General features: G+C 44.5%; 1 protein-coding gene across 2 annotated transcripts; it reads left to right on the forward strand.

The window, feature by feature from the left end:
- The first annotated feature begins 22,034 nt into the window (after positions 1-22,034).
- Positions 22,035-84,211, forward strand: NT5C3A (5'-nucleotidase, cytosolic IIIA). Of its 2 annotated transcripts, none has more exons than XM_073678274.1 (9): positions 22,035-22,478; positions 64,159-64,257; positions 66,105-66,174; positions 66,258-66,304; positions 66,739-66,824; positions 69,956-70,045; positions 70,985-71,147; positions 72,434-72,634; positions 83,692-84,211. In XM_073678274.1, the coding sequence occupies exons 1-9, from the start codon at positions 22,341-22,343 to the stop codon at positions 83,791-83,793; spliced, it is 996 nt and encodes a 331-aa protein (XP_073534375.1). In that variant the 5' UTR covers positions 22,035-22,340; the 3' UTR covers positions 83,794-84,211. The 2 variants fall into 2 exon arrangements, with proteins under 2 accessions (XP_073534375.1, XP_073534376.1); XM_073678275.1 differs by lacking the exon at positions 22,035-22,478 and adding an exon at positions 56,857-57,002.
- The last annotated feature ends 17,776 nt before the right edge of the window (positions 84,212-101,987 follow it).

Genomic DNA, 101,987 nt, shown 5'->3' on the forward strand with positions numbered 1-101,987 from the left:
ATGCACACGCCGGGACTGACTGGCGTGTGCGTGTTTAGTGATACCACTGGACCATGAACCAGAGAGTGCCTGGAGGGGCGTAACTAAGTATCTACCCGATCCGACCAAGGTCGCACGACGGCATATGACGCCTGTGCACCAGGGAGGAACCGAGCAGAGGGACCAGGTGCGACTCCAGGTCAGACCCCGGACACGGCTGTTGACCCACACCGGGGAATACAGGAACAGGCAGGTTAGAGCACAGGCTGGGTAGGGTCCAGTACAGACTAGGAGACTGGTTCAGAGACGCAGATGCGGTAATCAAGCAGAGTAAAGTGAAACCGCAGGTGCGGTGGACAAGGCTGAGCAGAGCGAAACCGCAGGTGCGGTGGACAAGGCTGAGCAGAGCGAAACCGCAGGTGCGGTGGACGAGGCTGAGCAGAGCGAAACCGCAGGTGCGGTGGACAAGGCTGAGCAGAGCGAAACCGCAAGTGCGGTGGACAGGGCTGAGCAGAGCAAAACCGCAAGTGTGGTGGACAGGGCTGAGCAGAGCGAAACCGCAAGTGCGGTGGACAGGGCTGAGCAGAGCGAAACCGCAAGTCCGGTGGACAGGGCTGAGCAGAACGAAACCGCAGATGCGGTGGACAAGGCAGAGCAGAGCGAAACCGCAGATGCGGTGGACAAGGCAGAGCAGAGCGAAACCGCAGATGCAGTGGACAAGGCAGAGCAGAGCGAAAACGCAGATGCGGTGGACAAGGCAGAGCGAAACCGCAGGTGCGGTGGACAAGGCAGAGCAGAGCAAAACCGCAGATGCGGTGGACAAGGCAGAGCAGAGCAAAACCGCAAGTGCGGTGGACAAGGCAGAGCAGAGCAAAACCGCAGATGCGGTGGACAAAGCTGAGCAGAGCGAATCCGCAAGTGCGATAGACAAAGCAGAGCAGAGCGGGCAGAAACCGCCAGAGCGGTGAGCAAAGACAGAGCAGAGGGGACAGGGCTCTGTTCACACGGAACAGACTGGAAGGGAAAGGCAGAACCAGATACACACAAGGTACTTACAAAGAAGTAGCGAGTGGACTCCAAACTCATAAACAGAAGTACAGCGAAAACGAGAAGGAGTTGGTGCAAGTTCAGACTCAGCAGAAATAGAAAGGAAACGGACAAAGAGACAAAACAGGTGACAGGTTAGGGGACAGTTCAGACAGGAACTGTACTGCAACAAAATACAGGAACGAGCCTAGGTATAGCCAAGAGCTGGTTCAGACACTGCAGCAAAGGGAGGAAACGGACAGAGACAAAACAAGTAACAGGTTAGGAGACAGTTCAGACAGGAACTGTTACTGCAGCGAAATACAGAAACGAGCCTGGGTATACGGCCCCCAGAGGCTGAAACGAACAGGCTAGGAGCGTGTTCAGACTGGCCTGGAAATACAGCCTCCAGGAAGGCGGACAGACAGGCAAGAAAACAGAACAGGACCTGGCACATTCAGAGACTAGGAGCACACTGAATGTTAAAGTTGCTCAGGCATCAGCTTCCAAGTGAAGCTGGTTTAAATATCCAGTGACAGACAGCAATAGGCTGAGGACGCATTAGGGGTGTGCCCACAGCAGCTGCAAGAATCAGGAAGTAACCGGGCTGCCTCCCTAAGCAGTCAGAACAGAGACAAACAGACAGCATGAATAGAAGCCAGGCTAGCAGACTGGACTGAAGATAAAGTTTGCGATCTTGCATAGTGAGAGATGGTGCACTATGCAAGCCCGCCACCAGGTATGTCACAGCTGTGTTTTGTTTACTTTTCAAGTGTGGTTTATGAAGTCACAATAAACCTGCCATGGATATTTTTTAAACAAACTCCTACAAGTATGTATACATACTGCATATCTATATATATACACTGCTCAAAAAAATAAAGGGAACACTCAAATAACACATCCTAGATCTGAATGAATTAAATATTGTCATTGAATACTTTGTTCTGTACAAAGTTGAATGTGCTGACAACAAAATCACACAAAAATCATCAATGGAAATCAAATTTATTTACCTGGAGGCCTGGATTTGGAGTCACCCCCAAAATTAAAGTGGAAAAGCACACTACAGGCTGATCCAACTTTGATGTAATGTCCTTAAAACAAGTCAAAATGAGGCTCAGTATTGTGTGTGGCCTCCACGTGCCTGTATGATCTCCCTACAATGCCTGGGCATGCTCCTGATGAGGTTGCGGATGGTCTCTTGTGGGATCTCCTCCCAGACCTGGGCTAAAGCATCCGCCAACTGCTGGACAGTCTGTAGTGCAACGTGACGTTAGTGGATGGAGCGAGACATGATGTCCCAGATGTGCTCAATCGGATTCAGGTCTGGGGAACAGGTGGGCCAGCACCATAGCTTCAATGCCTTCATCTTGCAGGAACTGCTGACACACTCCAGCCACATGAGGTCTGGCATTGTCCTGCATTAGGAGGAACCCAGGGCCAGCCGCACCAGCATATGGTCTCACAAGGGGTCTGAGGATCTCATCTTGGTACCTAATGGCAGTCAGGCTACCTCTAGCGACCACATGGAGGGCTGTGCGGCCCTCCAAAGAAATGCCACCCCACACCATTACTGACCCACTGCCAACCCGGTCATGCTGAAGGATGTTGCAGGCAGCAGATCGCTCTCCTCGGCGTCTCCAGACTCTGTCATGTCTGTCACATGTGCTCAGTGTGAACCTGCTTTCATCTGTGAAGAGCACAGGGCGCCAGTGGCGACTTTTCCAGTCCTGGTTTCTGTGGCATTTCTTTGGAGGGCCGCACAGCCCTCCATGTGCTCTCCAGAGGTAGCCTGATTGCCATTAGGTACCGAGATGAGATCCTCAGACCCCTTGTGAGACCATATGCTGGTGCGGTTGGCCCTGGGTTCGTTCCCCCTAATGCAGGACAATGCCAGACCTCATGTGGCTGGAGTGTGTCAGCAGTTCCTGGAAGATGAAGGCATTGAAGCTATGGACTGGCCCGCCCATTCCCCAGATCTGAATCCGATTGAGCACATCTGGGACATCATGTCTCACTCCATCCAACAACATCACGTTGCACCACAGACTGTCCAGCAGTTGGTGGATGCTTTAGTCCAGGTCTGGGAGGAGATCCCACAGGAGACCATCCGCAACCTCATCAGGAGCATGCCCAGGTGTTGTAGGGAGGTCATACAGGCACGTGGAGGCCACACACAATACTGAGCCTCATTTTGACTTGTTTTATGGATATTACATCAAAGTTGGATCAGCCTGTAGTGTGTTTTTCCACTTTAATTTTGGGGGTGACTCTAAATCCAGGCCTCCATTGGTTAATAAATTTGATTTCCATTGATGATTTTTGTGGGATTTTGTTGTCAGCACATTCAACTTTGTACAGAACAAAGTATTCAATGAGAATATTTCATTCATTCAGATCTAGGATGTGCTATTTGAGTGTTCCCTTTATTTTTTTGAGCAGTGTAGATAGATAGATAGATAGATAGATAGATAGATAGATAGATAGATAGATATGTATATATTTCTATAAATAAATTTCCACCTTTTACATTTTGAAAATTCCAAAAAGAAAAATGGGCCGATGCAAAAGTTGGGGCACCCTGCATGGTTAGCACCTTGAAGCACAACCTTTGGAAAACACAGCTTGTAAACACTTTTTGTAGCCAGCCGAGAGTCTTTCAATTCTTGTTTGAGGGATAGTCATCCATTCTTCCTTGGAAAATTCTTCCAGTTCTGCAAGATTCCTGGGTCGTCTTGCATACACTGCTATTTTGAGGTCTAGCTACAGATTTTCAATGATGTTCAGATCAGGGGACTGTGAGGGCCATTGTAAAACGTTCAGCTTGCGCCTTTTGAGGTAGTCTATTCTGGATTTTGACGTGTGTTTAGGATCATTATCCATTTGTAGAAGCCATCCTCTTTTCAACTTCCGCTTTTTTACACATGGTGTTATGTTTGCATAAAGAATTTGTTTAAATTTCTTTGAATCCATTCTTCCACCTACCCATGAAATATTCCCCATGCCATTGGTTGCAACAAAGCATGATTGGTCCACCCCCATGCTTAACAGTTGTCAAAATGTTCTTTTCCTGAAATTCTGTGCCCTTTTTTCTCCACAAATACCTTTGATCATTGTGGCCAAAGAGTTCTATTTTAACCTCATCGATCCACAGGACTTGTTTCCAAAATGTATCAGGCTTGTTTAGATGTTCTTTTGCATACTTCTGATGTTGAATGCAGGAGAGGTTTTCTTCTGATGACTTTTCCATGAAGGCCATATTTGTGCAGGTGTCTCTGAACAGTAAAACAATGCACCCCAACCCCAGAGTCTACTAAATCTTTTTGGAAGTCTTTTGCAGTCAAACGCGGGTTCTGATGATTTGCCTCTCTAGCAATCCTACGAGCAGCTCTTACTGAAATTTTGCTTGGTCTTCTAAGCCTTATCTTGGCCTCCACTGTTCCTGTTAACTGCCATTTCTTAATTACATTTTGAACTGAGGAAAGGGCAACTTGAAAACGCTTAGCTATCTTCTTATAGCCTTCTTCTGCTTTGTGAGCTTCCGCTATTTTCATTTTCAGAGTGCAAGGCAGCTGCTTAGAAGAACCCATGGCTGCTGTTTTTTGGCACAAGGTTAGAGGAGGCTAGGTTTTTTAAAAGCTGGGAAATTTGCATCACCTGGCCTTTCCTAACAATGATAGTCAACAAGCCATAACCCTAACAGGCTAATTAAGGTCTGAAATCTTGGTCATAGTTATCTGAGCACACACATCTCCAAGGGTGTCCAAACTTTTGCCTGTAAAAGATGAAAAAGTATATATTTTTTTGCCTAAAATACAAAGGAAATGTGTCATCTTAAACTTGAGGCCATTTAAAGATAATTTCATATTCAACTTTCTTAACTGTTCACGATAACATTAATTTTGACTAGGGGTGCCCAAACTTTTACATGCCACTGCAGTGTGGCAGCTAATGTGGGGGACAATATATAGTAAGAATCATGGAAGATATGATCAGCTCACCTATCCAAGAGTGCACAGGATCCCAGATCCAAGGAAATAGTCCAAAAAAGGGGGATTTGATCCAGCACTTCAGATAAAATGTAAAGTTTATTCCATCAATAAAAACATTATTCAAAGGAAAATCCCCGACATCAACGAGCATCCAAGGAAAATGTCCCAAGAAAAGATTCAGGGTCCTGGTTAATGCGTTTCAAAGTGATAATTCTTATTCATAACCTATGAAATATGAATATAGTGTGGCAGTGCAGCTAATGTGGGGGCCAATTATATAGAGTAGCAGCTAATGTTTGGAGTCTACTGTGGGAGCCCTCATATAGTGTGGGGACCCTCAAAGTGTGGGAAATACTGAGGGTGCCATTATAAAGTGTGGGGGCTATTGTGGGAGGCCATCAAAGTGTGGGGACTACTGAAAGATTTATCAGAGTGCAAGGGTCATTTTACAGTGTGGGAGCTAATGTGTGGACCATTGTGCAGTTTGGGGGCTACTGTCGGGGCCATCATAAAGTGAAAGGACTACCGTGGGGTCATTATACTGTGTTTTGAGGAGCAGTGAGTACATAATACTAATGTAACATATGGAGAGAGGGAAAGGAAAAGTCAGCTCACCAATTGGTACATGCACCTTGCTTCTAAGGAGCGATCACACGGAGTTGCCCTGGTCCGGGTGAGAAATAATGCAGAAAATGGGAAGAAATCTCCAGCAATCAGGAAATAAAATGTCCAAAAACTTTATTTATGAAAATCCAATAAAACCATAAATATGGAAATCAGCAACCACCAAGTGTCCAATATTAAGATCGACGTGTTTAGACTGCACCAGCTTAGTCATGATCTTTTGTAACATGTTAGAAACATCATTTCCTGCTGCACTTCAAGCTCACTTGCCATCTTTGAGCCAGTCACAGAAGAAGAAGTTACCCAGCTCCTCGCTTCTTATCGGCCTACAACGGGCAACAATGAGCCCATTCCCTCACATCTCCTGCAGTCTCTCTCACCGGTAGTCACCGCTCACCTGACTAAAATATTTAACCTCTCTCTTTCTTCAGGTATCTTTCCCTCCTCATTTAAACATGCCATCATAACCCCTTTACTTAAAAAGCCATCCCTGGACCAGAACTGCACTGCTAACTACAGACCTGTCTCTAATCTTCCTTTCATCTCTAAACTCCTGGAACGCTTGGTCCACTCCCATCTAATCCGCTAACTCTCAGATAACTCTCTCCTCGACCCTCTACAATCTGGTTTCCGCTCCTTACACTCCACTGAAACTGCCCTCACTAAAATCTCTAATGATCTAATAACAGCTAAATCCAAAGGTCACTGCTCCCTGCTGGTTGTACTGGATCTCTCTGCCACATTTGACACTGTGGATCACCAGCTCCTCCTCACTATGCTCCGCTCTATAGGCCTCAAGGACACTGTTCTCTCCTCGTTCTCCTGCTACCTCTCTGACCGCTCCTTCACTGTATCTTTTGCCGGCTCCTCTTCCTCTCTTCGTCCACTTACTATTGGGGTTCCGCAGGGCTCAGGGCTCATATACACTGCCCCTATTGGACAATCAGCAGATTTGGGTTCCAGTATCATCTCTATGCTGATGACACCCAATTATACACTTCTTCCCCTGACATCACCCCTACCCTAATGCAAAATACCAAGGATGGTCTGTCTGTTGTCTCTAACATCATGTCCTCCCTCTATCTTAAACTGAATCTCTCCAAAACTGAACTTCTTATGTTTTTCCCCTCTACTAACCTAACTCTACCTAACATTGAAATTACCTTGGAGGGTTCAACCATACCTCCCAAGCAGCACGCCCGCTGCCTTGGGGTCATATTCGACATTAACCTTTCCTTTACTCCCTATATCTGATCACTCACTCACTCTTGTCACCTGCATCTTAAAAACATCTCCAGAATCCGACCTTTTCTCACCTTTGAAACTGCGAAAACTCTTACTGTCGCTCTTATTCACTTTCGTCTGGACTACTGCAACTCTCTTCTGATCGGTCTCCCTCTTTCCAAACTTTCTGCTCTCCAATCCGTTCTGAATGCGGCAGCCAGTGTGGTATTTCTGTCTAGCCGCTTCACCGATGCCTCCATCTTGTGCCAGTCATTACACTGTTTACCCATTCGTTACAGGGTCCAATATAAACTCATCGCTCTCACCCACAAAGCTCTCCACAGTTCTGCACCGCCTTATAACTCCTCTCTCATCTCTGTCTATTGCCCTACACGTGCCCTCTGTTCTACAAATGACCTAAGACTAACATACCCCATAATCTGAATCTCGCACCTCCGTCTCCAAGACTTCTCTCGTGCTGCGCCAGTTCTCTGGAATGCACTACCCCAGACGATCTGACTGATGCCTAGCCCCCACGTCTTCAAGCGCGCTTTAAAAACCCTCCTCTTTAAACAAGCCTACCACCTCAACTACTCAATTAACTTTCCCCTGTCCCCTCCTTCTAAATATTATTCAGAATCTGTTCCTCCATGCACAAGATAACTGCAGTCGATACTTGATTATTGCACTTAAACATACTGTTTATGCAGCTTTATATGAAAATCCCTATTTATTATAATTGCTAGACCTAAAATAACAAGCACTTTCCACCTATTGTGTCCACCTATTGTGTCCCCCATTTCCTTGTAGAATGTAGGCTTGCGAGCAGGGACCTCACTCCTAATGTAACTGTTTAAACTGTCTTACATTGTATTGAATTTATTGTCTGTACATGTCCCCGCTTAATTGTAAAGTGCTGTGGAATATGTTGGCGCTATATAAATAAAAATTATTATTATCATTCTTATACTAAGGTAACTCCCCCCTGCAAGCACATGTGTGTCAGGTTAGCAATTAGATCTGGAATCAAATCCATTGTATATGGAGAAAACATTGCAACAGCACATCAGCCAAACAACAGAAAACGGGCACACTGGTAAACCAATGTGAAAATCTAAGGTCAAATCCATTGCAAATGGGAAAGACATTGCAACAGCAGATCAGCTGAACAACAGAAGAAGACGCACTGGGAAACAAATGTGAAAAAAAAAAGATCACCCCACGCATTTAAAAACTGACAATCAGTAATAAACCATCTAAACTAAAGAACATCATGCAATAAGATTGATTGTATTGTAAGATTAGATCTTGTCTTACATTTAATCCTTTAGTAACACGGGTCTGCAACTTAAAAATCCAATAGCTTTCCCTGGTGATGATCTTTCTCTTGAGATCCTCCCCCTACCCTAGAAAAGGTATTGTTACTCTCTCTATACCAGAAAATGTGAGATGATGTGCATCTCTCTCAAGTTTCAAAATAAAGTGTTTAGAAACAGCTGCCACATTTACCGCATTGGGACTGGTAATATCTGATATGTGTCTGTGAATTTGTTTCTTTAATGGTCCTGGCGTGCAGCCCACATACTGAACCCTACAAGCTACACTCTGTTAGATAGATCAGAGGTCCCCAACCGCCGGTCCGCGGACCAGGACCGGGCCGTTGGGGTTTTTCAGCCGGTCCGCGGGAAGAGGGGGCCCCTCCAGCCTCCAGCAGGGCCGCCATCAGGGCATGACTGCCCTGACTCCAGTATGGGGCCCGGCCGGTAGGAGCCCCCTCAGAGCCCCCCTCTTGTGCGTCTCTCTCCTCATGGGGCCCCCGGCCGCATGCTAAGCGCCGGGTCCGGGACATCTTAGCGCTGCGCTGCTGCGGCAGCACCTTCATGATTCCCCTGACTTCCGGTCATGTGACGGCGCCGTCACATGGCCGGAAGTCAGGAGAACCTGGTGTCAGCGATTTGGACGAGCGCCAGGATTCTGCAGGGATCGCATGGGGGTAAGTATAACAAGTTTTATTTTTTTTTAAATACAATTAACTAGGAGTGGGGGGAATGGGAGATGCACATGGGGGGAGGGGAGAGATGAGAGATGCACATGGGGTAGGGGAGAGATGAGAGATCCACATGGGGGGTAGGGGAGAGATGAGAGATGCACATGGGGGAGGGGAGAGATGAGAGATCCACATGGGGGGGAGGGGAGAGATGAGAGATGCACATGGGGGAGGGGAGAGATGAGAGATCCACATGGGGGGAGGGGAGAGATGAGAGATGCACATGGGAGGAGGGGAGAGATGAGAGATGCACATGGGGGGAGGGGAGAGATGAGAGATGCACATGGGAGGGAGGGGAGAGATGAGAGATGCACGGGGGGGTGAGAGATGCACGGGGGGGTGAGAGATGCACGGGGGGGATGAGAGATGCACGGGGGGGTGAGAGATGCACGGGGGGATGAGAGATGCACGGGGGGTGGATGAGAGATGCACGGGGGGGTGAGAGATGCACGGGGGGGATGAGAGATGCACGGGGGGGTGAGAGATGCACGGGGGGTGGATGAGAGATGCACGGGGGGGTGAGAGATGCACGGGGGGGGTGAGAGATGCACGGAGGGGATGAGAGATGCACGGGGGGGTGAGAGATGCACGGGGGGGTGAGAGATGCACGGGGGGGTGAGAGATGCACGGAGGGGATGAGAGATGCACGGGGGGGTGAGAGATGCACGGGGGGGATGAGAGATGCACGGGGGGTGGATGAGAGGTGCACGGGGGGTGGATGAGAGATGCACGGGGGGGTGAGAGATGCACGGGGGGGATGAGAGATGCACGGGGGGTGGATGAGAGATGCACGGGGGGGTGAGAGATGCACGGGGGGGATGAGAGATGCACGGAGGGGATGAGAGATGCACGGGGGGTGGATGAGAGATGCACGGAGGGGGATGAGAGATGCATGGAGGGGGATGAGAGATGCACGGGGGTGAGCTGCACATGGGGGGGTTATGTTTACATAACTTTGTTGCCTTATGAAGGGCGGGGGGGGCCCCCAAAAATTTCTTGCACAGGGGCCCACTACAGTCTGTGTCCGCCCCTGGGATGAAGTAAATGCAGCTGAACAGCAGCTGTCAGGACAGCTGCCCTGTCCTGCTGCAGGGCGTGATGGGCTCCTGGCATAGCTCCTGGCGGGGACCTGGTCTACACTATATGATAAGTATGCACTAAACTCCAAATCCCTCCATTACCCCGCCCCCATATGACCAAAGCCCTGCCCACCCCACCCCCTCCTTGCTGGGCCATGGAAAAATGATCTTGCTTCAAGCCGGTCCCTGGTGCAAAAAAGGTTGGGGACCACTGAGATAGATGACTCCTGTAGTATTGCAGTTGATGTAACTGTTAGGGTATGTGCACACGATGCAGAAATGCTCAGGATTTTTTCCTGAGCGTTTCTGCATCTCTCTGGCAGGAAAAAACGCATGCGGATTGTACATGCGGTTTCCTGCCAGGGAGAAGCGGATGTGAAGCGTTCTTCACTTTCATTTCCGCATGTGGGTTGACAAGCGCTTCCCAAGCGATTTTAGCATCACTTGGAAAGTGCTTGTCAACTTCACACTATATAAATCCATGCAACCGGCATGGATTTATATAGTGTGTGAATGTCAAAAAATAAAAAATAAATCTATACGTTACCCTCTGATGGCCCCCGGTGTCCTGCTTCATCGGTCCCGGCTGCCGGCAGTGAAGACTTTAGGACCTTCCGACGTCAGCGTCACGTGACCCGTCACATGACTCTGACGTCAGCGAAGGTCCTTCTTCATTCAACCGCGAAGTGCCCGGGAAGCCGGCAGGACGCAGCGCAGGCCGTCAGAAGGTGAGAATATATATATTTTTTATTTTATTCTTTTTTTTTTAATGGTACCTGGGTCTGGATGAGAGTCCTCTCATCCACACCCGGGTACCATCCGCACATTAGACCGCATGAAAAGCGCATCAACATATACAGTGATGCGGATTCCATGCGGTCTAATGCAAGTCAATGGCGGCAAAAGAGCAGCGTTTCCGCAAAATTAATTGACATGCTGCGGATTTTTGACCGCAGCGTTTACGCTGCGGAAAAATCCGCATCATGGGCACAGCACATGCGGATTTCCATTGGGGAACATTGCTGCCCTTCTACCATGCGTTTTTCATGCGTTTCCGCGGCGTTTACGCAACTGCAAAAACGCCGCGGAAACGCATAAAAAACGCATCGTGTGAACTCAGCCTTAATACTATAGGATTTTTCACTGGCAATGGAACAGAACGTGGTTGTTACTGTAGCATGATCGCTAGATTTACAATGAGTGTGGCCGCATTTAAAAAATCCTTTAAAGGTGAACCAAGTGGGTTTATGAACTGTTTTTTTCTTGAAAATAACTGGGGGATAACATATTGCACAAGGTCGGAGCCTTTTTCCTTTTTAGCAACAAATCTTAGTTCAGAACTGCGCAAAATATCAGCTAGTTTCTGATCTTGATTCAGCATAGGTGGAAACTTTTTAATAATGTTCATAATTTTTTTATATTCTGGGCTATATTGTGTGGTAAAAGTGATAGATTTATATGAATTTCTTTTGTTATACACTAGACATTTTTGGGAAGAGTTTTTTTTAAATAGTAAATCATCTCTTTGTATTTTCCACATTGGTTTCAGCTCTATGTAAGATCCAATTGCTTTAGCCTCTCTGTTTTAATCTGTTTTTAGCAATATTCAGTTCAAAGTCATAGATATCTCTGGAGGAACAGTTTCTTTTCATTCGCATGAATTCACCTACAGGAATATTCTTAAAGGTGTTGTCCACTACTTTTTAAGATATACCAAAGTGTTTTAATGATGCAAAGCAGCTTCTTTGTAATTACCTCCCTCTGCCTTTTCTGCCTGTGAGCGGCGCTATCACTGGCCGCTCACAGGCATCACGTGACCCCCGGCTGCTGCCGGCTCTGACATCTGCTGCCGTCACGACAAGTCCAATGGAAATCAGCAACCACTAAGTGTCCAAAATTAAGATCGACGTGTTTCGACTGCACCAGTCTTAGTCATGATCTATTGTAACATGTTAGAAACATGTTACATGTTAGAAACATCATTACTACTAAGGCAACTCCCCCTTGCAAGCACATGTGTTCCAGGTTAGCAATTAGATCTGGAATCAAATCTATTGCATATGGAGAAAACATTGCAGCAACATACTATTATATATTACTATGTATATGGGAGCTGTGGGCCCATTTTAGTGCAATGACTTCTGTGGGCCCACAATCCTGTGTATAGGGGAACTGTGGATCCAGCATACTGTGTATAGGGGAGCGGTGGGCCCACCATACTGTGTATAGGGGAGCTGTGGGCCCACCATACTGTGTATAGGGGAGCTGTGGGCCCACCATACTGTGTATAGGGGAGCTGTGGGCCCACCATACTGTGTATAGGGGAGCTGTGGGCCCACTATACTTTGTATGGGGGAGCTGTGGGCCCACCATACTGTGTATAGGGGAGCTGTGGGCCCATGATACTGTGAATAGGGGAGCTGTGGGCCCACCATACTGTGTATAGGGGAGCTGTGGTTCCACCATACTGTGTATAGGAGAGCTGTGGACCCAACATACTATGTATAGAGTAGCTGTGGTGCATTATACTGTGTATAGTGGAGCTGTGAGGGCATTATACTGTGTATAAGGGAGCTGTGGGCCCATCATACTGTGTATAGGGGAGCTGTGGGCCTATTTGACAGTGCAGACTATTGTTGGCCCACCATCCTGTGTATAGGAGAACTGTGTGCCCAGCATACGGTGTATAGGGGAGCTGTGTGCTCAGCATAATGTGTATAGGGGAGCTTTGGACCCACCATACTGTGTATAGGAGAGCTGTGGGCCCACCATACTGTGTATTAGGGGCCTCTTGACCCATAATACTGTGTACAGGGGAGCTATGGGGCATTATACTGTGTATAGGGGAGTTGTGTGCACATTATACTGTGTATAAGGGAGCTGTGGCCCATTATATTTTGTATAGGGGAGCTGTGAGCTCATCATACTGTGTATAGCGGAGCTGTGAGCTCATCATACTGTGTATAGGGGAGCTCTGAGCCCATGATACAGTGTATAGGGTTGCTGTGAGCCCATCATACTGTGTATAGGGGAGCTGTGAGCCCATCATACTGTGTATAGGGGAGCTGTGAGCCCATCATACTGTGTATAGGGGAGCTGTGAGCCCATCATACTGTGCATAGGGTGAGCTGTAAGCACATCGTACTGTGTATAGGGGAGCTGGAGGGGGAATCATACGCTGTATAGGGGAGCTGTTAGCCCATTATACTGTGTATTGAGGAGCTGTACATGGGGAACTCAAGGGACATTATTACTGTAGATGGTGGGACTCAGGGGCATTATTAAATGTTAAGTGGACACTTGAGAAGCATTATTGTTATGGGGGCACTCAGGGTATTATGACAGTCAAAGGGGCACACAGGGGGCATTTTTACTTTCTAGGAGCAAAATGTGGCCACTAGTTTCTAGGGTACTTACACAGGGAAATAATATTTTCTAAGGGGCAATTTTACCATCTAGAGGGCACAAAAAAGGCATTTTACTTTGTAAGGGGCACAGTTGTGGGCATTGAGAAGAGCAATGTTATTGTACCACACAGCAGGTGCAGTAATAGGGCAACATTTTATTATTATTATTATTATTTATTTATATAGCGCCATTGATTCCATGGTGCTGTACATGATAAGGGGTTACATACCAAATACAGGTATCACTTACAGTAAATAAACTAACAATGATAGACTGCTACAGAGGGAAGAGGACCCTGCCCTTGCGTGCTTACATTCTACAGGATGGTGGGGAAGGAGACAGTAGGTTGGGGGATTGCAGTAGCTCCGGTGTTGTTGAGGTGGCAGCAAGGTCATGGCAGGCTGTAAGCTTGTTTGAAAAGATAGGTTTTCAGGTTCTGTCTGAAGGATCCAAATGTGGAGGCTAATCGGGCGTGTTGAGGCACAGAATTCCAGAGGATGGAGGATATTGGGGAGAAGTCTTGGGGACCATTGGGTGAGGAACGAATAAGTGTGGAGGAGACAAGGAAGTCTTGGGAGGATCTGAGATTACGTAGGGGAATATATTGGGAGATTAGTTCAGAGATGTAAGGAGGAGAAAGGTTATTTATGGCTTTGTAGGTCAGTGTTAGTTGAACTGGATACACTGGGCAATTGGGAGCCAGTGAAGGGATTTGCAAAGGGGGGTAGCAGAGGAGTAGCGAGGCAAGAGATTAATTAGTCGCACAGCAAAGTTAAGGATGGACTGGAGAGGTGCGAGAATGTTAGCAGGTAGGCCACACAGGAGAATGTTGCAGTAGTCGAGGTGGGAGATGATGAGGGCATTCACAAGCAGTTTAGTAGATTGAGGAAAGGACGGATTCTGGAAATATTTTTGAGCTGGAGGCAACGAGAGCTTGGATGTAGGGTTTGAAGGACAGGGCAAAGTCAAGGGTTACTCCGAGGCAGCAGATTGCCAGTACCGGGGAAAGCGTGATGTCATTTATTGTGATCGAAAGATCAGGTGGTGAAAAACACGAGATGGGAGAAAAATGATGAGTTCAGATTTGTCCACATTGAGCTTGAGGAAGCGAGAGGAGAAGAAAGAGGATATGGCTGATAGACATGCTGGGATTTTGGACAGCAGAGAGGTGACGTCTGGGCCAGAGAGGTAGATCTGGGTGTCATCAGCTTACAGATAGTACTGGAAGCCATGGGGTTTTATGAGCTGTCCCTGCCAAGAGAATAGATTGAGAAGAGTAGGGCTCCTAGGACAGAGCCTTAATGGCCTCCAACCGAGAAAGAGTGGGATGAGGAGGTAGTGTGGGAGTGAGAGACGCTAAATGTGTGGTTGGAAAAGTATGAGGAGATCCAGGATAGGGCAAGGTTTTTGACGCCAAAGGAAGAGAGGATCTGTAGTAGGAGGCAGTGGTCAACTATATTGAAGGCAGAGGACAGGTCAAGAAAGAGGAGTATAGAGAATTGTCTGCTAGCTTTGGTTGTAAGTAAGTCAATAGTAATTTTGGTAAGGTCAGTTTCGGTGGAATGGTGGGGGCAGAAGCCAGATTGTTGGTTGTCGAAGAGAGCATTAGATGAGAAGTGAGAGGAAAGTTCAGCGTGAACGTGTTGCTCAAGGACTTTGGAGGCAAATGGGAGTAGCAATATGGAGCGGTAGCTTGCGGGGGGGGGTATCGGGCAAGGCGGTTGGGTCGAGGGATGGCTTTTTGAGGATGGGCATGATTGTGGCATGTTTGAAGGCAGAGCGGAAGGTACCAGAAGTTAGTGATAGGCTGAAGAGATGGGTTAGGGATGGGATGAGTGTGGGGGTAAGGTTGGGGAGGAGGTAGGATGGGGTCGAGTGCACAAGTGGTGAGGCATGATTTGGAAAGAAGACGAGTAAGGTTTCCTTCAGTGATGTTGGAAAGGGAGGTTATAAGGGCAATGGTCTGGAAAACAAAGGGGTTCCGGTGGTCGGGCAGTAAAGACTTGCCTTGTTTGGTTAATCTTGTTTTTGAAGTATGTGGCAAACTCCTCAGCAGAGATGAGGGAGGTCAGAGGGGGCAGTGGATGGTGGAGGAGAGAGTTAAAAGTGTTGAATGACTGTTTGGGGTTGTAGAATAAGGAAGATATGAGGGTTGTAAAGTAGGTCTGTTTAACAGAGGTGAGGGCAGTGGCGTACCGCCAATGGCGTCAAGCCACGCCATTGCTATGGGGCCCGTGAGCCCGGGGGGGGGGGGACCTGTGAGCCAGGGGGCCCCGAAGCAGTGGGGAAACAAGGAGGATAGGTGAGTTTTGTATTTACGGGGGGAGGGAAGGTTGCGGCGGTGGAGGAGCGGGCACACGCAGTAGCCACCACGTGCGTCCACTGCTAAAAAGAAATGAATATTCCCTCTTCTCCACTCCCATGGGCGTGGAGAAGAATGAATATCTATTCTCTTTAGCAGCAGGCATGGAGGAGCGCTGAGCCGTGGCTCCTGTTGACAGTGCCCGCTACTAAAGAGAATGCATATTCATTCTTCTCCACGCCCATAATCCCGGCGTGGAGAGGAGTGAATATGCCGGCAGCTCACATCAGTGTCTGAGAGCGCGCGCTGCTCAGATGCCGACATTAGCTGCTGGCAGACAGGACACAGCGCTGGAGCAGAGGTGAGGAAGGAAGGTGAGTATAAGTGCTTATTTGTTTTATGTGTGCAGTGATTGGGCCATGCATACCAGGATTTGGGGATGAGGGGGCCACACATACCAGGATTGAGGGATGAGAAGGCTATGCATACTAGGATTGGGGGATGACGAGGCCATATATACCAGGATTGAGGGATGAGGGGGCCACACATATCAGGAATAGAGGATGAGGGGTGCCACGCATACCAGGATTGGAGGTTAGAGGGAGAGTAGATGCACACAGAGTGCACTTCAAAAGAAGGGAGAATAAGGGAGGGTGAAGGTGGGATAGGGCTAAAGGTGCAGTTGATGGAAAGGAGAAGACCCACTCCTCCACCATGTCTGTTACCAGGATGAGGAGTCTGTGTGGAGGCCACCGTAACACAGCGCAGAAAGGGAGGCAGTGTCGGAGGGTGTGAACCTTATCTCTGTGAACCCCAGGAATGAGAGATTAGGAAAGGTAAAGAGGTCTTAAATAACATGGAGCTTGATGCAGACAGAGTGGGCGTTCCAGAGTGCTCCAGAGAGAGGAGGAGCAGTGGGTGGGCGTCAAGGGCACGAATTTTAAGTAGGAGAGGTTGCGGTAGTTTACATTTGGTTGGAAGCGATAGGAGGGGGAATTGGTGGAATTGGTGGAAGGTGTAAGCTGTGGGGGTCCAGGATTTGGAGATATGTTGCCAGCAGTGAGGAGAAGCAGAGAGAGGGAGAGCAGGTGGGAGAAGGAGAGTGTCTGGCGTGTTTTATGTTTTGATAGGAGAGATCTGAGGTTAAGAAGCAGGTCAGGACACAGATACAATATGGAAAGGCAGTCAGGAAATATGCAGGGTGATTTTGCAGATGGGATCCAATATACCTGTGGATGAAGTAAATATATTGCCAGGTGAAGAGTGGTGATGACATTTAGGCTATGTGCCCACGATGCAGAAATGCTCAGGATTTTTTCCTGAGCGTTTCTGCATCTCCCTGGCAGAAGAAAACACATGCGGATTGTACATGCGGATTGTACATGCGTTTTCCTGCCAGGGAGAAGCGGATATGAAGCGTTCTTCACTTGCATTTCCGCATGCAGGTTGACATGCGCTTTCCAAGCTATTTTAGCATCACTTGGAAAGTGCTTGTCAACTTGGTCACACTATATAAATCCATGCAAACGGCATGGATTTATATACTGTGACCGAAAAGAATGGTTAAAAATAAAAAAATAAATATATACTAACCCTCTGATGGCCCCCGGTGTCTTGATTCCCTCCGTTCTCCCTTGCCGGCAGCGGTACACTGAAGGACCTACCGACGTCAGCGTCGCGTGACCCGTCACATGACTATGACGTCAGCGCAGGTCCTTCAGTCCATCGCTAGCTGCCGGCAAGTGAAGACAAGGAGACCGGGGGCCACCAGAAGGTAAATATAATCTTTATTTTTTATTTTATTCTTTTTTTCACAGTTTTCTATGGTACCCGGGTCCGGAGGAGAGTCTCCTGTCCTCTAGACCTGGGTACCATCCGCACATTAGAACGCGTGCATTCCGCAAGTCCTTATCTAGTGAAGCGGAATGCACACGTTCTAATGCAAGTCAATGGCAGCGAAAACACAGCACTTCCGCAAAAATTGGTAGTGCTGCGTTTTTTCCGCAATGATAATCCGCAGCGGAGATTTCCGCAACATGTGCACAGCACATGCAGATTATCATTGGGGAACATGGCAGGCCTTCTACCAAGCGTTTTTTAAGTGTTTCTGCAGTGTTTTTGCCGCTGTGGAAACGCTTAAAAAACGCATCATGGGCACACAGCCTGAAGCATGCATACCAAGGGGTTATAAATCTGGCATATTTCTGTTAGACACTTAAGAGCGACACTTCTGAGCCAGACCAACATAAGGCAGGATGAGGTGTTTGTGCAGGTTGGGAATAAATGGGGACGGGGCTGGAAATATAAGAAGTCAAATGTGTCTTTGTTGTAATCACTGTAGATGAGTCCTAGATGGAAAAGTTGTCATGTCGGTCTGGGCCAGAAGGAAAAGATGGGAAAAAATGGACGACTCCATCAGAAAGAACATCAGCTATAAGTCATCTACTATATGACTATACTGAAAAGATATACCACAGAAACGCCCGCATTATAGTGTCAATCTCAAAATGCTAGTATGCAGACATATGAGTGGAACTAACTAGGGCATCGCAATAGAACATAAAAAAGTTAGAAAAAAACTAAGCGACAACAGAACCCTGGATAAACATAGAAAAAAATCTTTTTATTAAATACACATATAATAAAGTTACATAATACCATAGAGCTTAAAGGCACAAAGTGCCACATGTGTGAATAAAAGAAAGGAAAAAGACACCAAGAGTCCCCTCAATAACCCCATATAGTTAATAATTAAAGATGTATAGTACTAACATCAAAAATTCATATATCAAAAAGTATCATCATCAAAAAAGGGGGCAATTCCCAAGTACCTGATTAATAATGACAAGTACCGATGATATGTCCAAGGGGAAACCAGTGAGAGGGGGAGGACGGGGGGGAAAAATCGGTGTCACCCCTACGCGCGTTTCAGCAGGCCTTCGTCAGGGGGCTTAGGGGAAACAACACTGAGGCCTCTTAAATAGCCAGTCTAATGATTGTCAGATGGTGCACAGCTGCTGGGACGTATGTGTATGCCTAAGGACCTTAATGACGCTTCTCGCGTCATAGTAGGCGGGGCGAGCCGCGGCGTCCGCATCATGTGACGCCCACGTGACGGTCAGCTGACCGGCACGCAGGTCCTCACATAGAGATGCAGAGAGCCGCGGCACGCGTCGCCAGCATGACGCGGAAGCGTTCGTGGTCGCCAGGCAACCCAGAAAGATATAGGTAACCCTATAGGAATGCTAAATAGCAGAGCCTACACTTCATAAGCAGCAATTGAAACCTAAATGTACTAAGCAAGGTCAATGTGAATAGGCAAAAGCTAATAGATACTTAGAAATATGAGACTATATAGATGACCAGGCAACATAGCAATAAATATGCAAATATAGTAAAGGACAAGGTAATAAGCCCAAAAGAGGGCCACCAATATATAATAGCCAATACATGTCACTCAATTAATAAACCTAGTAAAGTATTATAATCGGACATTCATAGATATTATAGCAATTACATAGGTATAAAATATCAAAAGCCGATATAAAGATGTCATGAACCAGACAAGATTAGCATAAAATTTGGACCAAATAGCCTACAAAATTACAAAAGGTTGATTTGCATAACAACAGTAATATAAATTGAATAATGAAAACAACATGGCCATGATATACAAAAATCCTAATAGGATAGCATAAAAAATAGATAGCCACATAGAAAACATTTTTAGGGACAACATGCAATAATCGCAGAGAGATGAGTCCATCGAGGGGGACATGACCATAGAAGCAGCAATTAGAAAACATGCACCGGAAGAAGAGGCTAGAATGAAGACCATAGTGAGTTGACCACGTAAGTAGATGAATAAAAATCTAAAAAATGAATAAAAACGTGAAACAAATTAGAGACACATAACACAAAAATTGCGACACAAATGTATTTGCGGGGAGATAGCCACAACCGGGAAACAATCATATGAAGGGAACAAAGCTAAGAGATTCGTTCAAGCCCTTCAGATGGACCGTGTCTAATAGCCATATCCAACGGGCCTCCAATTGGGCCAAACGTTGGCTCATTTTACCGCCACGAGCAGTGGAGGGAAGTAGATCTATACCCCGAACTCTCAACCCAGAACTATCACAATTATGATGTAGTTTAAAATGACGGGGAATGGTCCTGAGCGTGGAAACATCCGCGTGGCCTGCCGCAGACTGAATGCCCAGAACATGCTCACGAACTCGAATTTTGAGTTGGTGGGAAGTGAGTCCCACATAAATAAGGCCACAAGGGCAGGTGGCAAAATAAATCACATATCTCGACATACAATTAATGAATTTACGTATGTCATATGTCTTGGTATGAGATGAATTGAAAAATTGAGTGGCATGTTCAATGTTGGAACAGGCAATGCAGCGGCCACACGGCCCGCATCCAGGCACAGGACCAGACCCGTCAATGAATGACTTCCCCCGAGTGGGTTGATAATGGCTACGGACCAAAAAATCCCGAAGATTTTTTGACCTCCTGATAGTAATGTTGGGAGAAGGGGGTATAAATCTAGAAATGATAGGATCAGTTTGGAGAATGGGCCAAGCCTTAGTAAGGCAAGAACGCATACGAGCAAACTGAGAATGATATTGTGTGATAAATCTCACATGATTCTGCTTATTGATATTGGTTCTATAATCGTAAAGTAAATCCGATCGTTTGGAACGTAGTGCCCGATTGAACGCCCTTTTGACAGAACGTCCACTATAGCCTCTCTCGAGAAACCGTATCTTAAGGTCATTAGATTGTTTAATGAATTCCCGATTATCAGAACAAATTCTGCGTAATCTGAGAAACTGACCCATAGGTACTGAGCGAATCATGTACTTTGGGTGTGCCGAGGAGGCATGTAGTAGGCAATTGGTGGCCGTGGCTTTCCTAAAGATACTTGTTTGAAGGAATTCACGTTCGTCTTTCGTCTCTGACGAAGGCCTGCCGAAACGCGCGTAGGGGTGACACTGATCCCCCCCCCCCGTCCTCCCCCTCTCACTGGTTTCCCCTTGGACATATCATCGGTACTTGTCATTATTAATCAGGTACTTGGGAATTGCCCCCTTTTTTGATGATACTTTTTGATATATGAATTTTTGATGTTAGTACTATACATCTTTAATTATTAACTATATGGGGTTATTGAGGGGACTCTTGGTGTCTTTTTCCTTTCTTTTATTCACACATGTGGCACTTTGTGCCTTTAAGCTCTATGGTATTATGTAACTTTATTATATGTGTATTTAATAAAAAGATTTTTTTCTACGTTTATCCAGGGTTCTGTTGTCGCTTAGTTTTTTTCTAACTTTTTTATATGACTATACTGTAATCACTTGTATGGTCTGTAGTATTGGTATCTGCCACTATATGGTCACTGTATGGCGGTAATATCAGTTCTGGCCTTCGTATAGAGATGTATTTTCAGCCTGATCACCTGCTGAAATTCCACTACACCCACAATTAGGGTGTGCCTCCATACTCGTAACCAGGGCTCCCTCAGACGTTTTGCACCCCTGAGCTGAACCCCTAGCTACGGAAACTGTACGACAGCAAGCAGAGGTCTTAAAACCCATGGAAACACAAACTATATTAGAAGATTGCATAACTTCTCATGATAGAATAGGTCATCTTTATTAGGTTTAGAAAACAGAATAGAAGGAAAAATAGCAAAGATAAAGATTTGCCCAGTGTGCACCTATGGCGATTTCCAAGAAGTGCTGTGGATACCAGAGGCCAGCAGCAGTGATGAGCGCAAGGGCTGGTTACTGGAGGGTGCTCGGGTGTCGCGGGTGCTGGAGTGACATGTTGGGGTCCCCGCGGCCGCATGTTTAGACACCTACAAATCATGCGGGGATTGCCGTCCAACATCCGCGAAACATGCGGCCGCGGGGACTCGAGGTGTCACTCCGCACCACCATGTATTGTACAGCACTTAGCTCGTGGCGCTGTATCTGATGACGTCCAGCGATGTCGCATTATAAGCGGAGACAGAGCTGGAAACACTTTCTAAATATGATTTTGTTATTCAAAGAAAAATCTGACTGGCAAATCGAGCACATAATCTGCCATAATATCAATTTATTAGTTATGGCACATAATCCGCCATGCTATAAATGTGCCGGTTATGGCCGATAACCCATATTATAGTCCTCCTCCTCCTCCTTCCACCTCCTTCCTCCTCCTCGCAGCGTCCTCTTCGCTTCCGTTACCTGAGTAACAGGCGGAAATTCTAAGCCCTTTGGTTTCGTTCTACACTTTCTCTATAGAGGTCAGGGGCGTTCTGACGTCACGACATTCAGCCTATAGGAAGCTGCAGTTACATAGAGTGGGCGGGGTTAGTAGAAGGAGCGCTGGAGCGCATGGAAAACGGAAGCGGAAGAGCAGGAGCTGTCAGTAGACGCGCGTTTGCCGGCCAGATAGAGGGGAGGGGGCGGACAGCGCGGCACAGGCGTGTAGCCAGACACCCGGCAGCTGCCGGCCCGAGCATGGGCTTGTGTGGCGCTCTGTGCTCAGTGACTGTATCACCGCTCACTAGTCCTATCACCTGCAATACCACGTGGTGCTGACGGGCCCTATCTGGAGCACGTGACTGGTTATACAGTGTACCTGTGCTAGCCATGGACAGGGCTTCTGTAGCCAAAGTAGGGGCAGTGGCCAGTGCCAGCATGTGTGCTCTGGTGGCCGGAGTGGTGCTGGCACAATACATATTCACAGTGAAGAAGAAAACTGGAAGGAAAACAAAAATCATAGAAATGGTGAGTACTGTGCTGTTCTGTGGTGTCCGGGCTAGTGACCATGGCTTCTGGAGCGCTGCAGGTGGCACGCTGATCCACACCGAGTGTTCGAGCCCACGGCAAGTGCGTCCATGCTGCAGGGCTTCACAGCAGATTGTAGCATTGCTATGGGTAAAATCTGGGGAAACCGGCACCATGTCTGTGACTAAATCTGCAGCAGCTTTTGTTTAGAAGATTTTCCACAGTGGAAAGTAAATACACGGAGAGAAAAGACGGAGAAAGAAAAAAAAAGATGACGATATGGCGACCAGTGATCAGCGCACGTTCTCATTACTTGAGTTTGCATCGGGTGCTCGGGTATGCACTGAATATCGCGGGTGCTCGAGTCTCCACCCCATATGTTTTGTGGCCAAAAAAAACTCGCAGGGATCGCCTGCCATGCATGAGCAATCCCCGCATGTATTTTTTTTGGGTGTCTAATCGTGAAACATGCGGGGTGGGGACTTGAGCACCCGATGCAAACTCAAGTAGTGATCACTTGCACTCAAGACTAATGACAACTTATTCATTATGATGACCTAATGTTATCAAATTCTGTGTCGTACCTCTGAGTTCAAAATGTTCACTATACCCCTTGATAAAATCCTTCAGGGGTCTAGTTTCCAAAATGGAGTCAATTGTGGGGGGTTCCCACTATTTAGGCACATCAGGGGCTCTCCAAACGCGACATGGCATCTGCTCTCGATTCCAGCCAATTTTGCGTTCAAAAAGTCACACAGTGCTCCTTCCCTTCTGAGCTCTGCCTTGCGCCCAAACACTATTTTCTCTGCATATGGGGTATTGGTGTGCTCAGGAGAAATTGCGCAAAATTTTTTGGGGTCCATTTTCTCCTCTTAGGCTGTGTGCCCACGATGCGTTTTTTAAGCATTTCTGCAGCGGCAGAAACGCTTAAAAAACGCATGGTAGAAGGCCTGCCATGGTCCCCAATGATAATCCGCATGTGCTGTGCTCATGCTGTGGAAATTTCCGCTGCGGATTATCATTGCGGTAAAAAACAGCACTAGCAATTATTTTGCGGAAGTGCTGCGTTTTCGCCGCCATTGACTTGCATTGGAAATCATGGATTCCGCATCACTGCATGTGTAGATGCGCATTTCATGCGTTTCAATGTGCGGATGGTACCCAGGTCTGGAGGAGACTCTCCTCCGGACCCGGGTACCATAGAACCTGTGAAAAAAAGAATAAAATAAAAAATATTATATTTACCTTCTGATGGCCCCCGGTGTGCTTGTCCTCCCTTGCCGGCAAATCGTGGTGGACTGAAGGACCTGCGCTGACGGCGTAGTCATGTGACGGCAGGTCCTTCAGTGTACCGCGATCAGCCGGCAAGGGAGGACGGAGTGAAGAAAGACAGCGCAGGCCATCAGAAGGTAAGTATAGATTTATTTTTTTATTTTGACATTCTCTCGGGTCACAGTATATAAATCCATGCCGGTTGCATGGATTTATATAGTGTGACGTAGTTGACAAGCACTTTCCAAGTGATGCTAAAATCGCTTGGAAAGCGCTTCACAACCCGCATGCGGAAATGCATGTGAAGAACGCTTCACATCCACATGTCTCTGGCAGGAAAACGCATGTATAATCCGCATGTACATTCCGCATGTGTTGTTTTTTTCTGCCAGGGAGATGCAGAAACGCTCAGGAAAAATCCGGAGCATTTCTGCATCGTGGGCACATAGCCTTACCGTTGAGAAAATAAAAAAATTTGGGCTAAAACATCATTTTTGTGGAAAAAGTTTGAATGTTTTTTCACGGCTCCATGTTATAAACTTCTGTGAAGCACCTGGGGGTTCAAGGTGCTCACCACACATCTAGATAAGTTCCCTGGGGGGTCTAGTTTCCAAAATGGGGTCACTTGTGAGGGGCTTCCACTGTTTAGGCGCATCAGGAGCTCTCCAAACGCGACATGGAGTCCGCTAATTATTCAAGCAAATTTTACATTCAAAAAGTCAAATGGCGCTCCTTCCCTTCCAAACCCTGCTGTGCACCCAAACAGTAGTTTTCTGCCATATTTGGGGTCCATTTTTTCCTGTTACCCTTATGAAAATAAAAAAATTGGGTCTAAAGTAACATTTTTGTGAAAATAGTTAATGTTCATTTTTTTTTTCTTCCACATTCCAAAAATTCCTGTGAAGCACGTGAAGGGTTAATAAACTTCTTGAATGTGGTTTTGAGCACCTTGAGGGGTGCAGTTTTTAGAATAGTGTCACTTTCGGGTATTTTCTGCCATAAAGGCCCCTCAAAGTCACTTCAAATGTGATGTGGTCCCAAAAAAAAAAAAAAAAAATTTTGTTGGAAAAATGAGAAATCGCTGGTCAACTTTTAACCCTTATAACTTCCTAACAAAAAAAAATGTTGGTTCCAAACTTGTGCTGATGTAAAGTAGACATGTGGGAAATGTTGTTTAGTAACTATTTTGTGACAGATCTCTCTGATTTAAGGGCATAAAAGTTCAAAGTTTGAAAATTGTGAAATTTTTGCCAAATTTCCATTTTTTTTTTCCACAAATAAACGCAAGTGATAGCGAAGAAATTTTACCACTGTCATAAAGTACAATATGTCATGAAAAAACAATCTCAGAATCAGGGGAATACGTTGAAGCGTTCCAGAGTAATTACCTCATAAAGTGACAGTGGTCAGAATTGTAAAAATTGGCCCCGTCATTAATGCTGAAACCACCCTTGGGGTTAAACATGACCAATGTATGAGGGAGTCGGAGTTATGGAGTCGGTGTCATAGAAATTGAGGAGTCGTAGGTTTGACTTACCGACTCCACTGCCCTGCGAATACTGATAGTGGGACCGTGGCCTAAATTTCATTCTAAACCCCTTCGGACCACCCCTTTCACTCCTGTTTTTTCATAGATCAGTTTCCATCAGTGTGTCAATTTTTACCATCAGCTTTATCAGTGATTTTCTCATATGCAAAAAAAATAAAATGTAAAAACTGCAAATCTTCTCCTACCCATTGCAATGTTAAAAACAGACCGCACTCAGACTTTACTCTGGTGCCCACCTGGTGCTGTCCATGCTTTTTATGGACCCATAGACTTGTATGAGTGAGTTTGAGTCATAAATTCAATCAAAATCAGACTTGTCCGTGATTCTTTTCACACCATACCGTCCTCAAAAAGTATGGTGACAGTGCAGTTTCTCCTTAAAAGTGAAGTGACGGCTGATATATGCAGCATGTATCGGGCACTGGCTGTATGATCTCACGTAGGGAGAGACATGTCCATGCAGGGCAGCGGGCGGGGAGAAGCCGCCAGGAACCCTCCTGTCTGACTAGTCTCCAATGCGGCTTGGTCCTCGGCGGCTTTTACAGAATGTTTCTCTGAAACATGGCAGCGTTTCAGAGTCCGACATCCCTGACCGAGATCATACAGCAAGTGCCTGATAAATGCTGCCCAATGCACGTATCAGCTGTAAGGTTCCCTTTAAGCAGATTCCCATGTGAAGCTCTGCACCATCATCATTTTTACAGTGAAAGTTTATCCATCCCATCAAATGTGCTGTCTTATCCCAGTGACATGGTTGTACATGGGTAAAGGGAATTTCTGAATTACTGAGCTCTTTAATTGGATTGTCCTAGGTAACCCGTGTGCTAAATGCTGCCTCGCTGGCAGTAAACTTACTGATAGAGGTCAGGCTGTAGTAGATTTCAGTGAATGGTGTTTATTACAGGGTAAACTGCCAGGGGCCAATAAGTTCCCTCTGCCCTTTTTAAATCAATAAAACCGTGCTGAATTCTGTGAGCACTGATGTATAGGGGGGACATTGCTAAAGTAGTGCTGCAACCCCTTCAATTTTGGAATTGATCACCAACCACTTAGAAGGTAATATCTTATCTGTATGCTATAAGCTTATGATATAGGAAACACCATGAAGAAGGTCTATCACCAAATCTAACTATATAATCTGTACGCCTCTTGAAATAGATCACGTTACCATGATGAGGATGGTGTACTTACTTTGCAGATCCATCCCCAAATTACACTCTAATCCTTTCTGAAAGCTCAGCATTTTGAGTTCAGCTATAATATGCCAGATCTTAAGGTACCGTAACACTTAGCGATGTTACAGCGATCCCGACAATGATACTACCTGGCAGGGATCGTTGCTGCTTCGCTATGTGGTCACTGGTGAGATGTCAAACAGTCAGATCTTCCCAACGACTCAGCAACGATACGGCGACCCGTAGCGACCTGTACAACGATGCAACGCAAATGCACGCCTATGTGTCTCAGTTCTGAGTCGCCAACGAGGTCGTTGGTAAGGTGTCAAACACACCGATGCATGCTACCCAGCGGGACCTCAGCGATCAAAAAATGGTCCAGGCCATTTCGACACGACCAGCGATCTCACAGCAGGGGCCTGGTCGCTGCTATGTTTCAAACGTAATGAGATCGCTGCTGAGGTCGCTGTTGCGTCACAAAACTTGTGACTCAGCAGCGATCTCGCTTAGTGTGACAGGGGCTTTACAAGTCTAAGGCCCCTATTCATTAACCCCTTTACAGCCTGTGACTTATTAGTAGGCACCAGGCTGTCACCCCCTGTTCAGCGCGGGCTTCGACGCTGAGCCCGCATTGAACTGGGCACATGTCAGCTGATTATTACAGCTGACATATACCCGCAACAGCCGCGGGTGGAATCGCGATCCACCCGCGGCTGTTAACATGTTAAATGCCACTGTCAATCTCTGACAGCGGCATTTAACAGCGCCGCGCTGGAAGCGCGTCACTTACCCTGCCCATGGGTGACCTGTCACGTGATCGCGGGTCACCGATGGGTGGTCATGACAACCCTGGGTCTGCAGCAGACTCCAGTGGTTGTCATGACCTGGTAGCTATGAGAGCCACCTAGTGGTCGGCGCTCATAGCACAGGACCATTTCTGCTACATACAGGTGATCTGCTGATCACCTGTATGTAGCAGAGGCGATCCGACAAGTGCTGCTTCTAGTCTCCTATGGAGAATATAGAAGCAAGCAAAAAGTGAAAAAAAATGTTTTTCAAAATATAAAAAAAAATTAAAAAAATATTAAAGTTTAAATCGCCCCTCTTTCGCACCATTCAAAATAAAATAAAAAACCTACATACACATATTTGGTATCGCTGCATTCAGAATCGCCCGATCTATCAATATAAAAAAGAATTAATCCAATCGGTAAACGGCGTAACGAGAAAAAAAATTCTAAACGCCAGAATTACGTTTTTTGGTCGCCGCAACATTGCAGTAAAATGCAAATACGGGCGATCAAAACATCAGCTCTACCCCAAAATGGTATCAATAAAAACTTCAGCTCGGTGCGCCAAAAATAAGCCCTCACCCGGCCCCAGATCCCGAAAAATGGAGACGCTACAGGTCTTAGAAAATGGGGCTATTTTTTTTTTTTTTTAAATATTTTTTTACCACTTAAATAAAGAAGAACCTATACATGTTTGGTGTCTACGAACTCTTAATTACCTGGAGAATAATAGCAGGTCAGTTTTAGCATTCAGTGAATGTGGTAAAAAAATAAAAAAAAACATCTGTGGTATTGCAGTTTTTTTGCAATTTCACCGCACTTGGAATTTTTTTCCCGTGCACGATTTGATAAAACTAGTAATGGCGTTGAAAAGTACAACTCGTCCCGCAAAGAATAAGCCCTCACATGGCCATATTGACCAAAAAATAAAAACGCTATGGCTCTGGGAACAAGGGGAGCAAAAAACGAAAATGCAAAAATGGAAAATCCCAGGGTTGCCAAGGGGTTAAAGGGATTCTGTCAGCTGGTTTTTACTGTGTAATCTGACAGCAGCATGAAGTATTTATTTTGCTAAACCCTACACCACCGTGCTGCCTGGGGACAGATCCTGATTCCAGCGAAGTATCAGTTTACTGTGTGCAGCAGTTGTGATGGTCACTGTTTTCTCTGCTGCAGAGCTCGAATGCTTAGCCCTGTATAACCCCCCACATACCACAGCTTTGTGTACAATGTATAGTGCCAGAAAGCTGTTAATCAGTGCTGGGGCGTGGTTGGACTAGCACACACATGACATCTTGTCCTGTAATGATAATCTGTTGATGAGACGCTGATTGTATTGTAATAGGAAAACGTAGCCCAGTAAGTGACACATTACTGGAATCAGGGACTCCTGATATTATAGTGCTCAGATGTCCTATCTACACGGCCCCTATTGCGTTGTTAATGATGCAATGTGCATCACTAACACACTTTTTTCATTGAAATTGTTGCTAATATCATGAGTCTACAGCATTTTATGCACTTATCATACCTGCTCGTTCGGTCATAGGGGTGGGATCCCCCTCGTCCGGTCGTGGCGGGTGGGACCCCCTCGTCCGCTCGTGGCGGGTGGGATCCCTTGCGTATTTGAATTCTGCTCCCTCCTTGTGCTGATGTGAGGCGCGTGCGCAGTATGACATAGCCAGCTGCCGCAATGGGGGCAGTTTCCATAGTAAACTGGATATGACCGGCTTATATTATATAATTTTTTAAACCTTATCACTTCCAAGGTTCAGTGGTCAGTTTTGAATTGTCAGTTTGGACGGTGAGACTCCCTGTGATGCTTCTTGCGCTGTTGGGACCTCAGATGGACGTGTTTTTCTAGTCACTCGAGTACAAGTCTGTTCTTTGTTTTGGCGCTGTGTAGATTCTTGTGTTATGAGGAATGTTCATACATTAATTACACATTATTTAATTGGTTACATCCTCAATTATACAGTAGCTTTGGTAAGTTGTCAGTGACAATATACATGAGTTGCCTTTAATACATGGTGTACGCTGACATTGAGTCATCTTACATTCATAGGATTCTTCGCCTTGTAGTTCTGTAATAAAACCTAGTACACTAATGTGGTGAGTAGTATTGTGATATCGAAGTGAATAAAGCCAATGTAAACAAAATGGGCGCAAACTTCAGATGAGTGGGAGTGAGGAGTCTGACTCCCCCAACCTATTGCTGATTACTAGCCTCTCTAAAGAATAGGCCATCAATTTTGAGATTACATTTAAAAAAAAATCTTTAATGCAGGGATGAGGAACCCTTCTTTTTTTTTGTTTTTTTTTCTCCTGTGAAGGGGCCATTTAGATATTTATACCATCATTCACCAGCCAAACAAAGTTATCAACTTAAATTATGTCATCAAACTTTTAATCACCCCACCCCTAATGTGGTGGCTGGAGCTGCTTCTTTTTGGTCCGTCTGTAATGTTAGGTGATATTGCTACTCACAACTGCTTTTCCAAGTGTGTTGGTTAGTTTGGAGCACAGTTGACTCTCTGCGTTGGTAAGTTTTAAAAAGAACGTCTCAGCAGTACATTGTTCTGAACACAGATGTGTATTACACTGCAGGTCTCCTCCCAGTGGGAAATCCATCACTGCTCACGTTACATTTATAGCAGTGGGAGATCTGCCGTACATGGGGGGACGCGGAGACTGCCGTACGCAGGGGACACCCCCAGACATTTAGTATTGAAAGCTGCATTGTGCGCACTCTACAGAAAAGTTAAAGGACAGGTAGCTGGAAAATAACAGGGCCAACCACTCAAGGCCCACTGGGAATCTGCTCAAGGCCGAATCAAATGATATTGCGGGCTGGACATTTCTTACCCCTGCACTAGTGGGTGCTAAGATGTCAGCTAAATCCATCATTAGCACAAATTCCACTGACAGATTTCTACAATATCTTAATCTTTTCTACTTGGGGTCCAGGCTGTCTAGGTTAGAGGCTTATCCACACTGAATGCAGTTGTAAACCAGACTGTTTCTATCCACTGATGGCAAACAGAGGTATATTTACAGGTTTTTCTAACAATCTAATTAGCTCTGTGTCTCATCTTCTCACTAATTTTAAAGGGTTTTCCCATTTCATTGTTCTGCACACACTCAGTCTGTTTGTGCTTAGAAATAGAAACATCTGGTACTTGCCCACCCTCCCCACAGTCCAGTGATGCACGCCATTTACCGCTGAGCCCAGTGACTGATGGGCATGTCACCTCTGCCGGTGGTAAACATTGGCCGTGGCGGAGAGGCAGTGTTAGCCAGTAGTATTTCTCCCCTGGTATATTTGTTAGTTTTAATACAGGCACCCCTATGGTGTGCTGATTATTAACCCCTTAATAGCCTATGACGTATTGGTATGCTTTAGGCTATTACCCCCCCGTTCAGCGCAGGCTGATTCTTACAGCTGATATGTGCCTGCAACAGCTGCGGGTGGAATCGCGATCCACCCGCGGCTGTTAACCAGTTAAACGTCGCTGTCAATCTCTGACAGCGGCATTTAACAGAGCCACGCCGGAAGTGTGGCCTTAGCCCCGCCCATCGGTGACCCCGCCACGTGATAGCAGGTCACTGATGGGTCGGCATGACAACCTGGGGTCTGCAGCAGACCCCTGTGGTTGTCATGTCTCGCTAGCTATGAGTGCCACCTAGTGGTAAGTGCTCATCGCCTGTATGCAGGAGAAATACTCCTGTGCTATGTTCTTCTCCTGTATGCAGTAGAAACGATCAGGAAACTGCAGCTTCTAGTCTCCTATGGAGACTATTGAAGCATGCAGAAAGTGTTTAAAAAAAAAAAAAAAAAAAAAAAAAAAAAAGTTTAAATCCCCCCCCCCCCCCCTTTCTCCCCATTCAAAATAAAATGATGAAAAAAATTCCCACATACACATTTTTGGTATTGCCGCGTTCAGAATCACCCGATCTATCAATATAAAATAGAAATAATCCGACTGGTAAACGGCGGTACGAGAAAAAAGTTCTAAACGCCAGAATTGCGTTTTTTTTGTTATCGCAACATTGCATTAAAATGCAATAACGGGCGATCAAAACATCGGACCTACCCCAAAATGGTATCAATAAAAATGTCAGCTCGGCACGCAAAAAATAAGCTCACTTAGCCCCATAAGCCCCAGATCCCAAAAAATGGAGACTCTACGTGTCTCGGAAAATGGCGACTTTTTTTTTTTTTTGCAAACTTTGGATCTTTTTTTTCACCACTTAAATAAAAAATAACCTCTACATGTTTGGTGTCTACGGACTTGTAATGACCTGGAGAATAATAATGGCAGGTCAGTTTTAGCATTCGGTGAACGTGGTAAGAAAAAAAACAAAAAACTGTGGAATTGCATTTTTTTTGCTATTTCACCGCACTTGGAATTTTTTTCCTGTTTTCCGGTACATGATATGGTAAAACCAGTGATGGCGTTTAAAAGTACAACTGATCCCGGAAAAAATAAGCCCTCACACAGCCATATTGACAGAAAAAAAAGGCTATGGCTCTGGGAAGAAGGGGGGCAAAAAACGAAAACGTAAAAACCCAAGGTCCTTAAGGGGTTAAAAAGCCTTTTGGATAGGAACTGGCACCACCAGTAGACCACAGACTTTATCAATGTTAACTACACCCAGACATATATTTTCCTCACAGGGATCACTACAGAGAGTGTTATATTGCTGTCTTTAAGATAAAAGGTATCCATTGACTACATGGACATCTACAACTAACCTGACCCATGCAACCTGAAGAGGGTATGTGGAAAAGTATCATCTTGATGAGCACAACCTCAGGTTATATTGATTACTTAAAGGGAACCTGTCACATTCTGATCTGTGGACAGCAAAGGAGAAGCTCCTCAGATTGACAAACATGTTTGTGGGAACATATAACTTGTATTTTATTCATTGAAATCCCTGGTGTGTATAGATATGAGACCATTGTGTGCTTCTTTTCAGCAGTTGTGCATGCAGAGCTAGCTGTCAGTCATACAGAGAAGACTGTTAGTTACAGAATAGGACTGGCTACTGGACTCATGCAAACAAAAATTAGGCATTTCAGTGAATAAAATGCTGATGGTTTATTGAATTTTGCCACAAAAAATGTATATCCATCTAATCCCCTCAACCTTCTCTATTATATCCTGCATGCAGATCAGATGCCAATTTTCAACATGACAGCTTCCTTTTAGGGAAGGGTCAGACGGCCGTATAAATCAGATGGGGCTCATAACGCAATGCTCGGACTTCTATGCAGTTGTCACGCTCGGGTCGAGAGCAGTTGGCCAGTTCAAGCATTGCGATCCCTATCCGATTTATACAGCCGTCTGACTCTTCCCTAAGAGTGAGCCATGGACACTATAAAAGCTAGCCCCCATGCACTGGTGCTTCCTGTGACTTCACTATGCGTTATGCTCGTGAGTACAGACTGTTAATTATTATAACTCCATGTCCATCAGATCCCAGTGCTGAATTCTCACCACACAAGTGACTGAACTGGATATTCTCCTACATACAATTCTGGCCCCTTGTGTTTGCTTACGGTGATCTGTAAGATGTGCTGGATGAGGCTGCAGGATAGGAGGACTATTATCTGTAATCTTTGTTTTTTTTTCCCAGTTATAATTCTACATTACATAATGGTAAAAAAGAAAGAGGCAACTGGTTTTGCTGGTAATGTGCAGTAATACCCTGTGACATTACACTACAATGTAAATACCAGGGTGACTGAGAGACTTCATTATTTTGTTATGCTATCAGTTCTCTCTAAGTGACTAACCGTAATCTTGTGTCTGAGCACTACCCTATTAGTAAGCTGGATGATGATGATGATACTGGTTGTACAGGTGCAGCTGGTCTTTATGGAGTGATCATTAGTTTATAGACGCTAACTTAGAAATATGTAAGCAGCGCCTGATCTTTGCTCCAGCGTCTGATTACAAGATAAGTTAGGATCTAATATTTGCATATCTGGATTGCAAGGGTGCTGTATGTGTGTGATAAGACTGCACGTCATGCCGTGGCTCAGTGCTATTTCTACGGTATACTGAGTCAGCAAAATCCAGGAATAATTTAGAAAATTTAAAGGGAGTCTGTCAGCAGAGTTTAGGCCATGTTCACAAGGCAGTTAAGATGTTCCGTTTTGAGGAATAGACAAACAGAACTAATGTCCAGAAATGCAATGGATCCCATTGATTATAATGGGGTCTGTCTGCATCAGTCAGTTTTTACAACAGAAAATCCATTGATGTTTTTTTTTTTTTTTTTTCCTCGTTCTAAAAACTGACACAGAAGCCAGATAGATGGTCCTCATAATTATCAGTGAGGCCCCTGCTTCCATTTATATTAGTATTCAGTGGATCTATTCTGGACATTGATTCCTGTTCTCCCTTCCTCAGAATGGAAAAGAAAAACGTAATGTCTGAATGCAACGATGAATATAACCGTCTTTAATTTTTATCTCATGAATCAATAGTACACTTAACATAGAAATAAACAACTTTGTACTATATCAGGGAAATCTGCTTCGTTCTCCACCACAACTGATGATTCATTCTCAAAATTCTAAATTCACAGGTAAAATTCTGTGAAGTCAGATTTTTCCATTACTGAGATAGGAGATGGCAGCTGCCACTGAAAAGATTCTATGTATAGGGAAGGTGGGGGGTGCTCTAGCTCCTGTCCTTTACATGGGAGACGACAGTTACTACTGATGAGATTCTATGTTATATAGGGAAGGTGGGGGGCGCTCTAGCTCCTGTCCTCTACATGGGAGACAACAGTTACTACTGATGAGATTCTATGTTATATAGGGAAGGTGGGAGGCGCTCTAGCTCCTGTCCTCTACCTGGGAGAACACCGTTACTACTGATGAGATTCTGTTATATAGGGAAGGTGGGGGGCGCTCTAGCTCCTGTCCTCTACATGGGAGACGACCGTTACTACTGATGAGATTCTGTTATATAGGGAAGGTGGGAGGTGCTCTAGCTCCTGTCCTCTACCTGGGAGAACAGCGTTACTACTGATGAGATTCTGTTATATAGGGAAGCTGGGAGGTGCTCTAGCTCCTGTCCTCTACATGGGAGATGACCGTTACTACTGATGAGATTCTATGTTATATAGGGAAGGTGGGAGGCTCTCTAGCTCCTGTCCTCCATATGGGAGACGACAGTTACTACTGATGAGATTCTATGTATAGGGAAGGTGGGAGGTGCTCTAGCTCCTGTCCTCTACATGGGAGCCAACAGTTACTACTGATGAGATTCTATTAGCACACATGTCCTAATGCCGCAATTATTGCATACCACTTCAAATAAACTAGAACCTCACAGCCCAGCATTAGGTATTCCCTGGATTAAAGAAGAAATATATGCTAAAAGTTAACTAAAATATTATTTTATTTAGAAAAATAGATTAAACGGGTTGTCCACTAATATTTAAAATATGCCAAAGCGTTTTTATGATAAAAAGCAGCTTCTTTGTAATTACCTCCCTCTGACTTTTCTGCCTGTGAGAGGCACTATCACTGGGAGAAAACTCCGGCTGCAGCCGGGACTTGTGACGTCAGCGGATGTCAGAGCCGGCTGCAGCCGGGGTTTTCTCTCTTCCGCGTTCCACGTGGCTGCAGGGTTATCCCCGCGAGGACCCCAGTTCTGAGTCACGCCTCAAAAGACGGGACATCAGCGGGGGGGTCACGTGCTGCCTGTGAGCGGCCAGTGATAGCGCTGCTCATAGGCAGAAAAGGCAGAGGGTGGTAATTACAAAGAAGCTGCTTTTCATCATAACGCTTTGGCATATTTTAGATAGTAGTGGACAACCCCTTTCAAACTAATTTCTTTACCTAAAATAGCAGGGAGAATTTGTATAGACAAACGTGGAGCTATATAAATGTATCATAATTAGAGATGAGCGGTGTTCGACTAGAACTGTTCGCCAATCTCAAATTCGAGCTGTTTTGGGCGGTGTTCGAGTTGTTCGACGAACCCGAACGATTTGCAAAAAATTCGGCTGTTCGAGGTTATGTTCGATAACTGTTCGTGCACCAAAAGCGTGTCCTGCATGTCTGGCGCTATTTAGAGCACCAATCATGCAGGGATTGTCGGCCCTCACTGTAATGCCACAGCCATGGTGGTTGTGGCATTACAGTGATTGCCCAAATCGATGGGAACAGTGCCAACAGTGAAACATGAAAAGCCGGCAATTCAGCAGCGGCATACACCGGTACCCGACAATTTAGAACCGAAAGAATAGAGCTTCACACATAGATTAGATAGATATAAACATGTCAGCCACATATATACGAAGTACAGTGAAAGTGTTGATTACTGTACTTGTCATTTAGTGTAAAGGATTTATCAAAAAAAATAATAGTGTTTTCATGCACCATCTCTTTAAAAAAGCCGGCCGGCAATTCAGCATCTGTACCCGACAATTTAGAATAGAAAGAATAGAGAATGACACATAGATTAGATAGAAACATGTCAGTCACATATATATGAAGTACAGTGACAGTGTTGCTTACTGTACTTGTCATTTAGTGTAAAGGATTTATTAAAAAATATAATAGTGTTTTCATGCACTGTCTCTTTAAAAAAGCCGGCCGGCAATTCAGCATCTGTACCCGACAATTTATAACAGACAGAATAGAGCTTCACACATGGATTAGATAGATAGAAACATGTCAGTCACATATATATGAAGTACAGTGATAGTGTTGGTTACTGTACTTGTAATTTAGTATTAAAATAAAGGATTTATTATTAAAAAAATTGGCGTGGGGTTCCCCTTAATTTTAGTCTCTAGCGGAGGTTAAGCAGACAGCTGGGGCAGATGTTTGAAGCCTGGGAAGGGGGTAATACCCACGGAGCTTCCCAGGCTACTAATATGAGCCCCCAGCTGAATACATAGCCTTTACTAGCTATTAAAATGGGGGACCCCCCCAAAAAAATGACGTGGGGTCCCCCCTAATTTAATAGCTAGCAAAGGCTAGGCAGACAGCTGGGGGCTGATATTAATAGCCCAGGAAGGGAGCCATGAATATTGGCCCCCTCCCAGGCTAGAAACACCAGCCGTCAGCCGCCCCAGAAATGGCGCATTCATAGGATGCGCCAATTCTGGCACTTAGCCTCGCTCTTCCACGCTGCCCTGGTGCGGTGGCAGGGGGTAATAGGGCTGAGGTTGATGTCAGCTTATAATGCCAGCTGACATCAAGCCCAGGTTAGTAATGGAGAGGCGTCTATAAGACACCCCCATTACTAACCCCATAGTCAAAGTTAAAAAAAAAAAACACAAACACCCAGAATAAAGTCCTTTAATTGAAATAAAGACACAATCCTTTATTGTTCTAAATTAAACCATACTTACCGTCACGCCCATTCCAGCTGAAGCCAACGATCTCCTGTAATAAAAATAAAATAATAAAGCAACCTCATCCTTACCTTTCCATGGTTCCCACGACAGCTTCAGCTCTGCTACATCGAGATAACAGGCTGGACCGCAGCAGAACGCCGCCATCCAGCCTGTCATCCCGCAGACACTGAGAAGCGCAGGCATGCTTGCGCTCCACATTCTCTCTGTGACGGCATAAAGATGAGCCGAGGTCATGTCCAATGAACTCGGCTCACCTCATGCACGTCACTTACAGCGTGGGAGAATTCTCATGCTGAAGCGCTGAGTGCAGGAGAATTTTCCCACGCTGTCAGTGACGTGCATGAGGTGAGCCGAGTTCATTGGACATGACCTCGGCTCATCTGGATGCCGTCACAGAGAGACACTGAGGAGCGCAAGCATGCCTGCGCTTCTCAGTGTCTGCGGGATGACAGGCTGGATGGCAGCGTTCTGCTGCGGTCCACCCTGTCATCTCGATGTAGCAGAGCTGAAGCTGTCGTGGGAACCATGGAAAGGTAAGGATGAGGTTGCTTTATTATTTTACTTTTATTGCAGGAAATCGTTGGCTTCAGCTGGAATGGGCGTGATGGTAAGTATGGTTTAATTTAGAACAATAAAGAATTGTGTGTTTATTTCAATTAAAGGACTTTTTTCTGGGTGTTGTGTTTTTTTAAATACTTTACTAGAAATTCATGGTGGTCATGTCTAATATTGGCGTGACCCCATGAATTTCGGGCTTGGGGCCAGCTGATAATACCAAGCTGGCCCTAACCCCTTTATTACCCAGTGAGCCACCGCACCAGGGCCCTGGATGAGTTGGGTACAGCGCCAGAAGATGGCACTTCTATGAACGCGCCATTTTCCAGGGTGGCTGCGGACTGCAATTTGCAGCGGGGGGGGCCCAGAAAGCTTGGGCCTCCCTGCGCTGCAGATTCCAGCCCCCAGCTGCCTAGTTGTACCTGGCTGGACACAAAAATAGGGCGAAGCCCCACGTATTTTTTTTTAAATTATTTCATGAAATTCATGAAATAATTAAGAAAAAAAGGCCTTCCCTATATTGTTGTGTCCGGCCAGGTACAAATAGGCAGCTGGTGGTTGGGGGCAGCCCATTCCTGCCTGCTGTACCTGGCTGGACACAAATATAGTGCGAAGCCCCACTTCAATTTTTTTAAATTATTTCAGGAAATTCATGAAATAATTAAAAAAAAATTGACGTGGGGCTTCGCGCTATATTTGTGTCCAGTCAGGTGCAGCAGGCAGGAACGGGCTGCCCCCAACCACCAGCTGCATATTTGTACCTGGCCGGACACAACAATATAGGGAAGCCCTTTTTTTCTTAATTATTTCATGAAATAATTTAAAGAAAATTGACGTGGGGCTTCGCCCTGTTTTTGTGTCCAGCCAGGTACAACTAGGCAGCTGGGGGCTGGAATCCGCAGCGCAGGGAGGCCCAAGCTTTCTGGGCCACCCCCGCTGCAAATTGCAGTCCGCAGCCACCCTGGAAAATGGCGCGTTCATAGAAGCGCCATCTTCTGGCGCTGTACCCAACTCATCCAGGGCCCTGATGCGGTGGCTCACTGGGTAATAAAGGGGTTAGGGCCAGCTTGGCATTATCAGCTGGCCCTAAGCCCAAAATTCATGGGGTCACGCCAATATTAGACATGACCACCATGAATTTCTAGTAAAGTATTTAAAAAAAACACAACACCCAGAAAAAAGTCCTTTAATTGAAATAAACACACAATTCTTTATTGTTCTAAATTAAACCATACTTGCCGTCACGCCCATTCCAGCTGAAGCCAACGATCTCCTGAAATAAAAGAAAAATAATAAAGCAACATCATCCTTACCTTTCCATGGTTCCCATGACAGCTTCAGCTCTGCTACATCGAGATGACAGGCTGGACCGCAGCAGAACGCTGCCATCCAGCCTGTCATCCCGCAGACACTGAGAAGCGCAGGCTTGCTTGCGCTCCACAGTGTCTCTCTGTGAGGGCATCCAGATGAGCCGAGTTAATGTCCAATGAACTCGGCTCACCTCATGCACGTCACTGACAGCGTGGGAAAATTCTCCTGCACTCAGCGCTTCAGCGTGGGAGAATTCTCACACTGAAGCGCTGAGTGCAGGAGAATTCTCCCACGCTGTCAGTGACGTGCATGAGGTGCGCCGAGTTCATTGGACATGACCTCGGCTCATCTTTATGCAGTCACAGCCAGACACTGCAGAGCGCAAGCATGCCTGCGCTTCTCAGTGTCTGCGGCATGACAGGCTGGATGGCAGCGTTCTGCTGCGGTCCAGCCTGTCATCTCGATGTAGCAGAGCTGAAGCTGTCGTGGGAACCATGGAAAGGTAAGGATGATGTTGCTTTATTATTTTTCTTTTATTGCAGGAGATCGTTGGCTTCAGCTGGAATGGGCGTGATGGTAAGTATGGTTTAATTTAGAACAATAAAGGATTGTGTCTTTATTTCAATTAAAGGACTTTATTCTGGGTGTTTGTGTTTTCTTTTAACTTTGACTATGGGGTTAGTAATGGGGGTGTCTTATAGACGCCTCTCCATTACTAACCTGGGCTTGATGTCAGCTGGCATTATAAGCTGACATCAACCCCAGCCCTATTACCCCCTGCCACCGCTACAGGGCAGCGTGGAAGAGCGAGGCTAAGTGCCAGAATTGGCACATCCTATGGATGCGCCATTTCTGGGGCGGCTGACGGCTGGTGTTTCTAGCCTGGGAGGGGGCCAATATTCATGGCTCCCTTCCTGGGCTATTAATATCAGCCCCCAGCTGTCTGCCTAGCCTTTGCTAGCTATTAAATTAGGGGGGACCCCACGTCATTTTTTTGGGGGGTCCCCCATTTTAATAGCTAGTAAAGGCTATGTATTCAGCTGGGGGCTCATATTAGTAGCCTGGGAAGCTCCGTGGGTATTACCCCCTTCCCAGGCTTCAAACATCTGCCCCAGCTGTCTGCTTAACCTCCGCTAGAGACTAAAATTAAGGGGAACCCCACGCCAATTTTTTTTAATAATAAATCCTTTATTTTAATACTAAATGACAAGTACAGTAACCAACACTGTCACTGTACTTCATATATATGTGACTGACATGTTTCTATCTATCTAATCTATGTGTGATTCTCTATTCCTTCTATTCTAAATTGTCGGGTACCGCTGCTGAATTGCCGGCCGGCTTTTTTAAAGAGACGGTGCATGAAAACACTATTATATTTTTTAATAAATCCTTTACACTAAATGACAAGTACAGTAAGCAACATTGTCACTGTACTTCATATATATGTGACTGACATGTTTCTATCTATCTAATCTATGTGTGAGGCTCTATTCCTTCTTGTCTAAATTGTCGGGTACCGGTGTATGCCGCTGCTGAATTGCCGGCCGGCTTTTTTAAAGAAAGCGTCTTCTGAGCAGTTTGTCAGCTTTTGGACACCTTTGAAGGTGTTTTCTATGTGTTTCTATGTGTTTTTGTTTGCCTGCCATTGGTTTTAACGGTGTTCGACGGTGTTCTAAGGTGTTCGACGAACAGTTCCTCGAACATCCCGGTGTTCGACGAACCGAACCCGAACACTACGGGGGTGGCTCAACACTAATCATAATCTAAGAAACCTTTATGCAGTATAGGTGTTTGACAACAATTATCTCAAATAGAAAAGTATTCAAATATACATATAATTGGGATATGAGGTGATAAAGGTAAAAATACAGGTATCAAAGGTATCTAGATGTATAGACTCAGAAAAGTATGGCAGTGTAATATGAGCACATCTTCATTGTCTATAGAAACTAGATATTATCAGAAAGTGCATCATGCAATTAGAAATATCTGTTTGTTATCTAAATGACAGATGAAGTTCCTGAACCTGGAATCACATTCAAAGGTCAGAATGCAGTTTTAACAAAGTTTAACATTAGTTATCTTATAGAGCAGCCTGGAGTAAAGTGCTTAGTACAGTTTTAAAAGGCATCCGTCTATTCAATGAAGTTCATGTTATTAAAACTAATAGCTTAACATAGCATAAGGTCTAGTGAACTTACTATTGATGATTAATTACAATCCACTTGTGAAGGAATGACCCCCAACGCTGCCGTTTCACCAGTGCTTTTTCCAAAGGGATGTTCACAGTGGGAAGGGGATGCTCCTTAAAGGGAATCTGTCACCACCCCCCCTCCCCCCTGGATATTATCTGACCTCTAATATGGGCATACAGGCAATAGAAATGTGAATCTATACATACCTGTATGCCTCATATTGGAGGTCTTGTTGCAATGAAATGGCTTTTTATTCAGTCAACTTTCTTGCAGGCTGGGGGACAGGAAGAAATCTCTTCCTCCTGTTTGAATTATAATTTTTCCCCTCACCCATGACAGCACATATGTGAGTAGGATCCACCCCTATTTTTGGACCGGAAGCCCTGAGCACAAAATATATCCTCCTTCAATGTGGTTTCCTGTCCTCAGGATGTAGGAGCCTTGCGCACAGGGCTGGAACAGTCGTGCATCATGGAAAACCATGCTGTGTTCTATAGCAATCTCTAGTAACAATGGCAGTGAAATGCTAACATCAGCCTGGGAGAATTACATTTAATGATTGAAGTCGGCCTCATGGCTTGTGCAGTGAGCCGCATGGCTGGCCTCATGGCTTGTGCAGTGAGCCGCATGGCTGGCCTCATGGCTTGTGCAGTGAGCCGCATGGCTGGCCTCATGGCTTGTGCAGTGAGCCGCATGGCTGGCCTCATGGCTTGTGCAGTGAGCCGCATGGCTGGCCTCATGGCTATTCAAGTCTGGGCTTATGTCTCATGTTGGCTTGCCTGAAGGTTTTTCAGGTCGCTTCATAGTTGCGGAAGACCCTGCCCCATTAGGTCTAGGATTTTCTTCAGCTGTCTGCCTCAGTGGGACTTGATGGGGCTTTGATGGAGTATGACTTTCAGTGGTGTGTACAGCTATGGCTTTTGCCGGTTAGTCAGGCAACTTGGGGCTTGTAGATCTGTTTTTACTAAGGTCTCAAAGCTTCACTGCCCTTTACTAGCAATATTTCTGATATTGATGAGGAGGTTTCCGGACGATGCCCTCGGTCTGTGGTGATTCTATTTAAATACAGTCCAAACGATAGCTGGTGAGTAACAGATTCCAGTCAATCCCTCATACTTGGATAGCATATTGAACTGGTCTGCATTTAACATCTGTGTCCCAATAGTCCTCTTGGTAAGGGGTGTAAATCGGAATGATGCCAATTTAAATCCAGTTGATCTTCACAGTCTGGGATCACTAGATGAACTGCTAAGTATTTAAGATGATCAACATCTACAGCTCAGTTCCCCCCTCCTAGTTGGAGGTGCAAGATGGACATGGTTGCGCTAAACTTATTGAAACCACTGTAAGTCCAGTTAACGCTCCAAGCTGGAGTCTCCAAATGACTTTCTGGATGTTAAGTGATTAAACTCTCTATACCCCAATCTACCCCCTGATTGGGAATGGTAAGATGAACTTGATTGTACCAAGTCGAGTGGCACTGTACCAGTCTGCCCTCCTAACGGAGCTGCGAGTTGGACTCGCTGTTAGCGAGGCTGAAAAACCAACATTTACCCCAATCTTCCCTCCTGGTATGGAATGGTAAGATGAACTTGATTGTGCCAAGTCAGGCAGCACTATACCCGTCGGCCTTCCTAAGAGAGGTGCGAGCTGGACTCGCCGGTATTGGGGGCTGATTAACCACCAATTGCCTCAATGTACCCTCCTGGTTTGGAATGGTAAGATAAATTTGATTGTCACAAGTCTGGCAGCACTACCTATCTTCCCTCATAAGGGAGGTACAAGTTGGACTCGCTGGTATGGGACTGACGAACTAGTAAATATGCCAATCCATCCTCCTAATGAATGGAGTTGCACGACAGGCATGATTATACCGGATCTGGTAAAATTATTTCAAGACGATTGTATCCTCCCAGTTAAAAGTGGGGAAAATTTACTAATTTGAAATTCAGTCAATGGAGCCATATTACCCAATAAGTATTCTTGGGATTGAAGTCCTAAACTGGTAGATTCAACTAAATGGCAAGTTGATTAAATATCCAGTTTGTGTGCTCCTGGAGTGATAAGATGGCAACTCTGCAATAAGCCTATAAAGGGAGGAATCAGTGCATGAGTTAAAATGTCCCCGTACCTATGAGACTCCTGTGGCGAAGGAGAAGAATCTTTGCTAGTTAAGACGAATGCCTTCACACTGAGGTAAGACCGTTCTCATTATTACTCAAGCACAGGATGATGCGTCCTTAAGGTACATGTTGGACGGGATGCTACAGTAACTTGGCTTAAGACCATCTGGGATATGACAAATACCATATGAGATCTATATCTTTATCTGAATGAGCTGATTCCTCAGAGAAGAGGAAGGGGAAAAAAAAAGTGTTATCAGAGGTGATGGTGATCACCCGGTTTTCTTGGATTCGTTTTCAAGCAAAGAAACCATCTTGCATTTTAACTGTTTTCAGCTAACACTCTTCATGGTTGGATTATATTAACATCCATTTAAGTTGCAGAATTGATGCTATTATAGGAGAATAGTGTAAATACTATCATCCCTGCATGAATGGTGGATTGTGGCTTTTCTTTTTTGGAATAGCTCAGATTTGTTTTTTGCTTTTTCTAGTTGAATCTGCTCTTAGTACTTGGCTAGATTGTGGTAGCCAGAAACTCCCCAGGATGGAAATCTCGAACTATGTGTCAATTCGGCTTAAGTACATTTCTTGGGGTGTAACATTAAGAGAGAGAAAGTACTAAATATTTCTGCTGGTTTCTGGAACCCCATTTTGCCATTCTGGGATGCTCAATCTACACTTAATAGCATAGAGCTGGGTAGTTTTTGAACAATTATGTGATCATTGACCCTAGAAAGGTTTTCTAACGGTTCAGATCTTTGTCTTAAGGGGGGCCTTCAATGGAAAATGCTAACAATATTAGAGTAGAAACCCTAGTCAAAGCCTTGTGAAGGTTACCAGGTTCCCTGAATTTATTAACTTCTGCTTCTATTAACATGCTAAGCCTTAGTACCAGTTCCTATATACTTCAGTTGTTAGGTGATTTAATGAGAACAGAATAATCAAATCAGACAAAGATATTCAACCATGCATATACAGTACAGACCAAAAGTTTGGACACACCTTCTCATTTAAAGATTTTTCTGCATTTTCATGACTTTGAAAATTGTACATTCACACTGAAGGCATCAAAACTATGAATTAACACATGTGGAATTATATACTTAACAAAAAAGTGTGAGACAACTGAAAATGTCTTATATTCTACAGTAGGTTCTTCAAAGTAGCCACCTTTTGCTTTGACTGCTTTGCACACTCTTGGCATTCTCTTGATGAGCTTCAAGAGGTAGTCACTGGAAATGGTTTTCACATCACAGGTGTGCCCTGTCAGGTTTAATAAAGTGGGATTTCTTGCCTTATAAATGGGGTTGGGACCATCAGTTGTGTTGTGCAGAAGTCGGGTGGATACACAGCTGATAGACCTACTGAATAGACTGGTAGCTGCTTTTTTCTTGCCATAATACAAATTCTAAGTAAAGAAAAACGAGTGGCCATCATTACTTTAAGAAATGAAGGTCAGTCAGTCCTAAAAATTGGTCAAACTTTGAAAGTGTCCCCAAGTGCAGTTGCAAAAACCATCAAGCGCTACAAAGAAACTGGCTGACATGAGGACCGCCCCAGGAAAGGAAGACCAAGAATCACCTCTGCTTCTGAGGATAAGTTTATCCGAGTCACCAGCCTCAGAAATCGCAGGTTAACAGCAGCTCCGATTAGAGACCAGGTCAATGCCACACAGAGTTCTAGCAGCAGACACATCTCTACAACAACTGTTAAGAGGAGACTTTGTGCAGCAGGCCTTCATGGTAAAATAGCTGCTAGGAAACCACTGCTAAGGACAGGCAACAAGCAGAAGAGACTTGTTTGGGCTAAAAAACACAAGGAATGGACATTAGACCAGTGGAAATCTGTGCTTTGGTCTGATGAGTCCAAATTTGAGATCTTTGGTTCCAACCACCGTGTCTTTGTGCGACGCAGAAAAGGTGAACGGATGGACTCTACATGCCTGGTTCCCAGCATGGCTGCCACAGCATCTTGCAATGGCATGCTATTCCATCTGGTTTGCGTTTAGTTGGACCATTTATTTTTCAACAGGACAATGACCCCAAACACACCTCCAGGCTGTGTAAGGGCTATTTGACCAAGAAGGAGAGTGATGGGGTGCTACGCCAGATGACCTGGCCTCCACAGTCACCAGACCTGAACCCAATCGAGATGGTTTGGGGTGAGCTAGACCGCAGAGTGAAGGCAAAAGGGCCAACAAGTGCTAAGCATCTCTTGGAACTCCTTCAAGATTGTTGGAAGACCATTTCCGGTGACTGCCTCTTGAAGCTCATCAAGAGAATGCCAAGAGTGTGCAAAGCAGTCATCAAAGCAAAAGGTGGCTACTTTGAAGAACCTTGAATATAAGACATATTTTCAGTTGTTTCACACTTTTTTGTTAAGTATATAATTCCACATGTGTTAATTCATAGTTTTGATGCCTTCAGTGTGAATGTACAATTTTCATAGTCATGAAAATACAGAAAAATCTTTAAATGAGGAGGTGTGTCCAAACTTTTGGTCTGTACTGTAAGTGAAGTCTCTAAATATAGACCTTCTCTGGGAGAAACAGGAAAGAGTTGTTATAAAGTTCCTTTTTACTCTTGTTGGCGCTTTTCATTAAAGCTTCAAATCGATAGACACTATCTTGATTGAGAAAGTTTTAGATAGCGCTTCAAGAAGGAAGATTGAATGATATCTGTTAAACTAGTATATTCTGGGGATCTTTCTTCAGGTGTAAGATCCTGCAAGGGTGCTCCCTTCCTATTAGAGGATTTCTTTACTATCGCATCTCACGAGTGCTGTAATGGGTGAGGGGAAAAATGATAATTACCGAATTTTTCGGACCATAAGACGCACTTTTTTCCCCCAAAATTTGGAAAGAAAATGGCCGTGCGTCTTTTATGGTCCGAACGGTACTTTACCGATGGTGGTGGAGCGGGGATCGCAGGGTCCTCCGGTGGCGGCAGAGGTGAGATGCGGCTGGAGCCGGGGCCTGTACCTGTGCTGGTGTCGGGTGGTGAATCAGAGGAGCCGGGGCCTGTGCCAGGCTGTGAGTGGCAGCCGGCGGTGAGGCAGAAGAGCCGGGGCCTCTGCCGGGCTGTGAGCGGTATCCGGCGATGCGGCAGAGCAGCGTGTGCGGCTTCCGGTGGCCGCGGCCATCTTCCCGAGGCCGTAATCCGCGGGAAAATGGCCGCTGGAGCCGGCGTATGTGCCGACCCGGAGCTCCGGTGGCCATTTTTCTGTAGATCACAGCCTCAGGACCCGGCAGAGGCACACGCTCCTCTGCCTCACCGCCGGACGCCTCTCACAGCCCGGCAGAGGCACACGCTCCTCTGCCTCACCGCCGGACGCCGCTCGCAGCCCGGCAGAGGCACACGCTCCTCTGCCTCACCGCCGGACGCCGCTCGCAGCCCGGCAGAGGCACACGCTCCTCTGCCTCACCGCCGGACGCCGCTCGCAGCCCGGCAGAGGCACACGCTCCTCTGCCTCACCGCCGGACGCCGCTCGCAGCCCGGCAGAGGCACACGCTCCTCTGCCTCACCGCCGGACGCCGCTCGCAGCCCGGCAGAGGCACGCGCTCCTCTGCCTCACCGCCGGACGCCGCTCGCAGCCCAGCAGAGGCACACGCTCCTCTGCCTCACCGCTGGACGCCGCTCACGGGCCCCAACCAGACACCGACATCTCACCTCTTGTGCTACCGCTGGGTTCCTGAGGCAGGGAACGGAGGGACCTGCGATCCTGCTCCACCACCCCCCAGGTAAGATACCTAATCAGACTATAAAACGGACCCCATCTTAAAAAAATTACTTTTTTTTTTTCCTATTTTCCACCCCAAAATTTGGGGTGCGTCTTATAGTCCGAAAAATACGGTACTTATCGGTAATTTTGATTTTCCTGAAACCCATGACGGCACCCTATTTTCTCTCTCTGGCTTTTGGTTGATTCTTAATCTTCTTCTTGTCTCACAATGAAGAATGGGTTTGTGTAAATGTATAAATAATGATGATGATGAATTGGGTGAGGAAGTGTGAGTTTCCTTTTTTATTTTGTGCTCGGGGCTTCCTGATCCCCGCCAGATCCTACGCAATTTATCCTCCCGTCTGTTCAGGTAAGTGCGCCTTGCGTAAAAGATAAATTGTGCAGGCGCGGGATCTAGCCACGGGAACTGAACGTCACAGGGCACTATGACGTGCAGAGGGGGGAAAAATTACAATTCAAACAGGAAGCAGGGATTTCTTCCTGGCCCCGGCCCCGCAAGCTTCAGAAAGTTGACTGCATAAAGACATTTCACTGCACCAAGAACTCTTGTCCCTGTATGAGTTGCCATCTGATAACACCCACTTGGGCATAGCAAAAATTAACTCATTAAGTGACTACTTTGATTGCTAATAACGCCTCAACGGAGAGGTAAAATATTAAAAAGAAAAAAAATGATTCCACTCTGCAGTAACTATTACATTGTGTGTCCAATTCAACATGTAAAACTTAGTGGCTTATTAGGCTAGGAGGACATTTCACGAAGACCATGATAAAAAAGTTAAACATGCTCATGTTGCCATTTATAGCCGTATCATAATGGAGAAAACGTTTTGTGTCCTGAGGCTTGGCCAGGAAAAACTCGCTTTTGGGCAGAGCTGTGGAGTCGGTATAAAATGGACCGACTCCTAAAATATATAATAAATTGGGTACAGTAGTTCAATGCAGTTTGTGGGGAATATTTTTTCATAAGAATTTGGGAAAGTTATGAAATGTCCTATTCCTGCTCTAAGGGTCTAGACTTATAGCGGAGATGAATCTGTGCTTCAGTAAATTTATCACTTAAACCTGAGCCATGTATGAGGGAGTCGGCGTCATGGAAATTGAGTCTAAGTCAGAGGTTTGGCTTACTGACTCCACAGCCCTGATATTGGGCTTGATCAACCACTTTAAGTGTTCCTCTGCATCATTTAGTAGAGGCCAGTACAAAAGTGACTAAAGGGTTATTTGGCACGGAGACCTGAACCTCTATAAAGAGGTATTCTATCTGCAAATGCAGCTTCTTCACGATATGACATGTAGAGGAATGTTCAGATTCGTCCTGGTATGAGAACCTTCATTGTTTCCCTCCTGAGGATGAGTCGCACATCCTGGTCACATGGAGATCACGCAGGTGCAGAGCTCTGATAATGACACTGCAACGTGCTGTCCACCTGTGTGAGCAGGATCTGATCTCCAGCATGTAAATGAAGCTTTCCATTCAATCACAACAAGCAGAGAGGGTTTTATTTGCAGAAATGTAAACCATCTTTTAAATTAAAGGGATCTCAGCTGATCCATGCTGCCCGAACCGCAGACAACATGAATTGGAATCTGGCTCTATTACTACAGCCAGGTATGTTTCACTGGGAATGTTGCTATGTTTCATAGAAAACCTACTTTAATATGGCAACTGTTGACGATGACTTGCCTGTGTGTTCATGTATGGGGAGAGAGTTGTCAGGTCGACTGAGGCTTCTCCCCACCCTGACCCCCTTCAGTATCAGTCAAGGGACGGAGTTGGGAAGACCCAACGGGATTGGCCCGGACTAGTCATCCTAGTCACATCACCCTCTACTGCTGTTTAGTGTGTTTTCCCTGAAACGCTGCCGTGATTGTGATTGAAACACAAGAGACCACAATAACGGAGTCAGACTCTAACGCTGCCTGTGGTTCGGACACCATGATTCTGGTCTTCTGTCAGGTTCCCTTTAAAATGTACAAACTGCCATGTACGGTAACTTTCAGAGCATAGGATGATATACCACAAATTCCCTTGTTTATTATCCCTTACACATCATATCATTCTAGTTAATGCTTTGGTGACAAGCGGGAGGTTTAGATTCATTTTATGTCCGTTATCCATATGGGTCCCAGTTATAGATGGATTACAGGTACCCAGGACAGATAGCTATGCCCAGCAGGGCAGGCTTTCTAGTCACTCCACCAAGCCTAATATCGATTCACTTCTGAAGATGTGATGGTAAAAGGTGGGGTTTGGAATGGCTGGTTCTGGAGACTGAAGGTTAGGGAGATTGGAGGGTTCAGAGCGACCTAGAAAATCAACAGCAAAAAACTGGATTAGTGTGTACACTTTTGGCTATGTGTGACCTGGTATTGTGCATGAGTATACGCTATAATACACACACAAACACCATACAACAGAACTCTGCAAACATGTATATACCGTAAATATACATTATGTATATAAACTTGAGGTATTTTGCAGGGCTGTGGAGTCGGTAAGCCAAACCTACCACTCCTCAATTTCCATAACACTGACTCAGACTCCCTCATACATGGCTCATGTTTAAGTGATGAATTTGAAGTCTAGACCCTTAGATCAGGAATAGGACGGACTTTTCATAACTTTCCAAAATTCTTATGAAAAAATATTCCCCACAAACTGCATTGAACTAGTGTACCCAATTTATGATATATTTTAGGAGTTGGAGTCGGTCCATTTTATACCGACTCCGACTCCTCAGCCCTGGTATTTTGGCCCCCGTTTGGATCAATGTGTACAAGCCCATCTGCCAACGAGGTGACTTTTTTTTTTTTTTTTGTGGTACACAAAGTGAAAATACTCTTCTCAAACTCTACCTGTAACCTGGAGAAGCATAGGATCTAGCTAGACTTTGCTAAGTCACTAAGTGGATAGGCCGCTCAGTGTTGGAGGTAACCACTTCGCCCAATGCCCACTACACAATATATACTGATACTGAAGTTCCACTTGCACAAGGTTGGAAGTTGTTCACATCTCTTCTGAAATGTACTCCATTTCTTGAGGTGGAATAAACCAGTAAGTGACAAGTTCATGTATAATCTGAACTGCACATTTATTTTTCTATGATTAGTTGAATATTTCTCACTAACACGTTTTATTAATGTTGTCATCCAGCTTCAGTATTAGTGTAACATCAGGCGATGGTGTCTGAACTTCTGTATACCTCCGACATGTAGACCCTATATAAAGAACAATATACTTTCAGTTTATTAGCTCATCACACAGACACTTGACATTTCAGGAGAAGAAGTTCCTTCATCTGCTATCAGCCAGTCAATGGATCTGACATTACTGGATCTGTATGTAGCAATCAGGCATATACAAGTGCTTCTCACAAAATTAGAATATCATCAAAAAGTTCATTTATTTCAGTTCTTCAATACAAAAAGTGAAACTCGTATATAGTCATTACACACAGAGTGATCTATTTCAAGTGATTTCTGTTAATGTTGATGATTATGGCTTACAGCCAATGAAAACACAGAAGTCATTATGTCAGTAAATTAGAATACATTATAACAGCTTGAAAAAATGATTTTAAAATCCGAAATGTTGGCCTACTGAAATGTATGTTCAGTAAATGCACTCAATACTTGGTCGGGGCTCTTTTTGCATCAATTACTGCATCAATGCGGTGTGGCATGGAGGCGATCAGCCTGTGGCACTGCTGAGGTGTTATGGAAGCCCAGGTTGCTTTGATAGCAGCCTTCAGCTCGTCTGCATTGTTGGGTCTGGTGTCTCTCATGTTCGTCTTGACAATACTCCATAGATTCTCTATGGGGTTAAGGTGTCAGGCAAGTTTGCTGGCCAATCAAGCACAGTGATAGGCTATGTGCCCACGATGCAGAAATGCTCAGGATTTTTTCCTGAGCGTTTCTGCATCTCCCTGGCAGAAAAAACGCATGCGGATTATACATGCGGATTGTACATGCGTTTTTCCTGCCAGGGAAATGTGGAAGTGAAGTGTTCTTCACATGCATTTCCGCATGCGTGTTGTCAAGCGCTTTCCAGGCGATTTTAGCATCACTTGGAAAGTGCTTGACAACTTGGTCACACTATATAAAGCCATGCAAAAGGCATGGATTTATATAGTGTGACCGAGAGAATGTCAAAATAAAAAAATTACTATATACTTACCCTCCGATGGCCTGCGCTGTCTTGCTTCTCTCGGTCCCGGCTGCCGGCAGCGGTAGAGTGAAGGACCTGCCGACGTCAGCGTCGCTTGACCCGTCACATGACTGACGTCACCGCAGGTCCTTCATTCCATCGCAAAGTGCTGGGAAGCAAGGAGGAGCGCAGCGCGGGCCGCCAGAAGGTAAGTATACATTTATTTTTTAATTTATTCTTTTTTTTACAGCTTTTTTAATGGTACCTGGGTGTGGATGACACTCTCCTCTCCTCCACACCCGGGTACCATCCGCACATTAGAACGCGCCAATTACGCAAGTACAGATGCAGTCTTGAGGAATTGGCGCGTTCTAATGCAAGTCAATGGCGGCGAAAACGCAGCACTTCCGCAAAATAATTGGTAGTGCTGCATTCTTTTCCGCAGTGATAATCCGCAGCAGAAATTTCCGCAGCATGTGCACAGCACATGCGGATTATCATTGGGGGACATGGCAGGCCTTCTACCATGCGTTTTTTAAGCGTTTCTGCAGCGTATTTGCCGCTGCGAAAACGCTTAAAAAAAATGCATCGTGGGCACACAGCCATACTGTTGTTTTTAAATCAGGTATTGGTACTTTTGGCAGTGTGAACAGGTGCCAAGTCCTGCTGGAGAATGAAATTTCCATCTCCAAAAAGCTTGTTGGCAGAGGGAAGCATGAAGTGCTCTAAAATTTCCTGGTAGACGGCTGCGCTGACTTTGGTCATGATAAAACACAGTGGACCTCTTAACCAGTAGCACCAAACGCCACCACTCCACCTCATCAAGACTGGCAAGAAAATCACAGGTGTTAATGAATCGGGGCCAATGAGCTTGTTTATTATTTTACTTCATTCAAACTGGTTCATGCTATTTGATTAAACAAGGAAGTGTGAATAAGGCCTTAGTTTTAATACGTACGTGAAAAATGGCGCTGGTCTCATCAGTGTGTCCGTTTTTCCGATCAATGTGTTATCAGTGTCTTTCAAGGATGGATGGATGGATAGATGAATAAAAGAACACTGACATCTGAATTAAGCCCCCGTCTCACATAGCGAGATCGCTGCGGAGTCACGGTTTTGGTGGCGCAACAGCGACCTCACCAGCGATGTCGCTATGTGTGACACTTTGCAGCGATCAAGCCCCTGCCGTGAGATCGCTGCAAAGTGTCCTGGACCATTTTTTTGGTCCTTGCCCCCCCTGCTGGTCAGCACACATCGCTGTGTGTGACCAGCGGGACCAGTGATCAGGCTGGTAACCATGATAAACAACCGGTTACTAGGGGCACACGCGCATTTAGTAACCTGCTGTTTATCATGGTTACCACTCTGCTACTGTTAGCGGTAACCTCCCACTCACCGTAGCAGAGTGGTAACCATGATAAACAGTGGGTTACTAGGTGCGCGTGTGCCCCTAGGAACCCGCTGTTTATCATGGTTACCAGCCTGCTTCTGCTTCAGCAGCAGGCTGGTAACCAGGAGCAGGACATCGTGGAAAGATTCTTTCCACGATGTCGCTGCTCCCCTGATCGCTGGTGAGCCTGCCTGTTTGACAGCTCACCAGCGATCACTTAGCGACGCACCAGCGATACCGGCCAGGTCACATCGTTGTCGGGATCGCTGGTGCGTCGTTATGTGAGATGGTACCCTTAGACATAACGTGTATTTAGACTGTCTAGTCTAAGCTTACATCAGATACTACAGATACTAGTTGGCTTACTTTGTCTTCAAAATTGACTCCAGAATTTTGCATAGTGTTGCATGTTTGACTAAAAACATATAATAACCGTGGTTCAAGTCATAAAACGCTGTTGCAAATTGTGCCAGAATATCAGTGCATTTAGCTTAATAAATCTTCCCCTAGTATGTGCACCTGCAGCTCTGAGACACAGCCAACAGGTTATACTTTTATTTTATGGGCAAATGCTTCTAGGTTATGTGCACAGTTTTTTTTTCGAGTAGTTCTGCACCCTAGAAGTTTCTGAAAATTGCTTAAACTATGCATTTCTATTGTAAAATCACTTTGCTGTTTATATCTTCAGTCTTTTGAGTGCTTTTGTTTCCTGCATCAGGTTTGATTGGCTCCAAATTGCAAAAATCGCTTCTAAGCTGCTGCTTGGAACTAGTGATCTACCGTAATCTATAGAGCTACTTGGTAGCCAATGTAACATTCTCTTGCTGCACCACTACAGGGGAGATCAGGCATTGGACTGTTCCCCTGGAAATCTATGGGCTACCGGAGCAATGCATGTACAAGCTGTGGGCTCCAGAGAGAAGCCCTTAGTAGCCACTTTGCTTTCTGGATAGATGGGGCTTTTTGCATGAATGGCCACCTTTATAGTCACTTAACAAATGCCGTTACAGTGGCCTTTGATAGGACTTTTTGAGATATCTTCTTCTGAAGATACACAACACACAAAGCCCTGGCTGTGGCTAGCAGCCAAATGCATCAGGCATTGATCTCCAATCCTTTTATTTCCAAATTATTTTTGCAAAAAGATTTCGTTAAAAACTTGTGCTGTATTTGGTGCCATTTGTTTCCTTGTACATCCAGCTTTGATGTGGTCATAAATCAGCTGAGAGGAGCCCAGAAAAAGACATTAGTTACAAACTCCTCATCAGGCCATCATAGAAGGCTGACTGACATATTTCCAGTTCACTCATTCTGCAGCCAGCAGAGGCTATAGATGGCAAATGGCGCAACATTTTTTTTTATTGAAACACAATTGGAAAAATCCTTTTTACCACCAAATGCATGCATTTAAGAAAGAAATAAACTTGTCTTGGTTGTCAAACATTGCCAGCATTTTTTCCTTAAATTTAATGTTTTTGGGGCTAAAAAATTTTGAAGTTGGGTTTAATTAAAAATGTTGCATCACTTTGCTTTTACAGTCTTTATTTCCCTGCACACTCTATTTTGATGTGGTCTGTGATCACAAATCAGCTGAAAGGAGCTTGGAGAAAAGTCACAAACTTCATATCTTGACTATGGGAAACTGTCAGTTTGCCCACTACCTCCCTAAATCGTTAAAATATGCATGTAGGCCAGCGAAAGAAACTCATGTGTACTTTTTTATATTGTCCATGTGTTACCTGAATCTTGAGAAAGCTATGTTTTTATGAATTTAAGATGTTGAGTGCAGAAAGCAGCAGGGCCACCAACTTGGACTCCTCAATTTCCCTGACTCCACAGCACAGCCTCACTACTGAGCATGTACATAAAGTGCAGCACAGATTCATCTCAATTAAAAGCCTAGTTCCTTATATCAGGAATAGAACTGATGTTTGTAGGACATTTCATAACTTTCCCAAATTCTTATGTAAAGGGTAACATTTCTTCTTGCGGAGAGTGACCTGTTAAGCATGTCAAGGTGAGGAGACTTTTAAGCTGCACTGCTCCTCTGGGAAATATGCAAATTGTCTCTTCAAAGGGGAAGAGGAGTAGAACTCTAGTGCCACCTATAGGCAGTAGCAATCCTAAAAGTCAATATTGACTCTCCAATGTGACTCTTGTCACATGACTTAAAATAAATAGCCCAAAAAAATCTGTTTGCAGACTGTGTTTCGGGGTACTGCCCCAGTCAGTGCAGAGTGTGAGATATGGTTTTGCTGGGTGAGGGGCATCTGACCGGTATCCAAGGGGTAACATTTCTCCTTGTGGAGAGTGACATGTTAAGCATGTTAAGGTGAGGTTACTTTTAAGCCGCAATACTCTCCGCAAGGAGAAATATTACCCCTTGGATATCAGATGTTCCTGGATGCAAAGCCATTATGCAGAGGGCGATTGATGGTTTGTTGTGTAATATGTCCTTTCGGAAGTGTTGTACACAGAATATTAGATACTCTTCTGCAGTGTGTGGTCCCGCTGTTGCAACTCAGCTTGGCACGATCAAATTGCACACTTGTCACTTTGTATACAACAACTATTCTCTCCTGGCAATTTTTCAATTTTTTTTTTTTTTTAAGCAGATAGGCTGCATAATATGACATACATATGTGCACTACGATCTATTACAGATCTTTTAATGAAGCCTGCCTGTATAAACTGGCTTTTAAACTACCGCTGATCAGTAAACCATCACCAATCAGCTGTTTAATAATCTATGCCAATTTAGTGATCTGTTATAGATGACTCAGTGCACATAGGCTGCCATTGTTCTCGGCAGTGCCTGTCCGGTTTACACTCAAGAATGATAATCATTTGATAACTTCAGCCAATGAGCGAGCTTGTTCAGTGATTGGCAGCCTGTTTACACTGAAAGCTTATGATAAAATAATTGTTCCTAAGAATGCCTGCTCACTATGATCTTTCACTGTAAATGCAGCTTTATTTTAATAAAGTATGATGTCTCGGATGGCAATGGTTTTTTTTTTTCTTTTTATGCAGTTCCCAACAAAAATTTTGTATCTGTTATATTCATTATTCCTGTTTACTAGTTACTGTTAGAGTATTTAAAGCCTTACCTAAATATAGACCCGGTCAGTGCGGCCAAGGATGATGACTTCTGAAGGATGTTGTGAAGATCATTATTTTACTTTGTTGAAGTAGAAGTGTAAGAGACATAATTTTAATAATCTGCTTGTATGATGGGAGAAATTCACAAATTTTCATGCATGTCTGTTTTATAATGGCCATTGGGGGCAAAACAGACAGTATTTGTCATTTGGAGATTTCTAGTGTATCCCACTTGTTGGATGAAGCCAGGGGCTTATATTAAAGTGCTATAAATAGGGTTAAAGTGCACCTGTCAGCAGGATTGTGCTCAGTAAACTACATACACTGTCAGGTGGGCGACATTGCACTGATTAAAATGATGCCTTGGTTGATGAAATCCATCCTGTGGTTCTTGTGTAATCTTTACTTTCAGTTTGGAGATAATATGCTCGGGCTCTGGGGCAGCCTGTGGGGGGCGCTCTAGCTGGTGCTCTGCTTACATATTCATCTGTATGCTCTTATGACAGCTCACTGTGCCTTCACTGACCTGCCTCCTATTTTACCTAGCCCCGTACTACTAGATGCAATATGTAAAATAGGAGGCAGGTCAGTGAAGGCACAGTGAATAGTTTATAAGCGCCCACGTAGTTGGCACATGTGGTGAACACTGCTAAAAGGTGCCACAGCTTGTTTCCCGTGTTATGCCCTTCACTGCAATGTGTCTTTCAGGCACTTCTGGTTACTATACTAGCACTAGCGGGGGTCACCGGTATTTCCCACTAGGCCACAAGTCCTTAGCAACAAGTCACTTAGTACCCTATGTGTGTTCCTCACACTGGCCGTCCCCGGTTCCTTCTGCAACTCTGTCACGCCCTGTACCATGCGTTTATGCTGGAAGTAACAGCCCAGTTCACTCGCTTCTCCTGGTCATCACAGCAGACTGGCCTCGTATGATGATCAGCGTTCGACCTTCAGTGCTGGACCTGTGCTGTCCGGGTGTTAACTGAATACTGGACATCGGGTCTTGACCTGTGCAGTCTGGACTTTGGTGCTTGACCCATGATGTTCTGCTTGTCTCGGTCCCCAGCCACTCTTCGATTACTCTGCCGCCTCGTTCCATTGCTCACATGTCCTCCCTGATTCACTGGTTGGCGCCAACTCTCTTCTCGCCTTCTCACTCCGGCACCACAACTACCACCTGACCCGGTGTCCCCTTCAAGTTTGTCCCTTCATCTTCTAATTCCACCTTCCTCAGTGTGGTCAGCAGATGGCCATAGAACATTGATGAACCACATCTTCGGCTCCCCACCCTCTTACATTTGTATTTGATTTAGCCATAGAAAACAATTCATTTGCAAAAACATCCAAATGCTGCACAAAGCCTTCAGTGGTACAAGAAATGAAACCCTTTAGTTTCGATTTCCAAGAGGCGATGTTCAAGGCTGGGAAGTGTCTATTCTTCCATGAGAAAAGTCTGTGTACAGCAGTGATTAATACTGCAAGAATTTCTTTATCTGCAAATAAAAGAAAGTTTCCTATTGGTCTGAAAAACCAAACCTACCCCCTGTGCCTGAGCCAAGGGTTCTGAATAGATTGCAGCCATGGTCCCTGTTGCCAGGCTTCCAGCGATGGCACTGGGCCCAGCTATGCCGCTGTACGTCAGCGCTGCTGCCGGGCTGGATTACTGCTTCTATTTCTAGCTACGCCCTTATCTACACCTCTGACTATATAAGCTCTGTGCAGACAAGCAGAATTTTCTTTTCTCTCGTCAGCTGCTCCAGGGAATCCCGTGGTAAGAATGTTCTGCCCGTGTAAATAAGCAGCTTCTCGTGACTCTGCTGCCACAATGGCTGCCAGGCAGGCGCCCTGGTGACAGGAGGATTGTCACTCTGTGGCCACTGTGTTGTGACATAAGGGAATCTGCTTCTTTAGACTGTTTTAGAAGAAGTTTTTGTTATGCCTTAAACATGTCTTCTCCTTGTCAATATACAGTTTCTACATTTCTGGTTTTCCTCATTACTGTTTTGGACTCAGTAATTGGAAACTTATCAGCACTGGAATTGGTTTTTGTAAGTTAGTAATTCCTGTTAGCACAGTTTAGTTTTAGTTTCTTGCAAGTTTAGTTAATAATCTGAATGTTGGCATTGTAGAGATGTAATGGAAATATATATTTTATATAATGTATGTATATGCGGATCTAATGAAGGAACTGCTATTGTGTGTGGTGTGGGGAACATGGTGCATATAGGGGCACATAAGGTTACCTAAAGTGATTGGAATATCACGGTGTGGCCATCCCAATGATTTTAGGATTTTTATTATCTCTGTGGGAACGTAACCTTGGAATGTTGTTTAAGGGGTTGTCCTCTTCTGGGGAGAGGTGTTTTTTTTTTCCATAACTGCACTTATTTTGGTCTAAAATATAAATGTTGCACTGTCTTACACTTTTACAGGCTTTGTTTTCCTGCACACAGCATTTAGTCTGTAGTCATGAATCACCTGAGAGGAACAAAAAGGATTCATAAGTGTTAGTCTCCCATTGAACCGTCAGAATTAGCTCGCCTACAGATTCTTTGTTAACTCATCTTTCAGCCAAAAATAGACAATTCAATGGACAAATTATAGAAGTCAAAAGGTGTAACATTTTTAATGAAACCCAATTACAGAAACTTTTAGCTAAAATTGTGCATTTAAGAAAGAGATAATATTCTCCAACAATGAACAACCCTTATAAATCTTTCAAATGAAAAGCCAATAGCCCAAATTCATAGTAGCAGAAGATTATTTTTTAATTTAAAGCCAAAACCTGGATTGAAATTTTAAAGGGATCCTGTGATGAAAATGCTGTCCTACCTGCAGGCACCATGTCATAGAGCACGGGGAGCTGATTGTTTAGCTATACACTTTTGTGAGAAAAGATTCAGTAAGGGAAGAGTCAGACGGTAGTATAACTTGGATAAGGATTGCACCACAGTGCTCGGACTGGCCGGTGGCTCTCCTGACAGCATGTATTTCTATGCAGCTGTCACGCTCCTGTCACTCTCAGGTCGGGAGAGCCAAAGACCAGTCTGTACACTGCGATGCCATCTTCATCCAAGTTATACCACCGTCTGACTCTTCCCAAACCTGTTTTATTCATGTGAACTTCTGCTCTTTCTGGGATCAGTGGGTGGTCCTATCAGTAACCGACAGCTACGTCTCTATACACACTTATACAATGAAAGCGGTCAGTCGCTGATGGGACTGAAAATTCTAGGAAGAGCAGAGGATTAAATGATAAAACACAGGTTATACTGATTCTTTTCTCACTATCAGTGTGCTTGGCTCCCCCTGCTCTATAACATGGTGCCTGCAGGCTGGACGGCATTATCATGGCAACAGGTTCCCTTTAAGGGAGGGAAGCTAAAGCGAAAAGAGGTATGTAAGCCCTTGGCTTGCTGTTAATGAATCTTTATAAACGTGAAGTCACCAGATGGCGCGTGTTCATATTTATCTGGTTTATGATGTCCCTGTCTGATTCCTGATGTAAGGGTATGTGCGTACCTGCGGCCCTGACACTGCTGAATAGCCGCGCAGCTTCCGCTCATTATGCAAGTGAGTGGCCACGATTTTCTTTTTTTCACATGCAAACTTTCCTCATAGATGTTAGTCTATGGGGAAAGTCCACATGCAGACCCGCAAGAGAAATTGTCATGCTGCGGGTCTGAAAGACGCGCCGCATTTCTGTGTCTCTGCACCTGCGGATCACCCGCGGAAACTTAGCGGACATGGGATTTATAGAAATCCATCCACTATGCTGTAACATCTGGCCGCAGCAGGTTTAGCGCTGTATAAGCATGCAGCATCAAACCCGCAACGGTCCCTGACCATGGGCACGTACCCCAACAGTGATTCCTTCTGGTTACTCGTCACTGTACTATAGGTATAGATTTGATTTACTGTAAATCTCCATTTATTTTAGGTCCAAAACTCAGTGCTTATTTTAATCAAATGGCTTTTTGGGTTGGTGCTGTGTGTTTCTGCTATAGAGCTCCAAACTCCCTGCTGCCGTTCACTACCCATATTATTCAGACATGTGTATGAGCGGGTAAGCCCCCCTGCTGGCAGATATGTCCACCCATAACACCATGACTATGAGAAAGGAACTAGGAGACTTGCTGTTCTGTATTAGAAAATATAAACTAGAATGCGGATTTGGCTCACAAAGTATTACATTAAAAATGGGGAAAACTAGAATGTGACTGTGGTAAGTAACTGCCATTCACTGTGTGCTTCTCCCATGAAGCAGTTTTACATTACACCGTCTATAAGGGGGATTCTACAAATGACATGTTACCTACTCCTGTCTGTCTGGAGAATGGGGGTCTTCAGAATGGCAGAAGTAACGTTCTCATAGTCTGCACAGGACCTGCTAGGTTTCTATTCGTTTCTTCTCTGGTGTTGAGGTCGGAGCTCTAGGTGTTCTGGTGTTTTCTTTTGTTTTTCTTTCTACATATTTTTAGTTTTTTAGCATTTTGCATGATACAACAGTGGCTTTAGCTTCGGTACACAAGTCCTGTATGCCAAGAAATGACATTTATGCAGTTCTGCAGAGCTTTCTAAGGCTGAATACACACTATGCTGTTCTCCTGCCTACTGGGCACATGAACTCTATTGAAGCCATCAGCTCCTGATACTTGGTGCTTGTTACTGATTTCTGGCTGCCACGTGCCGATTATGTAAGTAGCACATACTCTTCAGGAGCATTTGTAGGCTTTGAGTCAGATGGTTATTTTCATAGTGTTTGGATTACCTAAGAGAACGCGGCCACTAAATAAATCAATATTACTGTTTGGATAGCTAGAAAACACCTGAAAAGCAGTAAGTGTTACACCAGAACACTGCATACATGGCACCGATAGGCCACTATCCAGGGGCGCACTTGGAACGCTCTGCATACATGGCACCGATAGGCCACTATCCAGGGGCGCACTTGGAACGCTCTGCATACATGGCACTGATAGGCCACTATCCAGGGGCGCACTTGGAAATCCTAGTTTAATCCTTAGTTGGTCTGGGTTACTGTTCAGTAATCAAATGAGTATTGTGTATGAGTGCATTAAATTGCTCACCTTACCTAATGTGACTGCAGACCAAACCACTTGCATACTTAGATGGTTTCAGAAGGCATTATCCAGTGTGTCACTTTAACGTGGTTGCCAGTTTTCATAAAAAATTGGGGGATAGGCAGGCTATGCTTTATAACGACAATGCATTACTGACCAGTCGATGAGGCTCTCTCTTCCCACTGGCCTTTAACAGGTCTGCAGTCGACACATGACCCCTGCAGCCAGTCAGTGACAATTATGAAACTATAAATTCTTATGGAGTCAGCTACCCTCTCTGGTTCCCCCCTCATCCCCCCCCAAAAAAATCCACTATTCAGTGATCTTCTGCACAGGCACCTTTTTTATGAATTAGAAAATTGCTGTGTAAAATCAATGTTCGTTGTAACAGTTTCTCCACAACGGTCTCTAAAGGTGAGTTATTACTAGAAGTAGTGCAGAATAGACCAGCATATGTGACTATCAGACATGACCTGCTGTACTCGTTACACATGTTGTTTACTAAATCGCATATTGCTAAAGAAATTGCACATTTAAAGGGTTTGCAAAATGATACGTTAGCCCCTATTGTACAATGATACGTTGGCCCCTATCCAGCGGATAGGGAATAACTTCCTGATCTGTCAGGATCCAGCCTCTAGAAAGCCCACCGATTCCAAGAAACACTCTGAAGAGCCCCATCAGGAGGGAGTGGAGGTCCAGCTTGTGCACCTCCTTTCCACTGCATTCATTCTTAATGGGAGTTCTGGGGACAGCTGGGTGCAGGGCTGTGTAGAGGGGATAACTTGTCATTTTGGCAAAAACACCATAAGTGGTGATATTTGACTTTCATTTGGGTAAAAAGAACAATTTGCCGTGGTGTTTCATAAAACCAAGCTGAGAAAGGAGCAATTTGCAGGATAGGTAATAGCTTACTGATCGGTGGGGGCAGCAGCTGGGACCTGCGCTGATCGGCATAACATGGGAGAATTTAGATTAGAGATAAAGAATTCTGTGACAAGATGGAGCTCAGGTCAGAAACATCACTGCCACTCCATTCATTCCAAACGCAGCCTTCTGCAGCCCCATTGTAGTAAATGGAGCGGTGGTCACACGTTCACTGCCCTTCAATATAACGTGGATAACAGTTCTTCCAATGCAGGTTGCAGAGGTCGGACCCCACTGATCAGTAAGTTATTGCCTATCCTGTGGATGATAACTTTTTTTATTTTTTTACCGGACAACACCTTTAGCTCCTTATGAAATACATAACTGTGGTAACACTACACAAGGTCTTTCAAGGACATGGATGCATGAAGGGAGGGGATGGCAAGCCATAGCATATTTAACTGTTTACCAAGCTCTAAGGGGTTTTGTAACATGAACTTAGTCTTACTTATACAATGATTGCTTGCATCTATTTACTGAGTTGTGATCAGTGTGCGCACGCTTTTTACCCTCCTTTTCTTCCTCTTAAATGAATAGCCATTTCTATTTTTCTGGCCTGGTTTTCATGGAGACTATGAATAATATGCAGTGGACATTCTATATCCAGGGTTTAGGAGAATAGTCATTTTCCCCCTCCACATCAACCTGGATTGTGCTTTCATTTTCCTGAAATTGAGCTAAGCTTAGATTGCTGGTTATGGGCAGGAACAATTTTTCTCTTTGGTTTGAAAATGACTTTCATGGGGGGAATCAAATGCAGTAGAGCAAAGGGAAGTGTGCGTGTGATAAATTTAGATGAGGCGTTGATTTTAGTTTATAGATGCCCTATCATTATGGTCAAGTAGAGGGTTGAATAGTGTTTTAGTAATACATGAGTGCTGGCCTAAGGGCTCTAGTAAGATCTGAGCCACCTTAGTGTCAGCCTTAGCTCTTTGTCTTCACCCCCTCCCCATCATTCAGTACTCTTCCTTAGGTTTTGACACTGTGTGTGGTCAAGGGTGCAATCTCATCCTATTTCTCCCCCTCAGTAGACAGGCTGCATGCCATATGTTACAACCCTATTTAAGGGCTCCATATTATCGCAGGTCCAACTATCTATTAGGCTGCGTGCCCACGATCAGTGATAGCAGTGTTTTGGACACCGCTCACCTGATCTGCATCCAAAGCACTGCGTTCTACATTAAATGCTCAGTGGATGAGATTTATAGAAATCCCAGGCCCACTGTGCTTCTATTTGACGCTGTGTAGACTCACCCGCGGTGCGGGCTTACGAGCCGCAGCATGTCCATTTCTGTGGCAGAGACGCCAGTAAATAGAATGTATAAGGTGCGGTAACTCCGCATGTTCAATGAACACATGCAGACTTACCTGCGTGATTGGATGTAGCACTTTGGAAGCAGTGAAAATACGCTGTGCTATTTCCTGATCTTGGGCATATAGCCTTTTTCCAAATGGCATAAAAAAGTATTGTGCCGTCTGGATGATGGCCACAAAAGTAGAGTTAGGAGTCCACGCTATTCACGAGCCTGATGAGCCTCCCTCCTCTCCTTCACCTTTCTGACCTCTCACCAATTTATGGCTGCAGTGTTCACACAAATACATTACAGGGTATGGAGCAATGTTAGGAAGGTGTTGGCTATTGTTAGGATGTCACTGCATTTTTATGTGGTGTTTGGCCTGACAGTCCTGATAATTTGCTACCCTTAAATGATGCAGCATATCCTGATGCCCGTCATCTGCAGACCTGGTATTCTATATATTCGCCCAATGCCTTCATTACATGCCCACAAGCTGCTTTGTTATTGTGCATTCCTGTTTGCTCAGTGCAGGTAGTTCTTATCAACAGAAATATAACGTGTGAGTACGAAGTGTCCTCCACAACAGCGAACCCACATCTCCTACTGCTGTTACACTACCTGCTGGGCATCACCTTTTATCAACAAAAAAGTGCATATAACAAAAGCTGGTTAGCTGTCTTGTGTCTAATAAACAGAAGAAACAAACTAATGTCAGATGGAAACAAATGTTCTACCAAGGGATCCATATTTATTTTTTATTTTCTGCAGTCAATCATGAACTAATTATAAGCAGAACTCAATATTCATCCTCTTCAATTTAGCTCTATTTGTGCAGATAGGTCTCTAAAAAGATGATTGAATAGAATTGCCCAAAATCGTCTTTGAGTTGATTTTCCACAAACTTAAACAGTTTATTTGAATTGGACAAAAAACTAAAAAAAAAATGTCCCACACCAGATTAACACACTGCTAAAACGTCACAGAGAAGGCTAATGAGGTCAGGCACTGCTAGGTGAGCGTCGCCATACCCTGCAGTTATTACATCACATGGTTAGCGGCAACCATCAGAAATGTCTGGCACTGCCGGTATAAAGCATGAGCACCTGCCAAGGAATGCCTTTTTAGGATTTTACAGCATAGAGATAGGTCAGAGCGTGCAGCTCATTCCTCATAAGGACAGAAAAAGGCCAAAATAGAATTGTGGTATACTTACTGCAGTGCTGAAACACACAGAAAATTGGAGTTTTAGTCTGTCTGTGAGTAATAATTCAAAGACTCATATAAGATAGGGAGGGAGGTGCTGGACCTGCAGAGTCAGTGCGACTCTGAATTCATTGATCTGTGGTATACTGCAGGAACAGCACCTGAATAACAGCATTTTATTTAATCTTCCCACTGCCGTTACTAACCAGGAGGGCAGTTTAATACCCTGTGTCCTAATTTTGCTAGTAAAAAATCCTGTTGATATTTCATGCTGCCTGTGCTATGGACAGCATGCATCTCCTGACAGGTTCCCTTTATTGACATCTGGACTCCGGTCTCTTGCTGCTTCATACATGTAGATGTTTTCTGTGTTAAGTTTGTACTTACCCCTTTCTTGTTTGCTACATAATCGTAGATGCCAGAATTCCAGAAGAAAACTGTCCACATAAAGGACCCGGCAAAAGTTGAAGAGATCATATGTGGATTAATCAAAGGGGGCGCAGCCAAGCTTCAGGTAAGTGGTGTGACTCTTAATGCAACACTGATATCAGCTTACATACTGTAGGTCTTAAAGGAATTGTCTTATCAGGATAAGAACGTTTTATACTGATGCTGTTCCAGTCATCCATGGAGCAAGCTTCGGCCTCTTAAAGCAGCCAGCGCAGGGTGAAATGTAAAATGGCATAGAAGCTTTACATAAGAAAAGTAATTGCATTAAAAAGTCACAAGAACAATACGAATATTTATTTTCAAGGATATTATAAAATCGTACCATTTAGGCTGCATGGCCACGATGCGGATTTAATGCGTTAACACAAATGCATTTCCGCCGCGAAAACACATTAAAACCGCATGTTAAATTGTCTGCCATATTTCCCAATGATAATCTGCATGCTGTGCACATGGTGCGGAAATTTCTGCTGTGGATTATCATTGCGGAAAAATCCGTAGCACGTCCATTAATTTTGTAGAATTGCGGCGAAATCGCCGCCATTGACTTGCATTGAACCGCATAACATCCGCATGCATGTGGATGTTATGCGATTCAATGCGCGGATGGTACCCGGGTGTGGACTGGAGAAGAGGAGACTCTCATCCGACCCAGGTACCATAGTACCTATAGTTAAAAAAAAAAATAATTAAAATAATAAAAAACAAACAAAACAAAACAAAAAAAAAACGTTATACTTCCCTTCTGTTAGCCCCCGGTCTCCATAGCGATGCATCCTGGTTTCCCGGCAGCTTGCGATGGTGTAAAAGGACCTTCCATGACGTCATTTAGTCATGTGCTGGTCACGTGATTGCTGTCGTTGGCGGTCGCGTGACCTGTCACATGACTAAATGATGTCACGGCAGGTCCTTTTAGACCATCGTGAGCCGCTGAGGAGACTGGGGGCCATCGGAAGGTGAGTATAATGTGTTGTTTTTTGTGTTTTTTTTATACATTTTAATTTTTTTTTATTTTTTTTACGATCGATGCTGCATTTAAAGCAGCAGATGGTCACACTATATAGATCTGTGCCGTTTGCATGGATTTATATAGTGTGACTAAGTTGTCAAGCACTTTCCAAGTGATGCTAAAATCGCTTGGAAAAGTGCTTGACAAAATGCATGTGGAAATGCATGTGAAGAACGCTTGACTAACGCTTCTACCTGGTAGGAAAACGCATGTACAATCCGCATGCGTTTTTTCTGCCAGGGAGATGCAGAAACACTCAGGAAAAAATCCTGAGCATTTCTGCATCGTGGGCACATAGCCTTAAAAACAGTTGTCCAACTCTTCAGATATCCTTGGCCACAGATAAAGGGAAACGAACTGCTTGAATCATGATGTCCCAATTTTTGGGCAGCATATTTTCAGCTATAGGATATGTTCACATGTGGCGTTTTTGAAGCAATTTTTTTTTTCTGCAGAAAAGAATCTGCAGCCCTCCTGAGCTAAGCGTGACTGCTTCATACATTTCTCAGAATCCGAGAATTGCTCTGCAGTCTCCATCTGATTTATACAGCCGTCTGACTGCGCCCTAAGATTACCGCTAGAAATGAAAGTCCAGTGGCGGACTTCATGCCAGCACCATTTGGGTTGTGACTCATTGTATTAGGTAGTGTGACTTTCACCACCCGTCTCACCAGATTTTCTGCCTCTTTGTCCTTCTCTTCTGCAACTCTTGTTCACCTTGGCTGCAGTGTGTTTGCACAGGCCCAGCAAATATCTAACCTAGAAAGCAATGATGGAGATCCCAGACTTGTGCTTTACTGAAAGGTTTAATGTGTTCTGTCTAATGGATCCGCAGACTAAACTGTTGTGATCTTGTGTCCTCTGGAAGTCATTTGGTGCCATTGTTGCCTTTCACTTCGTAGGTCATAACAGATTTTGATATGACATTAAGCCGATTTTCCCACAATGGAAAACGATGTCCCACTTGTCATAGTAAGTATATTTCATCTAAAATTATGAAAGCAAATAATTCCATACATTTATTATTGTGTTAATCTTTACATTTTACTCTCCAGATGTAATCGACAACTGCAAATACGTAAGTGATGAATGTCGAAAAAAGGTACGTACCATATTAAGTGTGGCTGAAGGTTAATGGGGCCGACTATGGTGGAACGGCTGCTCTTTAGTTGCTAGGTCACTGCTCCATTTTTTCCGGTTTCGGGTACACACCAGGGGGCTGCTGCATGCAATGTTATATGCCTATCGAATAATGAGGTTGCCTTCTTGTACCCTCAGAGGTTTCATCAAAATGTGTAGTTTTAATCAGCAATGCCGGTCACTGTTGGTGAATGTCTTAATCGATTTATTTAATGCCTGTCTCCTCTAAGGAGGAGGCCATAGATTGCATCATTAGGAGACATTGCTACCATGGGAGAAAGAAGGTGGCTAGGCTACCAATAGTGATGGTTCTGAATTCTGCCCCATAAATTACACCGCACATTATAAGCCTGTCCTCTCCAGTTTTACTCTTCTCTTCCTCTTTATTTTGTTTAGTTATATGAGCTGAAAGAGAAATACTATGCGATTGAGATAGATCCAGAACTTACCATCAAAGAAAAATACCCCTACATGATTGAATGGTAAGTGAGATGTACACCGCTACAACGACCATTGTAATGTATAGTCCGGGAATAGAAGGCTTCCCCATGGCCGTCACATCGCAGGGTCACAGGTAACATGGAGACCAGCTGTGATACACACAAGGGAATGAGAATGGACGTAGCACACAAGTGGAAGTGGTTAAGACCGGATAATTGTGTAAGACCTCGCCCTCCATATTAAAACTAGCGGAGTCAAGCACTTGCCTATAGCAGCCAGAGGGGATCCAATCTTAAAAGGATATTCCATTATTTTACAAAAATTGTCCACATGGAGGAAATGGAATAAAATAAAGACATAACCAACACTCCTGTTTTATCCAGTGCTACAGCTCTAGCGTTCCCCACTTCTGTCCGCAGCAGTGACGTGCCGTCCATGTGAATGTAACCGCTGCAAATGATCACTGCGATCAGCTGCGACTCCATTTCCTCTTCTGTAACTCCCTTTACTACTTTAGTATATTTTAAACCCAAGACAGAAACAAAATGAACATACACCCCGCTGTAAGTAAATGAGTAAAGCTATAGTGCATATAAATAACGTAGGGTACTTGGTAAACACTGTGTTTGATTAAAATAGCGTAAAAACCATCCCACCAGCATCCAGGTGTACCACAATCGGGATGGTCCTAACCACGAGTATTAAAATCTTTGTGTCAATGTGAATAAGCGCTGAGCAAGACCGGGTCCTGAATATGGATGCCCAGCAATGGGAAGATATTGTAATGTAATGCCCAGCTCAAAGAAGGGAGGCGATTCCCTTACCTGCACTAAATCAAAAACTGTTACTAACTACGCATTATTTATATGAATTATTGCTTTTACTTACAGCAGGGTATATGTTCATTTTGTTTCTGTCTTGGGATTTGCTTGTTTAATGGCCAGTGTGAACATGCTCCTACACAATGCATGTATACCAACTTCTCCTTCAGTTCATTTTTTTGGTTTCGTATATTCTAGTTCTATTTAGTCTTGAATGCAGAGTTCACAAGCTTTTGTTTGGATTTTACGCTGTAAAGCCTGCATAAAGGGTTGCCTATTGTTTTTAAACACCTTTGATATCCTGTCCGATTGATTTCTATGGCCTAAATCACACATGCAGTGTTTGAGCTTTCCTTTTCCTACACATGATGTAGCATCTTCATGTATATTACACACATTATTGGTCGTGCATCTTTACTACTAGATATGTCTCTACTTCTCCATCCTGACAATTGAGCAACAAACTAACGTTTTGCTCCTTCCTTAAAAAAACATTGTCCTCTGCAGCACATTGTATGTAAAAAGGACTTGTGCTGCCAAGAACTATGGTAGCTTATGTGCACAGAACGATCTATTACCGATCGTTCTGTGTGCATCAGAAGCGCAGTTTCCCGGTCTAAACTACCGGTGATCGTCAAACAGTCATTTTTGGCTGCATATACAGTGGGTACGGAAAGTATTCAGACCCCTTTCAATTTTTCACTCTTTGTTTCATTGCAGCCATTTGGTAAATTCTAAAAAGTTCATTTTTTTTTCTCATTAAAGTACACTCTGCACCCCATCTTGACTGAAAAAAACAAATGTAGAAATTTTTGCAAATTTATTAAAAAAGAAAAACTGAAATATCACATGGTCATAAGTATTCAGACTCTCTGCTCCGTATTGAGTAGAAGCACCATTTTGAGCTCGTACAGCCATGAGTCTTCTTGGGAATGATGCAACAAGTTTTTCACACCTGGATTTGGGGATCCTCTGCCATTCTTCCTTGCTGATCCTCTCCAGTTCCGCCAGGTTGGATGGTGAACGTTGGTGGACAGCCATTTTCAGGTCTCTTCAGAGATGCTCAATTGGGTTTAGGTCAGGGCTCTAGCTGGGCCAGTCAAGAATGGTCACAGAGTTGTTCTGAAGCCACTCCTTTGTTATTTTAGCTGTGTGCTCAGGGTCATTGTCTTGTTGGAAGGTGAACCTTCGGCCAAGTCTGGGGTCCAGAGCACTCTGGAAGAGGTTTTCATCCAGGATATCTCTGTACTTGGCCGCATTCATGTTTCCTTCAATTGCAACCAGTCGTCCTGTCCCTGCAGCTGAAAAACACCCCCATAGCATGATGCTGCCACCACTATGTTTCACTGTTGGGATTGTATTGGGCAGGTGATGAGCAGTGCCTGATTTTGTCCACACATACCTCTTAGAATTATCACCAAAAAGTTATATCTTCATCTCATCAGACCAGAGAATCTTATTTCTCATAGTCTGGGAGTCCTTCATGTGTTTTTGAGCAAACTCTATGCAGGCTTTCATATGTCTTGCACTGAGGAGAGGCTTCCATCGGGCCACTCTGCCATAAAGGCCCGACTGGTGGAGGGCTACAGTGATAGTTGGCTTAGTGGAACTTTCTCCCATCTCCCTACTGCATCTCTGGAGCTCAGCCACAGTGATCTTGGGGTTCTTCTTAACCTCTCACCAAGGCTCTTCTCCCACGATTGCTCAGTTTGGCTGGATGGCCAGGTCTAGGAAGACTTCTGGTGGTCCCAAACTTCTTCCATTTAAGGAATATGGAGGCCACTGTGCTCTTAGGAACCTTGAGTAAGGCAGAAATTCTCTTGTAACCTTGGCCAGATCTGTGCCTTGCCACAATTCTGTCTCTGAGCTCCTTGGGCAGTTCCTTTGAGCTCATGATTCTCATTTGGTCTGACATGCACTGTGAGGTCTTATATAGACAGGACTTGATTTGGAAAGGTACACAGCTGGACTCCAATGAAGGAGTAGAACATCTCAAGGAGGATCACAAGGAAATGGACAGCATGTGACTTAAAAATGAGTGTCTGAGCAAAGGGTCTGAATACTTATTAAAAAAGAAAAACTGAAATATCACATGGTCATAAGTTTGCAAAAATTTCTACATTTCTGTTTTTTTCAGTCAAGATGGGGTGCAGAGTGTACTTTAATGAGAAAAAAAATGAACTTTTTAGAATTTACCAAATGGCTGCAATGAAACAGAGTGAAAAATTGAAAGGGGTCTGAATACTTTCCGTACCCACTGTAGTGCAGTGTAAGTGTAAACCCAGACTCCTCTTAATAATAATTAGAATATATATAATATATATATTATAATTTTTTTTTTCTTTTTTTAGGTACACAAAATCACATGCACTGTTGATTGAACAGCGTTTTCAGCAAGACAAACTAGAAGAAGTTATAAGGGACTCTGACATCATGCTTAAGTAAGTTTTTATGCATAATGTACAAACAATAAAATGCGGGGTCATTTCACACTTATCAAAGTGATGCTGCATGTATTGAATGTCAAATCTAGCTTCACAAAACTCAAAAATTAAAAGCAAAGTTACAGAAAGAGGAATTAAAATTTCCCCCAAAAATCAAGAATTAACACCGCAAAAAAAGGGCAGCAGTGTTTACCTGGTTGGGTCACAGAGTAAAGCACTTCATAGAACTAACAGGCCCGATTCATCAAGACTGGCGGTTTACACTTCACTCTTCATGAATTTGGTGCCTTTTACTCCAGTGCACTGATCAGTAAGACGATTGTGCCTCCGGATGAATGTGACTCTTTCAGCTGCTGTATGCAGCCAGATGAAAAGTACTCTGGTTAATGACTGGAGTACAACTGACATAATTTACACCATGTATTTGGTGTAAATTGTAATGAATTTGATGGCCATCACCCCCTCCTTTGCAAGGCTCTACCCACTTAAGAAGTTAATACTGCTAACCAGAACAAGCGTAAAAATGCTGAGCGTTGCAAAAATTTTGGACAACGGAGTTTCACAAAAATCTTGCTAGATTTAAAACCATTTTACGAAACTACTTAATGAGTCTGGGCCATAGTGTTTATTTTTAACAACCTATCTATGGTGTATGTAAAAATGCTTGTTAATGCTTCAGATAAGATACAAGCACTATGGCGCTGTTGCATTTTTTGCCACTTGCTTGTCACAGTTGCAGCAACTTGCAGGGTTTAAACGTTTTGATTATAGACAAGGGGAGTACATGATCTACCAACTTATACCTACCGCTCCCCACCACCAAAACCACTACTACAATGGATGAATCTTGGCAAGATTTCTGGGAAAACCCTGGTTTCTGAAATGTAACAGCTTTGCCATGAATTCTTCCAGTAACAGTAAATGTATGTTTTGCAGGGAAGGATACGAAACATTCTTCGATAAGCTGAATGAACACACTATTCCCGTATTTATCTTTTCAGCGGGGCTAGGAGATGTCCTGGAAGAAGCTATACGCCAGTCTGGTGTATACTACCCTAACGTCAAAGTTATCTCCAACTTTATGGATTTTGATGAAAATGTATGTTTAGTAGTTTTGGATACTGTGCTTTTCTAACCTACAGAAAGAAATATGGTTGTAGCTTTTCGGTGTAAAAAAAAAAACTTCCATTATTGGAGTTATTGTCATAGGTTTATGTATTGAATAGAGAATTGCTTTAAATTATGAACCGTTTGTGGTTGTTTCATTGTTATTCATGTGAATGACAACCGCTACCGGGGAATAACCTGGCTAGCTTTCCCCAGCAACATCTGCTGATTGTCTGCAAACTGAAAGGGGTCATCTTCTATAAAACTAATTCCTTAATTTTTGCGGGGTTTTATTACTAATGGGGCTGTTCAGTAAAAAAATCCTTATGTGCTTAAAATGACAAGTAATACAACTAACTATTATACTTAAGAAAAGCTGTTCAGGAAGTCTACTTTTAGGCAATGTTCACATGTCCGTTAGTGATCTGTTAGAACGGATACAGCTTTTTAGTCCGTGTTTAAATAACTGATCCGTTGTGTGTGTGTTTTTTTTATTAGTATATTGTAAGATTAATGATGTCTTTCAAAACTACAACTCCCACAAAAAACAAGCTCTCATACAGCTATAACAAGAGAAAAATTTACAAGTTGTGTGTATTTGAAGAAGAGGAGGGAAAAAACAAATGCGCAAAAATGAAAAATCACCCTGGCATTAAAAGGGGTTTTACCACAAAGTATATTTTAATTCATAGATCTTGGAATAAAAATTGGACGTGTTAAAACAATAATGTTCCTGTGCTGAGATAATGTTATAAATGTGCCCCTGCTGTGTACAATATGTACTGGCTATGTCTGACTCCCATTCCACCCTGTCTGCATACTCTTTTTTGCTTACTCCTCTCCCCATGTTCTGGCACAGTCAGACACAACCATTATACAGGGGAACATTTATAAGATTATCTCAGCACTGGAACATTTATTTTAATACATTCAATTGTGGAGCTTATTCTAAGATCTGTTGATTTAAAATGTCCTTTATTTGTGGGAAAACCCCTTTTGAGCTCCATAGAGTTCTGTGTATATGTATGAAGTGAACTTTTTGCAGTTTGTCCATTAACTCTTTGGGTGATGCGAGTGGATTCTTTCTGATATTGCTATTTTTCTGTGTGATGTATTTTAGCTTAACCGTCCTATAAATGTATATAGCTAGTCATGCCCTGTAGTGTTCGCTGTTCCCCAGTCTTCAGTCTCAGAAGGTGCTCCACCATTTAGAACGCAGTGTTAATGATAAATATTTTGTATTAAGGTTTTTTTTTTCTTTTCTTTATAAACTTCCAGGGTGTGATAAAGGGATTCAAAGGAGAATTGATACATGTTTACAACAAGCATGACGGTGCCTTAAGGAGGACAGAATATTTTAGCCATTTGAAAGAAAACAGTAACATTGTATTACTGGGGGATTCCTTAGGGGATTTAACAATGGCAGACGGAGTGCCTAATGTGGAAAATGTACTCAAAATAGGATACCTCAATGACAAGGTAAGGGAATGGCTGCCTGTGTACGAGACTTGTGTGTAATGTTGGTTATGGTTAATTCGTAAGGGCTTGAAGTGGAAGCTTTTTTTCATATCAGGAACCCCAATGTCCATAAAAAATGCAGACCCCTTCCACCCCCACCCCATTATTAAGTGCATAGGCTGTGTACAGGTGTATTAAGAGCTCGGAGACCAAATTGGGAGTACTGATTTTTGGGTGCAGAGACACAGAATTAAATAATCATTTTGTTGGGCTACTAAATATCCAGGGGTCTGTGCACTGGCTCTGCTAGCCAGCTCTGTGCATCAATAGAGGTGACAAACTATGGCTACCTCCGAGCCACTGATAGTGAGCTTTTTCTATTAGTCTACATTCACATTTTGCAGCGGCAGGGCATTTTTTTTTCCTGCAGTAAAATGTTGCGATTGTGCAGCGGCAAAAAACAAATAGAATGTGGCCCGAACATGTGAAGGCGGCGTCCACTGCGCCAATCAACCTTCGGTGCCCAATAGTTTAACTCTTTCCAAGTCTTAAAGTGCACCTGCCTGTAGAAGGACAAGTGCAAGGTTTATAGCTGCGGTGTACGACTGGTGGTCCAATCGTTATACTGAATCAATCCGGGGGCTGCACTTAAAGGGTATTACCACCTTTGTCATGTATGGCATATCAAAATGATATACAATAAATGTCCGATGGGTACAAAGTCTACTTACATGACTTTGTAACTCCACAATCCGCACTCTAAGGCTGTGTGCACACTTGAGTTTTGGACACTGCATATTTTTGCTGCTTTAAAAACGCGGCGTCTTGCAGTTCCAGCAGTGTGATGGGATTTATAGAAATCTGATGGCCACTATGGTTGGTTTGTGTGTCCATTGTTTTTTTTTCTTATTTTTAGCGCAGTGTAAATTGACCTGCGGTGCGTGTTTGCAATCCACAGCATGTCAGTTTCTGTTTCAAGTATGCAGTTTTATGTGCAGATTATCCCCATAGAATTGCATTAGATGCGGGAAAATTTGCAGGTAAAACCGCATGTAATTCGTACACGACTACATCAATAAAGTTTTGTCAAAGCGTATTACCATGAAGTTTCAAAAACAAAGCAGCTTTATTTAAAACATGACATGCCAACAAGAGACACAAACCGCAGTGCCCAAAAAACATGCTAAAAATGCAAGTCACCTAACTTACATAATAGGTGCTCCATGAAAAGCTCACCAAATACTCATTGTGGGAGCGTAGCCTCATAGTGCCAACACAGGGTTTTGTTTTTACAAGGATTTGGCACTAGATTCTGCTCCTGCAGCCACATCAAAAGCTGCATCTAATACTCTGAATATTTTAGTACTGATTATAAGGGGGAAAGCTCCATTAGTGCACCTAATACTGGGTTTCTTTCAGGTTATTTTAAACTTTTCCCAGTAAAACTAATAGGATTTTACTGCAAATCCTATGTGAATAGTCTCTAAAGAGGAAGAGGCGATGCATGCACACGGCTCTCTACAATAGGTCGAGTTTTTAAAATGAAGTAGGATCCCGGCACTCACATGTGAAATAATTAGCCGTTTATTGTTGTCTCGACGTTCAAGTTATCAGACGTTTCAGCCCCTGATAAGCTTTTTTCAATAATCATTTCAATATTGAAAAAAGCCCGGGAGGGGCTGAAATATCTGATGACTTGTATCTTGAGACATTAATAAACGGCTGATTATTTCCCATGTGAGTGCCGGGATCCTACTTGGTTTGATCTGCATTTCCTCCACGTGCACCATAAGAACTATACGGAGTGCTGACCAGCCTGCCTTTTCCTTGAGTTTTTAAAATGGACTGACTCCTAAAATCTATATATATATAATAAATTGGGTACAGTAGTTCAATGCAGGATGTGCTGGGAAAGTTATGAAATGTCCTATTCCTGATGTAAGGATCTTGGCTTTTAGTTGAGATAAATCTGTGCTGCACTACATGTACATGCTCAGTAGTGAGGCAGTGAGATGAATCTGTGCTGCACTTTATGTACACGCTCAGTAGTGAGGCAGTGAGGTGAATCTGTGCTGCACTTTGTGTACACGCTCAGTAGTGAGGCAGTGAGATGAATCTGTGCTGCACTTTATGTACACGCTCAGTAGTGAGGCAGTGAGATGAATCTGTGCTGCACTTTATGTACACGCTCAGTAGTGAGGCAGTGAGATGAATCTGTGCTGCACTTTATGTACACGCTCAGTAGTGAGGCAGTGAGATGAATCTGTGCTGCACTTTATGTACATGCTCAGTAGTGAGGCAGTGAGATGAATCTGTGCTGCACTTTGTGTACACGCTCAGTAGTGAGGCAGTGAGATGAATCTGTGCTGCACTTTATGTACATGCTCAGTAGTGAGGCAGTGAGATGAATCTGTGCTGCACTTTGTGTACACGCTCAGTAGTGAGGCAGTGAGATGAATCTGTGCTGCACTTTCTGTACATGCTCAGTAGTGAGATGAATCTGTGCTGCACTTTATGTACACGCTCAGTAGTGAGGCAGTGAGGTGAATCTGTGCTGCACTTTATGTACATGCTCAGTAGTGAGATGAATCTGTACTGCACTTTATGTACACACTCAGTAGTGAGGCAGTGAGATGAATCTGTGCTGCACTTTATGTACACGCTCAGTAGTGAGGCAGTGAGATGAATCTGTGCTGCACTTTATGTACACGCTCAGTAGTGAGGCAGTGAGATGAATCTGTGCTGCACTTTGTGTACATGCTCAGTGAGGCAGTGAGATGAATCTGTGCTGCACTTTATGTACATGCTCAGTAGTGAGGCAGTGAGATGAATCTGTGCTGCACTTTATGTACACGCTCAGTAGTGAGGCAGTGAGATGAATCTGTGCTGCACTTTGTGTACACGCTCAGTAGTGAGATGAATCTGTGCTGCACTTTATGTACACGCTCAGTAGTGAGATGAATCTGTGCTGCACATTATGTACATGCTCAGTAGTGAGGCAGTGAGATGAATCTGTGCTGCACTTTATGTACATGCTCAGTAGTGAGGCAGTGAGATGAATCTGTGCTGCACTTTATGTACACGCTCAGTAGTGAGGCAGTGAGATGAATCTGTGCTGCACTTTGTGTACACGCTCAGTAGTGAGATGAATCTGTGCTGCACTTTATGTACACGCTCAGTAGTGAGATGAAACTGTGCTGCACATTATGTACATGCTCAGTAGTGAGGCAGTGAGATGAATCTGTGCTGCACATTATGTACACGCTCAGTAGTGAGGCAGTGAGATGAATCTGTGCTGCACTTTATGTACACGCTCAGTAGTGAGGCAGTGAGATGAAACTGCTGCACATTATGTACACGCTCAGTAGTGAGGCAGTGAGATGAATCTGTGCTGCACTTTATGTACACGCTCAGTAGTGAGGCAGTGAGATGAATCTGTGCTGCACTTTATGTACACGCTCAGTAGTGAGGCAGTGAGATGAAACTGCTGCACATTATGTACATGCTCAGTAGTGAGGCAGTGAGATGAATCTGTGCTGCACTTTATGTACACGCTCAGTAGTGAGGCAGTGAGATGAATCTGCTGCACTTTATGTACGCGCTCAGTAGTGAGGCAGTGAGATGAATCTGTGCTGCACTTTGTGTACACGCTCAGTAGTGAGGCAGTGAGATGAATCTGTGCTGCACTTTATGTACATGCTCAGTAGTGAGGCAGTGAGATGAATCTGTGCTGCACTTTATGTACACGCTCAGTAGTGAGGCAGTGAGATGAATCTGTGCTGCACTTTATGTACACGCTCAGTAGTGAGATGAATCTGTGCTGCACTTTATGTACATGCTCAGTAGTGAGGCAGTGAGATGAATCTGTGCTGCACTTTATGTACACGCTCAGTAGTGAGGCCGTGAGATGAATCTGTGCTGCACTTTATGTACACGCTCAGTAGTGAGGCAGTGAGATGAATCTGTGCTGCACATTATGTACATGCTCAGTAGTGAGGCAGTGAGATGAATCTGTGCTGCACATTATGTACATGCTCAGTAGTGAGGCAGTGAGATGAATCTGTGCTGCACATTATGTACATGCTCAGTAGTGAGGCAGTGAGATGAATCTGTGCTGCACTTTATGTACATGCTCAGTAGTGAGGCAGTGAGATGAATCTGTGCTGCACTTTATGTACATGCTCAGTAGTGAGGCAGTGAGATGAATCTGTGCTGCACTTTATGTACACGCTCAGTAGTGAGGCAGTGAGATGAATCTGTGCTGCACTTTATGTACATGCTCAGTAGTGAGGCAGTGAGATGAATCTGTGCTGCACTTTGTGTACACGCTCAGTAGTGAGGCAGTGAGATGAATCTGTGCTGCACTTTATGTACATGCTCAGTAGTGAGGCAGTGAGATGAATCTGTGCTGCACTTTGTGTACACGCTCAGTAGTGAGGCAGTGAGATGAATCTGTGCTGCACTTTATGTACATGCTCAGTAGTGAGATGAATCTGTGCTGCACTTTATGTACACGCTCAGTAGTGAGGCAGTGAGGTGAATCTGTGCTGCAGTTTATGTACACGCTCAGTAGTGAGGCAGTGAGATGAATCTGTGCTGCACTTTATGTACACGCTCAGTAGTGAGGCAGTGAGATGAATCTGTGCTGCACTTTATGTACACGCTCAGTAGTGAGGCAGTGAGATGAATCTGTGCTGCACTTTATGTACATGCTCAGTAGTGAGGCAGTGAGATGAATCTGTGCTGCACTTTGTGTACACGCTCAGTAGTGAGGCAGTGAGATGAATCTGTGCTGCACTTTATGTACATGCTCAGTAGTGAGGCAGTGAGATGAATCTGTGCTGCACTTTGTGTACACGCTCAGTAGTGAGGCAGTGAGATGAATCTGTGCTGCACTTTATGTACATGCTCAGTAGTGAGGCAGTGAGATGAATCTGTGCTGCACTTTGTGTACACGCTCAGTAGTGAGGCAGTGAGATGAATCTGTGCTGCACTTTCTGTACATGCTCAGTAGTGAGATGAATCTGTGCTGCACTTTATGTACACGCTCAGTAGTGAGGCAGTGAGGTGAATCTGTGCTGCACTTTATGTACATGCTCAGTAGTGAGGCAGTGAGATGAATCTGTGCTGCACTTTGTGTACACGCTCAGTAGTGAGGCAGTGAGATGAATCTGTGCTGCACTTTATGTACACGCTCAGTAGTGAGGCAGTGAGATGAATCTGTGCTGCACTTTATGTACATGCTCAGTGAGGCAGTGAGATGAATCTGTGCTGCACTTTGTGTACACGCTCAGTAGTGAGGCAGTGAGATGAATCTGTGCTGCACTTTATGTACATGCTCAGTAGTGAGATGAATCTGTGCTGCACTTTATGTACACGCTCAGTAGTGAGGCAGTGAGATGAATCTGTGCTGCACTTTATGTACACGCTCAGTAGTGAGGCAGTGAGATGAATCTGTGCTGCACTTTGTGTACACGCTCAGTAGTGAGATGAATCTGTGCTGCACTTTATGTACACACTCAGTAGTGAGATGAATCTGTGCTGCACATTATGTACATGCTCAGTAGTGAGGCAGTGAGATGAATCTGTGCTGCACTTTATGTACACGCTCAGTAGTGAGATGAATCTGTGCTGCACATTATGTACACGCTCAGTAGTGAGATGAAACTGTGCTGCACATTATGTACATGCTCAGTAGTGAGGCAGTGAGATGAATCTGTGCTGCACATTATGTACACGCTCAGTAGTGAGGCAGTGAGATGAATCTGTGCTGCACTTTATGTACATGCTCAGTAGTGAGGCAGTGAGATGAATCTGTGCTGCACTTTATGTACATGCTCAGTAGTGAGGCAGTGAGATGAATCTGTGCTGCACTTTATGTACACGCTCAGTAGTGAGGCAGTGAGATGAATCTGTGCTGCACTTTATGTACATGCTCAGTAGTGAGATGAATCTGTGCTGCACTTTGTGTACACGCTCAGTAGTGAGGCAGTGAGATGAATCTGTGCTGCACTTTATGTACATGCTCAGTAGTGAGGCAGTGAGATGAATCTGTGCTGCACTTTATGTACACGCTCAGTAGTGAGGCAGTGAGATGAATCTGTGCTGCACTTTATGTACACGCTCAGTAGTGAGATGAAACTGTGCTGCACATTATGTACATGCTCAGTAGTGAGGCAGTGAGATGAATCTGTGCTGCACATTATGTACATGCTCAGTAGTGAGGCAGTGAGATGAATCTGTGCTGCACATTATGTACATGCTCAGTAGTGAGGCAGTGAGATGAATCTGTGCTGCACTTTGTGTACATGCTCAGTAGTGAGATGAATCTGTGCTGCACTTTATGTACACACTCAGTAGTGAGGCAGTGAGATGAATCTGTGCTGCACTTTGTGTACACGCTCAGTAGTGAGATGAATCTGTGCTGCACTTTATGTACACACTCAGTAGTGAGATGAATCTGTGCTGCACATTATGTACATGCTCAGTAGTGAGGCAGTGAGATGAATCTGTGCTGCACTTTGTGTACACGCTCAGTAGTGAGATGAATCTGTGCTGCACTTTATGTACACACTCAGTAGTGAGATGAATCTGTGCTGCACATTATGTACATGCTCAGTAGTGAGGCAGTGAGATGAATCTGTGCTGCACTTTATGTACACGCTCAGTAGTGAGATGAATCTGTGCTGCACTTTATGTACACGCTCAGTAGTGAGATGAAACTGTGCTGCACATTATGTACATGCTCAGTAGTGAGGCAGTGAGATGAATCTGTGCTGCACATTATGTACACGCTCAGTAGTGAGGCAGTGAGATGAATCTGTGCTGCACATTATGTACACGCTCAGTAGTGAGGCAGTGAGATGAATCTGTGCTGCACTTTATGTACACGCTCAGTAGTGAGGCAGTGAGATGAATCTGTGCTGCACTTTATGTACACGCTCAGTAGTGAGGCAGTGAGATGAATCTGTGCTGCACTTTATGTACATGCTCAGTAGTGAGGCAGTGAGATGAATCTGTGCTGCACTTTGTGTACACGCTCAGTAGTGAGGCAGTGAGATGAATCTGTGCTGCACTTTCTGTACATGCTCAGTAGTGAGATGAATCTGTGCTGCACTTTATGTACACGCTCAGTAGTGAGGCAGTGAGGTGAATCTGTGCTGCACTTTATGTACATGCTCAGTAGTGAGATGAATCTGTGCTGCACTTTATGTACACGCTCAGTAGTGAGGCAGTGAGATGAATCTGTGCTGCACTTTATGTACACGCTCAGTAGTGAGGCAGTGAGATGAATCTGTGCTGCACTTTATGTACACGCTCAGTAGTGAGATGAAACTGTGCTGCACATTATGTACATGCTCAGTAGTGAGGCAGTGAGATGAATCTGTGCTGCACATTATGTACATGCTCAGTAGTGAGGCAGTGAGATGAATCTGTGCTGCACATTATGTACATGCTCAGTAGTGAGGCAGTGAGATGAATCTGTGCTGCACTTTATGTACATGCTCAGTAGTGAGGCAGTGAGATGAATCTGTGCTGCACTTTATGTACACGCTCAGTAGTGAGGCAGTGAGATGAATCTGTGCTGCACTTTATGTACACGCTCAGTAGTGAGGCAGTGAGATGAATCTGCTGCACTTTATGTACACGCTCAGTAGTGAGGCAGTGAGATGAATCTGTGCTGCACTTTATGTACACGCTCAGTAGTGAGATGAATCTGTGCTGCACTTTATGTACACGCTCAGTAGTGAGGCAGTGAGATGAAACTGTGCTGCACATTATGTACATGCTCAGTAGTGAGGCAGTGAGATGAATCTGTGCTGCACTTTATGTACACGCTCAGTAGTGAGGCAGTGAGATGAATCTGCTGCACTTTATGTACACGCTCAGTAGTGAGGCAGTGAGATGAATCTGTGCTGCACTTTATGTACACGCTCAGTAGTGAGGCAGTGAGATGAATCTGTGCTGCACTTTATGTACACGCTCAGTAGTGAGGCAGTGAGATGAATCTGCTGCACTTTATGTACACGCTCAGTAGTGAGGCAGTGAGATGAATCTGTGCTGCACTTTATGTACACGCTCAGTAGTGAGGCAGTGAGATGAATCTGTGCTGCACTTTGTGTACACGCTCAGTAGTGAGGCAGTGAGATGAATCTGTGCTGCACTTTATGTACATGCTCAGTAGTGAGGCAGTGAGATGAATCTGTGCTGCACTTTGTGTACACGCTCAGTAGTGAGGCAGTGAGATGAATCTGTGCTGCACTTTCTGTACATGCTCAGTAGTGAGATGAATCTGTGCTGCACTTTATGTACACGCTCAGTAGTGAGGCAGTGAGGTGAATCTGTGCTGCACTTTATGTACATGCTCAGTGAGGCAGTGAGATGAATCTTTGCTGCACTTTATGTACATGCTCAGTAGTGAGGCAGTGAGATGAATCTGTGCTGCACTTTATGTACACGCTCAGTAGTGAGGCAGTGAGATGAATCTGTACTGCACTTTATGTACATGCTCAGTAGTGAGGCAGTGAGATGAATCTGTGCTGCACTTTATGTACACGCTCAGTAGTGAGGCAGTGAGATGAATCTGTGCTGCACTTTATGTACATGCTCAGTAGTGAGGCAGTGAGATGAATCTGTGCTGCACTTTATGTACACGCTCAGTAGTGAGGCAGTGAGATGAAACTGTGCTGCACATTATGTACATGCTCAGTAGTGAGGCAGTGAGATGAATCTGTGCTGCACATTATGTACATGCTCAGTAGTGAGGCAGTGAGATGAATCTGTGCTGCACTTTATGTACACGCTCAGTAGTGAGGCAGTGAGATGAATCTGTGCTGCACTTTATGTACACTCTCAGTAGTGAGGCAGTGAGATGAATCTGTGCTGCACTTTATGTACACGCTCAGTAGTGAGGCAGTGAGATGAAACTGCTGCACATTATGTACACGCTCAGTAGTGAGGCAGTGAGATGAATCTGTGCTGCACTTTATGTACACGCTCAGTAGTGAGGCAGTGAGATGAATCTGTGCTGCACTTTATGTACACGCTCAGTAGTGAGGCAGTGAGATGAATCTGTGCTGCACTTTATGTACACGCTCAGTAGTGAGGCAGTGAGATGAATCTGCTGCACTTTATGTACACGCTCAGTAGTGAGGCAGTGAGATGAATCTGTGCTGCACTTTATGTACACGCTCAGTAGTGAGATGAATCTGTGCTGCACTTTATGTACACGCTCAGTAGTGAGGCAGTGAGATGAAACTGTGCTGCACATTATGTACATGCTCAGTAGTGAGGCAGTGAGATGAATCTGTGCTGCACTTTATGTACACGCTCAGTAGTGAGATGAATCTGTGCTGCACTTTATGTACACGCTCAGTAGTGAGGCAGTGAGATGAATCTGTGCTGCACTTTATGTACACGCTCAGTAGTGAGGCAGTGAGATGAATCTGTGCTGCACTTTATGTACATGCTCAGTAGTGAGGCAGTGAGATGAATCTGTGCTGCACTTTATGTACATGCTCAGTAGTGAGGCAGTGAGATGAATCTGTGCTGCACTTTATGTACACGCTCAGTAGTGAGGCAGTGAGATGAATCTGTACTGCACTTTATGTACATGCTCAGTAGTGAGGCAGTGAGATGAATCTGTGCTGCACTTTATGTACACGCTCAGTAGTGAGGCAGTGAGATGAATCTGTGCTGCACTTTATGTACATGCTCAGTAGTGAGGCAGTGAGATGAATCTGTGCTGCACTTTATGTACACGCTCAGTAGTGAGGCAGTGAGATGAATCTGTGCTGCACTTTATGTACATGCTCAGTAGTGAGGCAGTGAGATGAATCTGTGCTGCACTTTATGTACATGCTCAGTAGTGAGGCAGTGAGATGAATCTGTGCTGCACTTTATGTACACGCTCAGTAGTGAGGCCATGCTGTGGAGTTGGAGGTTTGACTTACCGACTCCACAGCTCTGGTGCCCCAGTTGATTGATGGGTGTGAGGAGCCGGCTATTGATGGCCTATCTTGAGGACCCCAGAGTTCATAAATGTATCAGCTATCTTGAGGAAAGGTGATATGTGGTCTACAGGACATCCCTTTAATGCTGAGGCACCTTTTCTTAAGGCTCTGCTATGTGTTACGCCTCTGATATGCCTCCTGGCAATAGATTAACAATTGGGTGGTACAGTACCATTTCTCTTGTCAATGGGGACACACTTTGACTTCATCCAATTTATTCTCCTGTAGGTGCACATACTCTCAACAGGAATGGTAATGCCAATCTGTTAGGTTTTACAATCTATTTTGATGCTCTTCTAAATTTGGCACAGATTCCATGCTCTGCTATAGAGCAAAATCCCCAATAATTCACATAACATGGGGTTTCAGGGCATCTCTGGTGGACATTATTCCCTGTGTGCACATGCTGTAATATTATACAGGGTGATTCACTTGCTGCTTTACCCAGAAAAATTGCTGTAACTTGTAAAAGACTATCTATTGACTGAAATTTGGACTGTACATACCTTGGTTCATGAGAAACTGATGTTTGAAAGCGGGTGTTGAAAATGTCCACTGTTCGCATCCAAGCACATCTGCACGCGCCATACCATATTGAATGCATTCCACAGGACACCTGGGTCACAGCCTGAATTTCTCGCTGTATGTTCTCTCGGAGTGCCTGTAATGTTCAAGGCTTCTTACCGTACACCCGACCTTTCAGATGGCCCCCAAAGGAAATAATCTGGCGGTGTTAAATCCGCAGTCTTGGTGGCCACAGTCCCTTGGAGATTACTCTGTCATCAAAGAAGTCTTCAATACACTGTTTGGATGGTGGCTTTTGACCTCCATTTTTCTTAAGAAACTCACTTTTAAGGACAAGTCTTTGAGACTACTGTTTGTGAGGATGTTTCTCATCGCTGTCACTGAGATTCATTGTAGTCTCACTTCGACCGTCTTTTAGAAGTTGAAGCTATTTTTCTGGGTAAAGTAGTGAGTGAATTATCCTGTACTTTGTATTAACACTTTACAATAACTGAGAGTAAATGTCGTGTATGTCGTCCCCCCCTCCCCCCTTATTTGCAGATCGATGAGTCTCTAGAAAAATACATGGACTTGTATGATATCGTATTAGTCAAAGATGAAACTTTGGATGTGGCTAATTCCATTCTGCAAAAGATCCTTTAAGCTGCACCGGTGGAAACCCTTTACATGCCAGCATGTAGGACTCTGACAACTGCTGTTTGTCTGTTTTTTTTCTCCTTGTTTGTGATTTTTGTTTTTTATTTAAATATATTTTCCTCAAACCATTTTGGACTTTGAAAGCACTTTACCTTTTAGCACCGTGCTGCTTTATTACACCTGAGTTTTATTGTTTTCTATTTCTACGATACGTCTGTCACCTTGAATGAAGCTAACCAGCAATATAGAATGGAAAAAATGAAGAATGTAACGGTGTAAAGAGTTGAAATGGATCTTTATTTTCTTATGCACTATTAGATGTTGTATTTTGTATAAGCATATGTTTTTGAAGGCCAAAATGTGCATGTTTAATGCTGTTTGTACAATCTTTTTATGTATTAAAATATCTACTTTATTCATTGAATCTATGTATGGAACTTCAGTTACACTTTATTGTAACGTGAGGCTGATCCTTCTAGTCCAGAGATGTCAATCTCCAATACACAGAGGGCCACCATTAAAAGCTTGGACAACGTCGTGGGCCAACCTTGATATTGATGAAAAAAATGTCTACAGTTGAAGATTTTCTTTATCATCAAATATAACGATGAATCTTTTCATATGGAAAGAAACTTAAAGGGGTTGGTCCCACCAACAAAGTACATTTTAATAGCTCTTACATAACATTATATTCCCATATTTTATTCTAAGAGCAGTAAAACATATATGGCCTAATATAAATGGGCAATAGGATGCCGATACAGTTGAAAGTGGGGTGGGGTGGGGGGCCCGCCCGGCTTCACCGGTAAAAATATACTCACCCTGCAGGCCAGAGTTTGACATATGTATTCCAGACCATCTTCTACAAATGTTCCCTCATCTACAGGTGCATCTCACTAAATTAGAATATCATCAAAAAGTTAATTTATTTCAGTTCTTCAATACAAAAAGTGAAACGCATATATTATATAGTCATTACAAACAGAGTGATCTATTTCAAGTGTTTATTTCTGTTAATGTTGATGATTATGTCTTACAGCCAATGAAAACACAAAAGTCATTATCTCAGTAAATTAGAATACTTTATAACAGCTTGAAAAATGTTTTTAAAATCCGAACATGTTGGCCTACTGAAATGTATGTTCAGTAAATGCACTCAATACTTGGTCGGGGCACCTTTTGCATCAATTACTGCATCAATGTGGTGTGACATGGAGGCGATCAGCCTGTGGCACTGCTGAGGTGTAATGGAAGCCCAGGTTGCTTTGACAGCAGCCTTCAGCTCGTCTGCATTGTTGGGTCTGGGGTCTCTCATCTTCCTCTTGACAACCCCATAGAGAATCTATGGGGTATTAAGGTCAGGCGAGTTTGCTGGCCAATCAAGCACAGTGATACTGCTGTTTATAAACCAGGTATTGGTACTTTTGGCAGTGTGGACAGGTGCCAAGTCCTGCTGGAGAATGAAATTTCCATCTCCAAAAAGCTTGTCGGCAGAGGGAAGCATGAAGTGTTCTAAAATTTCCTGGTAGACGGCTGTGCTGACTTTGGTCTTGATAAAACACAGTGGACCTACACCAGCAGATGACATGGCTCCCCAAACCATCACTGATTGTGGAAACTTCACACTAGACCTCAAGCAGCTTGGATTGTGGCCTCTCCACTCTCTCTGCAGACTCTGGGACCTTGATTTCCAAATGAAAATTGCAACTCTGGGACCTTGTGGAGTGTCAGTGACTTCCTTCTGGACATCTGTCAAGTCAGCAGTCTTCCCCATGATTGTGGAGCCTACTGAAACAGACTAAGGGACCTTTTTAAACCCTTAGGAAGCCTTTGCAGGTGTTTTTTGTTATTTTAATTTACTGAGATAATGACTTTTGTGTCTTCATTGGCTGTAAGCCATAATCATCAACATTAACAGAAATAAACACTTGAAATAGATCACTGTTTGTAATGAGTTTCACTTTTTGTATTGGAGAACTGAAATTAACTTTTGATATTCTAATTTTGTGAGATGCACCTGTATGTCATTTAAGCCAATTTCAAACTTTTTAGCACTCCAAAACATTATCACAAAGAAAAGTGCTGAGTGTGCAGTGAGCGTGGATAACTACAGCACCTTTTCCCTCCCACACATGCTGATAAAAGGAAAATAGCAGCTGAAATTCAGTAAAATAAAGCTTGGAGAGCGTTTTCATAAGAACTACATTGACTTTTACTTCTCCTCATAAGTCTGACTTTCTACCAGCAGGCACCACTAGGGGGTGCTAGTAGTCTTGTGTTATCAACCTACCAATAATTTCAATGGAGCTGTATAAATGCTAATATAGTGCTCCCCCTGGTGGTATCTAATTAGCTGCAAGGTGGTAAGGTAGGAAAAGATAACTGCGTGTGTAGTTATTATATATACATAGATTCTAATAAATATATTTATAGTGGAAATTAATTGAAGAATGCATATTTTGGATTAAAGTAAAATGAACAATTTTGCTGGTCTTTAAGGTCAAATTCAGTCAAGGCTAGTGTTGAGCCACCCCCGTAGTGTTAGAGTTCGGTTCGGTTCGTCGAACACCCGTATGTTCGCCGAACTGTTCGTCGAACACCTTCGAACACCGTTAAAACCAATGGCAGGCAAACAAAAACCAGGCAAACAAAAACACATAGAAACACATAGAAAACCCCTTCAAAGGTGTCCAAAAGCTGACAAACTGCTCAGAAGACACAACTAACACATGGAAAAGTGACAAGTACATATAGTCATGCGAAAAGAAAAGAGGTGGAGGAGTAAAAGGAGGGGGAGACACAGATATAGGCATGTCATGCCCTTCTAAAATCCAAAAAGTGAGAAGCCGAGACGGCCAGTCCGCTCCTGCCCGTGCCACCTCCGTGTCGCTGGGTTTGTGCCAGAGCCGCGGTGAACCCTGACGGCCAGCCCCCCTCTCCCAATACTGGTGCCTGTCCGCTGGTGGGTCGAGAGAGCCCCCCTGTGGTGGAGGCAGCTCTAAGCTTTTTAATTTAAATTGTCCCTCTAATTTGAATGAATACACTTTAAATCCATTTACAAGGATCTATTGGAGGGCAAGTCTCATGCCAGCAGCCGCGTAATTCCAGCTCCAGTAGCGTCCACTAAAGCTGCTGCAGTTAAAAAGCTTTTATAAGGATCGAGCTCGGCTGTCCACCGCAAGGCATCCTAGTGCCAGTCCCAGCCCCTATGCCTTGGGGTGCCTCCTGATGCTCTTCACTAAGTATCCCGTGGTCCCGAAGCATTTCCTTTGAAAAAATTAAGTGTCCAAACTACAGGTGGTGTAGCTTGCTTAACAGCCGGGATAATCCGCTGACTAGCAGACACTGCTACTAGGCACAAAGTATTTCCTGGGCTAGATGCAGTTAAAAATTTGTAATTAGATACTCTCGTTGGATGCTGAGAAAGCATTCCATAGAGTCTCCTGGCACGCCATATATGATTCTCTTAAAAAGCTTGGGGTAGGGGTCTAGGGGACCCTTTTATAGCCAAAATCACGGCCCTGTATCACAATACGTCACCTAGGCTGAAGATAAATGGAACTGTAGCACCGAGGGCTCGGTTGCTACAGACGTATTGCACCTCACCCAGAGGTGTGATATCTCACTCTCAGATAAGGATGGAGTGTGGATCAGGACCCGACACCTGCATGCATTACACCACATTGCCGTGGGGCAGGGCGACCAATATGCCCCTGAGATGGGCACGACAGTCCCTGTCCCTGGCTGGAGTGGGGGGAGGGAACACTGAGGAAGGGGAACCCTGCAGTGCAGGAGCAGGGAGGAAGCAGTTCCTGGGTGCATTGAGAAGGGAGTATAAAAGGTGGGCACCATCTTAGTTCAGTGCAGAGAAGTCTGAGCAGAAGTGGCAGGGAGCAGGGGCTCTGCTCCGGAGGCGGGCCAAGTAACAGAGGCCCAGGCCTGCAAGAGGGAGAAGGAAGGAAGAGGAGCGGAGAAGGCTCCAGGAACGAGGAATGAAGGGATCCCAGGGGTGCGGACGGGCGAGTCGCCACCGCACGCCCGAATCCACCTGCGTGGAGGGGTCAGGCCAAAGGGGGAGACCGGTCCCCGAACTAGTGGAGGCAGGAAACGACCCTCAGCTAGAAACCGGAGGCTCTGACATTTTATGTGGCGCAGCCCCTTGCTCCACCCGCTAGGAAGGCACCACATAGGGTCAGGGAAACTGGCGCCAAGTTTACCAAGAGGAGGCCCGAGGCAGCCGGACAGAAGTGTTGGTAAGAAAGGCCAGACAAAGGACACACAAAGGGGGTCCTGTGAAGCGCTCCAAAGTTATCTGGGAGTTGTCTGAGCCCCTCACCTGGTGAGCACAGTACGACGTGGGCAGCCGTTACCTGCAGACGTGGTCTGGATAATAAGAACTGTGAGTAAAGGCCCTGAACTGCATCACTGACTCCGTGTCGTTACTGCTGCTGCCCTGCACCATCACCCCCATCCTCCGCATACACTGCCCTGAGGCTATACTCCTCCCGTGGGGAGTTATGCTACGCTCTGCTGCACCCACAACACCAGCCTTAGCGGTCTGCCCTGTAGCGGCGGTTCACTCTGACCGCAATCCACGGGTGGCGTAGTCGGACATTTAAACATCAAAACCACATAAATAGTTCCGCCACTGGTTTGACCGCCCTGAGCCACGGAACCGGATAGCCGCCACGAAGACTACAACCACCAGCATGCACCAAAAAGTGTCCGGCTCCGGGTGTCCCAAGGCCCAGGGGGTGCGTCAGAACATTTTCATCACCTTTCACAATCACCAATGGGACAAGGCAGGGATGTCCTCTGTCCCCTCTCTTATACATCCTAGTGACGGAGCACCTGCTCTCATCAATTCGCCATAACCCCAATATTAGGTGGATTGAGGTGGGAGGCACCGAGTACAAGTGCTCTCTATTTGCTGATGATGTCCTAGTATATATCACTCAATCACATATATCCATCCCTGCTGTTATGGCTGAAATAGATCACTTTGTTACATGGTAAAATTTTAAAATCAATGCAGCGAAGTCTGAGGCCCTCGATGTCTCCCTCCCTAAATCCATATAGGATTCCATCCAGTCCAACTTTCCCTTTGCCTGGCCCTCACAGGGTATCAAATACTTAGGAATTCCTATTCATAGAGACCTCTCCCATCTATGTTATCTTAATTTTGGGCCCTTTATTGAACAATTCCATACAGACCACGGTTGGCAAGTTAGAACTGTAAGATTCACTACGTGAACCACTGGTGTTTTGTGGAAAAGCACATGTACACCGCGTTCCAAATTATTATGCAAAAAGTGTTTAGGAGTGATAAGGGAAGAATTTGTTTGTTTGTCAGTTAAACTCATTGATGGTGATGTGTGTCAGGGCTCTTTATATCACTGTAAGCAATTGCAGACACCTGTGCTAATTAGTTTGGCAGGTGTGTCCAATGAAAGGCAAGACTACTTAAGAAGGCTCTCTCACATTATTAAGCAGCCTACATTTTCTGCCAAAATGGGAAAGAAAAAGGATGTGTCGGCTGCTGAGAAGCAACAAATTGTGGAGTGTTTAGGTCAAGGCATGACTACAATCAACATTGTGCGATGATCAGGATGAAGTGTCTTGGCAATCAAGAAGTATGTAGCTGATTCACAGTACACACGTGTGCGTGCTGATAAGGGCAAATTGAGGACTCTTTCCTACAGGCAATTACGTCAGGTTGAAACAGCAGCGGCAAAAAAGCCTTGTCATAGCAGCAGACAAGTTTTTGAAGCTGCTTGTGCCTCCAACGTCCCCCGAACAACAAGATGCAGGGTCCTTCAGAGGTTTGCAGCTGTGCATATGCCATCCTGTCGACCTCCTCTATCCACTTCACACAAGCAGAAACGGCTCCAGTGGGCCAAACATTACATGAAGACTGATTTCAAAACTGTTTTGTTCACGGATGAGTGCCATGCAGCGCTCGATGGTCCAGATGAATGGAGTGGAGGATGGCTGGTTGATGGACACCCCACGCAAACACGGCTACAGCGCCAACAAGGAGGAGGTGGAGTAATGTTTTGGGCTGGAATCATGGGGAGAGAGATTGTCGGCCCCTTTAGGATCCCTGAAGGCGCTAAAGATGAACTCCATAATGTATGTGGATTTTCTCAAACAGCACTTCCTGCCATGGTTCAAGAAGAAGAACCGTGTATTTCACAGCAAGATAATTTTTCTGCATGATAATGCACCATCTCATGCTGCACATAAAACATCTGCATCTCTGGCTGATATGGGCATAAAAGGGGACAAACTTATGGTGTGACCCCCATGCTCCCCTGACCTCTACCCCATTCAGAACCTTTGGAGCATCATTAAAAGGAGTGTCTATGATGGCGGGAGGCAGTTCACATCTAAGCAACAGCTCTGGGAGGGTATTCTGTCCTCATGCAAAACAATTGAAGCAGAAACCATCCAAAACCTGACAAATTCAATGGACGAGAGAGTTCAGAAGCTCCTTTCGAACAAGGGGTCCTATGTGAAAATGTAACATCACCTAGAATAAAGTTTTGAGTTGAAAACTGTTTGATTTCAGTTTCTAACAACCTGCTAATGCTTATAATTTCAAAAATGACCATTTTTTTGGTCTTTATTAAAATGAAAAGGTTGATCGAAAAGTTTGGGGGATCTAAGAGTGTGGCAACCCAGTAGTCATGATTACTTCGAATTCTGACAATATGAGGGTCATGCTGCAGGTAGTGCAGCAAGAAGGCACTTATGTGTCTTGCGCATCTCGGAGCCCCAAAATTATTTTCCGGGCTAGATGCAGCTAAAAATTATTTTTAATTTTAAATCTGGTGAAGCTTATTATAGATGGCCTAATAGGATCAGTGCTGCACACTGCTACAAAGCCCAAATTATTTTCCAGTCAAGATACAGATAAACATGATTAGTAATTTGAAAGCTTAAAACGGTTGGTAGGGTGATTTTAACCAATCATCAAGCTTTTACTCTCCCCAGGATGACACGGGTAGAAAAGTCGTTTCGGATCCATGATTTGTTCATCTTTATGAACGTGAGTCTGTCTACATTATCAGTGGAGAGCCGCGTGCGCTTATCTGTCAGCACACCACCAGCAGCGCTGAACACACGTTCAGACAGAACGCTGGCTGCGGGGCATGACAAGATCTCCAAGGCGTAAGTGGCTAGCTCCGGCCATTTATCCAGATTGGAAGCCCAAAAAGAGCAAGGGTCCAGTGACACAGTCGTGGCTTCAATGTTTACTTGGAGATACTCCTGTACCATCGTCTCTAGGCGTTGACTATGTGTCAGACTTCTTGTCTCCTGTGGCCTTGCAAAGGATGGGCTAAAAAAGTGGTGAAATGATTCCGCAAAATTGATGTTACCAGCAGATACTGTGGTTCTGTTACGGTTTGAGTGCTGAACACTTGACGGTCCCACGGTTGGCAAGTTGGAACTGTGAGATTCACTACGTGCACCACTGGTATTTTGTGGAAAAGCACATGTAAGATTCTGCAACAGTCTCTGCTGATACTCCTGCATGCGTGCATCCCTTTCTATGGCAGGAATAATTTCTGCAAATTTACTTTTGTACCGGGGATCTAACAGTGTGGCAACCCAGTAGTCAGGATTATTTCTAATTCTCACAATTCGAGGGTCATGTTGCAGGTAGTGCAGCAAGAAGGCACTCATGTGTGTTGCGCATCCAGGAGCACCAAGTCCCTGTTGTGTTGGTGGCGAGGTAGCAATCATGCTTCCTTCCTCTGTCCTCTCCCCCCAACCTCGCACAACAGAAATGTGATCAAGGTCTCCCTCATCTGATGAGTCTTCCATCAGTTCGTCCTCCACTTCTTCCTGGGCTCCTGCACCTTCCTCACTAGTTTGGCTGCTACCATGCGCCCTGGTAAAATCATCTCCCCCACCCTCACATGCCTGCCGCCTTGGTGCTGCCGACCGTCTGGACCTTGCAGATGTTAGCCCTTCCGCATACAACTCCTCCTCCTCTACTTCCTCCACCTCCTCTTGTGCCACCACCTGACTCCGAATTCTGTTTAACATGTGCTCCAGCATGTAAATCACCGGAATAGTCATGCTGATAATGGCATCGTCAGCACTAAACATCTTCGTCGCCATTTCAAAACTGTGCAGAAGGGTGCATAGGTCCCTGATGTGAGACCACTCCTCCAGCGTGATTTGCCCCACCTCCGAATCTCGTTGGCCCAGGCTATACGTCAGAACGTATTGCACCAGGGCTTGTCGGTGCTGCCACAGTCGCTGCAACATGTGCAGAGTTGAATTCCACCGGGTAGGCACATCGCATTTTAGCCGGTGAAGTGGCAGGCCCAACGACTTCTGTAGATATGTAAGTCGCTGAGCTGCGGGATGCGAACGGCGGAAGTGAGCACACAGCGACCGTGCCCTCTGCAGAAGGCCATCTAGTCTGGGATAGTGGGCTAAAAATTGCTGGACAACCAGGTTCAACACGTGAGCCATACAAGGCACGTGTGTGACATTGCCCCGGCGAAGGGCCGCACCCAGGTTTGCAGCATTGTCGCACACGGCCTTCCCTGGTTTCAGGTCCAGTGGAGACAACCATTCATGAAATTGGTTCTCCAGAGCTGACCACAACTCCTCAGCTGTGTGACTCACATTTCCCAGACATTTCAATGTAAAAACCGCCTGATGACGTTGAGCCCTACTGCCAGCATAGTAAGGAGGTGTGCAGGATCCCTTCTGCGCAGTTAGAAAGCTTGTGGCATGACCAGACAGGCTTTGGGTGCAGGTGGAAGACCGAGAGGAGGTTGAGGAGGCAGAAGCAGTGGAGGAAAAATGACATAAAGAGGATTGACGCACAACTCGTGGGGACGGCAAGACTTGGACAGCAGCCCCTTGTCCTGCTGTCACCATAGTTACCCAGTGCCCAGTCAGCGACATGTAACGCCCCTGTCCATGCCTACTCGTCCAAGTGTCTGTGGTGAAATGCACCCTGTCACACACAGAGTTTCTCAAAGAAGCGGTGATGTTGTGTGCGACATGCTGGTGGAGCGCAGGCACACCTTTCTTTGAGAAGTAGTGCCGACTGGGCATCTGGTACTGGGGCACTGCGACGGACATAAGGTCTCGAAAATCCTCTGTGTCCACCAGGCGGAAAGGCAGCATTTCTGTAGCCAAGAGCTTGCAGATGGTGAAATTCAACCTCTTAGCTTTCTCATGGCTAGGAGGAAATGGTCTTTTACTTGTCCACATCTGAGGGACCGAGGGCTGGCTATTGTGCTTAGACGGGGTTGATAAGGGTGTCCCCGGCAAACTGCCGGTCTGTGAGGAAGATGCAGGCGGACATGTTAGGTTGCCTTGATCCAAAGGTGGTGCTATCGATGTCGGACAGCGCTCAAGACCAGCTGGTGTTACCACCTCCAAAGAAAATGATGACCTGCCAATCACGCTGGCTGTTGCGGGTAAAGAGGTGGCAGGTCTGCGCCCCAAAACAGGTGTGACTGCTGTCCCCCCAGTCACAGAGGATGAAGAGGCCGCGGATGCACAAGATATGGCAGACGGTGGTTGGCCCGGCCGGCTAGACCGCATTGTAGCACACTGAGCTTCCCACTGCAACTTATGCTTCATGTCCATGTGCCGGTTCATGCATGAAGTACTCAAACTATGTATTTTTTGGCCTCTACTTAGCTTTTGCTGACAAATGTTACAGATAACACGAGTTGGGTCATCTTTATCGATCTGAAAAAATGCCCAGGCTATGCAAGGCTTAGCACCCATGCGACCTGAAGAGCCACCACGACTTGTGGTGAGAGGCAGAGTTGTGTTTGAGGATGCAGTTGTTGACGTGCTTCCAGTACTACGTCTCTGTCCAGGAAGGCGCAACCTGACCTCGTCGTCACTAGCATCTTCCTCCACCTCCTCTGCTGACCTCATCTCTTGGCTGACTGTGGGTTGACAGTAAGTGGGATCTCCGACCTCATCATCATCACCCTGTGCGTTATCACACCCGTCGTCCTCAGAGCCAACCTGTTCCTGCCCTGACAAAAAACTAAAGTTGTCGCTCCAATCAGGTATTTGAGTCTTATCATCGTCTTCCTCATTGTCTCCACCAACAGGAGTTACAGTTTGGGAATGAGGGTCTACATTATGGTCAGAACCTTCTGCGTCTGGTCCTGGATCCGACTCATAAAGATTCTGGGCATCAGTGCAGATCATTTCCTCGTCTGGATTCACAGAAGCGCTGGAGTCGACCTCTGATTCCCAGGCTATAGTATGAGTAAACAGCTCTGCAGACTCAACCATCTGTTCTACCTCATACTCAGACGGGCAGCTGGAGATTTGGGAGCTGTGAGGAAGCAAGTGCGATTTGGGTGACACCTTTGAGGACTGGAGTATTTGTGATGTTGAAGTTGATGTGGAGGAGAGCCCACTTAAAGGAGCACTTGATATCCGTTGAAGCACCTGCTGTTTTTGTGCCTCATCTGGAATTTGTAGCGATTGGCGTGGCCGTAAGAAAGGGATCTTATCACATTGTCCGCTAAAAGAAGTAGACATTTTAGTTTGGCTGGAAGATGGTCTTTCTTCTGCACCTACCCCACGGACACAACCTTTTTTCCCCTTCCCAACACGCCTATTCCCCTTTCCACCAGCAGCAGGCCTTTTTCCACTCATTTTGGTGGTTAACTAATTCACAACTCTGGAGTTGTTTGCACAAAAAAACAATGGATGGTAACCGAGCAGAGCTGAGTGGCCAAACTGTGGTATTAGGCCAAAACTATTGGCTGGGTTAGATGCAGAAAAAAATTATTTTTAATTTGCAACCTGATGGAGGTCAGTATAGATGGACTAATAGACCAAGTCCCACACACCGCTAGAAGCCCAAATATTTTTTCAGAGCTAGATGCAGAAAATTTTTTTATTCAATTTGCAACCTGATGGAGGTCAGTATAGATGGACTAATAGACCAAGTCCCACACACTGCTAGAAGCCCAAATATTTTTTCAGAGCTAGATGCAGAAAAAAATTATTTTTAATTTGCAACCTGATGGAGGTCAGTATAGATGAACTAATAGACCAAGTCCCACACACTGCTAGAAGCCCAAATATTTTTTCAGAGCTAGATGCAGAAAAAAATTATTTTTAATTTGCAACCTGATGGAGGTCAGTATAGATGGACTAATAGACCAAGTCCCACACACCGCTAGAAGCCCAAATATTTTTTCAGAGCTAGATGCAGAAAAAAATTATATTCAATTTGCAACCTGCTGGACGTCAGTATAGAAGGACTAATAGAACAAGTCCCACACACTGCTAGAAGCCCAAATATTTTTTCAGAGCTAAATGAAGAAAAAAATTATTTTTAATTTGCAACCTGATGGAGGTCAGTATAGATGGACTAATAGACCAAGTCCCACACACTGCTAGAAGCCCAAATATTTTTTCAGAGCTAGATGCAGAAAAAAATTATTTTTAATTTGCAACCTGATGGAGGTCAGTATAGATGGACTAATAGACCAAGTCCCACACACCGCTAGAAGCCCAAATATTTTTTCAGAGCTAGATGCAGAAATTTTTTTTATTCAATTTGCAACCTGATGGAGGTCAGTATAGATGGACTAATAGACCAAGTCCCACACACTGCTAGAAGCCCAAATATTTTTTCAGAGCTAGATGCAGAAAAAAATTATATTCAATTTGCAACCTGCTGGAGGTCAGTATAGAAGGACTAATAGAACAAGTCCCACACACTGCTAGAAGCCCAAATATTTTTTCAGAGATAAATGAAGAAAAAAATTATTTTTAATTTGCAACCTGATGGAGGTCAGTATAGATGGACTAATAGACCAAGTCCCACACACTGCTAGAAGCCCAAATATTTTTTCAGAGCTAGATGCAGAAAAAAATTATATTCAATTTGCAACCTGCTGGAGGTCAGTATAGAAGGACTAATAGAACAAGTCCCACACACTGCTAGAAGCCCAAATATTTTTTCAGAGCTAGATGCAGAAAAAAATTATATTCAGTTTGCAACCTGATGGAGGTCAGTATAGATGGACTAATAGAATGATGCTATGCCCAAAAGATTTTACTTCACTAGGTGCAGTAAAAAAATTGGTATTCTATACACAGGTGGTATATCTTGCAACACAGATAGGCTACTCCACTGACTAACACACTCTGCAATAGGCCAAAAAGGATTAGCTTTGCTAGATTCAGCCAAATGCTGTGAAAAAAACTTGCACAGCACTGGCACAGACCTGCCTGGCAAAAACTGATAGGAACTGATGTAACCTAGTCCTGAAAAGGACTCCAATTACAATTAGTCTTTACTCCCACAATCTATCTATTTAAGAGCACAGACCTGCCTGATAAAAGTCGTAGGAAATGCTGTAACCTAGTCCTTAAAAGGACTGCAATCACAACTATTCCCTACTCCCAAGCTATCTGTATATTTGTGCGAAAATTGGCTTGAAATTAACAAGGTATAGCGCACACAGCAACAGCGGTGCCGTCTAACACGCAGCTGCAGCAGTGAGAAAATGGTGGCGACGGGGAAAATGGCTTGGTCTTATAGGGCAAGGACATGTGACATACACTGCCAATCACACATGCCCTTGCTTGTGTGAAAAAAAGCACTTCGCTCCGTGTGTGCGCTGCTGATAGGCTGACAGATTGCACCTCCCCACTGCAAATGCGGGAAAGAGAAAAAAAAATGGAGATCTTCATTGTTCCTGCAGAGATCCATCCCCTGCCCCTCCCCCCGCCCCGCTGTACACTCAAACTGCGTATTAACATTAATTTTCATCATTACTGAGAAAAAATCCAGTTATGATTTTGGTGCACGAACAGTTATCGAACATAACCTCGAACAGCCGAATTTTTCTCAAATTGTTCGTGTTCGCCGACCGGCTCGAACACCGCCCAAAACAGCTCGAATTTGAGATTGGCGAACAGTTCGAGTAGAACAACGCTCATCTCTAGTCAAGGCACTTGGGGTTATATAAGGAAAGAAGACAGCGTCCATTCCAGGGTGTTCAGTTGCAAGAGTAGTGTTTATTCCGCCATCACATAAAGACCCACACCGGGTCGAAACGTTGTTTATGTGATGGCGGAATAAACACTACTCTTGCAACTGAACACCCTGGAATGGACGCTGTCTTCTTTCTTTATATGTGACTATACCTCCAAGTGGGTTCCTTGGGGATTTGGACGTGCGTCCCTCACAGCGAGTGCTGCCAGCCACCCCCTTCTTTTGGAAGTCACTTGGGGGTGACTGCATTTAATGGATATATATTTGATATAACAAGTAAAATCTAACTTTTATTGTATATGTTAGGCAGTTGATTACATTTCTTTTTATCTTTTGGTTCTGTTGAAGCCAAGTTAAATTAAATAAGATTTGGGAGATATTTCAAGAACACCAGCCTGAGAGCTCAGCGCCGCAGTTCAGACCTTTGTGCTAGCGGTTCTGCTGTGCCCTGTATGTGCAGATACAGACACAATGCTTCTAGGAGAGAATACCTATGTGCATAGTGTCATATGGAATCATACCTCCATCTGCAATCTAAGGTATATGGAGGGATGGTGAAAGCATTATGCACGCTCTCTTACAGTTCTGTACCAAATGGAGCAGCTATATATAGCCAGCTATGAACACTGTATAGGATTCAGGTGCAACACAATATTGCCCAGCTTCTGATCTCGTCAGTGTGACTTGTAATTGTGATGTCTTTTATGAGACTTAATATTTTTATGATTCGTGAAAAAGAAAAAGCCACAAAGCAGAGTTTATCATTTATTTATAAAAGTTAATCATTTTGCACTTGTAACATTCATTTAATTATGTAGATGTGACTCTTTGTAGGCAGGTTCACATGTACCAATCTTCTGTGCCTTATGTCAGTTGTTGACCTCCACAGCCACATATTAAAGGGATTGTCTGGTGAAAACATGTTATCACTAGTGATGAACAAGTATGTTCTGTTAACCCTTTTGGCGAGTATGCTCGGCCGAGCTCTGAGTAGTTACAGCTGCTCGGTGTTATGTTTGAATCACTCCCGTGTGCATGATTTGCGACTGTTACACATTCCTCACATGTATTAAAGCTGTCAAACAGTTGCAAATCATGCACACGGAGCGATTCAACCATATCACCGAGCAGCTGTAAATACTCGGAGCTCGGCCCGAGCATACTCTGCAAAAAGGTTAACAAAACATACTCGCTCATCACTAGTTATCACCTACCCATACAGTAGGTAACTTATAGATTGGTAGGGGTCTGACCGCTGGGACCCGCACCGATCGGCAGATCTGTGAACTTCATCCCTGTTAGAAGGAAGCAACAGTGCACATGTCGACTGCGACTCCAGCCATTCCATGTGGGGCTACGGAGTGTTGCGCTCGGCTTTTTCCAGAAGCTCCATAGAGAACAAATGAAGCAGTGGTTGGTGTGCTCTGCTGCTTCATCCATATGGGGTGATCAGTTCTACTGATCACTGCAGGTCCCCGCGGTCGGAACTCTACTGGTCAAGACGTTGTCACCTCTGCTGTGGATAGGTGATGACTTGTTCTCACCAGCCAATCGAACGGACATCATATACATATATAATCCCATTCATGCATTGCAGCAAAGAGCTGAACCATGTCGGAAGCAGCTGTTCTCCTTTGAACCACAGCATGCTTATTTGCTTTTACTTTCCCAAGTAAAAAGAACATTTAAGTCCCAGAAGTAGAGTTACCATTACCTTGAGAGAGGAGCATTTAAAGGGGTTGTCTGGTCAAAAGTGATAAGTCTGCAGTCACTCTGTGTGACTGCAGACTAATGAACCCTTTCAGCGCAGACACTACGCTGCAGGGATTCGCCGGTATGAGACCCGGGACCGGAGGCTATGTATATGTTATACATACCCCCAGCCATTCAGCGCCGCCTCTCTCCATTCACTTGTATGGCGCGAGGCCACACCCCGTCTAGTGACGTGGATGGCCAGTGGGCGCATCCGACTAGAAGGTGCGGCCTCGCTCCATACAAGTGTATGGAGAGCGAGGCTAAGCCCACTGTCTGGGGTATGTATAACATACATATCCTCCATTACCGGGTCTCATACCGGTGAATCCCTGCAGCGCACAGTGCCTGCACTGGGGGGGATTCATAAGTCTGCAGTCACACAGAGAGACTGCAGACTTATCACTTTAAGCACTTTGCCATACTGCTGCAGCTGCATGTGCCCAAAACTACCCCGGCTACGGTCACAAATGGATGCACGGTTTTACAATACATCAATGCGGCTATTGGCTCCAACAAGTGGGGTGGTTTCTGCAGTATGTGGCTGTTGAAATGCGGAAACCTTTACTTTTAGGACATTTTTCATGTACTGGAAATACAAAGTATTCTGTAAATAAATGTAATCATTAACACTGATGTGCATGAATCAACCAGCTGCCTAACAATAGATTATCAGTAAGGAAAGTAATCCAATAATGACATTCAGGAATGGTTTCTGGCACGTGTCAGGGGCCTCCATACTACATGAACCAAACTTTTCTCTAGAAATGATTGAATAACTTAATCGGCTTACATATACCTTTGGTCTGTATACCCAGGTAAAGCACTGACACTGGTGTGGCCTGTGTGTGCAAAATACATAAGTGTAAGGGCAGGTGCAGACAAGTGTATTTTCGGTCCATTCAGACCAATGTTAGTCTATGGGGCCGTGCACATGTCTGATTTTTTTCTTTTTTTTTTGACAGTGCCTAAGGAAAAAAATCACTGTATTCCCGAGTTTGATCGCACTTGGCCATGCAAGTCAATGAGTGTGTGAAAAATTTGAATGCAGACCGATTTCTGCAGCCTCAGAATGGAGAAGATGGCGATATTTTTCCTCCCATCTTCTCCTCATCCGAGAAAATCTGAGCATACTATGCTCACACTCTGATCAGGATTTGATCAGTGTCATTTGCATAATTGATCTGATTTTCTCAAATGACAAAAAATACGCCCGTCTGCACCTTCTCTAAGATTGATGATAAAGAGATGTCTATCCGGCACAGTGAATGAAAAGGAAAACATTCTTTGATTTTATGAAAATAGCAGCATAGGCATGGAAAAATTACATGTTTTGAGTCTAACTGACTAAGGCCATGTGCACATGTTCAGTATTTGGTGAGTATTTTACATCAGTATTTGTAAGCCAAAACCAGGAGAGGAACAATCAGAGGAAAAGTATAATAGAAACACGTCACCACTTCTGTATTTATCACCCACTCCTGGTTTTGGCTTACAAATACTGATGTAAAATACTGACCAAATACTGAACATGTGAACGTGGCCTTAATCTGACTCTAATTACAAGGTAAAATTGCAGCACAGTCTTGAAGTTGTGGGTGCAATACTTCCACAAGAGTCAAAAGCCGCTAACTATAGAAACCAATGGAAGCAGCACTCCTATGAAAAAGTGAACTTAATTCACCCAGATACATGGGCACAGAATAGCATTTCTGGTGTCGGCATGTTATCGGTGATGAGAAGGGGGCTGGCCATCCAGTTTTCTACACTCATAGTATGGATGATGAAGTTCTACGTGAAACACTTTCCTATGCTGAGGGACATTGGATAACTGAACTATTTTAGTAAATTGTAGAGCTTCTATTTTATGCAAAAATTCTACGGCTAGATGTTAGCGGTAAGGCTCTGTTCACATCTGCATTTTGCAATTCAATATCTCTGATCCGTTCTAGGAACAGGGAAACTGTAATACTGTTTACACCCATTACACAACGAATACAAATAGCACCAAAGTGACTCCAATGATTATAATGGGGTTTTATCATTTTACTGGAACAATAACCCCTTGAACATTGTGAAAAGTGCATGCTGATCTGTGTGTAGACAAAACAAGGTTTATAAGGCCAAAACTACCTTACTACCTCTTAACGTCATTGGGATAATATGCTAGAAATGTGACATGTAATGGAAATTTTCCCTCTACAAAATCTTGCGTCTGGATTCTTTAAGACTGGCGTTTTGTATGCCAGTCTAGATAAAGAGTTTGCCACCACCAGAAATATACTCTGGTTAGGGCTGATGTGCATTCGTTATAATTTAACACTTTATTGGTCTAACGTATGATGAATTTGTTGGGGGCACTTGGTTTCGGCCTGTCCAAGCTCCAACTAATTTTCAAAAAGTTTCCTGAGCTGGCCGGACTGGCATAAAAACACCTTCAAGTTATGCAAAAATGTACTAGTTTATTTCACACGTCACCCCCCATTTCAGTAAATCGTTTCATTAACCAATAAACTAACTAGTAAAATTGGTCATTTTTTATTTTTGAATGACTGGGTTTTTTCATTCATTTTTTTTCTACCACTCAGTGCAGCATTAATACGAATATAAAGGAGTGAAAAATTGTCCCGTCCCCCCCCCAAAAAAAAAACCCCAAACAGAAAAAAAACAGGAGGTTGGAATTCTCATTTATTTGTATTCGAATTCTATTTCCTACACTGAAAGTAGTGCGCCGATGAGCCAGTTCTTGAGATGGTTGGGGGCCCCATTGGTGGGATCATCTCCTATACATTTATGGTATATTCCATGGACATGCCATAAATGTACAATATGGAAATATCCCTTAATGAATCTGGTGCATATTTTGGACTGCCTTTGCGCTAGAATCAGAAATCTAGATTTGTACTATACTTTCTGGCCCCTTGTTAAAACCCCACTTAATTTAAAAAAAAAAACCAAAATTTCAACTTTTTTTGTAACCAATTTTCTATTAGTAAATTAATTGATGAAGCCCCCCAAAGAATAAGCTTGTCACTTCTTTTAACCTCTTTAGGTTTTCCAAATCTGTAAGTGGTGAAAAGACATGCTATATGTGGTTAAAAGACATGCTATATGACGGAACATGGACACAGCAATGATCGTTTTGACAATTGTGCATTTTGTTAATTTCATGGGGCGCTTTTGTGGCGATTTTTCAGGCGGATTCCAAATGGAATACGCCTGAAAAAGGCACTGTGCACATACCCTTAGTTATTTCTCTTGGATCATAGTGAACAGTAAGAAATATACTCTTACCTGACCTAATACTGATTGTATCAAAGAACCTGTTAATTAGACATCTTCAGTAGGCCTTTCCTTTAGTAGAGCCTTGTCTACATAATAACTTAAAGCACCCCTCCAGCGGTTTTGTTTTCTTCATTTTACCACT

Source organism: Phyllobates terribilis, unplaced genomic scaffold, assembly GCF_046119375.1.
Source record: "Phyllobates terribilis strain yellow unplaced genomic scaffold, ASM4611937v1 Scaffold_4__5_contigs__length_816908805, whole genome shotgun sequence".
NCBI classification, from domain to species: Eukaryota; Metazoa; Chordata; class Amphibia; order Anura; family Dendrobatidae; genus Phyllobates; species Phyllobates terribilis.

Excerpts from the sequence above, each read along its gene's own strand:
- NT5C3A (XM_073678274.1), top strand. The coding sequence starts at position 22,341 with ATGGACAGGGCTTCTGTAGCCAAAGTAGGGGCAGTGGCCAGTGCCAGC. Across the intron at positions 70,046-70,984 it reads GACTCTGACATCATGCTTAA|GGAAGGATACGAAACATTCT; the intron begins GTAAGTTTTTAT and ends TATGTTTTGCAG. Across the intron at positions 71,148-72,433 it reads TTATGGATTTTGATGAAAAT|GGTGTGATAAAGGGATTCAA; the intron begins GTATGTTTAGTA and ends ATAAACTTCCAG.